Here is a 142432-nt window from a genome sequence, read left to right on the forward strand (position 1 = left end):
CCCTGCCTTGTAACAATAAGCTGCCATTGTCTCTCAAACATCGCACTCAGGAGCACGCCCTGCAAATTCACGGGAAAAACATTCCCTCCTAGGTGAGCGAGCATGTGTGTGTGTGTGTGTGTGTGTGTGTGTGGACGTTGTTTTGCAATAAAGTGCCTGAGAGTAAAGCTGATCAGTGCACGTCTTTGTGTAAGATCCGTGTTAAAGGGAGAAGAAATGGACATGTAGTATCATCCTGATGGATCCTGTTAAGCTTTTGTGTCCGACTAATATGTTGATAATTACCATTTCAAACCTATTGTAATAGTTGCATTCTTGCTTTTTACCTTCCTTTCTACCTTTCTTCCTTCCTTCAATTTGAGTCATTTCCACATCTAACAGAGTGGCAAATACCAAAAGAAAAACCTAAAGACAAAATACTGGAATTTATTCCTGTGAAAGGAGGGTGTGAGAATTCCTCGACTGTGATGAATGAATGGAAACTATGTTTTTCTCTCGTGACCCTTTGAGGCACCTGTAGTCAATGTAACCTGTTCTTGTCCTCAGGCTGAATCCTCTCATTGACAGACATGAAGATCAGGGATCCACCCACAGACCAGCGTCAGAGAGTGAAGGATAAAATCAAATCGAACAGGATATGAGTCATTTGAATGCAATGATAGTAATCAGATTACCTTAGAGAGATGATCAAAGAGTAAGGAAAACAATAGTCTAATAATCTAAAATGACAATGAGAAAAACATCTGCAATTTAAATAAAACATCCAATTAGTCAATAGGCATCAAACTTGTGTCGAAGCAGAAATATTAACATCACAAAGCAGCCTGGTTGTATCTGTGAGTGGCTGTGATTAGACTGAAAGCTCCCACATGAATGAGGACATTAGTACGTGTGGGTGGGCGTGTTTGACAGAGCAACAGTGAGCTCTGCTGTCAGCAGGCACATTCAACAAGTGGCATGTGCAGATGCAACATTTTAAATTTATCTAAAATCAATAAATAAAGTAGGTGTGTGTGATATGAATAAAGAAACCATTTCAGAAATGTTTTTGGGCTAAAATAGCCCTACATTAGTGTCTGTTTTTGTTGGATCGCTGGATCCAGCGAATTCAATACATTAAAAAAATCTGAGAAGAATTTATATGTTATGCCCTGCCTCCTGCGTGCTCTACCCAGACTCCAGTCCACGTCTAAACGCTGCAGAGATCTGCCTGTTGTTGTGAACATGTCTGACCTGCAGAAGCTCCTGCTCCTTTCTTCATAATTAAAAGACAATGTCTAGAGAATGTTCACACTTAGTTGTCCTGACACTTTCCTAGAGTTCACGTCTGCTTAACTTGGTGCATATTAACCTAATATTACCCCAAAATAATTATTCTAATTCATTTGACACATCAGACCATTAACCAGTGTCATTAACGCGATAAACAGTGGAAGTTAAATATAATCATATCACCCAAACCAGGAATCAGAGGTGTTCAGGGAAAAGTCAATAATCATAAAAACTATTTTACAAGTTCATGTATCCACCTAGCTTTTTATAATGAAGAAGTTAAAACTATATGTTGGTCATCAATGCCCTTGAGCAAGGCACTGAACTGCAGCTGAAGCGATGATCAAAAAGAACAGGCGTTCTTAGTCAAACAGCACAACGGTCTAATAAATGATCTGACAAACACCATCTTGAGATGGAGCCTACCTGTCGCTCTGCTGGACGTGGCCGCCCGAGCCAGTCCAAACAGTGTGGAGAGGTGGGCCACGGGCCACGCGACGGCTCGCCACAACCACACTGTGGGTCTCGCTCTACAGTGGGACATAATCTGTCTGTCACCACCGCTGCAGCAAAAAACCCACAACCCACACACAGTGTCTCCAGTCTCCTATCTGCTTTTGGAATAGAACAGATGATGGAGTAAGGTGCCGAAAGACGGAGGTCTGAGGAAAGAGAAGGAGGGAGGACATTTGGAAAGAGAGCGCCGAATAGAGAGAGTGGAAAAAAAGAGACAGAGGCCCGTGTGCATTGCTCGACCTCTCGCTATGTGAAGGAATGTACTTCGTACCTATGTGAAAAAGTGTTGGGCTGCCTAGGATGCACGAGATGGCAAAAACAAATCTGAGCTAATTAGCTTTGGCTGATTGTGAAGATTCAAATATACATTTGTATGTTAGGAACATTTTATTAAACTTATGATTATTGGATTAGTCAATTATATTGATCACAAGGAGAGAGATTGATGAAAGAACCTCTGAAGCACAAATGCAACTGAATCCTCACGTTGTTCAACAGCAACCGACTGATTCTGCAACAAACTATTTCTATGTTGAAGAGAAAATAGGCAAATTCCTCAATGCACACACACATATGCCTCCTTACGATAACCCTGGACTCAAATACACAGTCCTCCTTCCGCTCTGGACTGTAAATAAGGACGTCTTGTCTCCGTCATTCACAGTGGATGCTAAATAAACAGTTTGTGCGTTCGTGTGACAGAGGAATCGAAACAAGTCAAAGAGGAAGTCTGTTAAGCACCGAGGTCTCAATTTTAGATTCCTGCCATATTATATTTTGTCTTGTGAACGAACCTGCGGGCAACAGAAGCTCAGACGTAAACGATGACATCAACTGAAACAAATTCAACTTGTGTTCAACATGTGTGTTTAATGTTTGGCATTGTTAAACTCTACATTTGATCCATTTTGATAATCAAATGTCGCCTGAGTGTCGTACACAAAGGGTTCAGCAGCCTGAACGTTCCCTCAATGGGGCACCTTGCTTCAGTATTATCCCCTTCTCTCTCCTTTCATTTCCTGTCATCTTAATACTGTGCACTTTCTAATAAAGGCATGACATTTCCTCAAAACATGTCTCCCACTGTCAGTCCACGCTCCAGCACTCTTACCTTGAAGCTGCTGCTGCTCCAGGGCCAGCGTCTCCAGCGTGTAGTTGCAGAACTCCAGATTCTCCAAGGCTTGCGTGCGGGCCGTCTCGTCCTCCTCTTCCTCCAACATGGCCCTGAGTTCCTCCGCCGTGTGGGCGTACTCATCCATCTCGTGTTCCACCTCTTGTAGCCGTAGCAGCAGCTGGTATCGCTCCTCCTCTTCCCTCTGTATCTGACTCTCCAACTCCATCTCTCTCTCTTGCTCCTTCTCGGCTTCCAGCTGGCTCTGGATTTCACGTTCTTGGGCGGCTGCGAGGTCGCCTAACTCAGCCTGTCCCTCCGTTATTTGATCGAGAAGGGTTACAGCCTGTTCGTCGGGGCTGTAGAAGACGGGGCTGCTGGTGAGAGGGCTGCACGCTGGAGGAGCAGTGTTTTGTCTCGGGCAACGTGGGGGTGCACGTGGAGCAGGGCGGGCTGGTTTGTATGCTGCTCGGGCTGCAGGACGAAGGACTCTCGGACGAGGAGGAGGAGGGCGGAGGGTCCTGCGTCTCTCCAGCACGGAAGAAGCATTTGACTGCAAGAGGTCGGACACGGGGGAATGTGACGATCCCCGGATAATGTCCCTTTCATTGTTATACTCGAGTATAGAAAAGTGTCGTGAGATGTGGGACTGTTGGTTCAGGTCACCTGCAGATGAGGCACCAGAACTCATGTAAGATTCACTTAATGAAGACGTCAAGCTTTTCTCAAACTCAAAAAGCTGCTGGGAGAGCTTGGCCTCCAAATTACTGGCTGAGGTCGCCAGGGCATCCAAGGTGACGGATGTCGGCAATAACCCGTTGGAGGCACGCACGGTCTGCTGGGAATGTGTCCGTGCCTCTGCACTGCTCATCATCATATCAGCATCACTGACGCTGCCATGGCGAGTTAACTTCTTCTGTCTGTGGCCCTCGACTAGGTTTATCAAAGTTTGGCCGAGTGTGGCACTTCTGTTACTGGTGCTGCCGACATCCGCTGGTGGCCTCTGGTGGAATCTGCTGTCTTTAGACCAACCGTGCTGAGTGCTAGGCAGAGTTAGACTATGTGAGCGTTTGGGCTGTGACAGTCGATTGTTACCATTAGTATAGTTGGAGTGATTTGTGCCTTGGTGCCGGCGGCTACGTGCAGGCAGGCTTAGCCGAGGTGGGAGTCTGGGCCTTGCTGGAGGAGTGGATTTGGGACTCTCTGGCCCTCTTTGCACCAGAGCGACAGGTCTACGTGGCTCAGATTCAGGTCTGCCTCCCCCTTCTCTCTGCACTCTTCTGTTAGTTTGAGCTCCAGCACTTTTGTTTTCATTTTGCCACCTCTGCTCCTCGGTTTTCTCGAAGTAATCCAGGTCCCACACGGTATGATCCTCGTACGTCCTCCATTCAGGATCATTCTCCGACTCATTGGGACACAAATGATCTGAGCTGTATTCAGAGGTACAGCAGCTCTCCTTGTTTTCTTCTGGTTCAACTATGTTGGTTTCCTCCGCAGTTTTCTCTCCGTCTTCCTCTAGTTTGATGAAGCGATGAGGAAAAATACCACGTTGCCCTCTCAGCTCCCCCTCCAGCCAACCGTCTTCCAAAGTGCTGATAACACGAATGCGATCTCCCACATCAAAGTCCAACTCCCCCTGCTCCATGGCCCGGAACTCGTACACTGCCACTCCGTAGACACCCTCTTCCTCCTCCTCCTCCTCCTCCTCCTCCTCCTCTTCTTCTTCTCCTTCGACTACATCCTCCTTCTGCTCTTCTTCCTCCCTCAGAAAAACCTCCCTTTCTTCCTCAGCACCCTCCTCAGCACCCTCTCCTGCATCATAGGGATCCTCGTAGCTGAATTGTTGAGGGCCATCGTTCAAATACTGGCAGTCCACAGGCTCCTGTGGAGATCGAAGGGGGCTGAGGAGCTCCACAAACCCTTCTGGGAAGATTCCCCTGCGTCCATCAAGCTCCCCCTGGAACCATCCCGGCTCGGGCAGGCCCGTGATGATTATTATGTCGCCCTCTCGGAAGTCCAGCTCCTCTTTAAGCTGTGCGTGGAGGCTCATGAGGGCCCGGGCCTGGGCGAGGGCGTAAGGTGGGAGCTCCGAAGCCTGGGCCTGAGCTGAGCGTTCAGACAGCTGCCTGGAGCGTCCGGACAGGTTCAGATCCTTCACGCACGACGTGGGGAAGAGACCACGGACGCCCCAGACGTTACAGCCACGTTGCCATGTTTCCCCGAGGTCCGTGGGCCCTCCTACTTCTCCAACTACCACATCACCTGCAAAGACATAGGATAAAGAATGCAATTAAATATTCGTACTACTACAGGAGTCACATAAAAAACCTTAAGACATACCTAGGAGTTTGTGCTTGTGTGGGAGCCTGCAAGGTGAGGATGGCAAAGATCTTAATAACTGATTTATTGGATTTTCATAAAATTTTTACAATACACTGCTAGAAGAATGCTGAATGTTACTGAGAAGATCTTTTGGATCTGATATCAGGTAGTATAGGTCACATTATAAATAGGTCTAAATTTTCACAGTGCCTTTATTAATGCTTTTTTCCAACAACTTCACTCGAGTCTGTGCTGCTGCTAATTTATCTGGGGATCGGGGATTACGGGAATGTGGTTCTGGTCAGCCAGAAAGTCATGGAGGTCACATTCCAAAGACCTGCGGCTCCACCTCCCATTGTGTCAGAGCCCAAACCTGGAACTCTGCCAGTAGGACCATGGAAAATGATACAGGAAATGAACATTTCTACTCTCAGACAGACAGTCCAACTCGTTTCCTTTTGTTTCCTATGAAGCCAGGAAACGTTGGTTATTTATGACCAACTGGAATGTTGTTGTTTGGAAAATTTGTCCAGGTAGAAATAACAAATAAAACAATAAATTATAAATGTAGTGAAAGGAACTGTTGATTGATTATTTGACACAGTCGACCCGTTGTGAACTTATCGTGTTCCAATATATATCCAGCAGTGATTCTACAATACAAATGTGGCTTTTCACAATAGTATAACTACAACTATGATCATCAGCAATAAAAGGTTTTACCAACGTGAAGAATTACTGCAGACATCAGTGTGTACAGCTGAACGTTTCGTTGGATGAAAAACCAGAAGAAAAAAACAACCAATGTGAAATATGATAAAAAACTGAACAGGCAGTCTGCTGCAGGGCAGTCTTAGCTTGGTATGTGGGGACATCTAGTGGGGACATTTGGGAACTAACTATGTGAGTTTATTTTGTCCTCAATGTGTCTTTCACCAAATCATTGAAAAAGTAAAGAATTAATCAGATTCAGAATCTGAATTAATGTATTAAAAAATAACCTTGAGCAAACCCCTCTATTAGATTTTATTCCTGTGTCATGCCACCAGACTTTAGAGCAGTGACGTCACAGAATTGATTCTTAGCTGAAACTTTCTATGAGTTAAAATAAAGTTCTCGGATCATGTAAATAACATGCACATATTGTCCGTATGCTAACAATAGCCTTGTCGCCATTAACTTGTGATTTATCTTGTCATTTGTCTCTTATATTGTGGAATCGCTACTTGAATGATATAATATGTAGTACTGGCTTTAACAGTTTGTGTTAGTGGAAACAAGATAACAGTCAATGTGACTATCAGGCCAATTGACTGTTTATGAAGATGGATGACACAACAGCTCCAAAAAACGAAGCCAACATTTTGCAGTAAAGATCATAAATCCCACCTCCTCCATGTTAATGGATGTGGCTTTGACCAAACTAAAAATCTAAGTTCACTTTAAATACTTTAATCACAAATCTCATATCCGGGATATTTTGGCTTCATTTTTGTAAAACAGGATGAAGTGAAGTCGTGTCGTCCATCTTTATTTACAGTCGATGGTCACACAACAAGTTCCGACACAAAACAACTACACTACAACACACAACAAAGAATTTACCTGAGTGCAAGGACATCAACAAGTAGCGTTAAGCTGAGTGAGAGAACACGCTCCATTAGAGTTACTGTTAGAGCTACTTACAATACAGTGTTTGGCAAGAGTTACATGCAGTTACACCCAGTATCCAGTGCAAAAGATGTAAGAATGGGACTGAGCTGTATCTTCAATCATTATTTTAAAAGTCAGAATCGTCTGTATGAGCTTGTGCAGCATGTCCATACCTCTCTTCAGTGACAGTTTGCTCGGCTCGGCTGAGCTGAAATCACTGATGCACACATAGAGTCGTTCTCCAGGCTTGGTGCTGGGAATAGTGACCTCCTCCACAAAGGTGCTGGGAAACTGACCTGCGGACGGGACAGAAAGAGGAAAAACACAGTTGATTGCAACGAAGAACGCCTCTACTTCTGTGTCCTGGAGAAAAGAATCACTCCATCAATTGTTAATATTCAGAACGTCTGTTATTCTAAATATCTCCTGCATCTATGTCAACATCTTGCATCGTAACAAAGGCTATTTCATGTCTCCAGATAAGTCACATTTAAAGTGTGTCGATATCATCTAAGTTTTCCAGGAGCGGAGGAAACAAGCCTGCACTCATTTCCCCTCTGCACTTCCTTTCAGAGGGATTCCCCTTTATCATCTTAAGTGGCGCTCGGCTGAAAAACTGAAGAGGATTTCTCAGAGGCTGATCCTTTGAGTGCAGAGGAAGCAAGGGAACAATGACACACACACACACACACACACACACACACACACACACACACACACACACACACACACACACACACACACACACACACACACACACACACACACACACACACACACACACACACACACACACACACACACACACACACACACACACACTCTATCAGCCAAGCATAACTGATGGTTTATCTTTTCTTTCTGCACCTGTCCCTCTCTCACTTGAAAAGACTCTCATCCATATATACTGTAGGATTTATTTTAAAGTGATAATGAAACCTGACACATTACCTGTGACACCATCTTTGTTACCAAGCAACCAGAACTCATCAACGACACTCAGCACCTCGATGACATCACCGGGGAAGAGTGGCAGCTCCTCAGAGACACTGGGGAGGAACTCGAACACGGCACGCACCACCGACCCCGCTTCCATTACTCATAACCTGCAGACAGAAAAAAAAATGTTTTTCTTATAATGAGGAACAAATGTTGAAAATGCAAAAACTTTTAATAAGAACGTTTCGCAATGAATTTCTTTACCATGACGCGACATGTCTCTGACTATAATAAGAAACAGTGGTGCTATTCAAACTCGTCACCATACAGACCAACAGATGCCTCACACAGAGAGCAACCATTACAAAATGAAAGGGGACGTGAGAGCGTGAGAAACCTGCGACAGAGAAGAGGGACAAAAGAAGGAGAATCGCAAAAGAGGGAGCTGTACTTAAGAAGGCTGAAGGACATTCCTCAGCAGCACTTTATCCTTCTCCTGCTTCTCTGATTTCTTATGTGGAAACAAGTTTCAGGGATGGACAGTCTGGTCGTATTGTACATCACGCAGTAGTGATGCAGTTCCAAAATACCAATACAAACATCGGAAATTCCTCCGATACTGACGAAAATGCTGGTTTGAGCAAACAAGTACGCAAATCTATACCCATCCGATACCAGGTCTATTGTTGTCATTGTGGTAAATTTAATTATTTGTGTTTCTTTTTCAGTTGTGACTATCAAACTAGATAATAAAAGAAGACATTCATTCTCTGTATGCATTGGTTTTTCAAAAGCTTTAAACTGAGCCAGGCGACACAACAATGATATCAATCATCACGAGCCACACAGGGATACAGCTGTTAACAACTCGTATAGAATAGGTACTTGGTATTGGTCAGTATGCAAAGATACCAAAATGGAACAGCTGTGCAAGAGGGAAACTAATATTTCACATCCTTTTGAGTTGAATCACTTTATCAAAACTGTTGCTTTCTCCTCAACAAATTTTCCGATTCCAGATGAATATAATCACATCGACCAACTCAAGCTCTTTTTAAACGAGCAAACCTCAAGTTTCGAAGAAAACTGTGTTACCATGTCTGACTCTGGAAGAGTTTGCCTTAATAAATAAACACAATATAATCAAAATACTTTATAATGGGTAAGGAGAAGCCTGAGGTTTGAATATATATATATATATGTTCAATACTAACTCACAACACATAAGAAAGCTTTTTAAAATGTGTGCTGCTTTGCTGACTCCTTCAGCTATCTGCAAAATGAACAAACACACACACACAGAAAATGTATTAAATTTAGTTATTCAGCAGCCCTTGTGTGTCATTATCTGAGGACATAACTAACCCCAGGTGTGGATGGACACTCTGAAAGAGACGGGAAATGAGAGAAGAGGGCTGCAGTTTACCACAATCAATGGGGCCTCTGTGTGGGCTCATGGAGCCGAGGGGGGCAGAGAAACAGAACTCAAGCCCAGTTAAGAGTCAGAGTCTCTGGGAAGAGACAGAGTTCAGGGTCTCCTGGATGTGGAGGTGGAGGTTGACAGAGGGGACAGATGAGCAGCATTAAGAGAGGACACAAAGAGTGTGTGCGTGTGTGTAATGCTTCCTTCTCAATGATGGTTAAGCAGTACACTGTTCAGCTGAACCTTTAAGATGGCTCTCACTGTTCAGTGTGTGGCAGGTTGTGTTAACGCCACATCGGAACGTCAGCCAAGGCTTCAACTGATGCAAGCCAAAGGGAGGCGTCCAATGAGAGCACTGGAAATTACAGCAGGCGATGAGCACAAACAGGGAGTCTGTCCATTTGGAAAAGACACAAAGTTGACCGTTGTTTATTTTCACTTTAGGGTTGACTTCAGTTATCATATAAATTACACTATCCTCATTTTATCATCAACTGGTGTGATCTAAGAATTACTTTACACAAACTGCTGTCATGTCAGACACATTACATCTTGTACACGGAGCATTTGTACAAATATTCAAAGTGGATATACCAGAAATTCACACCAGACAGATAATTATTGAGAAAAGTACTTTTGGAAACCACAAATGAAACCACGTTTCCTTTGACTTAGATTTGCATTTTAAAAATATGACATGCATTGTTTATTATAGATATGAAAGAAGAAAGTCACTTCTCTATTTCTCCTGCACAATGCCTCAAAATTATCACTTTTATAGGAAAACTGTACGTGCACTAAACCATGATTTAAGTGACTTTTATTGGATGGTGTTACAATATTTCTTAAAATAATATCTATAATCTGCACCACAACTGTCCTGTGTAATCACAAACTAACCGTATAATCACATCCTCTACATCTGATTTCCAGAGGATGAATACAGGGATAGAATTTCCCTTCCTGCCTTCCTCCCTCACCGCCACAGCTGAGATTAAACCAACACCCAGGAAGCTGGGATTCTTTCTACCTGACAACAGTCAGGACCTGTAGAGAATCATTGACTTGCTTTCTTCAAGATAATCCTGAGATCTGCCTCCAGCCAGACAAGCTCCTTAGTGTTATTTATGGGTGTGTCAGTGTGTCAGAGGCCCCCGTGCTCGGCCTCAACTCGCTCTGCATCTCTGGACATCATGGCAGCAATGATCAGGTTTCCAGTGGATCTGTGGTTTAATGTAGTTGGCAAAGGATCGACACAGTAAATGTGCCGGAGTAAAATCTTCAAGTGTAAAGTCACAAGTGTGATGTCATGAACACACAGAGGAAGATGTTATGAGCCATAAATGAAAGGCAACAAATGTACGAAACATTTTACACACACCAGCACAAACACATTCATTCCCACTATCCAGAAATAAAGCCCACATATCCCAAATACGAAAAAATCCACCTTACACCATTGAATTCCTTGGGAGCTAGAATCTGCCGATTGAGTTTGGAGCCAGGACATCGAGGTCTCACCGACTCAGACGCTCGACCAATGACGTTTCATCCCAATAACGAATTAAAACCAAACATACCATAAAAGAAACACTTGAACATACAGCAGTGTGAAACCATCTTTGAAAAAAACTGATTGATGTGTTTGGTCCATGTCCAATCAACTAACATGGAGCAGACTGAATTTATGACATACACTGCAGCCAGCCACCAGGAGGCGATCAAGATAATTTGGTTTCACTTAAAGGGAGCTGGCATGTTGTCATCCCTAAAGCCAGTGGATGATTAACATGGTTCTCCAGTTATTAGTTTCTATATCGCCGTAACATCAGCTCAAGTTAAAACATGTCTGTGGGCCACTATCGCATTTCCACTGAAGAGATTCAAATTTCGAATTTGGGATAAGACAAGACGAATATGAACATATTTCAAGTTCATGTCAGAAAAGCAATTGTTGGGATATATGTGAAAAAAAGGACTTTCCCTCAACTTTTCTGTTTCAAAATGTGCATCATAGGTTTCATGTTTCAGTTCTGACTCATCACAGCTCCAGCTGGAGAACACTTTGTTTGGAGAGGGGAAAATAGAAAGAGAGGGAAAAACATGGTCACGTCAAGAGAAGCCGGCAGGAAACATTTCAAATTAGATGCGACCAGAAAACTGTCATCAAACCTTAGTGCGGATACTGAAACGAGAAACTGTCTCCACAAAGACTTCAGCAAGTGGAGCAGTGATTAAAAGTGTTCAAATGTTTGTCAAGTCTTGGAAAAGTACAAAGTACATTTTATAGACGGAAAGATCCTCAGGCGTCTCCTCTTTTATGATTTATGAGTTCCTGATAAGCAGTGGGACTCTGATCGAGACTGATTGCACTCAAACAAGTTCCTGCTTAATAAAAGTTACTTTAATCACTGAGTACTAAGTATATTTAATCATATAAAAAAATACTCATGACAACAACAGTGGTTACTGGTGTTTCTAGGGAGAGAGGGGGAATGAGACACAGTGACTGAGACTAGTGTGTTCCACTTGGCAAAGTCCTGGAGAAAGTAACAGGATTACGACAGACAGCTAAATCAACAGCTGACACACACACACACACACACACACACACACACACACACACACACACAGTATATCTACACACACATCTCGCAGCTGACAGTGGGACAGAGCAACAACTGTGACCTGAGACGTTGCTCTGGGACCATCATCGCCCTTTACTCAACTATCCGTGCATGTGGATCCGTGTGTTTGACTTTCCACAGACATTTTAAAAGAAGTTTCCTTGTGGTCCAACACGTTACAGTAGGAAATTCAGGAGCCTTTAACGTCAGTGTCGATTTGCTGTAAACAAAAAGCTTCCCTTGGCAGAATGTATTCATAATGTCCGGCTGCTCTACACAGGGAGCCTCCCCTCAACTGACTTTTCTGGAAACTCTCCTGTTGTTTTTGTCTGACGTGGACAATCTCTGGCTTAATTCTTCGTATGTGAAAGACAAACTCCGCAAAATGTCCAGAAAATTGGGTCCAGACATTTCAGTTTGTGTAACAATATTTCAGTTCATAAGGAATATTACAAATGTACATGGCAATTTGATCATAAAACCGACAATTTGTCTTTAGCTTTATTTCCTCCACACATTCCTGTGTAACTAACTGGTGCAGCTCAACCCCTCCTGCCTGTACAGGTGCAGCAGGTGAATGTCGAACCAGTGTTGTTGTGGATGCAGACTGGAGGAAGTGGGATCTGCTGACTGTCTGTATCTTTTATTCAGCAGAGTCACTTGATGCCAACAATGAAGCTGCTGCCTCATTATCTGTCTGCCTGCCAGGGCCGCGCTCGCACAGAAACCATGTGCCATTCAAGCTATTCATTTATCCTGAACTGGCAGACGGGCACACACAGACAAACACAGACTGGTAGAAGCCTCTGGAGTGAGCTGGATGACAGCTGGCATCTTTTGATACTGGTTGTTTACTGTGCTGCAGTGGAGCCCTCCCGTCCAGAATGCTGAGTCCACTGAAACGCGCTCACCTCCAAACAACATGACCGAAAAGCAGGTGGAGGGACAGCGCACGGCTCTATGGGACATCTGTCGCTTTTCCTTTTGACCGTCTCCTGTTTCAGCACATGTGACAAGGGGGGGGGGGGGGGGGGGGGGGGGGGGCAAATGAGGAGGCTCCGACAGTTGTCAACACAAGTCATGTGGGTTTTTTAACCATGTGTTTATGGAGTCACAGACCCCCCCCCACCCCCATAACACTTTATGCAGTGCGACAGTAAATAATTTGTCAGACAGTGCACACACAGAAACCATATGAGATGATTTAGCTTCAGGCTGGATGGGAGGTCCAATCCACTGAATTTTGAATTATCCGTTATTCCCTCAATATATATCTGGTGTACAAAATATTTGTCTTAAAATAGTTTGATATTAATCTGCTGATGTTGTTTGAGGATGTTGTGAAGCAGCATGTGATCATGGGATTTGTTTTATTCCCTAAATAATTAAAAAGATGCCAAAGTGAAACATCCTGTTAACTTGAACAAAAACTGTGGATTTCTCTGGGTTTAGACACAGTCCTCAAAATGTATAAACTAGGTCTTGTAATTTTTTTTTGCATTTTAATGAGGAATTCTTACCTATTATAACTTTAAATGGTTAATAGTTTACCAAACAGACTGTCACCAGACTTACCTCACCGTTACTCAATAGCACATATACCAGGAAATGTTCTGGATTGAAACGCAGCCCTGGTTTTTGGGGGGGGGTGAGGTCTCATCCTTGATCAACTGTCCCTTCCAAGCATCAACCCCCCAACATGGCCCACATTCTGGTGCCATGTTACGATCTAATGTCATTGCTCTGAGCAGCAAGTCAAAGGCAGGACAGTGAGGAGATCAGTCTGGCTTCACAGTGCATTTCAACCAGATGAGGCAGCGCTGGGTGGCGTCAGGCAGCTGGATGAAAAGAACACATCTGGCCAGCTGAGACAAAACGCCTAAAGATGCAGAACTCTGTCGAAATATTTGGCGAAGCCGTCTCTTCCACAAACATGTGAAGACAGAGAGGAATGGTTGCAGAAGCATGCAGGCTTACTGTACAGTGCCCTGCATGTGCCCATTCTGCATTCCAATAGAAACGATTGAATTCTATTGAAACAAAGCCTATTTTGTCACAAGGCCATCATCACTTTTTAGGGCTGACCCCTTAAAAAATTCAGATATCGAGAAACAGAAAGAAAAAGGAAGTACAGTTCCTTCTATTTAAAATACAGGATGTCGACTTCTGTGATTAGGAAGGAAGTATCTGTCTGTGAGAGTAATCTTTGCAGACAACAAAAATGAAACTCAGCATGAGACATGTATCGCTGTTCTACTGGCCGCATGGGAAACATACGGCTCACTGGGAAGGGTGTGATAACTACACTGAGTCAGGGCAGGACAAGCCCATCTATTATCTCTGTTAAAACATCCAGCCCTCGGAATCTCTGCAGCCAGTCCTGTCTTGTTCATTCTGTTTCTCCTCTCCGGATAAAACCTTAAGACACAGCAAAATGTGTTTCTGTGGATGATCGTGTAGTTTAAGGACTGTAGCTCTGCTTTCTTTTACATGAGCTTAAATAGAAAAGAGTTGAAAAGAACATTAGAGCGAATATAAAGAGTTCATCGTGTTTTGGATGTTCGTTGCAGGGGAAAACCCTCCTTGGTCTTTCCAGCGTTTCCAGCATCTCTGCAGTGCAGCGAGCAATGCAGGGACTCCTCCAGGGCATGTGCTTCTTTCTCAAACGCCTTTTTATCCTGACTTTCTTCCCCTAACGCCATGTAACTCCCATTTCTGTCTCTCTGTTCCCTCTCCCAAACAAGCATGTGTTGAATATCACACACACACACACACAAGTAGAAACACTTTGGGTGGAACTTTTTTGAATAAACATTTCCACAGTGAGGAGGAGCGCTCAGACGTCTGAGCTCAGAGGGCCGAGGCTGCGTTGTCACAGATACACAGGTCTGTTCTGACGGCGCAGGGTTTTCCCTGAGAGGACCCCAGAGGTGCCCGAGGATATGCCGCACCCCTAAAGCCCGACCGATCCCTAATAGTTTGCACATGAGCTGTTACATAACCAATCTCTGCGTTGGAATCTCCCCACGACGTGCTCACAGGGAGACTAAATATGTGTTGGAAAAATCAACCCAGTCACAGAAATTCTTCATCCTCTTCCCAAACTTTTAGGCAATTCAGGGTGAACTCAGGACACGAGGAAGAGACGGCCAATGTGGCAAAGCCTAACTGCTTTAATGAGTTCTGGTAATCGCAATGGTGGAGCTCACGTGTTTGTGAATCAGCTCTTTTTATCTGGTATAATCAATAAAGGGGAGTGTTATCCACGCCCATAGGAATTCAGCCAAACTTCCCAAACGACTGCGGTGTCAGTCACATACAGAGATTGCTCTCACGTTCAGTAATAATAGTGCATGATTAAATAAAGCTAAATATCGCCCCTTGAATGTAATATTAGTTTTGACTATTTCATGACTTGATGAGCATTATGTTCGAAAGAATCGATGCATGGTCATCACACACACTCACTGTTGACTGACCACGTGCTAATACATTTCTAACACATGATGGACATGAAATTGTGTGAGTACAAATATCTCAGGATTAAAAAAGGAGGAGCCTTACTAATGAAGATGTCAACTAGGAAAAACCACATTTGAGTCAGCGGCTTCTTCTCACACCATCTTTGATGTGCTGTACGTTTACTGCTGCTGTGTTCTTCATACATGGAAGATAAAGTTTGTCTCCGTCCACTTGTCTGATTCAAGCCGTTAGAGCCTCGACTATTTAGTCCCTTAGAAAGAACTTAAAATGCCATTGCACTTTTTTTTTTTTACAATTATTATTGCCTCTGCTCATGAGAATCTCACCCTACCCTCCTTTTTTTTTTTTACATCTAGCTCAAATCAATTAACTCTCCTGCCCCTTGAGCCAAGCTTATGAACACGGCACCTCCGGCAAAGAATGTAAAGAATGTTGTCATTTTTTTATCTGAGCCACGTCTTTTCTCTTTCTCTGCAGGCACATTACGCAAGATGATTTTCTCCCATGCATCATAAAGTTATTTTTTTACCATTTCCATAATATATTTTGGATCACACTCTGATCTGGAGCTGTAGTTTGCAGTGCCTGTGGCTGGATTTAGCTACTACAATAGTGCGACATGTAATACACGCAAATTGACACAAACATCTCAGGTGTCCTTGTCGGCAAGTGCTGATACAGGAGTCGGTTGCCAGGTATGAATTATTCAGCAAGTGGGATGTTTAAGTGCGTCCAACATCCTGACGAGGCACTGACCACTAAAGCAGAGCAACAGGAGAGAAAAGGACACAGAGACTTGACTAATGCTCTGATGGTAATTAAACGAGTGGTTCTCTGACTGGACAGTTCGCCTGGCGTGACTGCGATGAGGGGGAACACACTCTGAGATCACAGGTCTTTTCACTTTCCTTGCAAGCAAAGTAAAACTAGAAAAGCCTTTTCAATGCGAGCCAAGGCCAAAGCAAAGTAACCTATAACATGCAGCAGAAGACACAACTGACGATAGTGGAATGAAAACACTGATACCCCCGTCTGCACTGTGTGGAAGACCTGCATTTAAGGTTTCTCTGCAGGATGTGAAGCAAGGGGTGTTCAGGTACACACATACATGAAGGATGAAGATTAACATGTGTGTGATTGGGGGATTCAAACAGCAGCCAATCCAAGTTGTGTCTCTGTTTTTTATATCACAAAGTATCGGCCGATTTAACAGTTTATGAAAATCTTTCACTCAACAGTATTGGTATCGGCATCAGGCCTGAAATGTCCATATCGGTCGGACTCTATTAAGATAATAGAACAGAATCAGACCACCCTACGTGTTTCACACACACACACACACACACACACACACACACACACACACACACACACACACACACACACACACACACACACACACACACACACACACACACACACACTTCTGTTCAGTGCCATCACTTATTCAACTCACGTGACTGGTCAGTTAACCTCATAGTTGTGTTCGTGTGGGTGTGTGTTCCTGTACTTATATCTTTGTGAGGACAGTTTTAAGCATAGACCCTACAGAGTGAGGACCACCCCTCACTTTTTCAATGTTATGGTTAGAATAAAGTTTAGGTTAGGTTTAAGCATTTAGTTAGGATGGTTAAGGTTAGGGGCTACGGGATGTATTATGAGTGTCCTCATTCAGATATAAGCGAAAACATATGTAGGTGTGTGTGTGTGTGTGTGTGTGTGTGTGTGTGTGTGTGTGTGTGTGTGTCAGTTTAATGTAATAAAGTATAAATCCGTGTATTCCTCTCATGTCACTGTCATGTGTGTGTTATCCACGTGTTTTTACAAACAAACTCGCTCCTCTGTGAACACACTGGGATCAAACCACCACACGTTCACTTCCCGTCGCTTTTCTTACCTGTTCAGTGGTTTTCACCTACTGCGGATAACAAACGTCGGTTATAATCCTGTCAGACGAGAAATGCAGCTCCTGCAGCCTGAGGAAGATGATGGTGAAGAAGAAGATGATGATGAAGATGATGATGTGTTGGTGGCGGAGCTGTTTTTTTTTCTGCTCCACACAACTTTTTTCCAGCAGCCTCACTTCCTCGGGTCGGGACCGGCGCTCACAGTCATCGTCCCCCCGGGGGAGCAAGCGCTTGATTCCGGCGTGAGGAAGAAGAAGAGGAGGCGGAGGAGGAAGGTGAAGAAAGGTGCGGACGGAGAAAAGAAAGTAGTGCGACACGGTAGAGCTGCGGTGGGATCAGCTGTCATCTCCTCAGACATCAGCTCGGGCTCGCAGCTCCTCTCTCCATGCCTGCACAAAACTAACACCCACTTTTTTCCACTGCGAGCCTAGGCTGCCCCCGCTGCCGCCTGACTGGAAATACATCTTTTAAATTCAAGTTCAGATACACAACAGAGGTGTGATCAGAGTAAAATGTTGTAAAGAAGACTGGTTGGTAGGAAAATGCAAAGTATTTGGTATAATACATACACAAAAACATAATGAGAGAAAAAATAAATGGACAACCAAGACTGATATCCAAGAAAATGCAAAGTATAAGATATAAAGCATACACAAAACATGTAGAAAGTAATGAATGTAATACATATGTGGTCAATTGGAAATAAAATTATGATAAAATATTACAAACCGGATTGCTGAGATATTGTAAAGTATATGACATAAAACATACACAAAAACATAAGTGGAATTCAAGTGCATGCATTCTAAACTTATATCGGGCTGTTTTAAGTTTGCAACAAGTCACATATTATTGTAAAATCAGTATGGCTGAAGTAAGCTGTAAATAAGTTTTCCAGGCTTACACAATAAAGAGAAATAAAACAAAAATAAGCACAAAGAAGAAGTACAAACACACATTTGATCAATCTGAAACTGAATGACTCACAGAGAGATTGCAACATTTCACAATATTGTATAATACCAGATAAGCAACACGGCTGAGTCTGGCTAATTTCCTTCTACATCAATATTAAGTAAAGTTACTATGTCTCAGTAGAGCTGACGTTTTATCATCCATGTGTGCGGAGGGAAGAAACTTTGCTTTTTTAGCTGAGAAAGAACTAAAATGCACACAAATGTTTCCTCAGTTCATGATCTCATTCCTGTGCAGGTCAGCACATGTTGTGTCCATTCCAAACAGACCAAAAACTGTAGGAACACTATCCAGGACGGGAATGTGGTCTTTTCCCTTTCATTCTTTTTTCAGAAATTTATATATAAAAAGTTAAAAAAGCTTTTGCTGAATCTCCACTCTTCTTTTAGGTCTCTTTGGAATTCATTATATATTTAATACAGTTGGAAGTGTGAGCGTGTCCAGAGTAAAAGTGCAGTAAATAACAGTAGCTATTGTGAGTTAGAGGAGTGCAATTGTTCCCTGTAAAAAAGCTTTTTGACGCCCAGCAGGAAGGTGTTACCAGCTCTGAGAATTGTGGTTTTTCTTCTCTTTGATTTGCAGCCATTACGACAACGAGATCCCTTTTTTAAGGTGGAGAAAATCATAGTGGTTGCACAAGAGATTACATGTTTGGTAACCTTTTTGTCAGCTGCACTGTTATTGCGTGTTGTGTTGCACTGAATCCAGTTTTTCTGCTGTGTCTGCACTAAGGACAGCTTCCTCATATGTGATCTTCTATGTGCAGAACAATAGCAGGAAACGAAGCCAGTAGGATGCCTTCACCCTCGTGTTTTTTCCCCCAGAAAACAATAAGATCCAGGGCAGGTCTCAATCAAACACACATACATGTAAACAGCCTCACTTTACACATACAGGATATATTCACCTAGATCCCTGCACTGTGCACAATGTTTGGTTCATTACCCTTGAAATGCAAATACAGCTAAATCTGCAACACATTCCATGTCAGTGTGCAGCTTTTTTTTCATGTGTCAACCTTAGTATTTATCCTAAAGTATTCAGGACAAGGGGTCGTCAACCCTAAAATTCCCCTAGAAGTAAATCTTCTGCTGTGGTAAAGCTCCAAAAAAGCTTTTAGTGTTTAAACTTATTGATCAGTAAAACAAATCAGCCAGTTGTGATTTAAAATAAAAAAAATTATAACTTTTACTAGAGACTGTATTCACTAATACATGCATTGGCAAATTTGTAGCATGTGGCAAATAAGTTACAGCTTTTACAATATATTTGATTTTATAATCTTTATAATTTTATAAAGATAAATATGTGTCTTTAAAATGTATCATAAGGAGAATGACATGAAGCATATCGCAAAATAAACTTGCAATCATTTTCAAAAAGCTTTTAAATTTTACTACTTCGCTTTTTAATTTGTCATCACCATTAACACTGTCCAATTAAAGACACATAACAGAAACATGTCGACCTTCATGTGCTACAAAAGAACAATTAATTTTTAGAGCGTCTGTTCTGTAACTTCCAATAAATCCAGGTACCCCCAGTGTCAGTCAATGAACGTGGGTATATCAGTGTAGGAAGTGTCTGGCTCTGTGCGACCACTGGTGGGCTTCATTGACGCCACATTTGGCCAACTGAGTGCACACACACACACACACACTTGCTCACATGCTCACACCCATTCTACAACTGGGAACCCTCCAGATCGGTGGGCCTGCATGAAACGCCGGCTTTGTGTCCACACACAGTGGTCACTTTCATTAAAGGGCAGTTTGTGGGTCTATTGTTGTCTTTCAGTATTTTGCTGCCAGTTGATCGTCACCATAAAGCTCCGCAGGCAGAGAACACATTGGCCGTCGTACAATCATCCTATTGTGTTTCCTCTGAGAAACATCAGCCAGAGTGTTGGCGCAGGCAAAAAATGACACTGAGTGTGGGCAGTTATTACTGGACTGGACTGATAGTTGAACTGATGTCAGTAAATGACTCAGTGATTACTGGGAGTTCGCAATAGGGACAGGGGGTATGACATTGCTTGGCTGATGTGTATTCAAGATTTTGAGATGTACTATTCTCCCCAATGTCACATTTTCTGTTTGAATATGTGGATACTTTTATAAAGAAAAATGTTTCCTACTTACACTGTGTCTCTTTCCATAACGTTAAGTGTGTTTGACTCCATGTTTTTCTTAGAGGAACCTCAATACCTCCGATATTAAATCTGAAGTGTGTTTTTCCTCTTTCCTGTTTGTAAGAGATAAGCTATTGTTGAACAAGTGGAGAGATCTGTTGTCCAGTCCATTCTTATAAGTCCAGAGGGGCCTCTTGTTAACAGCTCGGAGGATCAGTCCCTTCCTCACAATGTGAAATCACAGCTTTGTACGACCTTCACGCTGATGAAATGTTCAATAAGTTTTCATCTTTTATTCTTACAATTAGCTCAATTAGATCAATCAAAAGGATTTGAAATGCACACTTTCCAAATAGAGATACATCAGCATCCATCCAAAACAAAAGTTTGTCATATGGGTAATTTAGGATGTGGATAAATATTTCCATTCATGTTATTGTGCATTGTTCTATGAGACGTCATTGTCACGCGACCCTTTGCTGCCACCTCCAGGACGCTGAGGCTCATCTGACCACAGTGATGATGCACCATGTACAGTCACCTCGTTGCCGACTCATCAGTGTGATGAATTTCATGCTGTACAAATTGATGCTTTGTGTTTAACAGTTAAAGCTTTATCATTGTACTTATTGTGAAATTGTGTAACTGAGTCTGAGATACACAAAGTTTACAAGTTGCTATTGTAAAATGATTTATTCACAATTTTTCCCACTTCATTTGAATTCTCTGTTATTTTATGATTTCTTCATACTTGTTTGGGCCAGACTGAAATACTATAGATTCCACTCCAGCTTGCACCTTGTGCAATTATTGCAATTATTAAAGAAAAAACTGACGAGGTTATTCATTCAAATCCATTAAAGAGACGCAAACACGGTAAGAACTGAACTGTCTTTTATTTTCAATTTTCATCAAATTATACAAATTAAAATCCCCAAAGTCTTTAAGAAATACAGGAAATCAATACTGCTACATAAATACACCAGGTTGGCCACAATTCCTCGATAAGGACACACAGTTTATATATCGACAAAACACAGGGGTTTGAAATACATAATCATAAGACTAACAAAGGTCATTTACCATTCCCATAAATTGTATGTTTGAAGTGTGAATGTGTGTATCTTTCTTACAGTATGCGGGACTTTCAGTGTATGTGTGTGCATGTTTGTGTCACGTCTGAATAATTGTCCGTGTCTCATCTGGGGCCGAGCTTTAACGGGGCCTTGAGAGACGAGAGGTTCCTCTTGCTGTTGTGGGGCTTCACTCTCAGGTTTTGTTTTGGTGCCGTTTTCAAGTAAAAATGAAGCTGTCAGGAAAGAGATGAAGAAAGAAGGGATAAAGACTCTGTATCATTACAGCTCACAACAACACACAGACACAAGAAAATAAACTACAAGCCTTATCTGGGGTTCTCCAAGTCAACCCCTCATACATGCTTTTTCTTTGAATACGGTAAATTCGTGGGTAGAGTTGTTTATCTGTTTATCACCTGTGTGGCCTCAGCTGGTCCCACTGTGATGGTGCTGGTGGAGGGGAGGTAGCCCGGGGCGGACACGGTCACAGTGTAGGTGCCTGGTAACAGGAGTCTGAAAAAGTCGCCCTCCACTCCTGCAGGAGCGCACACATGAGGAAAGGATAAGAGGCGTCAGAGCATTCAGATTATATATCTAGTACAAGTACCAGTTATTAAACATCTTTTACTCAATCCATGCAAATCTTTACAGCAACAACTGCATTTTCAATTAAATCTGCCCAGTTTTCATGCAAAATAAAATAATATGGATTATTTTCACAGATGCATTTGCATATAATCAAAATGTTTTAATGTTATATAGGTTGCACAGATTTAATTTAGCAGAACAAAATTTACAACAACATAACAGAATTAACTTGTATTTCCTATTTCTTATTATATTGGACTATAAGTTTAGAGTAGCATGACATTATAATACACACTACATGGTTCTTATTTACAGTTTGCACAATGTTCAATGTGCATTTCTACCACTGACCAATAGATGGCAGTATGTTCCACTCCAGGGACTGCACATGTTTTTTTGGCTCTGATGATGAATTCTAATTCGGCTGTAGAACAACAAACTCTTGGGGCCTGAGTCTCTATTTAACTAAAAAAAATATGTTCTTTATAGTATTAAAATTGTTTTTTTGGACACTTCATTCTAATCTAAGCAGAATATTTACCAAAACCCACATATTTCTACTGCATCTTACCGCTGGTCACATCATGGGGGATGCCAGCTACAGAAACCTCTGCTTTGCCGATAACGTTGTTGTTTTCATCATACACCATGCCTTTTATACCATGATGCACCTGGAGAAGGAAGAACATGTATGTTACTCTAAAAGAATTCGGTGCCATCCCAAAAAAATCTGACAAAATCGACTATAAAGTAAACCAGACCACAGATTCTTATTTGAATATTATAATTGAAGTCATAATCAGGTCGTACACTGAATTTCTAAAGCAAATGCCAAAACATTCGATGTGATTGACCCTCCCCCGTCTTGCGGTCTGCAACAGACACACAAGCAAAACAAAACAGTATCTGCAGCCTCTTTCATTGTGGTGTGTTTAATCAGTGCAGTGGAAAAAGTGTACATTTCTGACCCCTCCCTTGTGGCTTCAGAATTAGCATTATTGGCAAAGCGTTACGAACATTTCTTCTCAGAGGGATAGAGGACATGTTGTCTTCAAACCAAGGCTCCATTTTAATGCTTGACACAAGGTAAAGGTCAGTTTAATTGTATTACACTTTATCCAGGGAATCCCAGCTAACATGTCCAGGAAACCAAAGACTCTGGACTCTTGGCAGTTGGCTCTGTTGTGTATGAGTGAAGGAGTGTGTGATTTGTGGGGCGCGCATCAAGTTGTAAATCCTTATTGACATAACTGTAATCTCCCAAATTGTGTGTACGCTGAAGTGTGTTTGCTCTGACCTGCTCCAGGTATGAAACCAGTGCTTCCCGGTTGCCCAGCCACTCTCTGGGCAGAACCGACGCTGCAGGGAACTTATCACAGCTCAGCTCCAGGGTGATCTCGAAACAGTTGGTGTACAGGTAGTTAAAGTCCTGCATGCCTGAAACACAGAGATATTTAATTTCAAATTGGATTAAGGACACTGTGTCTATATACATATATGAAGTTGGACCCTTCGACCCATTAAGGGGCTGTTCAGATCTTTAAGGAGAATTTCAAATTCTTTCAAAGATGACATTTTTGACAACACAGCTTCTACTTAGTTGTTCGAGAGCTGTTTAATTCTTCCAGAGAACTGACTCTAAGCACATTTTTCATGGACTTTGGATCCGAGGCCAATATTTGGAGGGACCAGTTCAAAAGTAGCCTCGCAGACCATGACATAAGACTTGGAGCAAAAGGAGCTGTTAAAGTAAATATAACGTGTTCCTACCAAATGCGACTGTGGGTGTTTTCATCCTAATTCAAACGCTAAGTGAAAAAAGCTCAACAGATTCACATTCCAGCAGAAGAATCCAGACCAGGGCAGATCAAAGAGGTGGTTCTTGATAGTCTTGCAGTTACAGGTGAACAGAGACTGTTTGATGAACCGCAGAATCAAAACATGACTTTAAATATTCATCAAGTATTAAAACATGGGTGTCAGTGCATTGTATAAATCCTAATGGCCTGTTGGTGGCCGATGCCACAAAGTGATATCATTTAAAACCCTGATAAAACCCCCAGTCTGCATCCTGGCTTTTTACATGACACATGAAAACAATTCTCAAATGTTACTAGTTTTTTTTTGTAGTTGCAAATAATTAATGGAATGTAAATCTGCTTCGCTACTGATGAGACATTGAATTTCTTTACTCAAGACTGGATCTCGTATACATAAAAACAAGAGACACTATAGTTATTACTACACTAAAAATACAGAAAACGATGTGTATAATAACTGTACCTGGGGGATTGTTACTAACAGTTATCAAGTGTGACAAAAGAGACCAGATTCTGTGCAGCTCAAGTGAAAGGCTAAACAAATATTTAAAAGTCTGCAAACATAAATCTAAAGACCTCAACCTCCCAACAGATAATAATTCAAACAGTTCCTCTGGTTGTTGTTGGCACGTAGTCACCTAATTGTGGTTACGGTGCCGGTGGTTAAACTCACAAAAATGTTGTCACTAACAAACGTGAGCAGCTAAAGTGTGTGTCTGGTGGGGGGGGGTGTACGGGAGGTGAAGAGGTTTGGGGGGGGCACAGAGCCCCCCGGAGAGAGTCACAGAGTTCAAGAGGACACTGGGACACGCTAGCCTCTCAAGGCATCTCATTCATGCCGCAGCCCATGCCAGCTTGCCAACACTCGTGCAGGTGGCCTTGTCTTTCTTTTGAACGAGAAAGATAATGGATGTCCTCCAACATACTGGAATTTCCCACTTCAGCAGGGGAATACAGGGAGATGGTCCCAACCAGTGTTCTCTGTATTTGAGGTGCACGGCAAGGCCCAGAGAGACACTCCCTGTCTTTCACTTAGTCAATGGATATATGAGTTGTGCTGTTATTGAATACTTTTCATAAAAGTATTCAATAACAGCGTTATTTAAGGGGGATAGGGACATGCATTTCATGAATGCAGCAGAGTTTCTAGTTTTGTCTTTTTGAATTTGTCATCTTCTCTCGGTGCTGCTCATGGACAGGAGGTGTTGCTGACCTTTGGACAGAGAGTACCAGCTGGCACCATTGGTGATCCCCTCTTCGAAGAAGTCCCCGCAGTTCCAGCCCTTGTGCATCCAGCTGTGAGCGTACGAGTAGGTCCTCGCCAACTGCCATCACAAAGGATCACAGATGTGCATGAGCTCGTTCAGTCCCCACGCGTTCCCGCACACGTGCGACAGACAGAGATGTGATCAGATGTGTATTATAGACCTGTCTGAAGATTTTGTCGTCCGGAGTCGCCGCGTACATGGTCCTCCCTCGAATGCGGGAATCTCTCGACCTGTCGAAGGGGTAGTTGGCCACCACGGCTCCTCCATGGAGGTTGGCAGACAGGACGAAATTGTAGTTTTGCATCCATTTTATGACGGCCAACGTCTCTGGTTCGACCTGTGGAGGATATTCAAAGAGAAAGTTATACAGAAAGTCACCAACAACTGTTAGGGCTGAAGGCCATCGAGACCATACAGACCTTTTTTATACATGCACACATCAAAGACCTGCTGGCCATTCAGAGGACTATTTACATTATGTCTTTTATGGAATGTATATTTATATACTGTAATGGTGTCTGTCAGACCTCCTGTGCAGTTACTTATAACAAAGGTTTCATACATAACCATCACTTCATCCCACACCTGGTTTCCCTTTCACCCAGAACCACGGGCATCTCATGGCTGGTTATCTGGAAAAAATGTGTCATGTCTTCTCTCTGGGATTTTTCTTGCCAACAGGTTCATGTTGAGACAACCATGGTTGATTCCTCTAAAATGTATGAAATTCTTCTTCATCCCACAATCTTCCAGTGTATCTCATTCTATCAAGGATCTAATGACTCAGTAACTTGGATAAACACTTCTCCGACCTCCGTAGAAAATCTACAATAACCCATTGTGGTCACAATAATATTTAATAGGCTACATAAGGCTTTTAATATTTACTTTACATGTATTAACACATCTCATGCTGCACTTCCATCCTCTGCCTCCATTATCTCATCAGTTCATCTCCAGTTCACTGCTACAGACATCTTAACCCTTTAGATTCCAGTTCAGGCTGACATCTCTTCTCTCTCTCTCTCTCAGCACAAACCATCCTCACTCCCTCCTGGGTGAATATCATGCTTAGGGAACAAGGAGTAAAACCTCTCCTTGAGTGAGCAATGTGGGAAAATAAACACAGTCTGGCCGGCCGGAGCCCAACTAGCCTTGAACGCAGCATCGGCACCAAGAAATGGGCGTTGTGTTTTGCAGACTGGCAGGTGTTTATGATCTGTGGATCTTTATATACTCCCGTACACGCTTTGAAGTCAGACCCATAACTGTGGTGTTGGGTTTCGCATGAAGTGCACACACACTCACAAAAACACACCCACGGTCATTTCTTATTGTTACACTATGTGAATAACTCGGAGGCAGAGGGAGAATACCATCAAAGCCACACATTCTGGATATAAAGATTATATAAGGCTTCACGGTGCGAGGTGGGCTCCTTCTCCAGAGGCTGAGTAAAGACGGTTATTTCTCAGAACCCCTGCTGTCATGTCTGCGAGTGGGTGAAAGAAAATGGATTCCTGAGTGAAATTAACCGAGAAAATTGCAACTAAACGCGGAAACGCTGAGACTGATTCTGGTTTTTCTAATTTGACACAAGAGTTGAGGGTTAAAAATATGGTTCTTCATACAGGTAACATAATTCTCCATGGGCAAGGCACCTGAAAGGCCAAACGTTGATGTATTGTGAGTGAAAACAGCAGAATACATATAGTTCTCTGGATGAGGAAAACTGTGTTTCTAACTAAACTTGCTCCTCTGGATAAAACCCCAGCAGTTGGCTGAATGCAGCATGGCTGAGCCTGTGAGGATGTAATCCCGGCCAGCATGAATGAAGTATCTGTAACAGCGGCACAGTTTCTCTTTTGTGCATCTCTTTCAGGCGGCAGCCATGTGGGTGGACAGCCAACTGGAGAGAACAGCGCTTTAGTTTTCTCAATGCATTTGCAGAACAGACACTAGTAAATAGAAAAACAAGTTTGGAAATCAAGGGCAGTTAATCGCTACGGAACAAAACAAAAATTTATTGTGGGATCAAAACGGTAAATAATGATGCAATCGTTGCTCTTTAATGATGTATTTTGTTTGGAGGAGATTGAAGCCACAAATGCTGGAGATACAACACAATGCACCATGCATGTGCATCTATTCACTACTCTGGGGGTTTTGTGGTCTTTTATTTAGCTTTTTTTACTTTGTCAGTAGGTGTATAAAGGTAGGTTGAGTGTCTCAACCTATGTTTTGTTGCTTTAAATTGTTTAAAAAGATAATAATCCTGGCTGTTACTGCTACAAACTGTAAATGCCACGAAACCCTCCAGGTAAATCTATAACATTAAATTATTTAATTGAATCCCAAACTCTCATCTCACATTCAAGTGTATTTGACTTTTGAGACTCGGAGGGGTTTTTCAGTATATTTATAGAGATTCCATTATCAAGCCGAACCAGCTCTGACTGGTTTCAGGAAGGATGAACTGAAGGCCAGGGCCAGTTGAGAGATAGAGAGACACTACAATGAAATTAACCATGAAACTCCGACAGTGTCTGCTGAAGATAAGATGACCGCGGACGAGGCGTCCTCCGGGATCTGACCTTAAGAAGTAAAACGCACTGTTTAGCAGACAGTTAGTTTGAGAGGACATTTCCTCCCTTCACTTCTCCTATGTTCATTTCACACTGCAGAGAACAAAACTATGTTTATTCCCTTTTTTAGATATTTACTGTGTTGGGCCAGTTTTTCATTTGTATTTTTAATGGAAAGCATCTGCAGTTGCATGTAGAGTACAAGACTGTGCAGAGAGCTTTGTTCGTTCCTGCCAACTGCCTGGCAATTTCATTTCCAATAGTCTCATAGCAACAAAAAATATCCACAAACAGGGATCGAGCTCGTTGGTTAAATGAAGAAGTTCGGGGCCTGTTGACACTTGATGAAGAGGTGATTCTATGAGTGAAACCAAAGGTGTGGAAGAGTGAGTCAGGCGGTAGCAGGTAACAGTCACACTCTGAAACCACAGAGACGTTCAGTTCAACTTCTCATGGTGGTGATAGAGAGCAAAGATATTCTTCATATACATTATACAAATCTTATCAGCTGTCCCAGGAGTAAGGACCTCTGTGTTTCCATGTAATTCTGTTTGCTTCAGACTTCCTTCTAGGCTGGAAGACAAATGCCAGGACTAATAAACTCATAAACCTCTGAACAATCTTTAGAATTAAGTCTGGATCCAAAAGATATTCTTATAGATCTGTTTGTTCCCCGTCTGCATGCAGCTGCTTTGTGAATGTTTCAGTTTTCAAAGACAAAGGGGAGTCTAAAAAAAAATATAGGTTTCGCAGTAGAATAAGAATAACACAGCAGATCCCAACAGGTCCGACTGCTCAGACACACAAAAACAGAGCATCAAGAGATTCAGCAACGAGCAACCAGGTGATTTACCAGCTCTGCTCTCTGCTTGAATTTATGGACAGTTTATTTGTATTGAGTTAAAGCTCAGCCGGCAGCACAGTCTGTTCCACAAATCTCATGAAATCATTGAATGCCAACAGCTCAGCTATGTTACAGTAGCTCACCATTCAATGCACAAGCAGGGAAAAATGTCCTCACCCATGTTACTCTCTCGCCCAAGCATGCCCATACTCATTCACGGTGAAGGATCGTGTTCACTGACCTGTTGCTCCCAGTTATCTGGCAGTGGCAGGTGGTGGTTTCGCCCGTTGGTTTTCTCGTAGTAGTACATGAGTGCGTTCAGGTCTGGGAAGTTCCGGTTCAGATCCATTTCCCTGGAGTTCCCTCGACCCACTAGGTAGCCGTTGAACTCTGGACCCTGTTGACCCACAGACAAAGTTATCGAGTGTGAAATCCCTGTTTGAGTCACAGTCACCTCGCTTGTTCCATCATGTATTTGGCTTCAAGTGGTTTTAGTTTGTTTCAGACTATAACTTTTAACTGCTTGGTTGCAGTAAAGGAAACTGACTTTCATTATTGCACAAACTGCACAGGCAGAGCAACAATAGGAAAGTGTGGTGCGTGGCTCTAGGGTTGGCAGTGACGCTCGGTGCAGACTGAACAGTCTCATTAACCACTGGAAGTGATTCCCATAAAATGTTGCACAAACATTTACAATACCCTGGGGTTGAACCCTGATGCCTCTGATGATTCCCCGCATTTTTCTTTTTATCTTGCGCCACCACAAGTTTCACATTTGTGGTTCAGGATGGAACGACTCCACCACCGATCGGACACAGCCCCCCCCCCCCCGGGGTAAAATGCTATTATACTAACAAGTTAACAGTATAGGAGCAAAATGCTGAGATGAACTGTTCGAAGGCCCTTCTGTTCTCAAGTCCAGCCTCACAGAGCCGTTAGCGTGGCTGTAGATTTATCATTCTCTGGACTCAGGGTGTTGGAATTTCACTTTCCCCTGTTTGCAGTAGTTGCAACTCCCAAAAAAACGACCATTTATCATTGCGTGTTTTCAGAAGTCAGAGCATATTCCGGGAAATGATCAAAATAGGGAAACTTAGTATTTCTATGCAAGACAACTGAGAGTACTTTACATGGGTATGCAGTATTTCAATCTTACACACTACTACGCCGTCTAGGATTTAGCGACCTCTCCCATTGTTTTCCAGATGCTGCTGCTTCCAAACATCTGTTGATGAAACAAATTATAGTGTGGTGTGCACGTGTCGTCTGAGTGTGGCAGACAGAAGGAACGTTGTGTGCAACATGGCCTCCTAAGGACGTATAATTAGTGATTGTCTAGGTGTGCGTGTGTGTTACAGGGGGTTTCATGTCAAGTCTGTTGTTTCATGGCCTGTATAATTATCCCAGTAAAACGCGTGGGGGGGGGGGCTCCCTCAGGGGAACTGATCGATGGTGCTATAACAGACAAGATTTCCTGATTTCTCCAAGTTGCTCATCTTGAACACACAAACCTTCATTTGATATCAAGTCAGATCCGTTTAGATGGATGTTATCAGAGGGAGTCGGGGCTGAATATCTGTATTGAGTTCTGATTTGAACTTGCGGAATTCAACTTCCACTGAGGGACCTTAACTTTTCTAACATTTCCACTGGCAAATAATGTGGAAACTTTTTTTCCAGAGTGGTAAATGATTGCTCAAGGAAAACAGCCGAGTGTGTCCCTGTGGAAGATTTTCCTTGCTTTTTTAAAAATGCTTTAGTTTTGGTTCGCAGAAGCCTGGAGGTCAGGGTGTACATTACCTGCCTGGCAGCCACCTCGTAGCCATCGGGGTTCATGGAGGGCAGGATGTGTATGCGTGTGTCATGAATCAGCCTCGAGATCCGCTGGTTTCCGGCCCGGTACTCCTCGCACAGGAACTGGGATAACTTAATGAGCAGCTCGCGGCCGAGCACCTCGTTGCCGTGCATGTTGCCCACGTACTTGAACTCTGGCTCCACTGGAGAGGAAATGGAAAGGTGGAGGGGGCATTCGGTCAAAAAAAGACACAAATAGAGCTGCGAAGCTTGACATTTAAAATGAATGCCTGAGCAAGCACGCAGACGCACACACACACACACACAAACACACACAGTAGCTCATTAACTCAGTTGGCTGTCTCCTTCATGTTTTTGATTCAGTATGTATGTTTTTTTTGTCTTTGAGCCATTGTCTTGAGTTACAGGTTTGAATTCTTTACATCATCATTATTCATGATTGACAGCTGAAAGTGATTCGAGATTGGTCAAGAGCATGCAACGGCAGACCCTTGACACCGGGGCTCCACCCCCTGATGGCTGTCCAGTCTCTGTGTAGTAGATAGTGGGATCTTTAAACACAGTTTATGTTCACAAACAGTCTTCTCAGTTGTCACCAACCTGACAGCAAAGTTTACCAATAATGCAACTCTGATAGTGACATTTAATTTAGTGATTTGACTCCTGCAGCCTCGAGCCTCAAGCAGAGATGAAGAGCAACAGAGGTCTGGTAAGTGACTCCACATCTCGATCTTATTTTGAAACAGGTAAAACACACAAAGTGTCACTGTGAGCTAATTTATTTTCTTTGCTCAATGTTTTAATGTAATTTCCTGATAAGGATTTTTTTCAATGTTGAGCCAAAGGGGAGCTCTAGAGTCCAGCTACAGATGATTGAATTATTTTGATAAGGTCATCGGGCATTCCGATGTATCTGTCAATGATTGATGGAGCTGCTTCCCTCTCTGTGTCGGGATCCCTCCTTCCACAGGGTCCCTTCATTAATCACTGCATCTATGCTTCAAGACTTATGAGCCCCAGAAACACCACAACGAAGGCTACTGCAGAAAACTGGCCAGGATTTATTATTTCACTCTATGGCCACAGCACATAGAAGGCAACTGTTTTAATGGTGATTTTTGAGGGGTTGTGTAGGCGAGCAGATACTTCCAACTGTATGAACACCCTTCTCTAATTGCTTCAGGAACCAAAATGGTGCAGCTTGGGCCCCGCAATCCACATCCCTTTCTTTAGGAAGGGGCCAACTGGCCTTAAGATCAGTAAACAGTGCTGGCTCTGAGTGTGGAGCTTAAAAAAAGACACACACACACACACACACACACACACACACAGCAGTATGTGAAAGACATGAACTTCCTAAATGGTGCAAGAGGCTTGACCCAGACAAGTCTTCGGGTCGTCGCCCCCCCCCCCCCCGTGAAGTGCACGGTTCCTGTTTTTCACCCTCGTTCACCTTGCAACAGAACAGGCGCACATCCTTCTATTCTACTCAAGGAAGCCCCTACGTGTGCAAAAATTGCAAGCTCAGCCGCGGCCAAAAAAGCATATTTTCCAAATAGCTGCTATTACAAATACAAGAATGGATGTTAAAATCACAAAACCTCTCACATGAGTATGACCCTTTGGCCTGTTTTCAATACAAACAGCAGCTTTAATGAGTTATGTTTTTCCAGTTTGCGAACGATACATAAAATAAACGGCTGAGGAGCTGATTCGGGGGTTTTGGAGAGGAGGGGAAAACAAGCAAAGCTTTCTGAAGAGTGGGTTCAGGGTTAAAGCCGTGTTGACTCAGACTGAACCCCTGTGCCATCTGCTCCGCTTTGAATAACACCCCACACATTCTCAATGGCTGAATGGCAAAAGAGGTAAAAAAAGTTGAAAATGAAACACAGATGTTGATTCGGTTCTTTAACTTTTGCCTTTGAGTTTTCTGCAGATCACTGTGAACTGATGTTTATCAAAGAATCCAGCTCGGAGAACACTGCTCCTTTTTGGTCCTCGCTGCTAAGCCCCACTTTAACTCAGCTTCATAATCGAAGAGCTTGCATTTCATTCTACAGGAAAAACACAGAGCGTGTTCAGACTGATCTGTCTCAGCAAGAAGTGCACAGCAAATGAGCAGCCGGGCCTGGGCATTAGAAATCCATAATCATTTAAAATCCATTTTCTGTGCCACCAGAACAATATATCATGTTTTTATCCGCTTCAGTAGATAATTCATGATGTTAGAAATAGTTGGAACTTGTTGTTCGATTCACATTTTCAAGATATCAACTTGAACTTGTTGTTATTTTCCCTGTCATCACCCCCCGTTAAAACACTTTTGATCCTAATGGAACCTGCCCATCCACAGGGAGTCAGCTGGTACTCACATGCTTCATGGATGCCCGGGTTATCACTGAACTCCAGCACGTAGAGGTGGCGCCCCTCCACGCTGCGCCCGATGCTGTATATGCGGGTGATGTAGGGGCACTCGCTCTGCACTGCAAACAGGGCTCGCACCATGTCCTCATACCGGTGATGCTGGAGATCCAAGCCCGCCACCAGGAGCCCCATCAGCCCCAGCAGGACGGCACCGAGCCAGGGAAGAGTCCCCCGCCGCTGCATGGTCCCTCAGCCCAAGTTGTGCAGCACAGGAGGAGATAAGGGGAGCCTGGTGTAGAGACTTGCTGCAACACTGCAATGCACTCGCACACACTTTCAGATTTATATTTATCTCCTCACACACCAAACATACTGGCTACTCCCTGCTTGCTCTTTTCCGTTCCTGTTCACCCTTGTTTCTCTCCCTCTCCCCCTGCCTCCTCCCACACACAGTCCTCACACTGAGGAGCAACTAAGGACAGCCCCTCGCTCCTTCTTTGTCTCACTCTCCTCCTCCAACAGCTGCTTCTCTCCCTCTCTCTTTCCCTTTGGGTCCTTGTCAAGTACATGCTACTTGCTTTATTGCTGCTTAGAATGCTTCTGCTCCCGAGTGGTCCGTCCCACAGGGCCCTCGTCTCTCTAACAATCCGATTTTCATTCTTGTCCCTGGGACACTCGTTTTCAATCCCTTCCTTTGTCTCTATCTCCAGTTCGGTTCTATGCTGCCTTCCTGGGAAAGAGGGGTTGTTTCCACGGCACTGCTCTCCCCTGCAGCCCTCAATCATCCATTCATTAACTCTTAAGTCAACACACAGCCCCTCAGTGTGTGCGTGTGTTTGTGTGTGTCTCTGTGTGTGTGTGTGTGTGTGTGTGTGTGTGTGTGCATGCACGCACGCACATACGCCTGCACTCCTCAGATGAATCAGTGCGAGAGGTCTTTCGCAACCTTTGGACTGGTTTTGTTGCTCGGTTTCCTTGAAGAAGCATTCACACACACACTAACTGACACACACTGACACACACACACATATGTAGGAAAACATACCCACACACACACTCTTATGGCCCAGGGAAGAAAGACCAAATGCTGCAATTAAACTTCTAAAACACACCGGTTGATGCCAAGACCCCCCCCCCCCCCCTCTCTCTGTGAACACACACAAACACACAGTGCAAAGCGTGCAAGGGGTGCTGTCAATCAAACCTGCCAGAGAAAAGAGGAGTGTTTTTTCAACCTCACAGAGAGTTGTGCAACAGCTTGCAGAAGTTTCTAAAAAGAGAACAGGGAAAAAGCAAATGAGACACAAGAGAAAAGAGCTGAAGAAGGAAAATGAAGCAACATCGAAACTCAAGAAGAAAGAAAAACAAGGAGGGAAGAGGAAGATCAACAGACAAGGATGGAGAGAAAGGGGAAGAGAAAGAGCGACAACGTAAAAGACAGAGATATAGTGAGACATTTAGACAAATACAAAGACCGCCTTGGCAGCAGCGCATTGAAAGATCAGCCTTTTCCTCATTGCTTTCCATCCCATCAGTGCCATCGCAGCTGACAAGCTAAAGTGAGAGTGAACTGGTCCTTCATTGTCTCTCTGTTTCATCTGCCTCATTGTTTACATCTGTTCTCCCCCCCCTCCCCTTTAAACATTCACTCTGCTCCCCGCTCACATCTCTCTGCCAAAAGCTCTCAGCTGTGACTTTCAGTTCGGTCCAGTCCCAAGATGTCCCACAACATGCTTCACTGAGATCAGATTAAATGTATCGTCCCCGTCACTGACCCTGACAAAACAGCATAGGACAAATTCAGTTTGTATCAAGGAGTTAAAACATCAAGTATTAACTCCAGATTACCTCCAAGAATTTCACCTTGAATTGTTTTAAGTGAATGTGTAACCAAACGGAAACACTGAGGCCGAGCGACATTTTTTGTTTTAAATCAAAACTTGGATAGTTGTGCAAGAATATTTATATGATCACCGGGGACTTGAGAATAATCACAGTGATTGTTATAGATGTGATGATGGTGTGAATGATAGTAGCACCAGTTAATAATATACAAATACATTTAAACATACATCCAGGTAGCACCCCTGACAGTTTGTGTGTGTGTGTGTGTGTGTCTGTGTGTGTGTGTTTGCGCGTGTGTGTGTTTGATTGTGTGTCATCTGCATCATGCACGTGTATTCCTCAAACACTTACTGTAACATAACGCCACCTGGTGTACAGAAATGTAACTGGAGCTGTAGACAGAAGTCGTGCAGTGTTTAAGGGATGTGTGTGTGTGTGTCTGCGTGTGGGGTGTGTGTGTGTGTGTGTGTGTGTGTCAGAGATCAAGTACCTGAGAACAAAATCACTGCTTGCTGGCACCACCTGAAAAGTACGGTGGCCGAGAGAGATCAACGCAATGCAATTTAAGAAAACAAACGCAAATCGAAAAAAAAATAACACACGAGCACATTAAGTAAACAACTTCATAAATTTGACGACACACACAAATACAGAAACACACTGATCTGAGTCCTCACTACAGCGATAGCATCTGCACAGGTGGGACCGGAAGTGCTTCTTTTGTACAGCCTCAAGGTACGATGGGAGAATAATGACGTAGGTCCCATGGTTATTGGAAACTTTCTATTAATCGTCCATTAAATCACGATTTAGTTTAATTGTTGTCTTATTTCGTTTACATTTTTTTCTGTGTGCATTTAGTGTTATATATACTATAGTTGTTGTGTTGTTGCCAATCACTCAGTCTTCTGGAGCATGTATGTGGTTTCTGTGACACCAGTGTTTACTGGTTATGTCCATTAGTGGGCAGTGTGCACTAAAGCAAACCTCATGATTGCACTCTATTCTTCCTTTACATTTAATTTTCATAATAAAGCAAAATCTATTGGAATTGTAAAGAAAGCAAACAAATATTCTTAAATCTAATAAATTTTTCTCTGTTAATCACAATGTGTTTGAGTTCATAATAACAATATATTCTAAAAAAGTTTAAACAACACTGCAGCAGCTGGTAAAGTAATGTCAGAGTTTGCTCACCAAAATAAAAGCCCCCATATGTCAGGCTGTAGATGCTGCACTGTCCCCGCCCACTGCATCTGACAGTATAATACTGGGAGCTATGGATGTGGAGGAGGTGGTTCTAAGACATTTTACTCTATTAGGAGTTGTACATGAAACTTTTTCCTCCTCTTCTCCTCCTCCTGCTCGTTCTCCTCACTGCAGAGCTCGTTGTCCGGCTCCTCTCCTCACAGAGCCCGCACCAGGATGGGAGCTCTCCCTGCGCAGGGGCTGTTCTGGATGGGTCTTTTGATTTTTACTGGGATATCAGACGTTTGCGGTGAGTTTTTTTTTTTTTTTTGGTGCAGCCAAGAATATATGAAGAGTAAGACACAGGATGCATGTCTGGATGTCTGGAGGTTTTCAGACTTTACAGTGATGTTCTCAAAGTGCCTGCTGGAAAGAATATGCTTGTTGCACCATAAATACAGTACTTTCCATAGGGGTGCTAGAAGTACTCAGATCATTATAAGTACAGTATAGAAAATGCCCAGTGCAATTAAAGGTACTCCATGTAAAATTGTTCTTAAGTAAAACTACAAAGACACAATTAGGCACATGATTCAGTTATGACTGTCTGGTTGTTTTCAGGCTTTAAAAGTGATGTTCTCAATGTACTTATTAAACAGAATATGCTTGTTGCTTGTTAGCGATGAGGATTGATGGATGAAGCACAAGCATTCGTTGTTCAGAGTATATGTTTTTCATCATATAGGCATAGTGATGAATACTCAGATTCTTCAAGTAAAAGTACCAGTACAGCAGTATGAAAAAACTCATGCAAAAGTACTGCTTGTACAATTGTACATGAGTCAAAGTAGAGAATAATTTGCAGCTAAATGTAGTGAAGGATAAAAGTACTTGTCTAGTTGGATTATTTAACTTGATAAATGTTCATCTGACATGTAACTAACCAAAAGTAAAAAAAAGGAGAAAAGTACAGCATTCCCTCTGAATGAATGGCTACTTCATCTACTTCAAAGGAAACCAAGTCATTGTATTATGGATTTAATTTAAACAGTCACAGTACAAGATAATTCAGAATCTGGTGAAAGTGTTTCTCTTCATTTGTGGTAAACATGAACAATTTGGGGGAAATGATTTCTCTTTTGGTTCCAGCCTCCAACGTCTGCACCTCCCGAGGAGCCAGCACATGCAAACAATGTTTGGCTGTGCACCCCAGCTGTGCATGGTGCGTCCAGGAGGTGGGTTTCTTTTCCACTCACTTCATTGAGGCAATTAGCTTTCTGCTGGTGCAGGGCGGTACAGATCTCCCCATCAGCCTCCTAATCTGCTTGAGATGAATGTGTGCAGATGTTTTATCTTTATTCTTTTACTGAGAACATGAAATAGGTTGAATGGGACAATGTACCCAATAATCCATTGGCTTGTGTTTGGGCTTAAATCTGATTTATATCCCCTAAGACACAGTGACTGTCTTTCTTTGACGGTCTGCATTTGTCTGTCAGGACTTTGGTCAGGGAATTGCCAGTTCTTCCCGCTGTGACCTGAAGAGTAATCTGGTGGCGGCGGGCTGCGCTGCCTCATCTGTGGAGTCTCCAATCAGCAAAATGCAAGTGATCGAGGACCGGCCCCTCAGCAACAAGGCAGCGGGGGCCACACAAGATGTCACTCAGATCAAGCCCCAGAAACTCCACATCACGCTCAGGCCAGGTCGGCTCCTCAGTTTGGTTATGAGGGATGGAAAATAAATCCAGTGAACATCAAGTGAAGCTAGAAATGTAGATGTTTCTCCCCCATGTTTCCCCAGATGATGCAAAGCGCTTCACGGTGAAGGTGCGTCAGGTGGAGGATTACCCCGTGGACCTTTACTACCTCATGGACCTCTCCTACTCCATGAATGATGACCTCTTCCGCCTGAGGACGCTGGGCAAAGGCCTGGCCGAGGCCATGAACCGCACCACCAGCAACCTGCGCATGGGCTTTGGGGCTTTTGTGGACAAGCCGCTCTCGCCGTACATGTACATCTCCCCCAAAGAGGCCGTGAACAACCCCTGCTACAGGTAAAAATAAATACCAGGTGGTATTGGGGCCATCATCAACGGTGTGTCATGCGACTTACTTGAACAGTACAGAGGAAAACGATACAGATAAAAATATGTGAAATAAAGTAATTTCCTAAAATGCCAAACTATGACTTCAGCACCAAATTAGCCTAATTTACCTGTTCCTCGTCGTTTCACAGGAATCTACACCCAGATGTCTTTGTAATGGAAAGTTTATTTTGGTAGCTGCAGTGTTGTTTGCATACTGGTGTTGATTTGAGAAGCTGTTTATGTCTGCGTGTGGAAAGTAGCGTCATTATGCAGATGAGATCACTTTAGTGAGGACACCTTTAAACACAGCGTTGCTCAGCGAACACAGCACCTGTTAAAGGCTTAAAGTGGCTCCCTGGTGCTTGGTCAGCTGCTACGAATCAGCCGCAGGTAATCGTACCCTCTGCGGGGAAACACTAGTGTCCCTGAGCAAACTGCCACAACCCCCCTCGAGTCATTTACTCCCCCATTTACTCCCCCGCTTACACACAGTCTGCAGATATCCAGCCTCTGGGAATGTTTGGATAAACGATAAGACAAGTGCAGAATTTGGATTTGGTAGAAATACAGATAGAAAGAAGGTTTCAGGCGATAGAAAATATCTGGAGGTCAGGGAAGTGAATGAGGATTCACATGGACTTAGGCACCGACTGACCTTTGACTAGACCGAATGATGAACGTTATTGATGTGGGTCAATAAATGTTGCTGCCTCAAAGGAATTATGGGAGGGTATTGTCTCCTTTCCTTTCATAAAGGATGCTCCAGTGTCTTCTTAGGTGAAGCAGATAAGAAAGGAAGCAGTGAAGCACCTTTTTCTTCAAAGAATTTGATGAGCTCTTATCTTGGCTGCCACTTCCGGGTGATGTCAGCAAGTTAAGGAGACAATTCAACCACAGTCTTCCCCAAATTCCATAACAGGAAGTGTGACTCATTGAAACCAATATTCAATAAAGCTACTAAACAATACTAGAAAATAACCTATAACTGAACTTGTTTATATTATGAAGCTATTATGCTGTCTTTGATTATTTTCCATTTTACAGATGATTATTTACAACCTCAGAAGGTCACTCTGATAAAACGTTACCAAAAATTGTCCTCTAAGTTTTTCGTACATTCAGACTCAACAGATGCACAAGTGACCGATCTCTGTTTGATTGACAGCATCAACACCACCTGTCTGCCCCAGTTCGGCTACAAACACGTTCTGTCCCTGACGGAAGAAGTGGGACGCTTCACAGAGGAAGTGAAGAAGCAGATGGTGTCCAGGAACCGAGATGCCCCGGAGGGAGGCTTTGATGCCATCATCCAGGCTGCGGTGTGCGAGGTGGAGAGTCAAGTGCTCACACACACACACAAAACCAAGAATCTGGTTTACTAACCTTTTTCTCCTCTGGCACGCATTTGTACAAATAAACATTTCAGGAATTCCAAAAACTAGATTAAAAACAATGATGAAACGAATCAGCGAGCGCTTTGCTTGTTTCAGATGAGCGTCTGGCAAAGTGCAAATTAAAAATGATATATAACATTTCAGTTCTTCTTCTCTCTTTTGTGGTTTTGATGGGAACCAGGAGCAGATCGGCTGGCGTCCCGACGCTTCCCACCTCCTGATCTTCACCTCGGATGCGAAGACTCACGTGGCGCTGGACGGTCGCATGGCAGGAATCGTGCGGCCCAACGACGGGCAGTGCCACCTCAACTCTGACAATATTTACAGCATGTCAACCACCATGGTTAGTGTATACTGTAAGTGTGTGTTTGGTGCACATATTGCAGACAGGGAGGATGTGAGAGTGAAGCCGAGACAATGGAAGTCTTTGTATGCAGCTCTGCAGAAGCACGAATAGGAACATTTCAGTGTTTATGTGCTAACCACGCTGCCTCGTTTGGCCCCACAGGATTATCCATCTCTTGCACTGATCACAGAAAAGATGTCGGAGAACAACATTAACCTCATCTTCGCTGTCACCAACCCTGTGGTTCCTCTGTACCAGGTCAGGACCGCTGCACTTCACACTGTGCACATTCAGCCCCTCATACACAACATGCTGGCTGTGCAGCGACCCATTGTGAAAAGTAGAAAGTCACATACTAATGTTTTAAAGGGAAAGATGACAAGTCCCAGTGTGTAGTCAGCAGCGTTTCAGCTGCAGTCCTCCAAACCTCACTGGTTTTACAATGCGATTCTTGGATCCTGCGTTGGAAGAATGGAAATTCAAAAATGAATCACTGTTCATACGCAGCAAGATATGAACCCAGATTTTCCAAAAACTTTCACCATTGCAACCAAAAAAACGAATATGAAATATATACTTTTCATTTTTTTAAACAGACCAGTGTGAGCAGGGTGTGTCACACTTCTGTAGCTTCACGAGGTTGTGAGAACTGTGAAGGTTTTGTTTAGCTCTGACAACTTTTAGTTCAGTTACGAGAATCTGTAGTTTGACTTGAGCTGCTTTTCCTGTAATTTACTTTCACATTTACCTCGGTAACAAAGAAAATAGAGGGGAAAAAACTCTAAATCTATGTAATATATTGTTATAGCATACTGGATAATGTAATGATGGCTATATGTTTACATTTTTAAGCAGAAATTGTGGATAAATATTGATTGAGTATATTTAGTCACTATGAACAGGTTTTTGACCCATTTGAAGGTACGTTTTATTATATTGTCACATGCTTTTACAATTTATTGCAGGAATAAGTTGAATATTTTATATATATTTGTAAGGTGTGGCTGTTAATGGTTCATAAATGATTTCTCTGACTGTTATGGACGTCTGTCTCTGTCTTGTAGAACTACAGCGAGCTGATTCCAGGCACCACAGTAGGAACTCTGTCCAACGACTCAGGCAACGTGATTCAGCTCATACTGAAGGCCTACGCTGTGAGTTACACACACACACACACACACACACACACACACACACACCAAGGCTAGACAGTGTTTGAGGAGATGACATGTGCTTGTTAACACACACCCTGTCTGAGTCACAGACGCCGTAAAGCCAAAGTTGGCCGAACAGTGAGGCTGACCATATGCAGGAGATTGCTGGCTGCACTTCATTTTTCATGTTACTCAAGTTTACTCTGCAGAGATCAGACGAATGAGCTAAAAAAGTATTTTATTGTGCGTCCTGCCTGTTACCTTGTTGCTTTTAAAGGTGTATGCACAGTCGTGTGTGTTAATATGTGCACTTGTGTTTGTACATCCAAGTAAACACTGTGTAAGAATGAGTCTGCGTGTAATTGGAGAAGGAAATTATTTAATTACAGTGCAGCATGCAGACATGGGAAGAGGGAAATTATTATAACAACTGCAATATAATTATTATAATTTACCAGTTGGAATAAATTATTTTTGCAATGAAGATAGAGTTTAAAATAGGTCACTCACCTTTCTATGTGCATGTGTTGTTTTTGTTTTTTTGATGTTGGCAGAAAATCCGTTCCAAGGTGGAGCTGGAGCTCCAAGACGTCCCGGAGGAGCTGTCTCTGTCCTTCAACGCCACCTGTCTGAACGGGGAGGTCATCCCGGGCCTCAAGTCCTGCTCTGGGCTCAAGATAGGAGACACGGTCAGCTGAGCTCCACTTACTTCTTCTGGGATTCGGAAAATGTATACACTTATCTAATAATCTACTCAATTTAAACTTCTTAAAATGACTTATACTTGTCTATGGACAATTTTCAGCAAAATATGTTTAACATTCAGCCCTGAAGAGATTTTTCTGATGATATGAAACTAATTTGATATATTCTTCCAGTTACTGTGGTTTCTTTAGAAGACATTAAGTCAGCTTCCTATTAGAAGATCATTAAATATAAAAAATAGGACAAACAAGGACTAAAACTCAAATAAGATGGCTTGTATACAATACTCTCAGCTCTCAGGCCAATTTTCTCACTATCGGTCTCTGAGGACTAGAGGCCGTCACCACGTCTTCATTCTTAAAATAACAACTTCCATGTGCTATTTTTCCTTCTCTTTTCGGTCTCTTTCCATTTCCCTTCTTTCTGCTATCTACATGTTCCGTTTCTTCAGATGATGGAAAGAAGTGGATCAGCACCGTCTCTGAACTTGTTCTTCTCAGTCCATGTTTTCATTGTCTTTCCACACTTCTCCTGCCAGCTCCATTTAGAGTAAATTGCTGTGAGGGCTCTTTCTCAGTCCCTGTTTTGCATTTTTTCTCTATCACAGCCTCTTTGGCTCCTTTCCTTGTTCTCTCCTCACTCCAGGTGACATTTTTTGGCCTCCGCACATTTCTCTCTTTCTTTCTTTCTCTCTCTCTGCTTCAGCTCCTCTTGTTTCTTCCATATATGGTCGTTTCAACAGATGTGGTAACTGCCCACTTTTGGACGTCCAGATTTGGATGCAATGTTGAACGAACAATTACTTTGACTAAATACATATGGAGGCAATCTCTATGTTATAAGTATGTGCTGTATCAGCCAACAGTGATTAGATAAAACCGAGAACTAGAGCGGCTTTTAAATTAACATAAAACGCACCATTACAGTGCCTTTACATGGTAGTTAATCCACACCAGGGAGATACAGAAGTTTTAAAAGTTACCATGGTTCGGATTTTCAGATCTTTTTATCCACATACAGTTGACATAGTACAACCTTGATTCCCCCTGTCGCCCAGGTCTCTTTCAGTGTGGAGGCCAGAGCTCGCGGTTGCCCCAAACAGAAGAAGAAAACCTTCATCATCAAACCCGTGGGCTTCAAGGACTCCCTGTCCATCACCGTGTCCTTCGAGTGCGACTGCAAGTGCCAGGCCAAGGCCCAGCTCGACAGCCCCAAATGCCACCAGGGTAACGGCACCTACGAGTGCGGCATCTGTCTGTGCCACCCGGGGCGCCTGGGGCCGCACTGCGAGTGTGCGGAGGGCGACTACAGTCCCACGGAGCAGGACGGCTGCAGTGGCCCCTCGGGCACTGGGGGGCCCCACTCGGCCATTTGCAGCGGCCGTGGAGACTGCGTGTGCGGCCAGTGCGTGTGCCACAGCAGTGACTTTGGGAAAGTGTGGGGCAAGTTGTGCGAGTGTGACGACTTCAACTGCCTGCGCTACAAGGGGGAACTGTGCTCAGGTAAGATGAAGTTTATTTAAAATGGCAGGAAATAGTGAAAAGTGTCTTGTTTTCATTGGATTCAACTAATCCATTGATCATTGGAGCTTTAATGAGATCAAATAAGATTGATATGGCTTTTTAAAAGTTTGATCAGGAGATTAATATAACTCTCAGACACAAGTCAAACATGCCTGTGGTGCCAGCAGTGTATCATAGGACAGCGATAATAAATCTCCAGGTCTAGCTATTTCCCACTGTTACCAGTCTAAACAAAGCAGCAGCTTCATATTGAACAGTTATATATCATCTCATCTAACTCTGGACAAGAAAAGTATATTCCACAAATATGAAACTTTTCCTTTTACATTATTTGTACACGGCAGCCGGGTTTGGGAGTCCCCTTCACCGCACTGACTCGCCACCCACCTCATCTGGGAAGAATTACAGAGAATAACAAAGCTCCCTTCTGCCCGGGACATGGGCTCCATTCACAATAAGCAGAATGGTGTGACCTGCAGTGTGTGTGTACGTGCATGTGTGTGTGCATTTGTGTGTGCCTAAACGGGACCTAAATCTGTTAACACATTAGGGGCAGATCTTCATAAAGTACATCATTAACTTTCAAGGTGAAGATGAAGAAGAGAGGTTTTAAAGTTAGGATGAGCTTTGGTTTAGGTTTGGTATAGTCATGATAAGTTTAGGTTATGGTTAGGTTAAGGTTTGGGTAAAATGCAAGTAGTATTGACAGGTAATGTTAGAGTAACTCTCCAGAAAATGTATGTAAGTGAATGTGTGTCCTCTTAAGTCATGGCGACGTGACTCTGTGTGCGTGTGTGTGTGTGTGCGCCTGAGCTCAGGTTCTATGTTTTTGTCATCCGAGCCAAGATTCTACACCCCCGGACTTCAACAGGATTCGAGCACAAAGAAAACTTTCTAGATTCAGACAGTAGCTTTCTCCAGCCCGAGGGGACTCTCACTTTTCTGAAAAGTTTCTCCGGTGCGGTTGAAACCTTTAAACAGCGGCCCTGAGTTTGTGTTTGGTAAAAGTTTGGAGCTTTAACAAACATCCTCACACTCCCTCCTCCTCTGTTACACGTGTTATTGTTGAGGAAAACATAACAGTAATTAAAAACAAGCAAACAAATCAATGCGAATGAACTGAGGATATTTTACTTGACCATTGCTAATTACCTAATTGCAAGTTTTGGCGCTGACTTCCACATGCTCCATCACATACATGTCTTACCCCCACCCCGCTGATCTCACAGAAAAAATGTTTTGCTCTATTCCCCAAAGGCCATAGATTAACATGAAAATACCTCTCTGCTTAGTCATTGGCTGATGTGGTGTAATAAGGCTAAAAATAAACCCATGTTTGGGCAGGAAAGGGGCTCGTGGGAGAGTCCTGGAAATGTTCCCTATGTGAAACATGGATTTGCTGTCTTGAAATACCTGATTCTGTGCGAGGACCATTCTTCTCCACATAGCGGTCTAATTAAAAGCCAGCGGGTCCTGTGGTCATGTGGTAATGACGGTTTGTTTGTGGGTCATCTTTTATCCTGCCAGACTCTTTGGAGCAGCTTCCTGTCATTGTTTATCTGGGCAGCGATAGGCCACAATGGGTTCTGCAGTGTCACTCTGCGTATTGGCACACGCACATACAAATTCATGTAACGACAACAAACCAAAGCGCACAGATTTACTCACACATGCACTGAGTCATGCAGCTGGAAATAAGAGCCCTCCAGACACCGCAGGCACACAATGATATGGGTTTTGTGTCTTGCAACAGATGCAGGATCACTTCTGCTTTTCCCGTGTTGGTGGTCGAAGCCACTGAAAACATTTGAAACATATGTAAAGGATGTAAACACGTTGTTAGTGTTCAATGAAAACATGGTGCTCCGTAGTTCTAGCGGCTTTACATGATTTTTAAATATGAACAGTAGAAATTGTTGAAGATAGAGTGGAACCCTCAAATAAATATAAACTAGGACAGCTTTGTATAGCTCATGACGGAAAGAACAAGGTTGTGAATACTGGCAGTATGTGTTCTGTCAGGTGGCTGGGCCCAGCCTTAGAGAAAGGGTGAGGAGTTCAGACATCCGGAGGGAGCTCGGAGTGGAGCCACTGCTCTTTCATGTTGAAAGGGGACAGATGAACTTGTTAGAGCATCTAGTTAGGATCCCTCCTAGGCGCCTTCCTTTGGAGGTTTACCAGTCACCCCAGGGTCGACCCAGAACTCGCTGGAGGAACTACATATCCCATCTGGAAATCGGAAGGCCTCTGGACCGCCCAGGAAGGGCAAAATCTAGAGCTAAAATCTTGCTAACAAACAAACAAACAAACAAACCACTGGACAGGGTTGAAAACATAAGCTCCTTGGCAGAGGTTCACGTGTCGCTGCATCAGTCTGTCACGTCAGGCTGAGCGTTGAGGAACTAACTAGCTTTAATGAACAGTTTGAACAGACTGAGTGTTACACAACAATCATGTCAACCACTAAACACTACTGTTGTCTCCCTCACTCTTTCCCAATCATGTCACACCCTCATTTTCACCCAGATTTATAAACTGTCCTTGCTTTTAATTGGTTGCTCGATTCCTCTTTTGCCATGTACCACCCGTACATCTGAGGAAATGGAAGTTATATGAGTAAACAGTGTTGATGTGGCTTTGTCAGAGGATGTTCATGTCTTCAAATCCACCACATTTTGGTGGGTTCATAACCACATACTCATGCTGTGCCAATGATGCAGAACTTTGGTTTAAGTTGAGGTGAAGTTAAGTCAGTGAAGATGACGAACATCTCCGGATGAATGAGGGGGATCTAAAGTCATTTTGATGGTTAAAGGTCAAAGCTAAATGTTGCTGTTACCTCAAAAAAAACGATATGGCCTCATGAACGCGTTATCTTAAGAACGCCTCCAGAGAATACATTCAATTTGGCACAACTTCTGCATCTTTGCAGCTTCAGTCTAAATGTATTTAGACTGAAGCTGCAAAGATGCAACCACGAGGCAGTATTTTCAGTTTTTGCGTATTTCATTTGTATGTTTCTTTCTCTGTCCCTCCCAGGCCATGGGGTCTGTAACTGTGGCTTCTGTCAGTGTGCACCGGACTGGCAGGGTGAAAACTGTAATTGCTCCAGACGCACCGACACCTGCATGTCCAGCCTGGGTCTGCTGTGCAGCGGCAGGGGCCAGTGTGTGTGCGGGGCCTGCGAGTGCACCCAGCCCGGTGCATATGGGGCCACGTGTGACAAGTGCCCCACCTGCCCTGACGCCTGTACCATGAAGAAGTGAGTCCGCTTACAGATTTCATATTTATGCTTCTAGAAACTGCTGCTTCAACTAAACTGATGGAGTTTCTCTTCCTGAAGGGAGTGTGTGGAATGTAAGCACTTCAAGAGGGGCCGCCTGTTTGAGGACAACACCTGCTCTCGAATCTGCAAGGATGAGATTGTGCTTGTGGATGAACTACGTGAGATGTTTAAAACCATAAAGAAGTTAAATAGTTGAAATCAGTGATTATATCAAGTTTATAAAAGTTGCCCCCTGGAATTTCAAAATAAAACAAAAATATGTTGCTTCCATCTTAAGAAAGTGTTCATTAAACAATTGGATTTTTCTTGCAGTGCTCCATGATACGAACGCCGTGAACTGCACGTACAAAGACGAGGACGACTGCGTGGAGCGTTTCCAGTACTACGAAGACTCCAGTGGCAAGTCCATCTTGTTCGTCGTCAAAGAGCCAGGTAAAACAAAGATCCATGCTTCCTGGATATCTGACTGAAAAAGCCTAACATTTAAAGCTGCTCGAATCAATAATTCAGATTAAAATAAAAGGATTAAATGTCGCCTGCTTACGCTGCAATCTGCTCTCCAGAGCATTTAATGGTCTTTCGCCTCATTGTTCTGGTTTTACAACCGACAGTTTTACTGTTTTGGGCACGGTTTTACTGTTTTACTTTACTGATTTGCTTATTCCAGTAAAAAAGTTCTGATAAAATGGCTGTGCACTGCCGGCTGAGCATCAAACCGCAAGCAAACAAGGACTATATTTTATAGGTGTTGGTCATAGTGAAGCGTTTAGTAGCTATGGAGCCTTTTATTCCCTCTAAAGAACTGGTGTATTAATATAAAATAAAGACTTGAAAGAGGAATCACTGTTGGAGTATTTCCAGTTTTGTTTACAGGTTGTTCTACTGCCCCCAATGGCCCAGTTAAATATATCCATACTGCTTTGAGTACAGAAACTTGTATATGCTGCAAATAATCATAATTATATAACTGAAGGAAGCTTTGATGACAAATCCAGTTCAATGAAATCCACAAATACATAGAAAAAAAAACTATATTAGTAATACCAAACATCCTCACCCTGTGAAATCCCTATGTTCAAGTTGTCATTCCCCTGCTGCACGCCCTTCATCTGCTCATTAAGTGTCCAGATAGAGAGCGTGGGGTGGGGGGTGGGGGGGGGGGGGGTGTAACAGCCCTTTAATGACCACCAGTGCCCGCAGAGAAAGTCTGTCCCGGGGCCTGCCTTTTTAATGAAGGTGTGTGTTTAATTAAGACACAACTGGGTTGCAGAGAAGCGCACCAAGAAATTTGCCTTGAACCCGGTGCACCCCGCCGTGTCGAGGAGGGTCGTAAACAGTGGCCCACCTCTCCTCCAGCAGCCCGCTGACTCCACACATCCTCAGGAGGAAGGCGTGAGAGGGGGAGAGGGGGAACTCGGTAAGAGAAAGACAGAAACATGAAGCTGTGTTGTGCAGGAGAAAGAAGAGACTCCCGTAAGTTGACTCAGCATATGTCTGGTAATGTTGCCTGAACCAGCTTCATCATTCGTATATACGTCATTATGATAAGGATCAAAAGGCTCCGTTGAAAAGCAGGAAATATAAGAATGTAGGAATGAGTAGAGAGGAAGAGCAGCAGAGCTTTGATGTTGCCTGTTAAAGTTCCCCCTGGTTCCCCCCATAGGTTACCTAACTGCTGCTGTACACATATGTATGTACATGCAAGCACACACTCACACTGTGACTTCAAACCAGTACGAACAACACAGAAAACAAACAAACAGAAAATCGCGTTACCTACGACCTTGCAGGTGAAATAAATAATAAAAAACAATAACTGATCCAGTTCCTCATTGTAAGATGCCTAATAACAAAGTAAGTTTTTAGGGAATCCATCCATTTATCCATCCAAATTCGGGATTGACAATGAGTAATGACTGACGTAACTTCTGCTGAAACTCCCAAACTTAGAAACAACTAAATCATCATCTGCAGATTTAAAATAAAGAATTACTCCTCAAAGGTTTGTACAGAAACATCAAATAGTCTGTCGTGGATTAAGTTTTCCAAAACGACTACTGATTGGAAACATGACAGTGAAAACAAAGAGTGATTATTTAATTTTATCATACTTTATTCCTACCTTATAATTTGTGTGTTTAATGTTTATCTTTACAATTTCAACATAGTTTTGTGGTAGCAGATTCCAGGGTATAGCTCGATTCCTGTTGAGTTTTTGCCCGACCGCAGTGAGGGATGGGAGATTTGTGGCCTGGCAGTGTGAGCTTTCTATTTTTCCACTTCAGCCCATCATCCTCTTCGCTCTTTGGTATTTTGAAAAGTCCCATTCTCTTGTGTTCGTCCCTGTTGTGCTGCCGTCGTTCTCTTGCATCACTTCACAGATTGGAAGTCATGCTTGTAGAATGGGCACACTGGGTTCGATGCTGCCAGTGTCACAGGTGGCCATATTAATATCCTCTGAAGTTCATTGGTCGATCAAAGATACGAGACTAGGAGGAAACAGCGTTATGAAATAAGCCCTATCTTCCTCTGTGTGTCTACGTCTCTCCTTCCTCGATCTTATTCTCTTCCTTCTTTCCATCCAGACTGCCCGAAGGGTCCAGACATTCTGGTGTTGCTCCTGTCGGTGGCGGGGGCCATCTTGTTCCTTGGCCTGGCAGCTCTGCTCATCTGGAAGCTGCTGGTCACGATCCATGACAGACGGGAGTTCGCCAAATTTGAGGAAGAGCGCGCTCGTGCCAAGTGGGACACAGTGAGTGAATTTAGTTTGAGGTGGCATCTACTGCAGGATGGTGTATTTGTATAATAACACTAAAATTAGGGTAATTCATTATAAAATTATATCTAATAAATGAAAAATGCCTTAAAAATCACTCTGTGGACTCACACACACACAAATACGCACAGACACACACCCAAGGCCACACACACTCTCGTTTTCTGTAGATGTTCTTTATTATTTCTGCGGCATGCTGTTACTCCCAGCAGAACAAAAGGCAGCCAACGGAAGGGCTGGGTTTATATCAGCTAACGTTAATTAGCCTTTACTGGTAATGGGCCTTTTTGTGGCCTCAGACACAACCACAGGCCAGAAACCACAAAGAATCACTGTAGAGTTATAGAATACTCACCGAGTAATGGCAGAGAAACCTAGACTGTTTTTCCCTTACATTTTCTATTGTGTAATTTAGTAGGGACTTAAACGTGTCTTTTCTATAATCTTGAACAACAAGAGAGTATTTTATGTTTGTTAAACTGACTATAACGTAATTCTCTATGTGTGTATCTGACAAACAGGGACACAACCCTCTCTACAAAGGAGCCACCTCTACTTTCACAAACATCACATACAGAGGAAAAGACTGACGCTACTGAACAAGGACGAAGAAATAAAGGACGAAGAGGAAATAATGGACTTTGTGGGAAGGCAGCGAATCATGTGCAGGCCTCTACTGTCACCTGACCATAAATAATAATTATTTGTGTTTGTAAATATGTAGAAATGATTCTGAGGACACATTTTTATCAGGGATTTGTCATAAACGTCCACTTATACTACACTGACAAGTAAGATATTGTGTTGTGTGATTGATTAAGAACTGTTTTGTTGTTGAGGACAGAATAAAGGTTTGGTTCACCCAGACTTTCAGAATGTCACTGTATCCAGCCATGTATGTTGTTTTTATTTGATTTGCCTGCGACTGAAATATATTTTTTTATCTTGTGCATTTAATATATGCACCTTAGTCCAAATATCTCCCTCTTCAGCTTTGCTTAAAGCATCCAAAACGGCAACATCTCTTCCCCTTCCCAATATTTATAAGTTTTCATTTATTCTTTCTGATAAAGCTTCCTTCACAATCATTACAGGTGTCCAGGTGTGAGATGTAAAAGGCAAAGATAAGGATAAACTATTAAAAAAACTAATTTTTCAGATATGGTAACAAATCAATGACATGGCGTCTGAGATGTAGGGACAACAGTGGGTCATTTTTATCCTGTTTTGGTTTAAATGTTGGAAATTTCCCCAAGAAACAGACAAAGATTCATAACAAGAGTTATGGTTTTCCTACAACGTGCATTGGAACATGTTCAGGGCTTTCTGTCTGTGATGCTCTGCTTCCATCTCCTGGACTTAAACTGTAAGTGGCCCCTACTTATCTTTCTGCAAAGTATTATCTAACACAGAGTAAGATATGCAAGATGGATTGCATCAGCTGAATTATGCAGGGGGAAGTGTGTTTGCAGCGTGTGTATGCAGAGTTGGGGGCGGTGAACCGGCAACAAGAGGTTGCCGGTTCAATCCCCACTCTTCCCCATCTGCATGCCGAACTGTCCTTGGCAAGATACTGAACCCCTAAATAGCCCCTCATAAATGTTGAGTGTACTAATTATAAGTCACTTTGGACAAAAGCGTCAGCCAAATTATTTGTAATATCATTGTTAACCAGCAACCATAAAAAACAGCTGATTATTTTAATTTTTTTACAGAACTCATAAATAATACATTGTTTTCCCCGTCGTTGTGCTCAGAGTGTTACAAGTGGCAGTTTTTAACTTAGACAAAGAACCAGAACCATTTGAACCATTTCCAGATTACTCTTGAATATCGTGAGAAATATCTAAAATAAGAAAAAAATGTCTAAAATAATATAAAAGTGATGAGGGGAACCTTGAAACCGCTTGGGGCTAGAAACTGCCAGTAGTTTTCCCGTGTGCATGCGTGTTAAAGGTAGATGTAAAAGAGGTTGAGCTAGGTAGAAAAACTCTCAGGGCTTGGATATGTAGTTTGTATGATGGGAATTTTTATTTTCCCAAAAAGAAGGCCCAAAAGGGCAGAATTAATAATGAAAATATTAAATAAAACAAATACTTTGTAAGAAGAAAAACAAATTGGCATAATAGCCTAAACTATTTATTGCAATAACAGTCAACTTTACCACATTCGCTGGTTGAGAAACAATTTCTTAGGAGAGTTCTAAGACACACACACACAGAAGTACTATTCACCCACCACCCTCCCCCCCAGCACTAGCAGTAGGTGGTTATGAGTTTAAACTTAAATAGGTCTCAATTGTTTGTGTGATATTTTATAATTATAATTTTTTACATATTCTGCATTACTTTGTCATCTTCCCCATTCAGTTGTAGCCCCAGTTTATAATGATTGTTATTGATCACCATTACTTTAACGTTCTCTCAACATGTCAGCTACATGTCTGTACATTTAAGTCATGAACATTATATATTGATGTACATATGGTTCTGAGACCAGACAGACAGACATTCTAGACAGTCCAGACAGACAGTCAGACCGTCTAGACAGACAGACAGTCTAGACAGACAGTCCAGACAGACAGTCCAGACAGTCTAGACAGACCGTCTAGACAGACAGACAGTCCAGACAGACAGTCCAGACAGTCCTGACAGTCCAGACAGACAGTCTAGACAGACAGTTTAGACAGACAGACAGTCTAGACAGACAGTCCAGAGAGACAGTCAGACCGTCTAGACAGACAGAAAGTCTAGACAGACAGACAGTCCAGACAGTCTAGACAGACAGTTTAGACCGTCTAGACAGTCCAGACAGTCCAGACAGACCGTCTAGACAGACAGAAAGTCTAGACAGACAGACAGTCCAGACAGTCTAGACAGACAGTTTAGACCGTCTAGACAGTCCAGACAGTCCAGACAGACCGTCTAGACAGACAGAAAGTCTAGACAGACAGACAGTCCAGACAGTCTAGACAGACAGACATTCAGACCGTCTAGACAGACAGACTGTCTAGACAGACAGACATTCTAGACAGACAAACTGTCTAGACAGACAGTCTAGACAGACAGACTAGACATACAATCCAGACAGACAGTCCAGACAGTCTAGACAGACAGACAGACAGACAGACAGTCTAGACAGACAGACAGTCTAGACAGACAGACATTCTAGACAGTCCAGACTGTCTAGACAGACAGTCCAGACCGTCTAGACAGACCATCTAGACAGACAGACATTCTAGACAGACAGACAGTCTAGACAAGCAGACAGTCCAGAAAGTCTAGACAGACAGACAGTCTATACAGACAGACAGTCTAGCCAGACAGTCCAGACAGTCTTGAAAGACAGACAGACAGACAGTCTAGACAGACAGACAGTCCAGACAGACAGTCTAGACAGACAGTTTAGACAAACAGACAGTCCAGACAGTCCAGACAGACCGTCTAGACAGACAGAAAGTCTAGACAGACAGACAGTCCAGACAGTCTAGACAGACAGACAGTCAGACCGTCTAGACAGAAAGACAGTCTAGACCGTCTAGACAAACAGTCTAGACAGACAGACAGTCCAGACAGTCTAAACAGACAGACAGTCAGACCGTCTAGACAGACAGACAGTCCAGACTGTCTAGAGAGACAAACTGTCTAGACAGACAGTCTAGACAGACCGTCTAGACAGTCCAGACAGACAGTCTAGACAGACAGTTTAGACAGACAGACAGTCTAGACAGACAGTCCAGACAGACAGTCAGACCGTCTAGACAGACAGAAAGTCTAGACAGACAGACAGTCCAGACAGTCTAGACAGACAGTTTAGACCGTCTACACAGTCCAGACAGTCTAGACAGATCGTCTAGACAGACAGAAAGTCTAGACAGACAGACAGTCCAGACAGTCTAGACAGACAGACATTCAGACCGTCTAGACAGACAGACTGTCTAGACAGACAGTCCAGACAGACAGTCCAGACAGTCTAGACAGAGAGTCTAGACAGACAGACAGTCCAGACAGTCTAGACAGACAGACAGACAGTCAGACCGTCTAGACAGACAGCCTGTATAGACAGACAGTCTAGACAGACCGTCTAGACAGACAGACATTCTAGACAGACAGACAGTCTAGACAGACAGTCCAGACAGTCTAGACAAACAGGCTAGACAGACAGACAGTCCAGACAGTCTAGACAGACAGACAGTCAGACCGTCTAGACAGACAGACTGTCTAGACAGACAGTCCAGACTGTCTAGACAGACAGTTTAGACAGACCGTCTAGACAGACAGACAGTCCAGACAGACAGTCCAGACAGTCCAGACAGACAGTCTAGACAGACAGTTTAGACCGTCTAGACAGTCCAGACAGACCGTCTAGACAAACAGAAAGTCTAGACAGACAGACAGTCCAGACACAGTCCAGACAGACAGTCCAGACAGTCTAGACAGAGAGTCTAGACAGACAGACAGTCCAGACAGTCTAGACAGACAGACAGACAGTCAGACCGTCTAGACAGACAGCCTGTATAGACAGACAGTCTAGACAGACAGACAGTCAGACCGTCTAGACAGACAGACTGTCTAGACAGACAGTCCAGACTGTCTAGAGAGACAAACTGTCTAGACAGACAGTTTAGACAGACCGTCTAGACAGACAGACAGTCCAGACAGACAGTCCAGACAGTCCAGACAGTCCAGACAGACAGTCTAGACAGACAGTTTAGACCGTCTAGACAGTCCAGACAGTCCAGACAGTCCAGACAGACCGTCTAGACAGACAGAAAGTCTAGACAGACAGACAGTCCAGACAGACAGTCCAGACAGACAGTCCAGACAGTCTAGACAGAGAGTCTAGACAGACAGACAGTCCAGACAGTCTAGACAGACAGACAGACAGTCAGACCGTCTAGACAGACAGCCTGTATAGACAGACAGTCTAGACAGACAGACCAGACAGTCTAGACAGACAGACAGTCAGACCGTCTAGACAGACAGACCGTCTAGACGGTCAGTCTGACTAGATGGTCTGTCTAGCGTGCCGCGGAACAATGGTTGAACAGACAGACAGACAGACAGACAGACAGACAGACAGATAGATAGATAGATAGATAGATCATCTTACACTACTTCAGGGCCGGCCCTGCCAATGTTGGCAATGTTGGATATCAGAGATGAAAACATAACCTCCTTAGCAGAGGTAATAAAACCTCCACACATTTAACAATTTTTATGTATTGTTTTTAAATTTACATAGTATAACATATTGTGCAATGAATAGGTGGTTGAAGTCCTGCCAACACTCAGGGGCCCCTTGAACCCCGAGGCCCCTGAGTGTTGACCGAGCCTCTCCTCTGTGATCTGGTTTACATGATCTGGTTTAAGTGGCGCATTGGGAGGCATCACTTATATCTCTGGAGCCCCGTGGCCCTGCTGCAGGGGGCTATTATCATTTATTAACCATTAAGTGATGGACTGTAACGAAGGGGCTGCGCTCGTCCTCCCGGTGCGATCATTATGACACCGGAGGGACCGAGGGAGGCAGAGATGTGACAACATCCGTCAGAGCGGCTTCAGAGCGTCGGCACCTCCCGGTCCGCTCCTCACAGGAGCACCGCGGCGCCCGAGGAAACCCCCAGGATCAGGGCCTCCTGTCCGGATGACATCCGCAGAGCCGCCCTGCGTAGCTAGCATTCGGCTAAGCTAACAGATGTCTTCGTTGCATTAGATATATATCTGCAGATGGGAAAATTGACAAGTCTATTTGAGGCGCGTGGAGCCGGGGGCCGTTAAGGGGGTTTGTTGTCACTGGATGTCCGGACATCAGCGTCTCTGGGACAGCGAGTGACGGTGAAATCGGCCGAAGCTCCTCCAGGTGAGACTTCCACTGCGGCCAATGCTAACGCTAGCTTCCTTGCTACATAGCTAGCTACTCGGGGTAACCTACTGTGCAGGTATTTACTAACCTACAACACATTAACTGCTAACAACAACTGAAACTTCAACTTTTAATCGATTAATAACAACTCAACTCAGCGTGGGAGCGTCCTCGAGGTTTTCATGAGTATGTTGACGTTTGCTAATGTTAACTAGCTAATTAAGGTTAGCTAAGTTTGGCAAATGTTGCTTCAGTCAATGATCATAATAAAAACTCGCTTTCCCTTCTGTCAGCGGCAATCAACTCATTTCAGGGGAAACATCTGTTAACTCGAATAAATCTGGGTTTGGTCACTTCAGTTAAAATTAAGCTAAATATCCTTTCTAGTGAGGCATCGTTTCCGGACCACCATTATTTTCGATAAAGTTGACAGGTTTATATATAAAAGAACTATATGACTTAAGACAACCGAGGCAAAAAGAGGATGTTCATGATGATTATAGTTTTTAAGTAACTGTCATGTGTGGGAGTCGTCTGTCATCAGATGAATCAATCAATAATTGATCGATACCCTGAGGGGAACTGATGGTTAAAGGAAGTCGTGCACAGACATTTAATGATCTCACCACCATTTAAAACCAGAGGAGAATTGAAAACATTACTGTTTGACACTTGACACTTCTATGCTTGTAAGTTCAATTAAGTTTAAATATGTAATGTAACGATGATGATACTGGGAACCAGTAATGTCTAAAGTCAGTGGATCTCCTTATTCTCCAGCTAATGAACATGGGATAGTTTAATATGTACATTTATAGACACCCCTATACATTTACCAGAATTAGGGTCTGGGGAATATATCCTATGATGTATTTTTAAAACAAATTCCTGTTATTTTTCTTTTATGCAATCAGATTGTGGTTTTTAAAAGAATTAAGTTATACAAGGGATATTCAACATCTTGTCCTATATGCTGAATGAGAAACATACCTTCACAGTATTCCCTGTTGTGGCAGTAAACTAATACAGCTTGTCCACATGAGCTCATTCAGGGTTTGTGTCTCTCTTTAGGCATGATGGAAGGACTCCATAGTCAGGCTATAAGCCTGGACCCACGCAAGCAGGAACTGCTTGAGGCCCGCTTCACTGGAGTCGGTGTGGCCAAGGTGGGCATGTTTATCTCCGCCAATCTCTGTTTGTCTGTTTGTTTGTTTGTCTGTTTGTTGTTTGTTTGTCCTTCTGTCCGCAGGATTATACAAAAACGACTGAACTTATTTGCGGCCCAGGATAAACCCTCTAACTTTTGAAGCAGATCAAGGAATTCATCTTTTTGTAACATTTTTTTGAATTTCTCAGGGAAAAATCCTGAAATTTGAATTAATAAAACCAGGCATATTTAAAGGCCTGACATATACAAGTGTGTGCAATGTGGTGCAGCTTGATTTAATTGAATGGGGCTTCTGTAAGTACAGATTGTTTCTGCAGATGTTACTTCAAATATTAAACTAATGAGAGTTCAGTTGAAGTCATTTTTATGTCGATATAAAAGTTGCAGCTATACCTATGTACATACATACATATTCTAAAATAAGCTTGGAGCTTTCCTGCAGGCTAACGACACCCAACTCCACTGTTGTATGGGAGTGAATGCAAATGTGTGCAGTCGGTCGGTTCTCTCAAGGCTTCTAAATCTTTCAAAATCAATTACTGGTGCTCTGTGTTCAGGAGTTTCCCTCTTTGGAATGATCCTGTCTTCCTGAACTTAAACCTAGACAAGAAGAGCTCTGTTTCAGCTGACATGGGAGCTGGCCAACTGCTTTGTTGAGCGACACTGAAATGGCACCGCAGCTGAAGCTCACAGCGCTGGCTGAGCACTGCAATGCAACCCTGCTGTTGAACTGGGTATTACTGCGTGCGGGGGCCCATTTGAGAAAATGGCCACCCCTGAGAAAGCAATCACTATCACTCATGACCTGCACTGAGCTCAGTGATGAATTCTCAGGCCAGTCCACTGTGGTATTAGAGAGCAAATGATTTAACGCCTTGTGTATGTTGCAATACAGTGAATGATGTATTTTATAGTTCCATTGGAGACAGTGCAATGATTATATATAGTGTATGTGTGACCTTGACAGAAACAGAAAGCCGACAGGCCGTAAAAACATTAGCCTCCTGCACCTGTTAGTCAGTTTCCTCCTCGTCTCATGTGATTGTGTATGTCATGAAGTAGCGTTTTTCAATCTGCTACAAACATTCCCATTTCTTTCAAGTAGGTCTCTTTCCAGATTTACTCTCAAGCATCTCCTAGCGTAAGTATTACCTGATTAATCCAACAGTTCTCGTGTGTCTGCTCTGTTTATCTATTTCCAGAGTTCAGCCAACAGTGAATCATCAAACCAGTCTGTGTGCAGCGCGGGATCACTGAGTGATAAGGAACTGGAGGTGGGTTATGGGAAAGAGTCATTCAAAATGACTTTGCTCTTTATATTCAGGTCTTTTTCACTATGTGCACACTTCCTGCCAGTCAGAGGTATTCCTAATGGTTGTTATGTTTTGTATCGTACACATATAGAGCATAGTAATACTTGCTAATATGAAGTGCAAATATACTATAAAATGATTCTCTTAACAAAGATTTAAATTTCACGGGTTCTCCAGGGGCCAAACATGCAGACTCCTCACAGAAAGATTCATGACTCAGTTTTGAGCTCATGACCATTTTCCTGGGTGGGGACGGCAAATAGCCATTAACAAACAAACATTTCACCTTGCGAATGGAAAAATGTGTCAGTAGGTGCATCACAGTTAATTAAATACTGAATACAAGATAGAAGCTGCTATCAATCTTATTAAAAATGGCTTGACATTTATGTTTAAAGTGCAATTATGTCCACAAAATTTCAAGATGTTATATTTCATATACCCATATCTTAATGTGATTCATGGAATACATTTATGGAGGTAAAATTTAATTATAACCCATGCTTCTTTTCCTCTCATGTCAGACACCAGAGAAGAAGACCAATGACCAGAGAAGCAGGAAGCGAAAAAGAGACATCTATGACAGCAACAGCCAGGGTAAGTTTGATCTATCTACCGAGGCAGAAGCATCTCAGTACTCAGGGTTGCACATTTGGATTAGGTCTGTTGTGGTTTGTGGTTTTCTTCTGCTCTCCTAAATATATAGCTTAATATCTAATTATTCCATTTTCTCACCCCTAATACCTGGCATGTTTTTTTTTTGCAGGAAAAGGAAGAGGACACAAAATGAGTGATTATTTTGAGGTGAGATTAAACTAAGTTGACATCATATGCCTCAGTCCTTTTTCATTTTGTGCTCTTGCCACCGTGTCGTGCACAGTTTCAAATCCCTCTCTGGCTTTTAGTGTGATGTCTCACCCTCATGTTCCCACTGTGCCACTGTGGTTCCTCATTAAGCTCTCTCTAAATAACAACTCTCTTTCTTTCTCTCCGTCTTGTTTCCACACTGTTCACTGCCCTGTGGCCAGTTTGCTGGTAGCAGTGGCTCTGGCAACAGTCCTGCCCGGGGCATCCCCATGCTGGTGCGCTCCTCTCCACAGCACTCACTGTCTAATCCTCTGGTGAGCACCAGTTTCCATCTCCATAGCTCTCTCTTGCTTTGGGCCCACCAGGTCTTGAGTCTTATGCCATTGTCAATTCATCTGCTGGTTATGTGGGTCGATTTAAATTGTTTTCTTCGCATTAGAGTTTGGGTATCTGACTGGAGCCCATCTGGTTAGGTTTCGGACAGGAATTTAGAAATGGGATCTGACCTGGTTTGGTCATGTTTTGATATTGGCAAAAAGAAAGATGCTATTGCTGACCGTGGGGATCATAATAATTTTTGATTAATCAGAATGAGCACGGTTTATTTAGCAGATCAGATTCTTTGGTTAATAGTTAGTTTAAGTAATCGGTTTTATGTGGAGTATTTTTTCAGAGATTTCTCTGAGGAAAGAGTGAATTTTCTTTCTGAAAGATGTAAAGGAATATTTACTTCATTCATGTCATTTCAAATCTCTTCCTGCATCAACATACATTGACTGAAAAGCACAGATTGTCCAGCAAGTTTACTGGAAATTAACTGTATGCAGTATCTTTTATTAACAGCACATATTGTAAAATAATCTCAGTTTTGACTCAGCAAAGGAATTATGTGTTTCTTGTAATGGACATTTACAATAGTCCATGTAATATTTCGGTTCTCTCTCTTAACTGCATCAGTATATTTGCGCCTTTTCTTTTTTGTCTCCTCAGTGACTTGATAACCCCCCCACGCTGTCTGAGTTATATAATAGTTATATTTTAGTCTGTGTCTTTTCTACCTTTCTCTTTCCCCCTTAGTTTCAGCATGGCAGTCCTTCCTCCACAGGCTCGGCCCACACAGACTCTTCATCCTGCAGCTCTGTCAAGACGGCCCCCTCACACTCCTGCACACACAAAGCCACACAGGTAACTGTCTGACTGACCTGGATCTCCACTAACTTTTAAAACTAACTTATCAGATTTTCCGTCATCATCAAGCAGCCTGGTTTTGCTTCGATCATTGGATCATTAACTAAGGGGTGAATTTGTATTTTCGCTCTAAAAAACAACCGATCACACCTTTTAGTTAAGTTTGACAAAACTTGCAGTGACGATGCAACTTCACACCTTGTCCAGACATTTATTAAATCACACTAGTTGGACAAGATGTGGATGCCCGAATTGAAGCTGTCTTTGCAAATTACTTTAATTGGCCTGATTAAAGGTCAAAATTTTGAATTCTCATCTTATTTCCATGACGGCCCCGTCTGATTTTGATAAAGTTAAAGTGTTTGTTTCTGCTCACTGGCCAAAAGGGCGTTTGCATCATTTCAGTGAACATTGCGTTGACTTCTTTTTGTCTCTTCCCCAGTCAGAACTGACGCTGCTGAAACTGGCAGCACTGGAGAGGAACAAGCACTCTGACCTGGAGCAGAAGGAGGAAAGGATAGACGACCTGCTGAGGGTGAGAAGAGAAAATATTTAAAATCCATCTTAAAAATCAGTTTTCAAACATTTGGATCAGTTTAAAGTGATGGCATGGTTGCAGCTTGTCATGAATGATGTGATTGCTAACTTTCAAATGCCATTGTGGTTTAAATGACATTTTGTCTAAATGTCAGCAGAGCAAACACACTCACACTGATAATTGCTGCGTCTCGTCAGTTTAAACACAAAAAGGTCTTGAATCCGTATGTGATAAGAATGAGATGTGACGATGTACGTTTTGGCAGGCGAACTGTGACTTGAGGCGGCAGGTCGATGAGCAGCAGAAGATGCTGGAGCGCTACAAAGAGCGACTCAACAAGTGTGTGACCATGAGCAAGAAGCTGCTGATTGAGAAGGTGGGTGTGTACACAAGGACTGTATGTCTCTGAAGCTGCTGGGGGATTGGGGATTTTAAAGCAGTGTTCAATTCTTTACGTTGAGTTGATTCAGAATGTGTTTTATTCATTCATGGTTTTGTGCAGTCAAAGCAGGAGAAGATGGCTTGCAGGGACAAGAGCATGCAGGACCGCCTGCGTCTGGGTCACTTCACTACCGTACGTCACGGAGCCTCCTTCACTGAACAGTGGACCGATGGATTCGCCTTCCAGAACCTCATCAAGTCAGCAGCGCAAATACGACACAACATGTTTGTATTTTGTCCGTTCTGTAAACAAGAACATTCACACTTGATTGTACTTTTGTGTTCTAGGCAACAAGAGAAGATCAACTCACAACGTGAGGAGATGGAGAGGCAGAGGAAGCTGCTGGGGAAGAGGAAACCGCCTTCCATGGCCCAGACGCCTCCACCCAACCTGGAACAGAGCAGAAGAAAGAGCAGGAGCAACGGCCAAGAGAATGAAACGTAAGATCACAAACAATAGCTCACATGGATCTGCCCAAAGATAACACTTAATTGTTCTTCATGTCCAGGAGGCAGCACTTCAGTCCTGGCTGACTGGTGTAGGCAGAGGAGGCCTCTGCTATCATGTATTTGTTTTTGGGAAACACTGACAATAAATCCTGAATAATTAATAGACAATTATTGTCAAGTTGTTTGTTCAATTTTGCCAGTTCAAACAATTGTGTTTATTGATTTCATATTTTTATAGTTTTAATTCAGAGAATAATAATGATTTTGACACTTCTGGCTTTATTTTCTCATATTCTCACATTAACACACCATCTAATAATTTGATGTAAATGTGTATCTTTCTGTATTTTTATTCTCACTGTCTATCTGCTACTGTATCCCTCACAGGCTGTCATTGGCAGAATATCATGAGCAAGAAGAGATTTTCAAACTCCGAATTGGTCATCTAAAAAAGGTACTGGCTTTATGCTTATGCCAGATTTCTGTTCTGTTGGGATTCCTGTCCACCACAGGATGAGGTATGTGACAGCTCTGTGTGTTTGTGTGTAGGAAGAAGCAGAGATCCAGTCCGAGCTGGAGCATTTGGAGCGAGTTAGAAACCTGCACATTCGGGAGCTGAAGAGAATCCACAATGAGGACAATTCACAGTGTGTATTATTATTATCTCTGTTGAACTTTCCTTACACATGTTCGGTACCATGCCTTTTTCAATTTGATGTTAAAACGAAAAGTGAAATAATGAAGCCCGTTGTCTTAACTTTTAGGTTTAAAGACCACCCGACGCTGAATGACAGATATCTGCTGTTATATTTACTTGGAAGAGGCGGCTTTAGTGAAGTTTTCAAGGTGAGAATGTGCCATTATTCGGCTTCTTTCTTTACAAGCACTGGTTCTAGTTTAGCAGGCGGACATCTTGTTTCCCTTTTGGTCTCGTTATCTCAACATTGCCTTGTCTATTAAACAGCTACTCTGCACATCTGGATGTATCTGTCCTCTTATAGTCTGCTTCTCCAACTCGCTTGTGTTGACATTTACATTTTCTGTTCCAGGCTTTTGATATAACAGAGCAAAGATATGTGGCCATTAAAATCCATCAACTCAACAAGAACTGGAGGGAGGAGAAGAAGGAAAACTACCACAAGTGAGTGTGTTTTGGAAATATTTTGTTTAAAAATACGTTTTGCAGCTTAAAATGTATTTATGATGTATTTAAAAAAATCAATCGGTGTTGACGCTGAATCATCTTTTCAGACACGCCTGTCGAGAGTACAGAATCCACAAAGAACTCGACCACCCGAGAATAGTCAAACTCTATGACTATTTCTCACTCGACACGGACTCGTAAGTACTTCGATCCCCAAAAAGTGGAATTAGGTGTGGTATTGTTATATGTAAGCCTGAATTTGGGTTTATCCTTTACATTATCTTCATGGCACACTTTTTTGATATACATATGTTTCAAATGTGTGGATGTGTGTTTGTCTCTGGCAGGTTCTGCACAGTGCTGGAGTACTGTGAAGGCAACGATCTGGATTTCTACTTGAAGCAGAACAAGCTGATGACGGAGAAGGAGGGCCGGTCCATCGTCATGCAGATCGTCAACGCTCTCAAGTACCTCAACCAGATCCGGCCACCCATCATCCACTATGACCTCAAGCCTGGTAGAGTCCCGGAGCTGTTAGCTTGTTGTTTTGAAAATTTTCGACCATCAGAATAGTTATCTGTGGCGTGTCACTTCTGAACAGATTCCTCCTGTGTCAAGAAAATTGAAATGTGATGCAGATTTTAATTTTAAACAAGTATAAACATCTGTGTGTTTGCATGAATTACAAGTTTGAGTGTTTGACGGCTCGTTTTCTGTTTCTGTGCGTAGGAAACATCCTGTTGGTTAACGGCACAGCATGCGGAGAGATTAAGATCACCGACTTCGGCCTGTCTAAGATCATGGATGACGACAGCTACAGCTCGGCAGATGGCATGGAGCTGACCTCACAAGGAGCAGGCACCTACTGGTACAGTGACACACATTCCGCTGTAACCTAGCTGTAAACAGGCAACCAGAGGATGTGTGATCGATCATGTTTTGATTGTGTGGTTTACAGGTACCTCCCTCCTGAATGTTTTGTGGTGGGCAAGGAGCCCCCCAAAATATCCAACAAGGTGGATGTGTGGTCACTTGGGGTCATCTTTTACCAGAGCTTATATGGACGCAAGGTAACCACGAATGTTCATCAGTAACAGGTGTTTTCTATTTATTTATTAACGGTCTGTTAACCACCTCCTGCTGACTTTTTCCAGCCGTTTGGTCATAACCAGTCGCAACAGGATATTCTTCAAGAAAACACCATTCTAAAAGCCACTGAGGTGCAGTTTCCTCCCAAACCGGTGGTCACCACAGAAGCAAAGGTGCAGTATCCTTTTCTATTCTTCTGCTTTAGACATGTACTGAACTCCAGAGAATCCCCTGAAGTTATCGGGAGAGATCATAATGAGCTGGGTATCAATGTAAAGTGTATTATCTTAAAACTTTTTTAAGACGTTATCAATTCCCCTTCATAGGCTTTTATCCGACGTTGCCTGGCTTATCACAAGGAGGATCGCGTGGACGTGCTGCAGTTGGCCAGTGACCCCTTTCTAATGCCCCACATTCGAAAAGCCCTGGGCAGCAGCGCACCTCTGGCTCCTCCTCTTCCCTCCACATCCGACTGAAGCGAGCTGAAAGAAACTGGAGTAAAACCCCAGTGAGGACAAAAGCTACGCAGCGGCATCGCACACTTGATGAAACTCATCCTTCGCTGTCTTGATGGCGAGGGAGTAGAGAGCATGATGGGACGGGGAGATCCTGTAGGTGTGAATGGAACCAAAATGATGGATGATGTGGTTATGTAGCAGTAAATGTGCCCACCACCATCGTCCAAGTGGTAAAAAAAAAATGAACGGCCAGTCTCTGGCTGTGGGCTCAATAGAACCCAAAGATTTGCCCATATGCATGCACTAACAAAAACTTTAGCTCATTTCGAGGGTCTTTCTAACGAGAGAAATAGTAAAAGCACCCAAAAAATTGCACAACAGACAGGCTGAGAAATACGCCATGTGTAGAAGATCACCTGCCTGTACTCTGGAAGGTTTAGAAGAAGCGTTAATGAAAGCTCATCCCATCCTGCTTGACATTCATCGTCTAAACTATTTGAGAACTATACGTGGAAACTATTTTTTCGAACTAGAGGTTTGGTTTCAGAGATGTTTCCCTTTAGGTTTGAACCTGGCACTTTTTTTAGGAAGGGCTCCGACAAGCGATGAGGAAGTGACTGATGACCAAAGTTTAAGGATGTTGTCGCGGCAGCATTAGAGATTCATGAATGAATTTATAGAGAAGAGGGATGATTCTGAAAAGAGCTACTGCTGTTGACCTATTTTAAAGAGATTTTACTGGATAACTGGAAGTCGGCTTATTATTTTGATTAAGTGAATATTTTTCCATGAAATTTACCCCTTCTAATGTTTCTGTTAACCTCAATTAAAGGGGGGGTGGGGGGCTGACTATGAGTGAGTGTTGTGATGAGAGGTTCGATTCAACAGAAATGATTATAAAACCATTAAAAACGATTGGTTTACTCCGTTGTGTGTTGATTCACTTTAGAAAACGTGAAGATGTCTTGTTAATCCTACGAAACATACTCAAATGAGTACAGACGTGTAACAGGGTTTCTGCAGGATCTTAAAATAAATCTGGTGGCATGCATAGTTGTAATCTCTGCATTCGTCTTTCTCAACAATACAGGTATTAGCAGGTTGTATTAAACTACAAACGAGTAATTTATAACTAATAAAACCCTAGTTGTATTTATCTCAGTACACTCGGCTCAGCTGTGGGAAGACTATATATACCGACTGTCTCCGTCCATAGTTTGAGATATTGTGGCATCCTCAGTTATGAGGGAGTGTAAAAAATTCTGGGACCGAGATATGTCTGTTGTTTTTAACTTGGGTCTTAAAGTTAATTAAGTTTAGTGTTAAAAAGTCTTCAATATTGTTGAAACCTGCAGAAACCCTGATTTGAAAAATGATTAACTATGTTGAGTGGTATCCCTTGATGCAGCTACTTCAATGAACATGTCAAATATGTCTAATTGCTAGAAAAATAAATCTCTTTACCAGATTTTTTTCCACAGCTTATGTTTATTAACTCAGGCCATTGAAATGATCCATCATTTTGAACACAGACATGTTCAGGTGGCGGTGCAGAGTAAGAACACAGGACTCGTATCAGTGCACCTCTAAATACAATAGTTAACCTGCCAAGTGTGTGTAACTGGAAAACGTGGCTAACGACAGTCGAGGTTAAACAAATACTGATGTACTTCTGTCAAATACTAAACAGTGTTCATTTAAAAATCTTTCCTTGATCATAACGATCACATCAAACTCATAGTTTACATCACTTGGGACAAAGAAAAACAACAGTGAATAAAATAGTGATTTCAAATATGTGCAGTGCAACAGGAGACCAAAGACAGCTTGAAGCGGAAAAAGTGGTGAGAATTTGGGAAATTGTTTCTTCTTGAGTACATTCTAGTCTGGAGAAGTGTGGAATATATAGATTTAAATGGCCTCATTTACCAACATGTAAAAACTTACAATCTGGACTGAAGACTTCTTTGTGTTCAATATCATTAAAAAGAAGTAACATTTATTTTTCTTTGACCGAAAATCCATTTAAGAACCAAAAGTAATCCATTAATCAGAGGGGAGGTGGGGGGGTGTACGGAAAAGCAAAACCCAACAACCCAAGGCATTCCAGTCCAGCAGGTTCATCTGTTGTAGAACTGCGAGGTGACCCAGGCCAGTCCCCACTTCAGGTTGGTGAGCATAAACTTCAACGCCTTCGTCCACTGCTCCTCCGAGTTAAACTGGGTTTTAATGGAGTAGGAGCCACCGCTGCCGCCTGTGTCCTCGATCTTCCCCTTCTCCACATCCATCCTGACGCATGAAAAGAAAAAAACACTAATTACAGCCATCACACGAGGCATTTTAGATACACTGGAGCCAATATCGTTATCAGACTATAAAACCATTGAGGGGACTTGAGTGTTAATACAGAGACTTTATCTCTGTCAATTGTATTACACCGATTTTGAACTCAGAAAATACAACCCCGGGCTTTGGAAGTCTGGTTCTTCATTTTATAGCTGTAATAATGGAAATTTAAGATCTTGATTACGTCTAAATCTGCCCAAATGTTCCGTGACCACTGGTCTGTGTTCACTAAATTTAATGAAAATCTGTTCAGACTGTGGCATTAAACACAGTGTTTGTCTTCAAGGTGCCGATAGAGAAAGGATCATAAGGTATTTAGAACCAAACAGGTGCATTTCTCCCTGCATCACAAGTTTACTCATTTACCCGACTTGCCCGTGTAGATTATAACACAGCTTACATCACACTCTGGTGCAAAGATTGGAGGAAGGTTCAAAAGTTCAAAATAGAAAGGGAACATGAATGTGGTCGGAACACACATGTTTTCTTTAAAACCCATTATTTGCCTCAATAGCCTATTTAGAGATGATCATTCTTCAGCCCCTTTAGAATAAGTTGAATTACATTTTCTAGTTTAATTACAGCTTCAACGACTGCAAAATATACTTGTTTATTAACACGAGGAAAAAGTAGGATATGCCAACATGACGTTGCTCTGACCTGTACGGGAGACAGAAGCCAGTGTCTCCCTTTTCCACCTCCTCTTTGAACTGCTGGACACAGTCCAGGAAGGCCACCATGGCATGGTCAAATTTATTGTCCCAGAAGAACCTCAGGCCACCTGAGCAGTACAGGGGAAGCTCCTGCGCAAACACAAGACAGAAAGAGGGGGTGAGAGATTGGATGGAGCCTGGAGGTGTGTTTAAAAAAGTGATGGGAGAGCTGGGATTGAGAATTCTGCATCATATTACCTTGGACTTGTCTGTCAGTGATTCTAAGTATGAGTGGTTTCCATATGGAACGAGACGATATCTGAAGAGAGACCATATTTTAGCTCATTGCATAAAAGCTAAACAAAAGTGTTGAGGCACCAACTAAACAACAGAAACCTCTTTTGAAATGTCAAAAGAAAAGACATTTAAACAATATTATTGCTCATATTATATGGAAACATGACTACTTGAGAAGACAAGCTTAGACAAAAAAACGACAAGCAACTTGGAGTGTGTGTGCATACCTCTGAAATCTCAACCCCATTTTGTTGGCGAGCGCGTGCAGCAGCAGCACCGTCTGTCCCCAGGCTGCGTTGATCTCGTTCCACTCCACAGGGACGCTGGGGAGTCGACCCAGTCGGAAGTTGTTGATGGTGCCAAACTGACCACTGTGCCTGGACGAGACAAGGAACAAACTATTCGCAATCGCACTCAGTAGGCTTTGTTTCACTTTTATCCAGGGGCCTGTGTTGAATATTTGTTAAGTCATGGTTGACTTGTGAAGAGAAAAACTTAAAATGTTGCTCTCCTGCGTGGTTGAATTTACCAAATGTGAAATGTAGCGTTGAAGACATTGGTCTTTTTCAGCCGATCCAGCTGAATCTGGCAGTAACGCATCTGGTTGTCGACACTCTTCAGCTCATCGTCCAGCTCCAGCTGCTGCCGTTTAAACTCGCTGTACTCCTTCTGGTACCTTTCAGAACAAAGCAGCAGAGACAGAGTCGCAGCTGTTAGGTGCTGTATCATCTCCCACTATTCCCCTCTGAAACCCAGCTCGGCCACTCACTGTAGCTCCTCTGTGTCCAGCTGCTGAGAGTGGATCCTGCTCTGGGCCAGGTCCTGGGCCACATTGGCCCTCTGCTCCTCCACCGCCTCCAGCTCCTGCACCAGGGCCTCCTCCTCCTCATCCAGCTGCTGCAGCTCCGACAGCAGGGTCTCCTCTTCCTCCACCTGCAGGTGTGACAGCAGCTCCAGACACTGCCTAAAAATACATTCAAATAGTGTGTTTTAATTCAAAAGTGAGGATTTAGCTAGTTAATCTGTTTGAGGCAGTGAGTACCAACATAATATCTGAAAAGTAATTAAATGTGTCTGACTAACTTGTAATTCTGGCATTCGTTCTCTGTGATGTTGAGCTGTGTGTCCAGGTGATCCAGCAAAGTGTCAGTGCATTCTTCACACAGCGGATGGTCCACATCCGTCTGACCCGACATTATATCAAACAGGTCGCTCGTCACCTGCGACACAAAACAGTAACTTTTTAGGTTCAGTCGTAGAGGCCACAGACACAAACATGAGCGGACCCCAACAAGAGGACTCCTCTTAAATCATTGGCAAACTTATTTCGCTGACCTTTAGCCTACGACTGAGATTCTCCATCGTGCCGCCATCAGATGCTTCTCCAATCAAGGTGAAGCTGTTGGCGCTCTCTGTGGACATCATACTGTAGAGCAAGATTCGGCAGTTCAGTCAGTTCTATAGAATACGTCGCATTTCAAAGTCAATCCATACCTCTGTTTCCTGAATGAAGTGGGTGCTCACCGTGCCGGAGGGATATATTTTCTCGAAACTCCATCTTGCTTGTTTTCTACAAAGGTCTCCTAGAAGAGAAATGTTGTTCCTGAGACTCAAATACACTGAAGGAAATGGAGAATGTTGAGTACTCAGTACAGTGGCAAGCTTAAGGCGCTTAAGATCTTTATATTCTAATCCATCACACCACATCATACCATAAATGATGGAGGGGCCTCTGATCAGTCCCACATTCATTTTGCAGCAGGAAAACCAGCTCAAACTCACAGCCAGAGTCATAAAGAACTATTATCAAACACAAGAGGGATAACAAGTCCTGCAGAAGATGACGTGGCCCCCACAGAGCCCGGATCTCAATTATTAACTATATGGAGTGTGTTTTGAATACGTTATTGCCCACTTGATGAAGCTAAGACGCACAACTGAGGTTATGTTGCCTTATCCTATATTTTAAAATAATTTCCCATGTGTATATATAGTTTTTGCAACTTGTGTGTATCAGTTATTTAACATTTTCCCAGAGATTAAAAAACAGGCATGAAAACAGAAGTGCAGAGGGTTGGTTGTTGGTCATGAGTGTACAAGAAGTTTTCAAACCTGATGTGTCTGTTGTTAGAGCAAATACATTTCTATAATTGTTAAATCAAATCCCTCCATGACATCCACACTTTATTCTAGTGCCAAAACCTTTCCACAAGGTGCTGAGTGCTTTCTGCTGAACCCACCTCTGGAACTGTCTCCCCCTCGCTGCTGTCAGCCTGTTTGCTGGGAGTCACTGTGACCAACGGAGCTGAGGAGGAGGATGAAGAGGAAGAAGAGGAGAGGGGACACAGATGAGTGACTTCATGGTCAGATGGAGCACTTTGGACGCCATGACACTACATCTTGATTGAGAGTACAGATTACCTATCAGCTCCTGGATAGTGACCCGATCGAGCACGTTGAAGGACGTGTCCAGCTTCAGGGGCTGACAGCAGCGCTGACACACGAAGCTCACCTGCATGGTTGTGCTCGACGACTTGGAGCCCTCCATCGACAGCTACAGGAAAACAAACACAACAAATAAAAACACGCAGTGAAGCCTGACAGCCCCTTTATCTGTTTCCTTCACAAACCTGTAGCTCGTTGGCTAGTTAGCAGCCGGAAGCTAAGGCTAACCGTACAGCTAGCTTGCTCGTAAAAACAAAACACAGACTCACTTCCGCTTGTGACAAATAAAAGCTAGTTCACTGTAATCCTCAGTCGTACATGACGAGAATTAGAGAACACTTCCAATGGAGTTAGCGAGACTGTGGCATTCTGCTCCTCGCGACTACCCCCCTCCACTTCCGTATTGTTGTTTACGTTTCCGCGTGATGTCAGAACCAAGGGAGATAATCGCATCCCACTTTTCCGTTTATGTTAATTCAAATTAAATTAATACCATTAAATTTGTCTGTTTCATTAGTTTCACCTATCGATATTATTTTATATTGAATTGTAATCAAAACATGAGAAAAAGACGAGTGAGGTGAAGTCATTGTAGATCCGAACCAGTAGGTGTCGCTGCAGCATCAGCCGCAGGGCGAAGTCAATCCCCCGCAGAAGAAGATGAGCTAGTTGCGGGAAAAGTGAAGCGGATGTTTCGTTTGTTTGTAACGTTGGACTCAAAACGAGGTAAATATCTGTAAATATTTACTTCATATGATCAATTAGTTGAATTTGAATAACGACAGACTTCTCCTCCTGGTCACTCGTGGGTCCGTGGGTGTGTTTCCCTCGACTGTCTCGGTCTTTAGAGGAAAAGCAGAGGGAAACGCCAACTAACCCGTTATGTAACCAAAACAACAAATCACAGCAACTTAACAGCCTATTGTTGAACTTTAACTAACCCTAATACAAGCAGGAGGGTTGTGTTTGACCCGTGGACTGTACATGACGTACTGTTGTGTGACCCACTGCTGCTCAAACACCATCTATTGTGCTAGAAATCCTCATTGAAACTTGGTTTAAGTGTGTTTTATATTGTAAAATACAGCTATAGGCAAATGAGATGCTGTTGAGTGTACTGTAGTAAATCTAAGTACTGCAGCCGCCCTGATAACTTCCTGGTTAGATAACACAACAAAGCTGGCTACATGTGTATTTATGCCACCTATCTGTACAGAAAATGTGACATAACCAAAGTACACACACAGTCATACAAGTGACAGTTTTTATCTGAGCTAGTTGATTTTGTCTCATTGTGTAGTTTTGTCCGATAACTTGTGTTGTGTGTTTGCTGATTTAGCTTTTAAAACATCACTATGGAAATGCCAAAGGCCTCAGATGTGAAGAAGGGGATCTCAGTCCTCTGGGAGACTCTGCAGTGTCCGATATGGTGAGGGCCCCCAACAACACTTCTGTGATCTGTATTATTTTTGAAATGTTACCATGAGATGGACTGTAACTCACGTCACACTGTCTTTCACATGTAGCTTGGATTTATTGACGGTACCGGTATCTACCAAGTGTGACCACCAGTTTTGCAAGTAAAGAACATCTTATTTATACTCTTTACTTCAATGATTGATAACTAGACAATTTTTTTCCACATGCACTCATGAAAAATACATTTGCTGTTTTTTTTTTTATTCTGATAGATTTTGCATCATGAAACTTGTGGATACCTCCAAACAAAACCGGGCCAACTGTCCAGTTTGCAAAACCAAGATAACCAAAAGGTTTGAAAAAATCAATAAGAAGACGCTCAATTCCTGTCATTGAAAGGTCATTGTTACTATTATGTGCATCATAATATATAATATATATGTGTGTGTGTTTGACTTGTGCAGGAGTTTGCAGGTGAGCCCTGGGTTTCAGAAACTTGTTGCAGGACTGCAGGACATCATACAAGCATATGAACATGACACTGGCACAAACTGTAAGATCCCATTGCAGACTTCTTCAAATGTCCCCATGTAATTAACTCGCATTACATCACCGACTAAAAATCGATATAACATTTTCAGATTTCACTGGAATGTCCCTGCAAGAAAAACAGTTGGGGTAAGAAATTAGAACCATTGAAATTAAACTTAGTTATTTAATGCAACATCAATCTGATCTTGTATTTTCTTCTTCTCAGTGTCACAGATGCCCCATCCACCAAACCTCCTCATGTCCTATCTGGAGAAACTGCCAACACTGACCTGGACTATGTGGAAAACGAAGACCAAGATGATCTTCCAAGGTCCCACTCTTCAACTATAGAAGGTAAATATAATTTGTAACTGTTGGTCTTATTAGATCAAATACTTTTCAACATAAGCTTTAGTTATTTTTTATAATATATCTTAAAATAAATAGTCCCATTTGGGGAACTTGAGTGTAGAAAAAACTCAACCCTCAATTTGAAGCAGATATGACCTAATAAATCAGAATTGATTTTGAAGTTTTCCTATTTTAGGACATATAATATTTATAAAAGTGGTGATTTGTCATTTTTGTTATTGTGTGCTGTTTAAGATTCCTATTCAAAGACAATAAAACATTCCTCTTTACTTTAAGCAACCAAGGCTTGCATGTTGCATATATATACATGTATGCATATTATAGCCAGTTTTATTTCTAGTTATTCCGTAGATCAAACAGGAAACTGCAGACTCATTATTCATCCTCATTGAAGTTTTCTTCCAAATACCTAATTATTCATCATTTTTTTATCCAATGTTTTAGCCCAGAATGGATTTGCAAGACTCATGGAACTTGAAGACTCGACTCCTTTGACGACAGAGCACGAAGGCCTGGACAGCGGCCTTGGGGATGCTTTGCCGACGTCTGACAAGAAACTGCAAAGCTCTGCAGATAATTTGGAACCAGTAGAAACAGAAATGTCAGAGGCTGTGGAAAAGGCATCAACTCATAAAACTAGAGGCAAAATTAGATCTGGTAAATTGGAGAGTGCCTCCCTTCTTCCGGTAGCAATTCCTGACGAGACAAAATGTCAGCCTTTAAGAAAGTCTTCGCGGAAGAAACAGAAAACAGATCTGGAGTCTGAGAAGATTCTTCAGCGGAAACGTAAGAAAAGTCTTGAAAAGGTTGCTGAGTGGCTTATGAAAGTTCCACCTGAGGGAAGTCTCGAATTAGAAAAACCAGACAAAGACCCAGATGACTCTGATGGCGGTTCTTCCACCTCAACAATAGATGTAAAGCAACACCTGAGCGATATCAATTCTAAGAGAGAGGATCGTGCCAAAGCCCTCGAAGACCATGTGTTCGGAGCCGTCTACAAACGAGACAGACGAGGGAAGAGGAATAGCTCTCGATCACTTTTTGTTGAGCCAACAATCACAAAACACACAACAGACTCTGAGGATGAAAACCAAAGTGACTCAGAGGAAGAACAACTGCTAACAGAAGACGTAAATGATAGCAGTGACATTTTTAAAAAAGCCGAACAGATGGAAGATTTGGAGGAAAATGATGTTGTTGACAAAGATGTGATTGCTGAGTCGGCGTCTGAACCACAGCAACCACAAAGAAAGTCAAAGAAAAGAATGCAAAACCCTCTGCAGCAGGTTGACAGTGATTTGAAGGAGCAAGCTGAGGCGAAGTCCGAAAAAACTGAGCCAAAGAAGCCTGACAGGAGGAAAGGTAAAAACACCATGTCAGAAAAAGGCAAACCTACAAGAGTGTCGAAGCCCCTTGTTCTCGTTGGAGTTAAAAATGGAGAAACCAATCCAAAGACTAGAGTGAAGTCAGGAGAGGTTCAGGTACAAATTGAGAACTATCCCAGCAGCGAGGACCCACAAACCCCCATCATGAGGAGCAACAGGAGAAGCAGAAGGCTTCAGCTCTTTGCCGAGGAAGTCCAGGACGGTCACAAGAAAGCAAACTCGAAAGCTAATGTAATTGAAAAAGATGTCACTGTCGCACAGCAGCAGGAGGAAGTTGAAGGTGAAACACTGGATAAAGCAGAATCACCTAAGGGTGAAAAGTTGGCCAAAAGAAATGGATGTGTTTATGATGAAGATTTAGGAGGAATTGAAAACGTGGAGTCTGGTAAGAGAACTCGACGAGAACAAGAGTCCATTGCTGAAGTGCAGAATTTGCCGAATTCTGAAACTCTCTCTGAAGCTACTGTTGCTTGTTCTGTCCCAGTGGTCCCAAGTTCTCCATGTCCAACGGAAGCAACTGTGTTTGGTCCAACACTTGAAAATAACAATCTGACTGAGCAATCCTCAAAAAATATTGAGTTGAAAACATCAGCTTGCGTGATAACGGAGAAAGAGGAGGAAAAGAACGACAGCGAGCTGGACACAGAACAACTGCTCCAGAGCTTCAAAGCCACGAAGAGGAAATCTTTCCGTCTCGGTGGTCCGAAAGGGAAAAGGAGCCGTAGCTCAGTCCGAGGAAACACACAAGGTGCTGAAGGAGAGGGAAATTACTTTGTTTGTTCTAGTGTTGAATCTGCAAAAAAACAGACGCACAAGAAAACATCTGTAATCATCGACCAGGAGGCACTGACAGATGATGAAAACTCATTGTGTAGTGACTTGATTTCTCCTTCGATCTCCCCAAAACTGACACGAAAATCAGTTGAGAAACCAGATCAAGTGGTGGATGAAGCCTTGAACCCTGTCACCACTGGTAACTGTCTTTCCAGGAACAGTCAGAGCAGCGCCCTCACTCCTAATCAAGTCTCAAAACGTGAAATTGAAAGTCCTCAGTTCGTAGAGTCCGGGCTCCGCTTCACAGGTGTTGAGCACGAGGAGGTAAACGAAGCCTCGAAGAGCTCTCAGATCCCAAACGGTCAGCTTGATTGTTCAGTGAAGGATGCTGGGAAATGGAAGGAGATGAGAGACAGCATTTCTCCTGGAAAAGGAGAACGTATCTTAGTCGCTGAGTCTTCTTTAACTCCTGACGGCCTGGTGACACCGCTTGTCCCGACGGCCCATGGAAGCAGCGAGCTCAGCACACACTCTCCCATCAAGAGCAACTTGAGGAAGAGGAGAAGGACTCAGAGGCTGGAGTCTTCATCCGATTCAGATGAATCCAGAGAGGAATTACCTACGTTGACTCAAATCTTTGGGACGTCGGCTCTTCCGGCTGCTGTGACCCGGGTTCGGGGAGACTCCAGGGAAGCCACTCGATGTGAGGCTGCTTGTGTTCCAGCTGATGCAGCAGAGCGGTTGAGCCGTCCGCCTGCATGCCCCAGCCCCGACTGTGTTCCCTCCAGCCAAGGGTCTGTGGACCTGTTCGGATCGCCAGATGAATGTAAGCAGATTCTCAGTTACAGATAATACATGCTTTCTTTTTAGGAAGCAGCCTATAATACAATAAATCTGCAAATTGTGTTTGCTCTGTTGTTTCCCTCTCTAAGAGTCTACATCTCAAAGCAATTTGATTATCTTTTCTGCAGGTGATGCTCCAGTAAATGAAAACATTGACATTGAGTCATCACAATTTTCAAGCGAGGTCCTTGTCACACAGGTAAATATAGTTATGTTCTCATGTACTTTCAAAAACACCAAATCCAAGATTTACAGAATTGCTGATCCTCTTCAAAGTGAGAGTTTCCATGAATGAGAACACAATCTGCCCGTCTGTTAGTTTAGCTTTATGCATTTTCACTGTGCTCCCGGTGATGCACTTTCACGTCATGCCCCTTAGAGGGCAGCAACCACATCTTTCTAAACCTGAAACCTGTCAGATCCTGGATGACAGACTACCCCGCTCAGTATAATATGTCCCCCTCAGCAGCTTCCCAAATTGCATTTCATTTGCGTTAGAGGAAATGCCGCCTCGGAGATGATTCTTGTTTTCTACCTCATCCATCTTCCATGCTCCCCCTTTTATCCGTTGACTGTATTTGACTGGGAGTTAAAGTTTCACGCTCCGGGGTTTAGAGAGGGCCCAGGATTACAGACATCTGAGAATACAGAGTGAGGGTGTCTGTATACATAATCAATGCACTCTGTCCTTCCAAAGCAGCCCCAGCTGAGAATACGCCATTGTCCCTTCTCTCTGTTGCATTTGAACTCCCTCTAATCTCTCAAATATTATGTCATTAGCTCTCTGTCTTTTTTTTTCTACCGTTCTCCTCACTGTTTGCTGTATGGATAAGTAAGCACCCATTCTCTTCCAGTAAAGACAGTACATTTTGTATTGCAGGTTCCTCCCTGTTTCTTTTATTTAAACCTCATTTGGAATAATAAACTGATTTACTTTGCCCTTTTTTCTCCCTCTCTAAGCAAAAGATACAGATGCAGAAGGAGCTGGTGAGGCTGGAGAAGCTGATGGCTCTGGTGTCAGAGGTGCTTCATGAGAAAGAGCAAAGTCCAGCAAAAGAGACGAATCACAGCTGCAAAACCACCGGTAAGCAGATAATAATGTAGACGTTGACAAACTGAAGATTACTAGATTCGATTTTTCAAAGCAAAATGCCACGAATTCACTGGAGTGTGGATACCTGACCCAAGCTGTGTTCCAACAAATTATTCGAACTGATATTCTGGTTTGGGTCGAGTTTGGTCACATTGGATCCGTTAGCTACTTCATCTTTTTTCTCCACCGTACGTGCTTGTAATTGAGAAAAATATTGAGATCCTGTCGGTTCGGACACAAGAAACAGAACCCTGTGAGGGTCGGTTAGCTTTCCTCTCAGGCTCGATGGTGATTAGACAGAATATTGCGGCTGCAGTTCCAGCCTCTGAAATGCAACAAATCTCTTGCATCATCAGTTCCTTAATATCAAAGTTAACATATTTTGGCTTTGAGCCATCGGTTGGAAAGAAATAAACAATTTTACACTATTTATTCTGATGGTAGCTGAAGTTGTTGATGATCAAATATTCAAAGCTGACCTAGACATGATGGTTGTTGTGTGTCTCCAGGCCCAGACACTCAGGAACCCCTCCCATGTAACCAGGACGCACGGCAAGACTCAGACCAGTAAGTTACATGTTGTTAAACTGTCTCACTGAAAATAAAAGGCATGATGTTCAACACAAATAAATGCTGCTCTGACTCACAGCTAACATGGAAAGTCTGTCTCTAAAGTATTTGTTTGTGTTAAGCAGCTAAATGATTCTCAGGAATTGGACAGTTAGAAACAGGTTCTGCCTGATAACAGTTTCCATTGAGGACATTCTCGAGGTCGGCTGTTCTCTACAGTCGTCTGCGAGATGATATCATAATTGAAAATGAGAGGGAGATTTGTCAACGTTAAATTTTTTTGATCTGTCTGGTGCTATCGGGGGCATTCATTTTGTATTGGCAGATGTTTTAACTTTCTATAAAATTCTTGTACCTTCAACATTTTGTGTAAAAACTGTCTGTCTGGAAATGAGCAGCGTGACTCTGAGCAGCTGTCGGGCGACGAGCGGTAACTTTAGGAGGATTCTGCTCCCGGGGAAGATATAAAAGTACATAATTAAAAGTCCTGATAGCTGCACTTTGTTACAGGTGCTTAGAGCCAAGCTAGGAGTTTCCCTCTGTTTCCAGTGTTTGTGCTAAGCTAACTGGCTGCTGACTATAGCTTCATACTTACTGGGCAGATATTAAAGTGGTATTTAACCTCTCATTCAACTTCCTGCCATAAAGTGAAAAATCATTAAAGTGACTAACAAGCTGAGGCAGGTTTTTATCTAAATAAAAAAACTGACGACTGGACCAATGATTAAACACAGACTTTTCAATCTAGTAGACAAGCACCTGTTGTTGTCAGTAGGCTGGTTCCCTAATCAGCTGGCCTGATGTTAGCCTCAAGCCATGTGACTCAAACAGAGCCTCAATAAGACATCCGATGACATAATATCTGCCCAAGTGTGTTGCATTTCTCTGCTCTTGGAGACTTGTATACAGTGTTAATACATTTTAAATGGAGCCATATTTCAATTCAGCCATATTCAGGAGAATAATATGAGAAGCAAGTGGCATGTAATTGGTCTCTTTCAGTGTGTGTGTGTTGTTAGTCTTGTTTTCAGAGGGTGATGCATCTCGAGAGGACAGGCGCATAATCTCACTAATGAACCCCGGAATCTGTTTATGCTGCGGAGAATAAAAAAAGTCATTACTGACTTCATCTTATGTGTCATTTAGAGCACTTAGAGGGAAACTTGTTTTTCTACAGTAATTCATCTCTCCTGCTTGACTACCCCCCCTCCCCCCCTACCTCTTGCCTCGCAGGGTTCTAAGTGCTGTTCTACGGGCGAGAGAGACAGAGAGAGCTAGAAAGAGACTGAGAGCAGAAGTTTCTAAATTCAAAAGCACATATTCCAAGAGCCCAGTGGTGTGATCGGAAAGTAAAATATCACTTATCACTTTGGTCCACGTCATTTAAATGGAGTCACACAGTCAGTGTCATTTGTCTTTGAGTGAAGAAATTAATCAAAAAGACTTACAATATGTTATTCCATCAGTTATGACAAAGGTTTTAATCTTCTTATGACAAAGGACACAAGCAACTGGATTCACAATTTGTATTAACATTGCAGTCAGAAAATATTTGGACAATAATTAATTTTTCTTGTTTTCATCAAATTAGATGAGAAGCTAAACAATGACTATGAATTTAAATTGCGGTTATTCAGATGTAAGGGGCCAGCATCTCCTCATGTTACAATAATGACCATAAGCTTATAGACAAGACCAACCTAGATGTTTTCTTTTTGTTAATGGAGAAACAATTAAATCTTCGAGTCTAGACCCTGAATGTGGAAAACTCCTGAAACAAGCAACAAGTCAAAACATAGACAGGTTACACTTTTTGAAATTGTCCTCCATGTTAGTGGGAGGGACATGGGCCAAATCCAATGCAGTTCTGAGACGAATTAAAGAGCACCGGTCTTCCTCAAAATACCAATACACAAATAATCTTGATTTCAACAACCAACGTGAGTCAATATAGTCGGTCTATTGATCTTCACGTCAGCGCTGCAGATCCCTGCAGTCGTTTCGGTTTCTGAATCTACAGTCAGCCGCGTGCAGGTTCTTTTACGTCATTGCTTAATAAAGGTTAACATAAATGTCACTTTTACAGGAAAGGCGTTCCAGAGGCAGAGCGAGAGCCCTGCACAAGAGCATCTGATGGCAGAGAGGTCACTGAGTCCAGCGTGTCGAAGCCTGTCAGCGGTGCACAGACGTGTAAGGCTCCCGGGGTGATGTTGTAACGTGTAGATGTGTCAGATGAGTCTTTCTGTCCTTAACATGATGATTCCACACGTTTGTATTATGTTTCTCCAAATGTGCAAAGGGACATGTGTGTGGACAAAATTCCTCTTGGGGACCACTAGATTGTTATTGCTGCACAAAATGTTCAAAAGATTTAAGTGTTTCATCTGGTGTATGGTCTTCTTCCAGTTTGGTTTTTGTGTTTTTCAAAGAGAGCTCGTTCTGATTATTAATGTTTTATTCTTGTGTATGTGTGAATAAAACAAATTTGTATTTTATATATACACATTATATCTGTACTTTTTCTGTCTTCTCAGCAGTGCAGTGCTCTACACACACAGCGCTGAGTGTCAAGGGCACTGACGCCTCCAAGACGCCTGTTTTAAGCTCAGCAGCCAAAACACTGAAGAGCTGTAATTCACCATCGGATGGACAAGAAGACAAAGAAAACACCACTCCTCCAAAAGACAGGACTAAAGCCAAGCTGGTGCTTGTGTCGTCTGGATTAGGGCCCAATGAGCAGGTATCAGATCAATCAATGAATAACCTCTGCCGATGAGTTTGTTTTCATGGACGTGTGTTTGTTTGCCTGATAGTTGGCATACCAGTCTATTACGTATCTCCATTTTAGGACACACTAACTCATCAGATGTCGTTTTTGACAGATAATTGTGAAAAAGTTTGCCAAGCGAGTCGGGGCTCGTGTGATTTCCCAGGTGACGGAGGAGGTCACACACATCGTCATGCGCACAGGTGAGTGTGCTCACATGCAGGCAGTCAGAGTGTGTAACATTTCACTTTAACACTGCCGCTGTTTAAAGTGTCCCTAATAGCTGAATTTATTCACAAGAGCCTAATTGATGATTCAAAATTGACTTCACACGCAGTAAAGCAATTAGACCTGCTCTTAAACCCTTTAACTGTTTTGAAACATTTCCTCCAGCAATAACATTTTCCTTTCCACAAGTACATTTTCTTTTCAGCGCATCGTTACAGCTTGTTTTGTGCGTCAGTTAAAACCCTCCTTGGAGATAAGCTCTCGGTTTCTCTCTCACCCACACACTCGCCCCTCCATTCATCCACTTGTTGCTAATTACACTCTCTGATAGATTATTTTTAATTTTCAAAGCTCGCTGTCTCCAAAGCAGCGTATTCACTGTCACCGTTGAAGATGTCTTTTTCTGTTCCTTTTTAATGGCAGCTTGTTTCCCAGGCAACCATAATAAAATGGGAACGTGGCAACTCTTGAGCTTTTCTGGTTAAAGGTTGAAAAGGAGCAGGACGTGTCCCATTCTAACCTTTAGCAGAGAGTAATTTGAAATCCTTTAAACTGATTTTATGTGTGAGGTGTCAGTAATTAGCGCTTGACTGGAGTTATAACAATATCTCTTGAAGGAGGAATAACCCTTCATCCTGCTCATCATCCTCGATTTGTGTCCGTGACATTCTACACCGTTCTCATTACAAAACTCTTTAGTGCTGTTTAAAACAACCCATTGTTTATTTTGGCTGTCGAAAATGGTTTTATAAAAGCTATTGAGTAAAAAAACATGTCCCCTTTAAAAAGAAATAATCCCGGCACAGTCGCTTTCTTAACTAATAATGATTGCGATCAATGTCATGGGAGCTCTTTTTAATCACCAGAAAATGGTTTGATTTTCATTTGTTCATTTGAAGGATAAAGTATAACAGAACACCAAAAAAAACACAAAGGCCAAGATCCGCTCTGTGTTCGTCTTTCACTCTAAACTTCACTCAGGGATATTATTTATTTTACCAACATGTTCACTTACAGAAAAACTGTTGCTCCTATAAAAAAGGCTGATTAGTTTTTCTGTCTAATCATGTTTTATAAATAATATATATAATGTAAACTTTCTTCAGTAACATCATACATTTTATCCATGGTTTTGAATTTAGGGTTTATCATGTCACTCTTTCATGTGAAACAAAATTAGCGTTAACAATTATTCACTATACACTAAGAAGGTAGAAAAACTCAAAAATAATTTTTAAAATCAGTCTATTTGAAAGATTAATGTCATTAGAATGTAGCAGAGGCTTTAACGACCACATTTTATCGCCAGTGTGAGACAAAGCCCCCAGACCCGCCAAGCTGCTTCCTTTTCCACACATCCTTGTGAAATGTTTCTTTGGAAATGATCTCAGTTTGTGTTGACACATCTGTGTTACAAACTCAGGGTGTGTGCATGTGAGAGTGTGAGAGAGAAAGAGATATTGTACACATACTCTCGCACACCTTGTCACACATCTCTTCTTGATCTCCTGTCTCTCAGATGAACAGCTGGTATGCGAGCGCACGCTGAAGTACTTCCTTGGCATCGCGGGCAGGAAGTGGGTCGTGAGTTTCCAATGTGAGTCCTGCTTCACTTCACTGTCACAGCTCTGTCGCTGATGAGTTTAGAGCAATTAGCCTAAATGCAAAACACCACGATGATGGAGGGATCGGCTGGAATAAATGGAGTGGTACATAATACAGTGTAAGCTCACAAAATTTGGTTCCTTCTTTCTCTCCGCAGGGATTGCAGAGTGCTTCAAACAAAAGAAAGTCCTAGATGAGGTATGCTCCTTTAATTTGCACACCGGTGACTTCCTGTTACATCTCCTTATGTCTTGATGTTCAATTAATTAATGCTTCATGATGAGTCTCTCTACGAGGTTAGCTGTGATACTAAATCAATTATTTGTCACCCATTAGCTTTAGCAAACCTTGCATGTGATTCTTTGCAATGATGAAAGCATAATCCTGCAGCAAGCTGTAGTTTAGTTTTGCCATTAATTTGGCAAATATTTCCCAGAACTTCAAAGAGTTTCCATGCAGTTTTAAGAGGAACTCTGTCAAACTTATGTGTTCGTGTTGTTTTGCTCTTAACATAAATTCAGTGAATATTAATATTGATTCCATTTGTCGGATGAGATTGAATCTTTTCTGCACTTATTTAGAAAGGTGATAGAAAGAGAAAAGCTCTCATTCCTGTTCTTTATACAAACTGAAGCCAGTTTCCTTTGTTGTCCGACAGAGTCTCTTCGAAGTGAAAGGCGACGTAGTGAACGGACCGAACCACCAGGGCCCCTCAAGAGCTCGAACCACTGCAGACAGTAATGTGAGTCGTTGGCACATTGAACAGGACGGTCGATTATACAGCCTCTGTTTGATCTAATGACCTCTAATGGTAAAAGGTAAAGTCCGGGATCACCCAGAGGAACGACAAATACGTCTCTGGTCTTCCACCTGCAGCTGTTGAATCATGTTTTATATCTTGAAGATCAAAACAAATTGTGTTTCAAGTTCAGCCTCATGATTAAAACCTGACCCACCAATTTTAAACTAGTGATAAAAGTGTGGAAAATAACACTAATACAGAAGTCTGCTTTTTTTTTTATTATAAAAGTGGCTGAAATGTTGCATTTATGTTAGAACCCATCAAAAACTGAATAAAGTCAGAAAATATCAACGCGATCAGACAAAAGTAAAAAATTCCCAAATGTCTTAATAGTTTAAAAAAATCTGTGCATTAATTTAATTTAATAATTTATTTGGTTTGTCAGAGACCTCGGAACAAACTTATTGACCTCAAGGCTTGGACTCAGCACTGGAACAGATTTAACCTCCCACCTCCGTACAGTCTACAGTCAAACTCTGAGTTTCCATATCCAACATGCAACAGTCCAAATGCTACTGTATAAGTAAGACGGGACATAAATATGAAAGTCATCATTCAAGTAAGGTCTTGAACCTCGTTTCCTCCGCTTGCAACAGCCTCTTAGCACAGCCCTCGTTGTTGAGAGCGAATGGTAATTTTCCTCCTGGTGCGCGGCCAGCAGGACCGGTTCTGTTGCCACTGAAGGGGAAAATTAGAAATGGCTAGGTGTCATGTTGGCCATATCGCTGCCTGTGAAGAACCTCTGCTAATTGAATTAGCTGGTAATTTCAGGCTTATTTAAGTGGCTTCAGCACCGCGCCGGCACTTTGATGGAGCCGGACAGATTGCCCCCCCCCCCGTTCATATTCGCCTCCTGTCACCTACACCGTTGGCAAACAGACTAACTGATGAAATGGACTGGGAGGGAGTGTGTCAGCGGAATGTTGATGTTTAGGAAATCAAAGAAACTGTGTGTGTGTTTTTGTGTGTGTGTGTGTTTGGATGATATCACAGCCCGCACTCTAATACCTCCTGAAGGACATTAGCTGTTGTCTAAATTAAAAATCTGTAAGAGAAACACTTTTTCATCTCGCCGAGCACCTCTGGCTAATGATCACTCTGGACGGACGGCGAGGTGTGAGAAATTAGTATTTCTTTCTCCGGCAGCTCAGACATTTTTCTTCCAAACACCAACCATCTGCCCAGACACTGTATATATGAGGCTGCGGATCTAAGTTGCACCATTTCCTTTTTGGCAGTCACCATGACTCAGGAAAAACGGATTTACTTTCCTTTCTCGGGCTTTTTGACCTTGAGTGCAATAAAAGTGTCCCTTGGGTTGGACAGGTCTTTTTTTTTAATGTTTTCTATGGTGTGAAAGTGCCTCTGTTTACTCTGTGCTGTTCGACTCATCCTTGAATTTACAGCGAGAGCAACAAATTAACAAGGTCCTGAGGTTTTATTTTACACAGTAAGTGAGGTGGACTTGTTATATATTACTTGGGATATGCTGGGTGAAGTGTTTCAGCCCCACCAGTGAAACACTTCAGACAGGTGCAAAGATCAGAGACACACTCAGCACTAATGGAGACGGCTGCAGTGGCCGCACTCATTCAGTTTCATTGAGCGTTATCTGAAGGTTAAATTCAATGATTCAATGTTCTCTTTTGTAGATTTGTTTTTTTTTGCAGAAATCTCACAACAGCGTTTTTCATTCTTTCTTTTCTTTTTGTGTTTAGCTGCTCATGAGCGGCTACAGCATCTGCTTCCAGGGTCCATTCACAGACATGACTACAGGTAAACTACATCAACATCCTGACATTTCCAACTTTAAAACCTGACATTTTCTGACATTTTCCATGGAGAAAAAAATATATTATATTTGACTTACTCACCAAAGGCTGGTATTCAACAGGCAAAGTGTTCCAGGCGTGAAACCAGTGTATTTTGGATTTTTCTCATGACGATGTCAGATCAATTTGAAAGAGTGAAACAGTTACAGGATCTGTAGCTTTTTCAACATCTAATGATTTGTCTTGAACTATAACTTGTAGAGCTCCACCAACACTGGAGGTTTGAGGGTCACATTATTGACATTTCAGTGTTTAATCAAGGAACTGTTTTCCTCAAAAAACACTTTGACATTTGTATAAATGTGCTAATTTGCTTTCATGCCAAAAATGACACTGGTGCAGAGTGGAGCCTCGTCTCCAGAACTTGTTTAATTTACAGGAAGTCACTTAGAAATAGTTCCAACATGAAACTCGTCATAAACTTACAACTTGTTAAATTCTCGTTATAGCTCATAAAAAATGAGGAAGTGATAGTGTAGCTACGGTGTCTGCTACATGAACCGTGTTCGTCTTTACCTGCTTAGCATAAAGGTTGAGTATGTGAAGTATGTGTTTTTCTCTGTCACAATTACCTGCCAGCGCACGTCACACACTATTTGTGGAGCTCTGTAAGTGATGCCGTTCTGTGGAGGAGTATGAAATGTTGTCTTTCGATGAGGTGATGAGCAACTTGAAAAAATCCATCAGGGTTCTATCTGCAATTTCTGCAGCTTAGACTCAGAAATCATCAACTGTATCTCAAATCCAACTCTGATTACTTTAATTTCCCCTCCACCGGTAACTCTTTATTGCTGGATGGTTTTTGTTTGTCTGGGAAATGCAGCAACGCCACAGGAATTGTGTTCTTTCAAAGGAAACACTGCAATTTCATGGTATTCTTTCCTTTTTTATTCCAGCTGCCGTCAGGATGTGGGCTCTGTTTTGTTCCCTCATGCATGAATTTCCTCTCTCAGGCACACTTGTGCAGTTTTATTGAGCTCTGCAGGCCCCTGATGGACTCGCGAGACAACATGACAATAAAATGAGGGACAGTTTAAGTAGCTCACACAGGTTTTGACTGACACGCTGCGCAGCTTGGAACCTGTGCTGTTTTTTAAACCTGTGTAATTTCCGCACCTTAGTGAAGTGACAAGTGATCCCAGCGTGTGGGTGGATTGAACATGTTCTGCGGTGCTGTCATACTGCACAGCGGTTTCTATGGTGTCGGTTAGTTGTCCGGAGATTACATCTGACAAGAGACTAGAAATCAGCTTTCAGTCGTGGCCAAACTGCTTCTGCAGTTCTATTAATAATCGTTGTAAATACTCTGTATGTGCATTGGTCAAAAACCGCTAATTACGTCTAAGTTCAAGATGGAAGAGGAGTAAGGTTGCCCTTCATACGAAATACTTTTTGGCTTCATCCTTCCAGCATGAATGAATGGACAGATAGATCATGGGTGAAGGTCTCTGGGGGGTGTGCACGCTGTTTCCTTCTTCCTGTGGCTCTTAAAGTGCTCCTGCAGCATCCTCCCGTCGACTCCCGGATCGATGAAGCTTTGCTAATGGCCCGACATCTGCTCGTTTGCGTGTGGAGCTTAAAGACTTTCTTATACATGGCACAAACACGAGGATGGAGTCTGTTTTTTTTCAGCCGCACAGGATTTCATCCATTATTTAATTGCTGGAGTTTGTCAGACGATGAGATTCTCCAAAGCTCGCGCCATGTGTTGATAAAGTGGTTTCAAGTTGGCCGCTAATAAACAAGGGAAGCTGGTGATTTTCATTGTTGGAGAAAGTGTTCACTGAAAACGAAGACATTTTCCAAAAATGTAATTTAAAGTGCAATGACTGATTAAGTGAGATGTACATATTGATTTGAGTGGAGACTGGAATATTGATCTATTTTCCCTCCCTCTAAGGAAGTCTGAGTTTGAAATGAGTCTGCTCTGTATCCCCTCAAGGGGCGAGAGGAGGGAAAACAAATGTAGGCGTGACTGCTGATACGTTTTTGAAACTCTGTCACCCCCCCTAAAAGAATACATCAACTGTGTGTGTGTGTGTGTGTGTGTGTTTATAGATGAAATGGAGTGGATGGTGGAGCTCTGTGGAGCAGCTGTAGTTACAGATCCACTTCTCCTAGACAGTAAACAGGTAAGAGTGTCAAAACTATCCCATTTTAAAAAGTAGAAACTCATATAGAAGTCAGTCTTACTGTCTAAAATGCAGAGATGAGTATTTTAAAATCCAATCGTTGGCATTTGATTGTTTTCATGTGAGCAGTTTTATTTCCCCCTCACTCCTCTTAATGATGTTTCAGTTTTAATAAAGCCTTATGATTCCTAGGAGATATGTATTATAAACTAAAATGCTAAAATCCTACCTGCAAGGATTTGGCAGCATTCTGTAGTTGTGAATGATATTTTGCCTTGTGTATGATTTTTATTTTGGGAAAAATTTCTCCGTGCTGCAGTTGTCAGTGTGTAAGTGATAACAATTGATTAATGTTGAAAATCCCGAGATCCAAAATCCAACACAGTTTAATCAATAATCCCCGGACAAAAACGTATTGCTAATATAAAATGATAGATATGGGTGAAAATACAATTTCCTTTCAGTCTGATTGACTGTGTGTGAAAATTGTTCTGCGTATCACTAATATAATTTTAAACCGAATCTAATATCTGTTTTCTTCTTTTACACAGAAGTCCCGTCAGCTGGTCATTGTACAGCCTGGACCTGAGTCATCATCGTCCTCCTTCAGCCGTGAGTCTGAAACCTCATTTCACCTGCTACTTTTAATCCAGACCACAGAAATAACACACTGACACATGGGCCTGCATATGGAGTTAATAAGGATCCAGAGGAGACTGGGAGCAGTGGGAGCAGTGGGAGCTAGTTAAATAATTCATACATCGCTTCACCTGGGGGTTTGAGTCTGACACAAGCGTTGACCTATGAAGAGTCAGACATTAATTGTGTATGACAGACAATATACAATATACCAATAGATGTTTTATATATACATATATTAAAAACATGTATGGATATATAAGTAAGATTCTTTTTCTTACATCCCGTCCCTGGGAATTGGTTAAAATATCAGATAAAACAAACACCTTGAATGGAAAAAGATGAATGAATGAATCTACCTTTGTCCGGACGCATGCTAAAATGTAAAATATTCTTTCTTTGCCCCTGTCCCATCCTTTCAAGTTCTGTGAAAATCTATCGTCTCGCTACCATCAGGGTTATCGCTATTTTTATATTTGGGTTGAAGTCAGTTCATTTGTCAATTGATATAAAGTTAATCATACGTCAATTTATAGGCAACCGATTGAAATATTGTTAAATATCAGATTTCTTATCTGAATTTACAGTAGTGAATCGATGTTCCTCACAAAGCTGTGTTCTGTGCACCTGTTGGTCCACTGGTCTCTACGTCTGAATGTGCTTGTGCCTGTGAGGACCAGTAGGGTTGTTACAGACCAGTGACATGGCAGACGCTGCCAGCCAAAATGAGACCGTTTCCCAACGAGGAGCCGAGGGGACTGACTTGCCAGGGAAGCGGGTGTGAAGGAAGTTAGGAATGGCCAAGAGAAAATGTCAGAGTGAGTGGGTGGGTGGGGGGGGGGGATGACACCAGGAGAGAGAGGCTGCCGTGGCACCAGGAGAGCTGACAGTTTGAAACGGAGACGGAGAAAGCGGCTCCAAACTCCCCTGCCTCGCTCCTCCTGGCATCCTAACTTGCGCTGTTGCATATTTAATGCGGCTTTTCCTTTTCCACGTCCTCTGGCGCTCGTAGCCCAGGTAATGGAGCAGCCCCTCCTCCCACACACACACACACACACACACACACACACACACACACACACACACACACACACACACACACACACACACTCCTCTTCCCTGTCCCCATGTATCCTCTTCTTCAGCACCATTGATTGAAATCACAGACATGTCTTGTGCTTTTGCTCAACCGTCCTCTGATGTAATTGAAATGTGTGAGTATCTGTGTTTAAACTGCAGATTGTGTCTAAAAGAAGTTCTGGACTTCTTTAAACGTTCGCTGCTTTTTTGAATTTTGCATAACTTCGGTTGATGTTCAGACTAATCCGTGTAGTCAACATGAAATTAAGTTTTCCCTGTAACCATCATAGTTATTCCACGTATCTTTTTCATGATGGTCTCAGTTATCTTTCATGAGCTATAATGGAAAACATGTGTCTGTCGTTTGAGTAATATTAACCTTAAAGACATGAAATTGAATCAAATCTTTCCTGTGTAAACAATGACCGACCAAGCATTTTCATTTATGCTCTGGAAGTTCACTCATTTAGGGAGGATTTTATGCCTTAATTTGGGAGCAGAATGGGAATATGAGGTCCTCAGTTGGAGATGAACTGGGAATACTGGAACTTGTGGTCGGAATCTTACCCACTAAATTATGGAGGATATCACAAGAATCATGTCCTCATAAATGTTTATTTTGTTCTGCTCATACTTAAGATTCATTCATTTTTAGACGTACCTAATATACACTGTCTCCCCACAGGTCTCCTCAGACAGGCGAGTGTGGTGACACGTGGTTGGCTCTTGGACACAGTGGCAACCTACACCCTCCAAAACTTCAACAACTACTCACTATGACCACGTTCTCCTCTGGTCTGATCTCCACTGTACATATCCTGTGTTTTTATGTCCGATACTATAAATAAACATCTGCTTAGACGGCTCTGCTGGAAGCTCTGTGTATTTCAGCTTTGAATTCAGTTAATTCTTTCTTTCTTTGTTTGAATAGCAAAGTACAAGCATGGTAAAATAGTAGATCTGCAAATGGCAGAAAAAAAGACAGAAAATCAGACTAGAAAACAAAAATGTGCACATTGTAAAAATCTGAATCCACATCATAATAATATCTATGCAAGTTTTTCCGATGATATTTTCCTGGGGTAAGCTTGCATCATCTGGAGCCAAGTGAATGAAAAGCTGCAACTTAAATTCAATAAACCCCTTCATCATCAATATCATCCTTGGGGTTTGCAGAGAGAATCATTTACAGTATCCACTACCTGCTGCCTCCTGTCAGTGGTAATCTAGTATAATAAGCTCTTGTCATCTCCAGTGTTCCCTCTGATGTTCCGCGGTTCTGCCGCTGTTGTTTGCAAATCCCCAGTGTGTAAAGCCAGTGTTCCTGGTCATGGCAGAAAGCCTGTAGCTTCACCGAAACACACAACTGTGCGCTGGAACATGCTTCTTGAATTATTGCACAGCCAGTGTGTGGGAATACAATGAGAGGGAAGAGATTTACAGGAATCAGCCCTCACACTTCAGTGTACAATGGTTGATGTAATCTCAAAAGGATGCATGTCTGTGTCAGATGAGGCTCCATCATCACCGCAGAACATGCGTTTGTGTTCGAGGGTTTCTTGGTAAAACAGGTCAAACAGAAGGAAATCCAAACTAAACTAAAATGCCAAACTATCCATAAATCCAGCTTGAAGAAATTAAAAATAAAATAATCCTTGTGTGTTTCCTCTAAATTGTATGAATTGTTGTTTATGTTTTTACTCTACAATGGTCCTTTTATATTTAAATACTTTATATTTACATCGGGGGAGGGTCCTCTCTATGAAGTCCATTGTGCTTTTTACAATAGCCCAGACTGGACAAACTTAACATCTCCTGAGTTTTTATGACAACTGAAGGCTTCCAGACGGTGAAGTGAGGGGTGTTCAGCTGCAAAATGCTACTTCACCCCTAGATGTCACTAAATCCTACACATTGAACCTTTAACTAACCAGCTGCTGGCCCCAGCTTCATATTAATTGCACAGATATGTGAGGTGCATGGTATCAATCTGCTCGTCTAGCCGATAGCAACAGTTGCTCCTAAAATACTCCTTAGAGTTTTCAATTCTGGGAACGTCTGTGCGCTTCCTTCAGAACCTGAGATCTCATGAAAAATCAGTCCACGTACAACATGTAAACAACGTTTCTCTCCAGAAGAGAAACGCACCAGCTCAATAATGTATGTTTCTACATAAAGCATTACCTCAAAGTCCCTCAGGACGGGTCTGACGACTGCAAGCCATGAATTACCCAGAATGAATGGTGTGGGGGGTCATATCCACAGAAACACCAGCCACTGGAACAATATGGAAACCAGTGAGTTGCCGCGGAGGAACATTCGGCTCCCGCAGCCGTTCTCTACTTTTCTGGCAGAATGAGTTAGAACAAGCCTCCAGGAGTCGACATGAATGGCTGGCTCCTAAATCAACCTTATGTAGATGTCGCCTTCAGGGCCGAAGTGGAGATTATATAACTTACTGGTGTTCTTGGTATAGATTTGAGCTGAATGACGGATGCGTGCACAGAGCTGCCAACGTCTACTTCTCTTCTTTGACTTTACAACTTCCTAATATGAAATCCTACGTTCCAGTGAGAAGAAGCCAATCGGAAAATCGATTAACTCATAATAACTATTTGTGACATTTGGTTGCAGGGGAAGTACAGACGCTGGATTCAGTGTCAGGCATTAACAACAGCTACCAAACAACCAGGTGGCTGAAAGCAGAGAGCGAGCACAACGCGGAACAGTAACGTCAGCGCGTTTACACCGAGGCTTTTAAATGCCAGATGTGCGGCACCAGACGCCCGAGTGCCAGGACGCCGCTTTCCTCCAGTCAGCTGATTCCTGTTTTTTTGCTCTCAGAGCCGGGGCTGCAGCCGAGCATGCATTCATCGCTGTTACTCTTTGTGACCGGGGGGGGGGGGCTCACAATGCTGCACTGTTTGCTTTCTTTTAGTCAGGATGAGGGGAATGAGTCTCTTTGGAAATTCCAGTCCCTTTTTCCTAAGCTGCACATTCTTCAGCTAAGTGTATAATCAATATAAGATATAATATTAAGTGTCAGCACCTATAGTATTTACAGGATTCACCATCTTAGCTTTGCGCGTCAGGACCAGCACAGCTGAGGCTGTAGTTTGTGTTGAGGAAGAGACGAGAACACTTTGTTTTTTCATGTACAGGACAAATTAATATTTTGACCTGATGATGGCACTGCAAATTCAGGGTTATTAAAATTCATTCTGAGGGGGCAAGCACACTTCCAGGCAAATTATGCACTAGTTATTAATATGTGTCCTTTGACCTGCTGTCTGCACAGCATGAAAAATTATTGAGGGTTCATCCTCAGGGCACCGTGAATGTCTAGTCTGAAATTTCATGTCAATCCAGCTTCACATTTCGTCTGATCGACCACTTACAGCAGAGTCGCCCGTTCACGCACACATTCAAACTATGTCTATATACACAGACATTTTTCCCATCACATCATTCATACACTGTCTGCCCCTTGGTTTGGGGTTAAGTATCTTACCCAATGTCATTTAAGAATACAGACTGGAGAAGCCAGGGATCGAACCACCGGCCTTCTGGTTAGTGGACGTCCCTCTCTATCTCCTGAGCCACAGCCCGTCTGGAGAAAAGATCAGAGGGTCATCATCAAAGTCCCTGAGATATTTCAGTGAAGAGACACCGATATCCTCAGAGATATATGCTAATGGGATGACAACAAATATAATCGATGTGTTTTGTGTTATTTTATTTAGATTTTAATATCAGTGCTGGTCAGTCAGTGAAGTTATTTATAGAAAAGGGAAGAACCACTTGAAACGTGATTCACTGACCACAGGCTGTGGTTCCTCTGTGTAAACACAGTTGTGTCTGCTGTGTGAGAAGGTCTCTGTGTAGAAAGCAGTCTGCTGGTTTTGTGTGTGCGGTTGTTAAGTCCTTATGCCTCGGTGCTGGTCGGACCGGGGGTTTTTTGTGGGAGATATTTCTGTTCGTATGCTTCACAGGGGAAATTAGCACAAAACATTCTGCTCGGCCATCTGGAGCGTTTCAGCGCAGTCGCTTGTGAAGCCGCACATCTGTGTGCGTGTGTGCAAACATGTACCAGAAGATTGGCATTTCAAACACCTGAGGGCAGCCATTTACCCTCCAGCTAGATTCGGAATGAGCCGAGTGAGGCTTCCTGTTTTTGTTTTGTTTAGTTTTTTTTACACTCACACCAGAGCACGAGGTTGCTAGGGACCGTTCTGCTGCTCGGGAACAACAGTGTTATGTGAGGCGAAGCTCCGAGAGCAGGGCCCAGATGATGTGTTGTCATTTCAGCAAAAATGTCAACAATTCCCTGCTTCCAGCATCTTTAATGGGAGGACGTGTTTCTGTGTCTTCTCTGATACATTTGGACTTTTTGGAGACTTTTTCAATACACGCAAAGCTGTTTCAGTTAAATTTAGATTAACCGGTGAAGTTTACAGAAGCCTGTAGAAATCATAGTTCGTAGAGACAAAAAATTTAAATAGAAATGACATTAATTTGACATTGAGGTTAATTCTGGAATCAGGGCCTGGTCATAAATAAGCATAACATAAGTTTCTGTTGCGGATCTTTGCCTCCCGTTCACTAATCTATGTGATATTAACTTCGACTTCACTATTACTGTGCCCTTACACATTGAATTACTGTCAATAGAAATATATATTTAATCCAAACTAAAACAATCTGCAGAGACAAAGTCAACAAATGTAATAGAATTAATCAGGGAATTGTTTTAAATGTGGAATTTCTCTGAAACATTCATTGTGAAATTTGAAAGATTTGTTTTGATTTAGATCACTGGTTTTCAGCAATAACTTTAAAAGTTGAATCAATCCATTTATATATTTATCCGTGGAGTTTGATTATTTTATTTTTCATCTTTACTTCTAAAGAAACTGATACTCACACAAGATAAAAGCCATCAAAGAGCAAATCATCAAATGCGTCGGACATAAGTTTGGTCAGAAAACTCCACTGAAGTCGTCACATGAGCCAAAAGCCTCAAATTAGCCACTTGACGGTGAAACAGCTGAACCCGAACACGCTCTCATGCTTCTGTATCGGTTAATGAATATAATTCAGCTGTTTTCACATCATTTAGATCTAGGACGTCCGTGTGCACATCGTATTCAGCCCCTTGTCAGATCTCTGTAGTCAAGCAGTTGTGACTAATGAGTTCACTTGTCCACGATGACCCCGGCTGCTCTCACACGTTGCTGCTGCGATCGTCGTTACTCGCAGCCCCGGAGCCTCCAGGAGTATTTTAACAGTATTTTCGGCCGCACCCTCTGGCAGGGAGACAAACACTGTCTCCAAGTATCTCTTCAACTCTTAAGTCCTTGAAGCCGGGTCATGCAAAGGGAAACTATTCAGAAAACGAACCGGTTTGGTTTCCTTGCACAAACAAGCCACGACTGCCTCCGAAACTTTCACCCCTGTACAACTAAGAAGTTGGAACAAACTTTTTTTTATTTTTAAGCACGTCGAGTCCTCCACTCTGAGCTTTGTTACTCCTGGTTAAATTGGCAGGAGTTCCACTACAGTAAAAATCCAATTTCAGACTCATCGCTTTTTTATTCCCTGTGTGTGTGTGTGTGTTCTCCATATGAACACCTGTATGTGCTGATGCATTTTGTTTGGTGCACGTGCTGGTCCCCGCTCTTGACCCCCACAAATTTGCCGCCATCATTGTTGCGCAGAGAACACGGCAGCAGCAGCAGCAGCAGCAGCAGCAGCAGCTTTACCTCTCATGGACACAGGGCACATATATTTTTAATCTGCTCAATTTTACATACTGTATAAATGGGTGTTGCATTTTTAATGACCCGCTCTCTCTGACACGGCAGCCATTATCCCGGCATCGCTACGGCTCTGCCTGCGCTGGGTGCTTGATGCTCATTGCCGGCCTTATTTCTCTGAATTGCCTTTGCCCGCCGACGCTAAAAGCCGAGATTTGAGCAAAACTGAACTGATAGTGGAGCCGTTTCCCACCCTCAGAGCATTAGGCTGCTGTTTTATGGCTTCTGACACTGTGCAAGCAGGAAGAGCATTAAAGATGCAGAAGGGCTGAGCCTCGGGGGTCACTCATCAGTGCTACTTTATAGTGGAATTAAAATGAGAAGTGGACCCCCTGCAAAGGGTGTTGCATCAAGATAATGCTGCATATGATAATAATGCGGCTGATGCAGAACACGGGAGATAGATTCCTGTCCCGTAAACAAATTTCCCTTCCATTATGAATTTTGCATTTTGTAATTACCATAATTACATGTGAACCTTTCACATGAGCGCCTGTGACTTAGCATTATTTTACAAGTGGCTGCCTCGTCTCGCAAGGACTTTGTGATGCAGGTTGTCGTCTGAAGTCAGAACTTGAAAGTAGTTGTTGCTTCGCCGGTAAAAACATCCACTTCACTTTCCCAGTAGAAGCTGTTAGACTGAAAAAAACGGCACCGCTCTGAATCACAAAGAACAGATGACTGGTCTGCTTGAAGCCGACTGAGCCAAACCTCCAACCACATAGACTGCAAGAATCTGCCCCTGGAGAAATAAGACATCAATCGATTGGGTCATTTCAAGAGACTTTCTTTTTAAAGATGATTCTGCACATTTCATGCATGAGCTCTGACGTTACAAGACATTTGCTCTGTGTGTGCAGACTCTGGTATTGGCCTGGGACACCATTTTTGTTGGGTGTGCTCTTACATCACCTTGAAACACAGGAGCAGAAACACAGTCTTTACTCTCACTCAGCTGCCAGGTTCTAACGTACACTTGTCCGAAATGACTGCATGAATACAGCAGCTCCTGCTAACTCTAACCTTCTCCATCCTTATAAAGTCCAGTCTCTGTTGTTGACGTTGGAGGCTGCAGTTTGTGTTGCTGCTGAATTGTTATGCATTGTAACGGGTTGTGTTTCTTTTCTATCTCATGCCCTCATTGATATAAACAGTGTGGACAAAATAATAAAAATGTCCTTTCAGTTCAACAGCAACACAAACTGCAGCCTCCACAATTAACTCCAGCCACCTCTGATCTTCTCAGTCAAATGTCTTCATCTCACCTGCGGCGCTGAGTATCGAGTAACTCAGTTTTTGAAAAGAACTTTCACTTCTAAAAAGAAAAGCAGTCCCCTCAGGAAGCAGAAGTTGAATTACCGAGATTCCAGATTTGGATTTGGATCTGCATCAAATTTCACACCCTCACACGTATCAGTCCCATCGGCTTCTTGTCTGATGCATGTTTTCTATCTCATCTTTTTTCATTCTTCTTTTTCAAATCAGCTCTGTTACTTTTCTCCATCTTTCTCTCCTCTCTTTCACGGTAACTCTGTTATCACAGGAAGGTTTTCAAGGACTCATCCCTGTTTTGCTTTCATGCACCATCACTACGTCCCACTCGATGTAAGGGCCTCCTGCTGAGTGGGAGCTAAATGTGGACAGCACTATAGTTTGTTCCATCTCATCCCAGCAGACCACTTGGCTGTACTGCATGATACAAACATTACCTGTGCATATGAAGATGGAACCTCAACCCTGAGGCCATCTGGTGTTTGACATAGGAGGAAAAGAAGTAGAAGAAGATTTCAGAACATGTGGGTGTTTAATCGTCTTTCTCTCTTCGATCTTTCCTTATCTCTATCTGATGATAAGTGGAAAACCATTACCAGTATGCAGTACCAGGAAGCTAGATTAGTACGGTGCCGTGCAGGTGGCGACACTGTTATTTGGCTTTTGAGTGGAATATCATATTGAGCGTTGAGATGCTGCAAGGACAGAGCACACACTGTTTGCCAAATGTGTTTCCTCACTTACACCAAAGGCTGGAAGACTAAAAAGTTACACCTTTCACATTCTCTGTAACATCAGTGAATATTTCTTCCACCAGATCAGCTCCACCTTTATGGACTTTACTGATCCTTCAGTGCAGCTGGGATGTAGAATACAAATGCAGAGTATTTGAGTTTCAAGTTGGAAATGTAATTCTAATTTGGTCGTATTATGACAGGACAGCCAGAGGCTCAATCTCTATGATAATAACAGAGAACATGACTTTGTATGTGAATAATAAACTCAAATATTTAAAGCACTGGCACATGCGATTTAAATTACAATGCAGACGTTGTCGTGCACGGTACGAACGCCAGATTGTTGTTGCTCCAATTGTTCGGACGTCCTCTCCCCTCTGACTCGAGGTCTGCCCTGGTTCCGCCCGGGGCGCCTGGTGCGACCTCGCGCTCCCCGCATGGCAACACGGCAGCGATGCTGTGAAATGTCACATTGCCGTTGCTCGCGGAGGCAGTGAGTGGCTGCGGGGGCCTCGTCCATGACGGTGGGAAACAAATGGAACAAGAGTCACAGCTAAAGGTCAAAGCTACGCGGCTCATGAATACAGTTCAGAGCAGCTGTATTCATTTTTAATACGGGAGGAGTACGGTCGCATTTGAAGTTGTTGAGTCGATTTTAAGCATGGAAGTGGGAAACTGGTGCCAGTAGGGAAATGTAGAAATTTCTTTAGAGCGGTTAGGAATGTCGACAATGTGTCATTTCAGCAAAGAACGTGTGTGAGTCGGTTCTAACACACATGTGCAGTATATTCTCTTTCAAAGTCCAACCCGTGTCTGACTGTCAAAGAGGACAGGGCCACGGGACACATCACTCACACAGATGACACATAGTCTCTGCTACAGCTTTATAATGTTTTATAATTTTATATAGAGATATAAACTGCAGGTCTAATACAAAATACACCCTGAGAATTCTACGGCACATTATAAATTGGTAATTTGGACAATAAAGACTTCATCAAACAGTAATTAATCTAACTGTTTTCTGGGTTTACACGGGTGGATGTGAGATTAGCACAGTAATTAGAGTTCTTTTAATGTTCTTTGATTAAAAACTGAGGTTTTACATAAGCATTATGTGGAGCTAATCTACTGTTGCTGTCAGAAAGCTGCTCCTCTGATTTAGCTTTGCATCATAACACTTTCAATCAGACACTCTGGAGCCATGAAGGGGTTTTTAACAACACTGTTCTACAATCTACTTTAAACCTGATGAGTAGAATCTGTCTTATTCCCCTTTAAGGACCAACAACTGAAGGTTGGACAGTTGTTATTTTTGATTAGTTTATAATCACTGGGACCTTTTACAATCAAGGCCCCGTCCCCGAACACTTTCGTTCCTTTTCTTGTCTGTTGGTCGGTCTAACACTTTGGTTTATAAATGAATTTCTCAGGGCTGGAGCGAGGAGCCATGAAATTCAGTCCAGATAGTCATAGTCCCCAGAGGATAAATTATAGTAACCTGGTTTTTGGTTTTATTCAAAACCATCATTAGGTCAAAATCTTAGCATCATCCAGTATTTTTAAATATAACCCAGCCCTCTTATTCAACACTTAACTAAAATGGTAAAATTATCTGCTAAATTTCTGCTCGTTCGAATTATCACTAGACATGTTTACACAGAAACCAATGTTCCAATATGAACCCGATTGATACAATAGTCAAGAGTAACTCAACGCTGGACAAACAGCATTTTCTGATCATCTTAGCCTGAATAAGTTCAAAGTCAGAATATCAGAGTAAGACGTGGATTTGTCAGATTTTTGTCACATGATGTAGAGACGTCTTAATCGTAGTAGGACGTCATGTTTCAGGCAAATGAGTTTATAAAGAATATTTTTCAGCAACTCATGTAAACATCATAATTAAACTAATATCTACTTCTGTCAGAATATTTTCGTGTCCACATTAACGCAGAGAAGACTACTACAATAGATTGATGGTTTTAATTCATTTTTCATCAGCCGAGTGTCTTTTTTCTCTCGATTCAATTTTCTTTTTTCAGGTTAAAGTACATTTTGTGCAAGTTACAGAATAAATCTGTCAACGAGACATGTTCCCGTCGAACTGAGACAATGTTCAGAGGTAGAAACAACTCTGCCCTTTGCTCCAGTGAACTGAGATGCACTGAGAAATTCAAAAGTTGAATGAATCCAATTCTTCTCCCGAGCACAATTATTCAGGATCAAGGCCAAAGTCAAATGAGTATGTTACATATTAAAGACGTTTCAACACTCAGCAGAGCAAGTTTTTTCTTTATTTCATTATGACACGTACAACATAACAATCACCCTCTTTACTCCCTCTGTGACTTCCCTTCCCCGTGTGGATCGTTAGAACAGTATTAATTTCACAACAGTATTATGTGGTGAGTGATTATATCCATTTTTTCAATATTAAAAAGCACTTGTGGTTTAAGAAAATTAGTGTCATCTCAGCCCACGAGTATTTAGCTGGTCCAGATTTTCTTTGTCGACCCGTCATGCGAGTTCGTTCCCTGTCGTGAACAGAAAACTCGGAACAGTTTGCGTGCATTGTATTGTGCTTCGTTTACTTAGACACCTAAAGAGAGAATAGCATTTTCACAAACAGGAAAACAACATAATAGAGGTCGAGGCCAGCTTTGTTACAGCCGCTTCCTGCAGGGTGACCCGTTAATTCATTTCTTTTCCTCTTTAATCTCAACACACACTTTTTGTCTGTCCTTGTGCTTCATTTGCTCACCGGCCTCTTTGTCTCCACGTTTAAGTAAAAGCCCCCCCCCCAGAGAACACAGCCACAGAGAAAAACAACAAGGAGAGTTTTGCTAAAGATCGACAATTCCTCAAAGAACCCACAGTGCAAAGTGCAAAGAGCGGACAAGAAATCACCAATAAATTAAGTTCATGTGCGGTATGGTTCGTGTTCCATCGGCACACGCTGGGTCGGCCTCGCTGGTCGAACCCCGGTCCTACATGAGCACACAGCTCTTGGCCCGGTCCTTCCTTATGGGAGCCGGGTGCTCACTGATCTCAGTCCGAGGCGGCTGCTGGGAGACCCGCTTGAGGCCGCGACGTGAGCCCGCGCGTTTGAGCTGAGGGAGGGGCCGGTGGATGCGGGACACGGACGCCAGCGTGGTGACGTGGAAAACGTCCCGGACGCTGTTCTCTGAATACTTTGACGTGCACTCTGCGTAGGCCACGGCGCCGATCTGCCTCGCCAAGCTTGTGCCCTGCAAACACAGAGAAAGACAGAATGGTTGAGTTAACGTAAAAAACACATGACTTAAAGGTTCGTTACCTGAATTCTGGCCAGTAGGAGGCAGTAGAACCAAGATTTAAACACAACTATGACATGCAATGACACTTTAAAGTGGATGTTGCTAAGATGTTCTTAAGAAATCATGCAGTTAAGGAAGGTTATTAAAATTACTCAACAGGTTTTCATGAAATTTTGTGGAGACGTTAGGCATGAACCATCTTTTGGTTTTATTTTGGTCAGTACTAACTTATGAAGGAAATATCTTGCGCTAGCTCCTAATGCAAAATATGTTCACACACTAGTCGCAGTTGGTTAAGAGCTTTTTCTCTGAATTCTTCTCCTTGCTGCTGCTGCCGAGAACGAGGCTCGCTCCGTACAGTTGAGTGTGAACCGCAGAAGATAAATTTCCCACGGGTTCTTCACCGTGAGCGACTTCTTTCACATCACAAGTATTCCTTTTATTGATTTTTGCCATAAAATATTGAATAATGCAGCTCAAGCATTCAGCTTGTGTTTGCTTGTAACAGTGAGTGACTCAGTTAGCGAGTGGAAATCTAATCCTCAGAGATGTGATAAACAAACTGTGTGTCACAGAAAAATACTTCATGTGGTTGAAATGATATTTTCTGTATAATTTAAACCAAACCAAACCCCTGAAGTACATGAATCCTGGGTAATTCATTGAAGGCAAATGAAGGATTTACACAACATCCTGTAACAGTTAGCATTTGGCAGGTTCTTTTTAAAATTTATTTTTTCATCACACTTTTAAAACATGCCCTAAACGTTTTGTACAAACTGTTAGATTTCCTTAACTTCCTTTTGTGGAAATCCCACCATTGTGCCTGGTCAGTTAAACTCTCATCTTAATAAAAGACTCATAAGCATATATGAGGCAGATCCTTCACACAGCTGTGAAATATCCAAGTCCGTTGTGTGTGACTATAAAACTCAAGTGTAAAAGCTCAGCTTATTCCCAGTAGTGATTAGCACCATTTTAAATCTGACCTGGTTTAATTTTTTATAATGTCAATTCATTTTGCTACCTGTTCTCCAACATCTTTTTTGTACATTCTAAATTCAAAAAAGGAAACCTACATAACGTTTCTTTATGATGGACGGTTTTTTTCAGATTTTATTCACGGCCCAATATCACAAATTACAAATAAACCTCAAGGGGCTCAGCAATTTGAACCCCCTTGGTCCTCAGATCCTTGAACTGGACAAAGAAATATATCAATTGGAACTTCTCTACTACTACTACTAATACTACTATGACTATGTGTTTGAGATTCATCAGCTGAATCCTTTAACCTTTTTGTGGTGAAACATTTGCAGGAATTCAGTATCAGTGTCAGAAATCACACTGAAGAAGTCGACAATATTCCTCCTCTATGAAGGAAATACTAAAGGCTGCTCTGCCAGGGAGGCTGCATTATTTTTGCATTAATGGAAACGTTCCCACGTCACTGCTTTGACGGCCTTGAGCTGATTACAGCAGAAGTCTCACAGTTTGTGTGCTGCTCATGAACTGTGTGGTTCGTTATAGTGAACGGTCATTCACAAGTATTTTCTCTCTCTCTCTCTCTATCTCAAGACATCTGGGACAAAGGGTTGTTTTAGTCAAACGTGTCTGCAGCTACATTCCAGGGAAAACATCCATGTTCTGGCTCAACTTTGACAACTTTGATGCTTAAACACTTGCGGCTGTGAAAACTCTTGATGGATAAATATTGACTTCATTACCGTCGGGACAATGAAGGTCTTTACCTTTGCTGCGTCAGAGGTGTGAGCACATATTAATTTGTTGACAAACGGCTGCCATGAAATGGGGAATTCACATTTACATGAGAATGGGCTATTCAAATTCATGTGTGCCACTGTTCATCGCTCCAAGACACAAACAAAACAAGTGTATTATCGCACATCCTTCTGTTGGCCTCCCTCTTTGTTCAGTCTCAAGTCTTTTATAATCCTAGTGTTTCAAAGTTTTGTTTATGTGAGAACCGCATGTTTCACACATTGTTGATGCTGAATAACTCAAAGACGCTCACCTGTTCGTGGGTGACGGGGATGAGTCTGTGTTTGGAGAGCTCCCTCATGACATTCATGTCCGTCCTCATGTCCAGCTTGGAGCCGACCAGCACCACTTTGGCGTTGGGGCAGAACTCCTGCTTCTCACCTTGCCACTGTGAATCAAAGGGGAACACATGTCAGTGACTAGAGGATAAAAACGCCATGTGGCCAATAGTATGTGGACACCTGAACATATGAGTGTCATTGTCAATAATGTTTCTATAACAGAATCCAATATATTATTGTCACAAAGTAGTACAACGAAATTGGCATGTATTGCTGCAGTATCTGTCTACATTCAGTACTGTTCTTTAATAATAGGATTCCATTTTTTAGACCCTACTTTAAATCGCAAACAACAAAATAAAATTCAGAAGAATTTGAGAACCTGAGCTTGATTTTTATGGGAGAAATGTTTTTCCTGTGTCACATAAAAAGTATTTGTTTTGTGTACCAAACTGTGTACCAGTGTGAAAGTATTCGTCATAAGGAATACTAACATAATGGATACTGAAAAATAACACTATACAAGCCTTTTTTAAAGTTCTGAACTCGCAGCACGTTTAATGCTAAAATAAAAATTCTTCTGACATGAAGACAAGACCAGAAACCACAACCGAAACAATACAACAGTCAAGTTCTTCTCTGCAGCTCCCAGCAGCCGCATGACGCTCTCGGTCCAGAACGCACCGAGACAGACAATAGTCATTACACACCACAAACATGACTCAAGCTATCTCTCTCTTCCCCTCCGTCGCCCTCGTTCTCTCTGAGAGACTCCTTTCATTCCCTCCTCACACCGTGGCACAGGCAGCCACACTGAGCACTGTTGCTCCACTTGTTCCCGCTCACAAAGACGTCTCTTCTCCCAGACGCCTGCGCCAGCCGCTGTTGTGCTGCCGTGCAGAAGCGAGCGGTTGCCTCTCGGCGCCTCTCTCCACCGAGCAGCGTGCACCCGGTGAATAAGAGCAATTTCGATGAGTCACAAAGGACCCATGGGACGAGCGGTTTATTGTTTGCGTAATGTTGAGAACTGGGGAGAGTTTTGTTCCAGATAGAGAGCGGAGAGCGAGCTGTCGGATCCGAGAGTCGGGTTTATAGAAGCGTAAATTCAGAGTTTTCAATAAGTGCAGCTGACAATTCAGTTTATAAAGATATCTGCAATCCTGGAAACTGAACCAGACGAGGAAACAATATTTCCTTTAAAATACAAAGATATTACACACGTTTCACACACGTAGTTTTAAGGCTCAATAATTATACTTAATATTGTATATGATCAACTATTTATTGGATTTTCATTAAATTGCATCCAATACCCATGTTATAGTACATCCAAAGTATAAGGACAGATTATCAATATAGTGATTTCACCTTTGTAGAACTGTGCACAGTGTGTGTTCAACATCACACACACACACCTGTTTGCTCTCGTGCTTTTACTTCAAACACAAATTACCTCTGCAGTGTCTCTCTTCATACTTTGCCATTATGAATACAATCTACTGAGATGCAAGCGAATCAGGCTTTTAAATGGAAGATGAACCTCTGTTTGGTTAATTGCACGTTGTGCACGTGAACAGCCGTGATTAATTCAGAGACTAATCATTTTGAGCCATGCACGTGGCCCAGTGACCTTTTCATTCTGCTCATAAACTCTTATTCACATGTACCTTTGTGCTTTAGACCATTTTCTGAGATCATTCAAATATTAGTTGTTTACTGCTGCTTTGTGGAGACTCCTCTGAGATGTATATCACACATTTATCAACCCTCTAAGTTTGTTTACTTGTGCACAAACCTGCAAAACAGCTTCGGTTGTACTTTGTGCTCGGGCCAAAGATTCCAATTTATTTAAAACATAATTAAAATGTTAAATGATGAAACACATTTATTTAAAAAAAAAAAAAAAAAAAAATTATTGGCCGGGTTATTTGTGCTCAGAACAAACCTCAGTCATTTTTTTAAATCAAGGCTGTAAACCTGTGATTACGATTATCCAGCCTTAGTTCCCTTGGAGCTGTTTGTGTTGGATGCAGAAACGAGCGCATCACATCTCATCATCACACAAACATTTGACAGCTCAATCCAATCAGGCAGGAGGATGGAAACAGAGAGGAATCATGCAAAGGTGGAGATACGGCAGCGCTGGCAGAGTGCGAGTCAGAAAGGCACGAGAAAAAAAAGGGAAGAGGTGAGAAAATGTTGTGCCGGGGTTGGAGCATTAAAAAAGGCGAAGGGTGTCAGACTGGGATAACATCTTCAGTTGTGTAATACTCGATAAGAGGGAGATACAGACGGCCTGACATGGGAGATTTGAATGAGCCTTTGAAGAGAGATTGGACTGAAGCGAACAAAAGAGACAAAAAGGGAAAAGGGGCTGTGATAAGGATTCAAGCGGCAGTATAGTAGCTTAGCCATGCTGAGAAAGAAAAGAGCCTCTAAAAGGGGAAATTGGAAAGTGCAAAAAGGATGTTGGGAGGAAGGCTGTCACAGAAAAGTGCTGTGGTGTTATTTGAAAACGGAAGATTACAGATGTAAAATAAGCTTAAAAAATACACATGAAAGGAAACGTGATGGCACATTGTAATTCTGAAGCTTTTAAATTAGATGCTTAGGAATTTACTCGAGGACCAGTTCCATTATTTTGCTGCTAAACTGTGAATAAAGTGACCACTCAACGTGTCACTTTGGCATCCGCCGCTTGTATTGTGAGGTCAGTGTTTACCGCTGTTACCAGAGGGGTCAGAGGTCAAGTTAGTTCTCAGATGGACCCCCTGAAGTTGTGAGAACTTGCCCTCCATGAAAGATAAAGTGTTTGGCCTTGTATTGACGACTGTGGTCGATGAGTGATGGTCGCCGACCGCAGGAATGTGCGGGGACCGAGAAGCCGCCGCTCGGTGTTCACTGACCTTCTTCAGCACGCTGTCCATGGTCTCCGGGCGGCTGATGTCAAAGACGATGAGCACGGCGTCCGCGTCGGGGTAGGCCAACGGGCGCACGTTGTCGTAGTAGGCTGAACCTGCGGGCGAAAGGCACACACACACACACATGAGCAGTGTTTCCAGGTAGATTAAATGTTATTTATAGTCACTTTGCTGACGGGTTAAGTTCTGAATGTCAAAGTGAGTCATTACAGAGCAGCCTCGGCGGTAACAACTGTGATTAAAGGATAATAATGATGATTAGGATGAACCCAGCCACTCTGCCGGTGACAGCCAGTGGGTGTTATTCACTGCTTTCAAGGGGCCCCGTCCGCAACCCCAGGGCTGTTTGTCTGGCAGTCTTGAATAAGCCAGCAGACAGACATGTGACAGTGACATAATGAATGGCTCACACAAAGCTTCACCTGGTATTTCAGAATGGCATGTGGTATTGCTCGGGGGGCCCCCGGCTGAATTAGGCATTGTGACCTGGGCAAGGGGACACATTCCTTTCTGGGTGGGGGACAGCATTCCCTCTCCATTTCACTCATTGTCTCCGACACTATACGTGCACAGGGCTTTGGCCACTCAACAAAAAGACAAAAGGTTGAAGAGAAAATTCCCATACTCGTAGAACAGGCCCTGAATCTGCCGCACGTAGCACAAACACGAAAACACAGGTCACAGTTCCCAAAATAATCCAACGTTTGCAATGAGAAGAATGAAGCAGACTCTTATTTCTCTTGAAAATATATGTGTATTAAATTGATTATTCATTATTATTAAATATTCACTTAAAATACACATGATGTATGTCAAAAAAACACAACATTTGTATTTTCTTTTAAAACATGAATAATATATATGTGTAATGACTCAACCTGCACTCAGGGATGTTTATATGGATTTATCTGCTCAAATGTCACTGACTAGAGTGGCACTCAGTGGAGTTCATGCCTCTGCCAAGGTCGAAACATCCTAAGCCTGACTGTCTAGTTCTTATAGTAGAAATATAGAAGAAGAAAAGGAAGTGGTCTGATCAACCAAATTATCTATTTTCTCATAAAACAAATCCTAAACAATGGAAAATCAAGATCTGTGTATTATATTCGAAAAATGTTGAAAACTGTGAAATCTAAGTTAACAAAATATATGGATTAGGTTTAGTAGCTTGTAGACATGTTAAAGAATAATTGTTATATTTCTTTAAAGAGAGTGGGAAAATAAATGTATGGATTACACAGAGTGGAAGTTTGATCGATATCGGTTTTTAGGTTTTTGCGTTATCCTGCTGACAAATAACACAAACAAGAGTGAAGACACAACCTCCGTGGCAAAGCAAGCGAATGTAAATCCACACTAACTTAAGGACGTGAGGGTTTTTCTTGAAGCTGCCAAATCATTTCTGAATGTCGACTCCACAACATCAACACACCAGCAGGGCAGTTTACATTTACATGATGTGTGCAGAGACACACGGGCAAATAACAAACAGCCACATTTACCCTCATTTGTGTTGCGCTGTCAAAATCTGGGCCCCAGAGCAAAACGTGTTTGTGTTTCTGTGGTTAAAAAATGTCAAACTGAAAGGCTACAACCATTTTTCCGCTGTCTCTCTGATTAATTCCTGCTGCTGGGTTTTACACATGCTACCCTGCGTTCACACCACAGGCACACACACACACACATTCACACCACACACACAAACACGCACAGACGCTCACTCGCCCTTGTTTCGTGTTTCAGTTTTTTGTCGGTGCAGATTAAGTTTGAACATTAACAGCATCATGAAAATGATTAATTCCAGAACAGATTTCTTCCATGATCTCAGACATATTTATTGTTTTTCTCTCTCATGACCCTTTGTTTTGGAATGACTGCCGTCGTTTCCTGTTTATTTTCATATTTCCCACCTTATGTGTTTTACTTCCTGTCTTTGTTGGGTTTCCCACCTTTGTGATAGTATCTCTTTGGTTTGGGTCCTGCTCAGCTAAGAGCCGGTTCCAGACAAATGGGTTAAACACACACACACACACACACACACACACACACACACACACACACACACACACACACACACACACACACACACACACACACACACACACACACACACACACACACACACACACACACACACACACACACACACACACACACACACACAGCAGTCAGTGGATGTCTTATGAACAGCTCATTCGGTAACTGCGTCAAAATCGCTTCCAGATCATTTGTATAATTTGATTATTTTCATTTCAGCATGGGACTGACAGACACCCAACACAGATGCTGATCTCCATCACGGCAGCAACATTCACAGAATGACTTCCCTTTAGAAAGACGTCTTCAAAGTCAAAGCACAACATTAGTTTTGTTTCTGCAATGCCCTAAATCGAGCTGTCTTACAGAGCTTTTATTTTGTGAAGAGTTGAAGATTATGCTGATGCTTAACAGACCTAACGGATCATTCACATGTATCTGCAAACCACACAGAAGAACAGTAATAAAGCAAATTCAGTCTCATTTTATTATAAACATTGACTTTATCCAATCTTTTGACACAAAGCTTTCTAACCATAGACTGTTAATAAAAACAAGTCTGCAGACAACATTTAGCAAACAAACAATAAAAAGTGACAGTATGAAGTAGAACTGTTGGAGGAGGACTCACTAATGACAAGGAATAACTCTGAAATAGCTCTGAAGCATTAACACAGGACAAGAGAACACCCCATTCCAAACAAGCAGCTTGAGAAATGGGCAAAAGCGACATCACATATTTCACGTCAGGCTCAAACGGTGTCACTGCGTTTTAGTTCATAAATTGAGAAAGATAAAAGGAAAGTAATTATTCGTGGTAATCAAAAACAGGATATTTAATGAAAATTGAATATTAAATGATGAAATAAATTAATTTCCAAAAATATAGCAAAGAAACACTCAGCTGTGTATTAAATAACATTGTAGGTCAATACGGGTCATTTTTAACCCATGTTGTGCCTTAGAAGGGGTTTGCATAGCCTCTGTATCAAAGGGTTAAAGAAGATATATTTAGGTCCCCATTACATCAGCTATACCTGTACACACACACACACATCAAAGGATGAAATGCCTATAATCTTGAACAATATAGAACATTCTACACATAGATACGACTGCAGCATCTTACTCACACCAGTTCCTACTGATTACCCCTTGGCTTACGATTGGCAGGAGGAAAAGAGGTCAACCAGCAACAAGCAGGCTGAGCACCTGATGGCTTTGCTTGAGAAAGACAAGTCTCAGATGCACTCCTTCCAGGCTGAGCTGGACCTCCTCCGTCTGCAGATGATGGAGGAGATGAGATGTCTCCGCAAAAGTGCTGCTGAGGAAAAAATGCTTCTGCAGAGAGAAGTGGAGGAACTGACTTCTAAACTCTCAATGAAAGAGAGAGAGGATGTCAAGCATCATGAGTGGCAGGAGGAGATATGGAGGGATCTGCAGAAGGCTCATATAATCAAGCAGAAGAGGTTTGCTTCGGAGCTGCAGTATGAGAGGAACACAGTCAAGGCTCTCCAAGATGAACTGGGGACACTAAGAGCTTCAAACAAAGAGATCCATCAAAGGGCTGAAGCGGACAACCTCAGAGCAGGGCAGCAGGCTGAGCACCTGAAGGCTGAGCTTGAGAAAGACAAGTCTCAGATGCACTCCTTCCAGGCTGAGTAGGACCTCCTCCGTCTGCAGATGATGGAGGAGATGAGATGTCTCCGCAAAAGTGCTGCTGAGGAAAAAATGCTTCTGCAGAGAGAAGTGGAGGAACTGACTTCTAAACTCTCAATGAAAGAGAGAGAGGATGTCAAGCATCATGAGTGGCAGGAGGAGATATGGAGGGATCTGAAGGAGGCTCATATAATCAAGCAGCAGAGGTTTGCTTCGGAGCTACAGTTTGAGAGGAGCACAAACAAAGCTCTCCTAGATGAACTGGAGACACTAAGAGCTTCAAACAATGAGATCAGTCAAAGGGCTGAAGCGGACTACCTCAGAGCCGGGCAGCAAGCCAGCCACCTGATGGCTTTGCTTGAGAAACTCACGTCTCAGATGCACTCCTTCCAGGCTGAGCAGGACCTCCTCCGTCTGCAGATGATGGAGGAGATGAGAGGTCTCCGCAAAAGTGCTGCTGAGGAGAAACCTGCCTACCTGGAGTCCCTCTCTGATGCCCTCCCTGCTTCAGAACCTGTGGAGACTGAGTTGTCTGAGGAGACGCCGAAAAAGAAGAAGTCTTCAATCTGGAAAAAAATCAGACAGCATCTGGGACTGAGGAGGAGGAAGAATCAACCTCACGACTGATTCACACCTCACACTTGTTCACCTGTGTTTCTCCTGCATGAAATCAGGTCTGAGAGGAGGAATTTAAAATGCTATTAAATGTATTTAAGTGATATAACATACATAATGTATATGTATATTATATGATGTTAAAAAATATTAAAGATTACAATTATCTCATGCATATTGCTTCATTTAAGAATTGTTCATTCGTTTTTCAGTTGAGTTTTTAACCTCACCTAACCTTAACATAAACCTGAACCTTAATCCAACCGAACCTATAACATACATTTAGCTAATTATAACCTTAACTACTCCTTGCTTAATGCTAACCTTTAACTAAACCTTATATATCACCTGACTCGAGGCACACACACACACACACACACACACACACACACACACACACACACACACACACACACACACACACACACACACACACACACACACACACACACACACACACACACACACACACACACACACACACACAAAAGACAACAAGAGGTTTTTGTCTCCCACCTGAAGCCGTGGTCAAATTCTGGGCAGCTGGATGGGACGCTGTAAAACAAGTCATTTGCAGAGCCGCTTTGTCAGCGCTTTTGCAAGTGCACCGGGCCTATGTAGGTTACAGCTATGCAGACTATTGTTGGTCAGCTGTTATCATTAGAACTCGTGCCGACTGTTGCAAAACACTTTGACAGATGATGTATTTGCGACTAAAGATACCTCACGAACAGAGAGAAGCACCACACGACATGAGGTGATTAAGATTTTATCTGCCCTTGAATGCATCAAAAAGTGACTCTGAAAACATCAAATGTGATAAAATAATGATAAATCAAATTAAAGATTCATAATTTTAACTTGAAATAAAACAGATTTTAATAATTTAATTTAATAACAGTCGTTTCAAGTGAGACAAATATTTTCTTCATGTAAAGCTTAATTCTTCACCATGAAAACAATAAATTATTAACTCAAGGTCTTCTAAATAGATTTATATAGTCTTCCTCAGCAGTTAGGAAATTATAAAACAATACAATTAGAATAGAGACAGTTTGATGTGTGATACTCCGTCATAATCACATAGAAACTCAGCAAACTCCGTCAGCAATAAAAGATGTATTCATATGTATAAAAGAAGAATTTCCTTATGAGGGAGGCTCAAAAAGACTTTAGTTAAATATGAGTAAACTTGGGTCTCTAACTAGTTCACCACGCTCTTTTTTAGTTTGTTCTCTAAACAACGCCTCAGATCAGAACAAGTTCCGCCCAAACTTCCCAAAGCAAGGAGAAGAAAAAATCCACATAGCAGAATACAGGATAAAACAATAATGAAACTCCATTATTCTTTAATGTAATTTTAAAAAAGCTACTTCCTGCGACTCCTTCGCTTTTCCAAGCAGAAGTAATGGAAGTGGAACTCTATTCTCCGCTGTAGATGTAACGTGTAACAGTTGTAGACGACAACACGGATGGTAAAATGGCTCGTGAATGTTTGTAGATGTACGAGAGCTGTCCAAGGTGCTGATTCCACTGAGCGTCTGTGCCAAAGCGATGACGTCTCCTGTGAGCCGGTGACCTGTGATCACTACTGTAGCTAACCGGCTGTGAGGGACGCTGTTCTCACATCGCTTCATCCCCCCCAAAAAAGGACAGAATAAAAACTTGAGTTTGAGTTTAGATGATTGCTCCTCAGGTGTATTCAGTTACTTGGTACTCTTTTTGAAGTAATACTATGCAGTCCTTTATTGTTCTGCCAAGTCCTCCTCTGTGCTGTCTACCAACCTTTGCCAGAATAAACAAGCATCAAGACCTCTCTGAGATTTAAGTCCCTCTGCGCTCGAATCTCCTTCCTCCTCTTCCTCCTCCTCCTCCTCTTCAGTGGTTCCAAAAACACACACCTGCCAAACCCGGCTTTGAATCAAACACTTATTAAAAGACGCTGTCAAACAGGTTTCAGTGTGTGTCATCAACCTTCCTGACAACATGCAGGTGGTTGTGTGGATGTCAGGAATGTTTCCTTAAATGGGTATACATATTTAATGTTGGATAAGGGCTCATTTGCTTTCTTCATGTTCATAAGAAGATTGACAGCACTTTCATGTCTTCGATCAAAGCAGCGTATAATCAGTTTTTTCATATTAAGAACAGATCATGTCCACTTTTATGTGAAAGAGGTTGTTTATGGTGATGAATCCACACAGAATAATCACCAGACTCTGCAGTTTCCTTCAGCTCTGTGGTTCTTTATGGCGTCTTTTTGTCTTTTAGTGCTTTGGTTTTCTGGCCTCTCTGTTTGGGTTCAATCTCACCTTTCTCAACTGGGTGCAGGAGGCAGCTGAATAAAAACTGAAATAAAAAACTCAAGTACCCACTGTAGCTGGTGAATATAGTGGAGTGCAGCTCAAGAGCCAGATATTGTGCTCTCAGGAGTTCATGATGTTATTGCCTCATTTTATACCATCAACTAACTAATTAAGACAAAACCAATGAAAAAAAGAACGATCTTTGAGTAAAAATGTTGACTTGTGTCTTTTCTTAAAAGCATGAATTCACAGGGACACACACACACACACACACACACACACACACACACACACACAAACACACAGACCGTGCGCCTCAAGGTTCCTGTGATGTCAACTAATCCATGTTCAGCGCTCCAGCAGCAGCTAATGCGTATTGATCTGCGAGCCGTTTTTTGACCCTCACTGGGACCTGTAGTACACGGAGCCCCTCGTGGGAAGACCCCTGCTGTTGCCGCAGCAGCACAAAGAAACTTCAACCCATCTGTCTCTGTCTAAAAAAAAACTCTGATCAAGCACCAGCTCATGAACCACACCGGAGCGCTGCACGTATTTTATCTCCCACGTCGATATTAGTGTCATTTAAATTGTTTAATGCTCGTTAGAATCACATATTTGTTTGGCGCTTACATGTTTTTTTGAGATATTTACCGGCTGCTGAACAGCGTTTGGCACAGTGCCGCACAGTAGTCAGTGAGTAGTCAGTGAGTCGTGGTGTTGCTGCTACTGCGACTCCACATGGGGTCGTCATGCCTTCGATGTTTGACGCGTACAAAAAACCTGCAGCTTCCTTTTGCTCGGGCTTGTTTGGTCGCTTACACACGGCTGAGCATGTACTGTTTGTTCCCTCTTGTCGTTTTATGTAATCCACTTGTTTTTCTGCTCTTAACAGATATCAGGCCTGTGTTGTTTTTTTTCCTTCCTAAAAGTCTTGTGTAATCTCATCTAAATGGCATCTTTTAATAGAGCCACACCGGGTTTTTCACAGTAATGTGACACATGAAGCCAAATCGTGGAGATACTTTGAAAATCTGTTTAAAAAAGAGACACAAGCAATTTCAAGTTTTACAGTGCATAAGGAATATAATGGCCGGGAACCTAATTTGAATTAATCACTTATAAAAACAAAAGCTCATCTGTTTTCTGCCAATCGACAGGTGGAATTGAATAAAGGTTTCAGCTTCAACCGAAAGTCGACTGTGCGGAATAAAAAAAGTGGAATTTCCTGACAACCTGTCACATCATCACGAGGTGACATGACACACAACATGTGAGAGTTGCTCCCACAACTTGAATCTGTCACTGTTTTCTTTAATCCCTCATTTGGTGCTTTGATAACATGGTCCAACATGTCTCAGTCCAAATTCCCACAAGATGAAGTGTGTTAAGACTCCACTCATGTATTCAGGTATTTCTTTAATTCATCTGGATATTCCAGTCTGTTCTGCAAGTTCAGCTCAGAGCTTTTTATGAATAACGTTTCTTAATGAGCTTTAATGAGCCCCGCTGGGCACGTTTCTTAATTATGGATTGAAGGGAGTGATATTATCTATTCTATATTAAATAATGTAACTCTTGTAAGGGATTAAATTTGTTTATGTTACAGAGATATCTTCTTTTTCTTATTTTTGTCTCAACTGATTATTTAACACTTCTCCACTGTTGTACTTTGGGAAATGTAATTAGCTGGGATGTGGAGACAATCAGGCTTCACGTTCAGAATTCACAGTGATTCAGAACGAACACACTCACAGACACACACACACACACACACAGACACACACACACACACACACAGACACACACACACACACACACAGACACACACACACACACACACACACACACACACACACACACACACACACACACACACACACACACACACACACACACACACACACACACACACACCTGGAGTTGTTTGCACAGAAAATCATTATTAATCCTCTCCTATGGCATTTTTGTCTGCCAACTTCCATCACTGCATGGTAATGTTCATTAATATTAAAATTCTGCTTGTCCCAGTTATGCCCTTCTCAAGAAGTAATGCCTTTTTTAAGATTTCCATGCAGGTCTGAATACCTGAAATATGCAGCACAGTTTAATGCTATTGATTAATGTATTTTTCTTCCACCATCTGAACGTATAAATAATTTGGACCCGCTTGGATGACGCACACCGGTGCTGTGTGAGGTGTGGGGACAATACGACTGTCTGGGACATAAGAAAAGAGAAATCAAGCCAGTACGTGGCTGCTCATTCGGCGAATATCAATTATAATGTCATAGATTTAACTGGAAGGTGTTGTTTATTCATCACATTTTCTTGGTGACGAAAACAATTTGGCCTTGGAGCATGAAATAGCGGATCATATGATGGATTTCTTATAAATATTAGTTTGGAGTAATGGGTAAGTGACTCAGGAGTCTCAACGGGCTTAAAGTTAAAGGGCCACTTTTACACATGAGGATCTGCTTACGAGTCCCGCAGAGTGCTGCTCAGCCTGTGGCTCTGGAGGAGCTTTGTCAAGTCGGAGAAAATAAACCCTGAATGTTAATAACAGAAGCCCCCCCCCCCCAACGTAGGAAACAACTGTTGAACGATCAGTCTTGACCTTGAAAAACAACTGCATCTCCGTTGTTTTATCTACACACATACAGTTAAAGGTTTATCATATACGAGCAACATCTATTGCACTTCTGTCCATTCTTTGAGAGGGATCCATCTCATGCTACACTCCCTAAGGATAAGTGGCACAGACGGTATATATTTGTAGAACTCAAGGAGTTAGGTGCTTCATCTAATTCAAAATTTGACCGAATTTTGGGGAAATTACACAAAGATCATTATCCTCTAGGTTTAAGAATCATCTCAGATGTTAAATATCTCTATATATCATTCAAGGACCAATCAAGCACTAGAGGGGACTTGGGGTACTTCTTGAATAGGACAAACAGCCCTTGTAGCTGTCAACAATATGACACCACACATGTTGAAGACCTGTACAGTGTTTCATACTGAAGCCTGTGTTCTTCACTTGAAGGGAACAACTTGAAAGGTCTTTGCTCAGGTTATGATATTTTCAAAGCTTCAGTCTAATCAGAAATGCTCAAGTCTGACCAAAGTTTTTTAAGTTTTCCATGTACATAGGGACTACTAACAGAATATCAGGAAGGATTTCAGTGAGAAATTCCGTGTGATGTTCTGGCATATTTCTAACTCAGTGGGCACAGAGGGAAGGGGCTGCCAGCGAGCACAGTTTTGCCTGAAATCAGCAGTCATCCTGCAGGATTCCTTAAAATTAATGACAGAGGGAACCGAATGGCATCTGGGCATCTCCCCCTCACATTAAACCTCCCGGCCCCTGTTGTGATTTCATATGCTGGTAAGTTAGGAGCAGCCTGTGTGCAGCCTGGATCGTGGACCCAGACTCAGAGGAAATGTATGAACCTCCGATCCGTGTTTGTTGTTTATTGGAAACAAACGCTTTGTCCTGCTGCTCCAATCACTTCTCCGGCTAGACGGGGGTTCCAAAGGAAAACACACGAAAGAAAAGGAAAGAGACTAAAGAGTACTTTGGAAATAAAATAGAGATTAAAGCAAAGATCAAAACTATGTGTATTTTTACATAAAATAAACATACATTTATGGTCCTGTAGCTTTGTTTAAAACATGGCTCACTTAAATTTGAATTATGACTGGAGACCCGAAGTCTAAATCCTTTTTCTTCACACAATTCTATAGGATCACCTTGTAAATAATTAAAATACAACATCCCTTTTTACAGTGTCACTTCAAATCAAGACATTTGGAACATGTGGTGTAATGGAGGCCAACTTGAGACTGAGGTCTGTTGTAGACGGAATTACATTTGCCATTTATTTGATTTTCGTGTTCAGCGGCTTGCAGCAGCTGAGCCGGTATGGATCCGGTTCCCGTGGTGTTTAACACACTGTCGGCATCGATATGTATTTCATCCTTTTACCGAAACAAGATTAGAGAAAAATACAAGCCGGCAACACTCGCGTTCATACAGTATAAAGGACAGGATATCGCTGTACAGTAGAAACAGGGTCACCAGCGCTTTCAGTAATGGCCGAGGTGTTGGGGGGGTTGAATGGAGCGGTCATAGCTATATCTTGCATTATAGATAAGGGATATAGGGGGTCTTAAGTGGATGGAGAGACCCCTTGAGTGCCCTCAGTGTGTTATTGTTTGTGTCTATACAAAGTGCTCTACAACATCTAATTACGCTTTATCCAGTATAGCCTCGACTGAGCCTGATAGATGTACGGTGTTTATTGTCCAGTCTCCATGCCGACATCCCTTTTACTTTTCCTTTTTATCACAAACTTTAACGAAAACATGAATGAAAGCTACAGCTAATGTTTTCATCAGAGAGATATCGTGAAGGAGCTATAGCCTAGAAATAGAGACGGAGCTCTGGCTATGGCTAGCTACCTTGCTATTGTCAGGGTTAGCTTGATAGCTCCATAGAATTAGCAATGGGAAGTGTTTTTTTTGGTATATTTGAGGTGAGCCTGCTTCCAAGCTGAAACTTGGAGCTTGGGTGAAAGTCAATGATTTGTGATCATGATTTTGGAAGAGTCCAACTGTGTGCGACTGTTTCAATATGTCTCTACATGTTTGTTTTGTGGTAAGTGTCAGGATTTGTCTTTTAAATGTGAGTGAATTGCTAAATATGTGAAAACGAGTAAAACAAGTCTGTATTTAGTTCAAGTAAGAGTCTCGTGTAAAAGTCACATCTGATGTTGGTGTTACCGTCTCCGTGCTCGTCCAGACTCAGTGTCTCTTTTAGACGGACTGCTCAGTTACACATGCAGCTGAGAGTCTGTCCGTCCCCCGGGATTGAGAGTGGAGACGCATCTAGGCCATTGATTTTCAATGTGTTCTCGGTCTTCTAATGGGCTGCATGGGCAGGAGAGAACCAGAGCAGATTGACCAGAGCGCACGCCTTCGCCATGAAAACCCACGGACACTCGGTTTGTCCTCACTCAGCACTTAGAAGTGAGCGCTTCACTTTGACACCATATCGTCTCCTCACTGTCTCTATTTATATATTCTGCTGCTCCTTTAATATCTCAGAGCACTCACTCATACCCCTAGTCATACACACAAACACACACACCAGTGCACATATTAAGCACAAACAGCCAACAGCAACTTGGGCTAAGGAACCAATTCCATCTAGAAAGCCTTGGACACACTTAAGCTGGCATCTGTCATGGAGCCAGGTGCCACACAGATGCTCTGTCAGGGCACATCTGGGTAGTGCTTTCCAGGAGCCAACATTTAATAGGGGTCATGAAAGCTGCTCATGAATGAATGATGGCTTGTTAAGGCGATCTCTGCCAGGGACTCTGTAGACCTAGGATAGATGGAAGGATGAAGGGATGCAACAGGGTGCGCATTGAGAGCGCTTGTGTTTCAATTCATGTCGGGACATGTTCTTAGTGACTCGTCAAGGAAGTATCACAGAAAATCCAGGCTGCATGCCTCAGATCCGAAAGCTGCCTGGAAGGAGTTCAAGAGGCCAAACCTCAAAACATTCCTTCGCTGCCCAATGTTTTTAATTGCATCTTGACCTCATACTTTCACATGCCTCACCTGTGAAACCTGAATGTTTAGTAAACTGGTGTTTTGATGGCGACAGCTACCCTGAGGACGTGGAGCTGCTTTCGGTCGACCGCCAGCTGCAGAGGTAAATAAACTCAGACTCCCACTGAAATGTATTTTTCTCTGGAGCAACAGTAAAATGCGGAGGTTCCTAATGAGTCCAAATTCAAACCCTGGTATGTGTGTTTATGAAGTTGTTAATTACTCAGCATAATTAGTAATTATGTGACTACAATATAAACCAGCTTAAGTAAAAAAATTTCAGACCTGAAATAAATGATTTTGTCGTCATTTGAGGCAGTGGAATGAAACCATTAAAACACACCGAGATAAATTACACGGCAAATTTAGACATCAAGCAGATAAAGAGTGAATCCAAAGATGGTTTCTGTCTTTTTAGGTGGTTCTTATCACACTGATGTTTGTTCAAGGCCTCATGTTGACTGTAAATTTGGTTTAAATTAGTTATTTGAAATTGAGGGGGGAAATTGACAACGGGGTGTAATTGACGACTAAGAATGTCTTGCGATTGGTCCAGCACATGTATCAGCAGCTTTTTGAGACCTCGGGTCAGCATCACGATTATTCCTGTGCAGAGGAGTTGTGTTTTTGATTAAAGTCAGTCAAATATCCACTATTCTTTGTACTCTGGTCTCCTCCGACTCCTTAGTGGTAAAATGCTCCTTTACGATCACCTGCTATTCACTAGCTGTGTCACTGATAATATGAAAACATTAATTTTAACCACCTACATGTGTGATCTACTTATATGATCCACTTACTTTCCCTCCTATAAAAGCCCTAATTCATTTTCCGCTCTTACTGCTTGTTGCTTTGTAATTACCGTGGAGAACAGAAGAAAATGGCATCTGGAGGCATATTCATAATTAGCAGCAGACAATTAAGTAATAATGTAAAGGTCAGAACCCGGAGTCTGTATTTTAATGCAATTTATGACCTTTGAAGCCTCATGTTGGCAAATTGGTGGATAATTGCTTCACACAGATGCTTGTGAAAAGGGAATTCCATTGGGCTAAAGTCTCTACACACACTCGCCGAGTCGCAATCGATGCAAGAGGAACTAAAGAAAAGATAAAGATGAGATCGCACTGGCAGATAACAGCGGCACAAACACAGACACCTGATCCATCCTTCCTAAAGATCATTCGTCGATTCGTTGAAGGATGGTGAGCCAGAAGCAAATCAATCAACGGCAAAAATTCTACACTGCACCAAGATTTGTTCCTTTTTTTTTGTGGTGGTGGTTGTGGTGGGGGGGGGGGTTGTCACAGCACATTAAGAAAGATTAGAGTGAGCCATGTGTGGTATCTGCCAGGATGCAGCGGGGAAAGGAGTGCAGGGTTCTTCAGAGGAAATGAGAAAAGGATTGAGTGAGAAGTGAGGGAGAAGTGAGGGAGGGACATAAAAGTCAGACAAAGAAAACGCAAGGTAAGCTAATCAAGTGCAGGAGTGCTGAGAGGGCACTGCCCCAATACAGTGGGACTCCTGACCTTGAGAGGAATAAGACCGGGTGGAGGTTGGCAGCCGGGCTGGATATGAGAAAGAATAGATTGAATTAAAGAAAGCAGGAGGAGAAAAGTGCAGAGAAGAGCAAAATGAAACTGTTTTATAGCGCATGTGGATGGGATCAGGTTTTCTTGCGGCCTCAGTCTCCCCTTACTCATCAATGCACAACAACAATGTTGTGTAATCATAATAAATAAATAACTATTTGGTTTTATAGTGATTTGATGTAACAATTGCCTTGAGGTGGTTATTCCACAAGGTCCGTTGCACATTATACTTAGCAGAGCACATACCGCTGCTGAAGCCGGATTGTTTTCTTATAAATCCACATTTACTTTCACTGCATCCAGATTTTTATTTGAATCTGCACTGATTTATTCACGATCATAAATATCAGTCCCCTTTTTTACAAGATCAATGAATTATTGCCTGAGAAATCAGCACAAAATGTTTCCAAAGATGATTTCTGTTTCAAATTCATTTTCGCATTATACATGAAAACCTTATAAGCAGGTTGGAAAAACAACTGAGCCAATCTGACTTTAGTGTTATTAAGGCCCAACAACACCAGACTGTGACAAAGTGTCTTTTGCCCCACTTCCTCTAATGCAGGTCTTCAGGCCCTGCATCACTTTAACGCCTAGTTTCAACAGAACACCAGCAAAGTCACAATAAAGCCCTTGAACAGACTCAGGTTGTATCCCGGATTAAAAGTCTTTAAACATAAAAGGGACTGTGCAGAGGTAATTGACGGGAAAAGATCATGTGATGTGATCAAAAGCTTCCGAGAGCAGTTTCTAACTGGGCCTTGGAGAGACGCGGGTGTTTCGATGACCAAGAGTAAATGTCATTTTGACTCACATGGCTCCGATCTCAGTAGCGAACCGGCGCCGCCCACAACAGCAGATGAAAGACAGAAAAGGAAAGAGGTGAAGACGACAGAAAGATTAAGAGAAGAATGAGGGGTAGCAGAGATGTACACGCAAGAGACGGAGGGGGGGGGGGAGATTTAGTTTGACAGGAGGAGAGAGAAAACGAGGACGAGAGTTTAACCTACGAGGCAGGGAGTCCGAGAACGAGCGTGTTTGGATGTAAAGGGAGGAGGCAGGAGGTGGAGGAGGCGGCGGGTGGTGCAGGGGAGATGAAGAATGGAGGAGACAGGGAGCAAGTGTTTGGTGGCACAGTGAGCGTCTGATTAATTAAATCCACTGTTTGTTTCTGCACAATGAGCGAGCTCGTCCAAACACTGGCTCCTCTCCGTGGGCCTGTGCATGAGGGTTGCCAGGTCTGCTGCTTTGCCACATGTTGATGTTTCTCTGCCTGATGTTTGCGTGGACCAAGAACAACAGTTATAAATATAAGTATTAAATTATGCATTTATACTTGAACCCAATTGATATTGATTTTCAGGGGCTTGATAGTGTTAGTGATATTAGGGGGTAAAAGATTTCTGTAATTGAGGCTTGATATATTAATGTTCTACGAAATAATCACAACCATTTTTAGGTTATGATGATGAATATTGCTTAATGTTTATGTTCTGTTATTATATGATATTATTATTATTGTCATTTTTCCTGTTCATGGAATATGTATAAGAGCATAAGTGTATTGTTTTGTAAAACACTGATATGAGTTTATATAAATATAAAGGAAACACAACTACAACCTTATAAAGAACATGAATATTATAGAGAAAATATACGTTTATTTATCAAATATAACGTTACATAAATGCAAATCTTTTCTGAATTGCTTTTTCTGTAAATTTAAGTTTCTTTATATATCGACAAACAGGTACTGATATGTATGTGAAAGGCTCATATCGGCCAGTTTGTATCAGACAACAGATTAATGGGTCCAGCTCCGGTTTATAGCCACATCTTGACAAACTGACTCTAGATTGGGGCGTACAGCCATCTACCAATCCCAGCTCTGGTGTTTGGACTGGTTTTGATTGGCCATTGTTCTGGTTTCGTCACACAGACCTGGTACCTGCTCCTCCTGCACCTTATTGTGTTCCTCAACTAAGTTTCTGGGGATCATACGACGCTGCCTGTCCTTTTAAACACTGTGATGATGGTTGCCGATGAAAACACAACAGATTTCTCCATAACGCTTGTTTGACGTTGGAGTTTCGGTCAGCGACTCACTCCCGCTGCTTTGGTTCATGCTTCATGCTTTTGGCTGACATACAAACAGCACACACGCTGGAACGACATACACATACACACAAACACACAATCTGAATGCTTGCAAACATTCGCCCGGCTGTCTCTCACGCATGCCTGCACACGCCTGCGGATACACACATGCGCCACACACACACGCACACTAACACACACACACACCAGAAAGAATCTACATCCTCAAACAAAACTGTGATTGCATAAGAAACTGTAAATGTTGGAAAGGTAATCCCCCATCGAGTCATTAGTCTGAGGAGGCAGGCCCCAGAGGGGAGTGTTGTAATACTGATGTAGGAGCCAGAGCACCTGTCTCCTGACACGGACCCAGAATAGCTCGCGGGGACGCTGCGAGGCAACGTGCACGTCCGCGGCTCGTGCGGAGCTGGAAGAAACCAGTTCAGGTTGTGACACGGATCACCTGCCAGAATCTAAACCATTCAATGTTTGGATTTTAACAGATATCCATATAATTTTATTAAAGATATAGCTTTATATTTTTAGTAGATAAGCTAATTTGCTTTTCTTCTTGAAAAGAAGCTTAGCTAGCTTAGCTTAGCATAAACCATGAATGTATTTGTCCAAAGGTTAAAAAAAAGTCGCAATACTATCTTCTCTAAAGTTGTGTTCACACCAAATTGCATATTTCCATTCTTTTAATATTCAAATTCTTGTTCTTACACTTTTGTTTTGTACATAACAATGAAATGTGATATAACCTGTTAAACTGTGTAGTTTAGTGCTGGAAGGCAGATATTGTTTCCAGCTGTTATGCTAAGCTAAGCTAACCTCCTCTGGGCTGGAGTTCTGTATTGTTTCCAAAATGGTTGAATAATTGTTTGAAGCTCCTTTCAGTCTCTGTAAAATTAACATTCTTTCTAAGTTATAGTAAATATAGATAAAGATAGATATAGCGTATAGATATAGATATAGATACAGATAGATATAGCCTATATAGAGAGAGCATTTAGATGTAGATATAGTCTATCTATATATAGATTTGGATATAGATATATAGATAGCCTCTAGATGTAGATATAGAAATTCTAGTAAAACAAGTAAAAGACCATTAATAAATTCAGTATGAATGGTTGTTCCTCTGATTACTCTGGTTTGAATCTTGGTAAAATCCGTTATAAAGCATGTGCTTGTTAAAAAGTATAAAACGTCAGCAGATGTGTGTGGACAGAAATAGATTCTTTGCTAAATTGTATTTATGAAGAAAGGTGCGGCTCGTTTTTCTGAAACATCTTAAATCTGATTCATGCAGGGTCACACCTGGGAGCGCTCGGTCCACCGGGTGCCACCTCGTCTTTGTCCTCACAGATTCCATTCATATGACTGAACCAACTCCTGAATGGACCAACACGCTTCACACACACAAAAACATGAATTGAATTGTTTCACGTGGTGGAGTAAATGACTGGTTAAGCATTTCCATGGTGCAATTGTGATCCACCACACAGCTCAGTGTGAGAAAAGAGTGTGTGCGTGTGTATTGGTGTGTATGTGAGTGTGTGTGTAAGTGTGTGACACACACACAACCAGTAATTTGAAATGGGTGTTGTACAAACACATTGGAGCGGCCTCGCCCACTGCAAACCGACCGGCAGCACCAGCCTCAGCAGCTGCAGCTCTTAATCTCAAGCCCGTCGAGCAGGTCTGTCTGTCTGTCTGCATGGGTGGAGGCTGATGGAACGCTGCACCGTAAAGCTACTCTCTGGTTGTGTGTGTGTGTGTGTGTGCGTGTGCATGTGCATGTGCGTGTGAAACAGAGAGAGCAAGTTTTAGGGTGTTGTTGTGGGAGTGAAATGCAAAAAGGGCCTGGAGCTCGAGGAAGAAAGTGCAAGAGACGGAAGGAATCTGACAGTCAGAGCTCCACAAACTCCAACGGGACGACTTTGTGTGTCTTAAAAAATGACGATTATGACGTCAGCCCTCACATGTTAGTGTTAGCTTAATCTGAGATCAGAATTTACAAACTCAAAAGATAAAAATCGACATATCTCCCCACAGGAATGAACTTTGTCTGTGATTACAGTCCAACATGAAGCCAGTGGGATACATTTTTAAGTGTTGTTTATGCTGTGGCAGCTCGTCAACACAACACGGGTTGTGTATGGTCTCTGGAACGCTGCATGAACACAGATATTAGACAGTAGAAACATCCGGCGGCTCTCAACTCTCTCACAGTGGCAGCTCATGTGTATCTGTGGCCCACACAGAGTGGATGTTCTGAGGAGTCAGCGTGACGCAGCTCACCTCTCAGCGCCCTGGCATGATAATCCTGCCACGCCAGAGCCGAGGTGAGATGGAAAACCAAAAAACTCCCCCAAAACCCAAGTGCGCCTCACCTGACGTGTCCCACATGTTGAGCTCGATCCTCTGCTTGTCGATCTCGAAGCTGGCCGTGTAGTTCTCAAACACGGTGGGAACATAATTCTGGAAGGAGAGAGAGAGAGAGAGAGAGAGAGAGAGAGAGAGACGTGTGTGAGGCTGAAAGTAGATCAGAGCTCAGGGGTGGGGAGGTCATTCACGTAGTTAATGAGAAATCATTGAATCTAAATTGAGGGATATGAAAATAATATAATGACTTCAATATCTGTTGCTCAGAGAATGGGGATGTGTGAGTGTTTGTGTGTGTGTGTGTGTGTGTGTGTTCGTGCATTGAAAGGTAGATGAGGCCAATTCTGAGCTTTGACTCATCTCCAGGTTCAGAAATTTAGGTCAACGAGCTGTGATTTCATTATTCTTCAGAGGTTTTCACGTGAAGAACAAATGTGGTCCATCGCAGTGACTCAGGTAACAAACACTGGACTATTTTTTAACGCATTACATGACAATAAATTACATTTCCTACTGGGATTGAAAATGTACTTTTAATACTGGCAATCCCACAACGCAGATTTGATAGAATAATGTTGATTTCTCACTGAACTATGTGTATTAGCATTAAAATATACAATTTTGTTTTTAAACTCAAATTTTTCTTGATAACTTCAACCTGTCAAAATCCAAGTCCAGCTATGAATATACAGGTATAAACCCTTTACTTATGTGAATTCTATTGTTTGAATTGGACATTTTCCGGGTTTCATTAGATGTTTGAATCCTGAGACAGGGGGGTGAGCGGGTGACTCCGTGTGTTGCTCAGACGCAGCTTGTTGTGCTCAAATCGCCGCTGATCCGATCCCTCGGCGTTTCCGTGCCAGACGGCTGATGCGCAAAAAGGCGCACAGATGAGCCCAGATTTGTGCGCACAGCTGAATGAATCTGAAGGGGATGAAGGTGACGATGATGAGGATGATGATGACGACTTTTTTTTTTTTCATTTAAACTCAAGGTCCGGACGTGAAACATTTAATTTAGCTCATTTTTTATACCGTAAAAGACAAGGAGCCAGATGGAATCACGTAAAGATAAAGAGAGATGTGACCTTTCTTTCTTCTGGATGAATCTACAGACTGTCAGTGATACTAAAGCGGGAACTCACAGGAGATAAACCTAAATAAAAACAACTGTGAGTTCTCAGCCGGTTCCCAACTCGTGAGGTTTGGAAGTTTTGAGGGTGTAAATGTCATGACGCGCGGTGGAGACGTTGTGGCTCAGCGTGGTTCCTGGGACTTTACGCACTTGTGCCGCAGTCCCTCTCCATCACACACAGCCTCTTACCTCCGGGTACGAGTCCTTGGCGAAGACATGGAGGAGAGCCGTCTTCCCACACTGCGTATCCCCGACCACCACGATCTTACAGCGCTGTAATCCTTTGCTCTCCATGGTGCCCCCGGGTATCACTCAGCTCCTCTCTCTCCTCTGGTCATTTAGCTCCACGCGGGTCGAAGGTGGAAGAGACGAACTGATGGGGATGTGTTTTTCGTCTTTCTCCTCAAGAGTCGAATAAAAAGTTCAGCTCCACGGTTCGCGGTAGTTTCGGCTTCATGCGCTGCGCACTGCTGCGCGCTCCCTCTACACCGGTGACACTGATGACACCTGGCAAGCCGGCGTCAATGCAGCCCGGTTTCCTTTTGGACGTTTCACAATAAAAGGCAAATATACTCAACGTACCCTCATAATACTTTACTCAAATGTAAAGTAATTGATATGGCCAAAAGTTAGATCAAGGTGAAATCAGTTTATATCTGTAATAAGCACAATAACTGTATTGTTTATACGTATAATATAATATTATTAGTATTATTAGTATTAGTATTAGAATTATTCTTGTTGGTGTTGTTGCTTTCATGCTTTAACTTTGAAGGCAAACCCCAGGTACTTCCGGTTTCTCTCTGGTTGACTCAGTGTTTTCGACAAATCTGCCTGAATATGAACATTAACGTCAACTCACACTTTAAATGTAAATATGTATTCACTTAACTTCTCCATCTATATAACTGATGTTAAATGCTGAACTATAACGATAACAACTCATACAACAGAGAAAAGGTTAAAAAATGTCAATGATGTAAAACCTAGAGAAAACAATTATAACAAAAGGAACAATGATCTTTAAAAAAGAGATTCAGAATCAAATTGACGGAACGTTGCATTACAGTGAAAGGATCCGTTAAAGAAACAATCTCAACAAAGAAACCAAAGAATCTAAAACAAACATATGTATTAGTTAAGATCATTTTGTGAGCTTATTTGAATTGTTAACAGTACAATGAATTGTAACTCTTGAACTATCAGAGGGATGTGAGCTGCTGTGTTTGCCTGCAGCTATTTAAATTTTTTATTTTATTGAATTATTTGCTTTCTTACTTAATATATTGTGAAAGAGTCGCAGATTATATAAGAGCATTCTTCTGTCTTCTCCTTTTCACTCAAGATTTGAAACTTTGTGTTTGCATTTAACTGTCGTTGTCGATGAATGAAATTTATAAAAAGCTGATCGATACAGAGCTGATAATAAAAGATACTGATTGTTGTCATGTTGCACTGCAGTGACAAGTGTCTGCAGATTTAACCTGAGTCACCCTCGACGTGTTACTCATTTCACCACAATATCACCTCATCACAGTTTATTTGTCATCAGTAAAAAAAACACATAAATGAGCAGAACCCAACTTTTCACCAGTGCCTTAGCGCCATCTACTGGTCAAAAGGAAGAAGTTGCTACATAAATGTACTTGGCACAGTCAGGGGCCCTTTACTTTTTTTTTCATGAATTTCAATGCTAAAGCTGATTTCAAATGTACAGATTCAACTTCGTAGTTTGTTTATTTAAACTTTTTAGTTTTTAGTTAGGTTTAGACTCCAACATTAGAGCAATAAAGATCATGATGGAGTTTATTTTTTAAAGATTTTACTTTAAAACAGATCACAAAGGGTTTGATTTGAATAATGTGTGTGTGTGCGCGTGCGTGTGTGTGTTTGTGTGTGTGTGTTTCTGCAGACACACACCTTCCTCTCAACCTCAATAACAGAAGTGTAAAAATCCAAATCTGACCTTTCAGATGTCTTCTCAAAAGATCCTCTCACGTTCCGTTCACTTCCTGTCTCACAGCGACAATGACAAGATGAGAAAGCAGCTCCTGTTGCCGGGGGCAACAATGTCTAAGTGCACGATAGGTGATTCCAGCGAGTAAATGTCATTGTGAAGGATGTGGCACAGATGTGAGCCTTAATATTTCCCCCTAATTATCAGTCAACCAGATGTTCCAGATGTGTCACATACAAGCCCAGAGAATGAAAAGATCCTAAATACATTTATTTTCAAATAATGAATTGTATCAGTGAACATGTTTTGTGATTCTCAAACAAGAGTCTTGTGTTTCTTCTCTCTGTGAGTTAAGGTTAATATCTCTAAGTGGAGGTAACCCCACTCCTGACAGATGTGTTTTACTGCATGATAAGGAGGGGACGCTTGATTTGTCCACATCTGTAAACTTGAGCTCCTGATAGACAGACAGAGGAGTGGAGCTGCGTGTGTTCTCCTCAAGCTGTGGCCTCAGATGATCCCAGTGCTCCCTCCCACTGCTCCAGTGTCCGAGGTTTGAATCTCCCCACAGCTCTGAGCTGCCAGCAACACATCCCTGTCACTGTCTGAGTCAAGGTGGGAACACAGCTGTGAAAGCACAGGATATTGAACTACAAAATAAGATAAAATCAAGTTAAATTAAATCCTTTTTCGACATCTTTGTTTGTTAGCCTTGTATGTGAAAAGTTTGGATTTCCAGGCTCAGTAATGTTCATAAAATTCCTGTTTATTTCCTTTTTTCTGCTAATTTCATGTGATTTCCTCTTCTTACTTTTCAAATGTAATCTGAGGGAGTACATGGCATTTCAATATCTACTTTGGATTGATTTAAAACAATTTTATATTGGTCAAATTAATCAAATACCTTTGTTATCATAGTTTGTTTGGGGGATGTCTCGATAAACCTCTTATTTACATTTTTTCAAACACGCTCCATTATCTTATTGTGAAAATCCCCCCGGAACTTGTATCTCACTATGGCTCTATTGAGACTTGGGTACTTGTTGCACGCAGCGCGCACAGGAAACCTCAGACTGTCAATCTCCTCCTGCAAAGAACCACAGTCTCCTCAGAGAAACCTCCTATCCCTCAAAGTTTTTACCAACCATCAGGCTTCTTCCACTTCTTCACCGGGTGAGGCTGCAGCATCTGGACTGAACCCCCCCTCCCCCAGAGTCACATCACACGTGTCCATCATGTCTGGAGAAAAAGCTCGTGAGGAGAAGACCCCGGAGGGGAGGCCGCCCCCCTGCCGGGCCCTGGTGCTGACGGGTTACGGCGGCTACGACAAAGTGAAGCTGCAGGTGACGAAGCAGGGAGACGCGAAGCTGGGGCCCGGGGACGTGCTGCTGCGCGTCAAGGCGTGCGGGCTCAACTTCGCCGAGCTGATGGGGAGGCAGGGTCTGTACGAGCCGCTGCCCGCACCGCCGGTCATCATGGGGATGGAGGGCTCCGGGGTCATCGAGGCTGTGGGGGAGGAGGTGAAGGACAGGAAGGTGAGGAAACACCAACACACTGAGGGATGAAGTTTCCCCCAGCATTCAGACACAGCATTGTTTTACTGGAAGGATGGAAGTGGGGGTTTGGTTGTGGCAATGTGCATCATATATTCTGATTCCTGCTCAAAACAAGCTGCTGGTCTTTTCCCAACACATCAACAGGGTTTTTCTATTGGTTTTTCTCTCAGTCAAGTGAAAACCACAGCATCACTTCTGTCTTTATTTGAAGAAAAGAACATTAATAAGCTCATCTGACTTCACAATCGATAAAAAGGTTTAGATATTAATATTTGTAGAGTTTGGACAATTGGAGCTTTGTTCACTTTTAAAAAAATCTTTTTTTAGCATCTCCATGCATGAGGTGCTACCTGCAGGCTACTAAAAGTGTCGCTCATTAATAACTTATCTCTGTCCAGTCCATTAACGTGGATAATGTCACTCTGCCGCTATGACTATTTATAAAGCTTTGATTTACAATGTGTCCTTGAGCTGTTAACAGTAGGCTCCATTGGCCTTGATAAGAACTTTCCAGAGTAAGTCATTTATTAATACTGATTAAAAAGTGTGGAATCTTTTTACTACTTGTTTATGCTGCTCCTTCAAATCCACAAATAACACAACATGAGCCCAGCTTTAAAAGCCCCACGTGTGTTTTATTAACACCTGATAGTGTGAGTGATTTGCAGGCGCACACACTTTGATCTCCTTCCTGCAGCGTAGAACCAGAGGCCTTGGGCTCCACAGGTTAATTGCACCGGTGTAATTTTTTACCGCCTCGATAAAAGCGTGGAAAGTAAAGTGACTCACTGCAGGTGACCTCATGCACCCCTTACAATTCAGACGTGGTGCAAAGTGAAAAAGCAGCACAAGTCGCAGGAGCTTTAACACCAGGTTCATATGTTCAGTCATGCGTAGAGAAGATGGGAAACGCTCCAGTGAAAGAGGAGCAGAGGTGAATTATTAGCTGGTGTTTTCAGGAGAAATGAAGCGTGCAGAGATCACTGTTGTGCATCCTCCCCCTCAGCCTGCGCCTCACATTCAATAACATCACGTCAGAGTCACAGAGCTACGCATCTGGTTCACTGGTGTCAGGATGGAAAACATAACATTTTGGTGTGACTCTGGATCAGGGGGCTTTGTTTCCTGCCATTGTGTTCTGTTTCTAAAGCTCCTCCCTCAGTGTCACTATGAAATTCCCCTCCTCCTCCCCTCAGTATGCTCCAAACCCACTCCTCTCATTCCTCGCTCCATCCATCTCTCCATTTTCGGAGAACAAGAATCTTATAGGGGAGTGGTGTCATTCCAACACCTCTTTTTCTTTTTTAAGGAAGGAAGGAAGGAAGGAAGCTGCAAAACACACAGATCCCACAAAGCCCCAGATGCACCAGTGCAGGCATGAAAGATCCAGACAAGGGTTGAGGTGAAGAATGTAAAAACGTATAAGAGCAAAAAAAAAAAATACAAATCGGCTGTGTTTAGCAGACAGACGTTGGCAGATGTGTTTTGCAGGATCCTGTTACAGTTTGTGTTTTCGCATCAGTCTGTTTGTGCGTCATAGCTTGATCGATTTTTGGAGTAAAAGGGAGTAGGGAGTAAAAAATAAATACAATACTGATGTATAGGCTGATTTGGCCCTTCGGGGGGGCCTCAAAAGGCAAAAAGGTTGCCAATTAAGTACTGTAAAATCACTTGCCCATTTAATATGAAAAGCAAAACTTCACAAGATTGCATGAGCTAACCAGCAGTGATATAGTTGCATCACCATAACCTCAGGCAACAGGTTGGAGATTTCCTGACCAGCTTGCAAGGACAACAATCACATCGCAAAACATACCGACGTAAAATTGTTGTATTCACCACAGAACCATATTAAGTGTATTTTGCTGCTTCACGGTCCTATACCACTCTTTGTATTGTAGCTATGTTGTTTGTGAAACAGCCTGGATACACTCTGGAGCCTTTTTACATATCACACCACTGCACAGGCCACCTAGTGGCTCCAGTGTGGAGTATTACTGCCATTCAGTAACAAACAAAATTGTTCCTTAGGAAGGAGTGGTCTGAGGGCACCATGAAATGGGTAGGAAAAATTATTAAATATGCAGTTAATATATATTCTGTTGTGGATTACTCAAAATATTTGTGGCATGTTTGCTGTAAAATGTTGTTTGGTAGTTGTCCCAGTTTGTTGCCACTGTTGTTGGGCTAGTCATGAGACAAAATCATAATGTTCATTTTATTGCAGTAATGCTTTGTGGAATCACAAGATATAGAAAAAACTATAAAAGCAGATACGTGAATCATTGAGAGAGAGAGAGAGAGAGAGAGAGAGAGAGAGAGAGAGAGAGAGAGAGAGAGAGAGAGAGAGAGAGAGAGAGAGAGAGAGAGAGAGAGAGAGAGAGAGAGAGAGAGAGAGAGAGAGAGAGAGAGAGAGAGAGAGAGAGAGAGAGAGAGAGAGAGAGAGAGAGCAAATGAACAGCAATAAAGAAAAGTCAGTTTCATTTTTTTTATGAACAACACTGTCTATAAAATATTCACTGCACATTAACCAGGTAGGATGATCAAGTTCTTACTTCACTCTCTGCAATAAAGGTCCAGCACACAAACAATAAAGAGTTAATGTATATTCTGATGTGGATTACTAAACATATTTTTGGCTTGTTTGTTGTGGTTTAAAATGTTGTTGGGCTAGTCATGAGATCTTCATTTGAAGGACTCTATGCCCGGGGTTATGTCCATGCAACAACGTCAGTGCTGGTTGGTAAGCCTCACCCTTAAGACAGAAGAATCCCAACTATTCCTATCACTCTGTTTTTATAACGGCATTACAATTACTGAATAACTAAATGGACTCGTTACTTTTGTGTTACTCGGACAACAGGCAGTTTATGATCTAACGTCATTTCTGTTGCCTTTCACACCTACAGTCAGAATACAACTTGCCTGTCATTTAACAATGTGTTATTGTGGAAAAAGGCTGTCATTCACTGTAATTATATTTGGCCCATGATGCATTGCGATATACAGATAAAACTGTAGAAACAAAAGTACCTGGAGCTATACAACACAGAAATACTGCTCACACTAGTCCCAGCGGCTGTTTTTCTCCAGGATAAGTATTTAGCCTTTGACTATAGGTGCGTGTGATCGGAGTATTGTAGAACACACAAAGCAAAACATCTGCTGTGGCAGGACACGCTCTCTCTTGATCTGCTATTGGCATGTCTCACACAGTGTTCTTGTTTCCATGCACTGATACCAAACAGCTGGAGAACTGTAGAGTTCTGGCGCAGGTTTTTGCAGTGACGGATTCAAACAGGCTGCGCCCCTCCACACACACTGTCCCACTTCAGAGAGGATATCAGGGAAGCTCACGTCAGCTTTCCAGTAACTGACCTCAGCCCTTTTGACTTTGCTGAGATCATCCAGAGGTTTTAGGGTGTTTCACAACATCAGGGGTTAAGAAATTCTATGATTGTAAAAACAGAGGATAAAGATGTGGATCTGGTCAGAATTATTTCACAGCGACAGACTTGTGTGTGTGTGTGTGTGTGTGTGTGTGTGTGTGTGTGTGTGTGTGTGTGTGTGTGTGTGTGTGTGTGTGTGTGTGTGTGTGTGTGTGTGTGTGTGTGTGTGTGTGTGTGTGTGTGTGTGTGTGTGTGTGTGTGTGTTTGTCTGCATGTTCGTAGGCGGTGAATATTTGTCTATCGTCATGAGTGAATGTGTCACAGGAAGTGGTGCAGCGCTCATAAGGTCAGACGTCCTCACTGTGCACTTCACTGTTATGACAAGCGGCACACAAACACAGGAACAACATTTTTGGCAATCAATTTCTAACATACATATGTTTACAAGGTAAATAATATCTATACAGTATATAAAGACGTGATGACAGCTCCCCAGAAGTGAAGCCAAAATATCCTGGCTGCCCCCTGGTGGTCTGGATCCAAATGGCATCATCAGCGAAAGATGGCCACTTTCAAATCCACATTATTCTGGAATCATTTTACATAGTAGGAGGAAGTGGAGTAAAGTCTATAGCCATACATGATTTTAAACTAAATATCTTTAGGTTCTTTACTGTTCTTGATTATTATTAAATAAGAACGTATTCAGCAGAACAATCAATAACCAATAGTGTCATTGGTCATTAGTTGCCTTATTGTCTGCGGTCCTGATGAATGAGGTATCGAGGTATCTGCTACTGATGAATGTGGCTGTTGACACAGAGCAGCAGCTTGAGAACTGAACCTCACGTCAACGACACAATCACGTCAGACGACCTCCTGCCGACTTGACCTCAATCTTCCATCTGAGGGCACCAGATGTCCCACGGGGGGGGGGGGGGGGGGCAGCTTCAGTCTCTCTAATAATCAGGAGCAAAGTGACACAAGAACCTGAGCTCGAGGAAGAGGCAATTACCCGTCCCTCTCTTTGACATGTTCACAAAACATCCGGCTTCTTCTCCAAAATCCATTCGACCCTTTTTCACCTGTAATGCAACAGAATCACGTGGATTGGTCGTGCAGCTATGGTTTGATTTTATGCCTCCACCCAAACGCATTGGGTGTGAACACATTCCTTTTTGCAACACGTCCACTCAGTAACCTTCACCCCTGCACCTTTTCTGTCTCTCCTCCCTCAGGTGGGAGATCGTGTCATCGCGATGAAGCGCTCCGGCATGTGGCAGGATGTGGTCGCCGTGCCCTCTGACCTCACCTTCCCCATGCCAGAAAATATGAGCTTCGAGGAAGGCGCCGCCATCCCCGTCAACTACATATCGGCCTACCTGATGCTGTTCGAGATGGCCAACCTGAAGCCGGGCAAGAGCGTTCTCGTCCACATGGCCGCAGGTAAGACACATACAGTACAGACATTTAGCACACTGTATAAAACAGTGAGTAATACTGCAGAATTTAAACCATGTTTACCGAATAAAATCACTGTCTGATGAGCAAATAAATTAAGATTTATTAAATTAACAATATAAAAGTATAGAGATTAAAGTTAAATGAATTTCCCTCAAGTTTCCCCAAAGTCTTCTGTCCCTCCTGTCTCCTGTTGGTTCGACATGTTTTTTGAATGTGGCACAGAAAAATGAGTTTTGATTCTAAACTCAGTTTGATTGGTCTCCTCCATGATTTAATAGTATCGACAAGCATGTCTCCCAGTCCAATGGGCAACATGTGAAAAGTGTTTCGGTGCCGAGAGACGCAGGTCACCGGTGAAGACGTGGGCATGGTGGCTATGGAAGCATCGGACAATTCAAAAAGGGGCTTTGGCTCCGTCACAAACATGAGTCATTTTCTGTAGCTCATAAATAACCTAGGTCTTAGAGGTGTCACATCAGAGTTAATTATATTATATTTTATTATATTAAATTGAGCAAAGGGAATTATACAAATGCGCTGAATTTACTTTCATGACATGACAGTTGTTTTACCATAAAGGCTGTGAATGTACAGTATGAGCCCAGGTAAATGGCAGATACATTTTTCAAAATAAAAGCCTTGTAAAGCAAGTGTGTAGGAAGTGATCATTCTCTCAGATCAGCTCTGTGCTACGGCAGCAGTTTACAGCCTGAGCCGTTTCACTGTGAGATGTTACAGAGTTTTAGAGAGAGAACAGAGATCGCACAGAGGTTGATATGCTCAGCTGCTGAAAGTGGAAATCCCTGCAGCTCTCGTGTGTGTGTGTGCTGCTGTCTGCACATCTGTAGGTGGCGTAGGTATCGCTGCCACCCAGCTGTGTCAGACGGTGCCGGATGTGACCGTTTTCGGCACCGCCTCAGCCTCCAAGCACGAGACCATCACGCAGGGCGGCGTAACTCACCCCATCGACTACCGGACCAGAGACTACGTGGAGGAGGTCCGCAAAGTCACTCCCAAGGGTGAGAAAGGACGCTTATCACACTTCTATCGTGCAAACTCTATGTATTCTTGTTTAAATCTTAACAGCACTTCTGGCATTTTGTTTTTTGAACGTGCAAAAACCCTTCACCTCCGTCTTGTCGTCTCTCTGCAGGTGTGGACATCGTCCTGGACCCACTTGGTGGCTCCGACACCCAGAAAGGCTTCGATTTGTTAAAACCCATGGGGAGTCTGATAGTCTTTGGTAAGACATTTGGAGAAAGAGTTTCATGCATTTTTAGAATCTATTTGCGCTGATTAAATCTTACTAATGCTGTTTTCCATAATCTCATCACAATATAAAGGTCTTGAAGGATAATTTGGTTTTAGGTTTTCACATTTTGGCCTTCACAGCATCTCTGTCACGTCTAAAATACATATTGCTCAATTAAATAGGGAAGAAAATTGCTTATTCCTCCAAAGCAAACCGTTTAATTTGTGTGAATATGATGAAATACGGGTCGTGTAACACGTTTCCCTTCATATAATCAAAATCCGAACGTTTCCAGACACCAGGGATCCCCAGAGGTCCAACTGAAGCTGTCTCTCTTTTTCTTTTTGGGCTTAATTCTAACCAAGTGTTCAGTCTGCAGTTATGTGATATGTGGCGTAAATGATGAATGAAAGGAGACACAGGAGATTCTCAAGCTGGAAAAAAAACAAAACAGCTTTTCCCCGTTAAGTTTAATTGAAATTCCAAGGTCACAGTTTTATTGACATTTCTTTATGCACATCCTGTGGCTCCTTTTCCATTTATACTAGTTGTGCCCTGAGGTTGTGTTAAAAGTGCACACATCCCAAAATAACATCCGGTGAGTTGAGGCCAAAAAAGGCAATTAAACTAAGCATCATATGTCTCCTTTAATTTGGAATGTGCAGGTATTTTCGGGGTGGGAAGACTCCACTTGTTTCCTTCTCTGTGTCTGATTCCTGTTCTGATTTATTGTTTGGCATTCCAGGCGCAGCCAATGGTGTGACGGGCCCGAAGAGGAACCTGATGGCGCTGATGAAGCTCTGGTACAACCAGCTCTCCATCAGCGCCTTGAAACTGATGCAGACCAACAAGGCCATCGGCGGCTTCCACCTGGGCTACCTGGAGGACGACGAGCTCATCAACAGGACCATGTCGGAGCTGCTGGAGCTCTACAGGCAGGGCAAGATCAAGCCCCGCATCGACTCCTGCCATCACTTCGAGGAGGTCAGTTACCTTACATGTAAATCTGAAACGAGGAATAGACACTAGGAGCATAGTTATGTTTTCCACCTCTAAAAGTCACTGTAACTGTAAATATGTCTTGTGTTGGTGATTTGCTGCACACAACCATTAGTTTGACCTTTTGGAAATACACTAGATTTGCTTAAGTATATAATATTTAAGTACTTATTTTGTATTTGCTCCTCACTCCATCTCCACTAAAGCGTGTTGTGCCTCACAACCATAGAAAAGCTCCTCCGGGTGTTTTCCTCTATTCATTCCTGCAGGAGATGTGGTACTGAACAGTCGCTGCTAGGGGACGCTCTTATTGTTGTTGTGGCATCCACTACTAGGAATGTGTGTGTGTGTGTGCGTGTGCGTGTGCGTGTGCGTGTTTGTCTGTGTGAGTGTGTGCATAGCTTAGATATTTGTTTTTATCTCAACATCATCATTAGTCATTAGTGTGGGCTCATGTAGTCACTGCAGCACTGGCCCAATTAATATCTTGTCTTTTAGATTTTATATGCACCGAGAAAATATAATCTGAGGCCCTTATTTGGTTATTTTTAAACAATAGATACAGTTTCAAGTCTTCCCTCAGACACCTTTGACGTGTCCATTAAAAAAGTATTCTCATATTTTTTCTTCTAAATGCAATTTTAGAGGCTAATTCCTGCACAGATTTGTGGACATTATAGATATTGTGGGTGGGAGTTGTCTCTTGTTTTGGATGGAAACTGACCTTGGGTTCACATCCTGTCTCTGTTCAGGTCGCTGACGCCATGAGGCGCATGCACGAGCGCCAGAACATTGGGAAAGTCATTCTTCTCACCGAGCCTAAGAAGAAGGACTAGAAGCCTCGGTCCGACGCTGGGCCCGGGGGAAAGGCGGAGAAAAACTGAAGCAGCTGTCGGTAAAAGAGAAGAAGGAGGCGACAGAGGAAGTCAAAGCAGAGAAAGATTGAGTCAGAGTGTTTATCTGAGGGAGACACTTCCTCAACAAGGTTCCCTATTGTTTAATCGTCCAAAAAAAAGGAAAGAAAAGAGAAGAGATGCAGATCTCTGTCAGTATTTCTAAATGTTTATAAAGACTTATTGTGCAATATTTCTAAAGTGGAGTGTCTATGCTTTTAACACTTATAAATAAAAAACAACAGTGCACAGCTCAATGTGCAGACTCATCGTGAATTGCAGCTATTGCAAAATGAAAGGTTAAATAAGACATTTCTCTATAGTGATCTTGACAATATCATGAAATGCTATTTGTTATATTCATAACATTTTAGATGAAGTATAGAAAGACTGAGTAATCACTGCAAGTATGAACCACCCATGGAAGATAAAAAGCCTAATGAAGCCCTCCCAATAAAGGTTTTCCAGGAATTTAGATTTATTCAATTCAAATAACATTGAGTAAGAATGTTTTTAATTTCTGATTTCTGTAAGATTTCAGACAGAGTATAAATATTCTTACGGTGACCACTGGTTCTTAACAAGTACAAATACAAGGCCTGAAATAGTTTTCAATTATCCCAAATTCAGATTCTCACCATGAAAATGTTTCTACTGAATTATCAGTGCATCATTAGTCTCTTTCTGATTAAGTTTATGTGATGAACTAATCTCTTTCTAACCAGCTGGTTAATGAACCTGTGGAAATACAAGTTCCTGCGTTGTGTTTTCTTGGAACAATGTAAAGCGATGTAAATGTGTTTACTCGGAACAAGTGTATTTTGACTTTCGGTTGTGTATTTCCATCAACAGTTTGGTCTTCAATTTAATTTGAGGTGGTGTTAAAAGGTCTTAGATTTAACTTGTTGTACAGCTGTAGACACCATGTGTATGAACTGAAGAAGAATTATTATGTTTTTAACAGTGTGATGCATGTGACATGTTTGTGTCTGTGCTGCTTTAAACATTCTGGGTCGTCACACGTGTCAAGAAGATATCAGTGGATATAAAAACAATGAAGATGTATATTTCCTGCGCTTTGTGTTTTTTTATTCAGCTTTTCTTTCTGAAATCCGTCCAAGTAATTCAAATGTCATCAGAATACATTACTGAGACTTGGTCGTTTCAAGTGTCTCAGCACAACTGTGAATAACATTTAGCCGAAACTTCCCCGCCTTCGTAATCCCTCCTGGACTTTCCTCTAAACAATGTCCCACTGAACCTGAGCTAGAAAAAGTTTGAAAAAAAACACGTGGTAGAAGGTTTTATTCCCTTGATGCTTTTTAAAATTATTTTCTTGGCTAAAAATTCAAAGTGAATCATGTTTACAGATTCCTCTTAAATATATATATATATATCGTATTATACATAATCATCCCTCTCTTATATGCATTTTGTATTTCTGTGCTCAACCAGCATTTTGAATCTTTTGCAGCTTCTAGTGATGGATTACAAAGCTTCCTTCTTATGAATAGGGCAGATTGGGATCAGTAATGCAGATGTTTTGTCCAGCTGTGGCTGTAATTCAACGCTGTGACGACTCGGCAGAAGAGTTTCCCCTCCATTCAGCTCCTCACATTCCTCTCTCTCCTTCTCGGTCTCTTTCATCTCTCTCCCTCTCCAGCCCATGTTGTTTTTATTCCCAAAGTTACAGATTTTATGTTTTTATGTTATTTACATCTGTGACATGTTTTTCTTCTTGTGGCCAATTGGACAAATATTGGGAGGTTCCTGCCAGGTTCCTTTCTCGTGGTATGAGGTAACACCTGATGTGGATTTAAAGCAGGAGCTGGACTCTGATTGTGATTATGTGAATTTCATCTGGTTGCAGAAATCCCAGGTGCTTGAGTTTTACTTTGACGTCCAGTTTAACTATGGATTTAACAGAATGTGACATCTGAGCAAATTGTTCTGGACATCGGTGAAGTTAAAATGTGTAAAAAACACTTTAACTTGATCATTTGACTCTTTGCAAACATCCAGAGATGCTAAATGAATAGTTATATTCAAGACAACGAGTAAACAGTCGGAGAAACACAACAACAATGTGGTTTTCAGAATCCAAAGTCTAATATATCAGGAAAGTGTTGTTTTAAATCAGTGATCTGCTGAAACATATATTCGAGTTATTCACTCATGCAGTGAGCGACCTCTAGTGGTCAATTTAAAAGAGTAGGAGTACGAAGTACAAAGTGCTACACAAAATAATAACAAATGGTTAAATAACAGAGGGAAGAACATAAATAATGATGGTAATAGTTGTAATAATAATACTTTAATGATAGAGATAAAAGTCTTAAAAAGCCTGACAACCTTTGTGTATTCAGGAATATTTTTAGCTTTTAGCAGATTTAAAATTTCTTGTGTTTTATAGAATAATGCTGCCTTTCTTAAATTATAAACACCAGTAATTTACGTTTGTGTTGACTGGTCATGCTCATGTGACAATAACTTGCCTGTTTCTTATCTTCATCTGAACTTGTGAATTACTGATATTGTATCTGTCCTTGATGATTGGGTCTTTAATTAGATGATGACGTACTGACTTATATCACTATAGGTTATGTAAATGTGAAGTATTTTGTGCAAATTAATGAGCAGAGTAAAAACTTTATTCAATAACTAGATCCCGATGAATTCAGTCCACTGAAGCTTATAGCCTCTGCCTCACTTTTCTTCGTATCATGATCCTAAATTAACATAATAGGAATTCAGAGTAAAAAAAACAAAGAGAGTGAGAGTGACCGGAGCTCAGTTAAGGTTTGACTGTCATTTAATGTCAGTTGTCGATAAAGAACAGAGGTTGAGCATCATTCATAAATATGCATGTCAACCAGCAGGGGTCCTCGTGGGTACAGTGCATTCAGAAAGTGCTGAGATTCCTTCATATTCTTCACATTTTCTAATATGTTTTGCCTCTTTTCAAATTTGGCTCTTATGTTCAGTTTTTCATTCCTTCATTTATTTTTAATTATTACTTACATGTAAATTTGCACTTAGACTCAAGGATTCACAGGTTAAGTTTGGGTGCTCATGGGTCCTTCATCATCTTTATCTCAAGTCACCATTAGATGAACTGACTAGATCTCACAGGTCAAAGGTCACAGGGAATACTGCACAGGTTGAGGTTGAGACGATGATCTGCATATTTGACAACTCATAACAGGTAACCACAGAGGTTGTTTGTATCTATGTGCCACTCCTGAATAACTGAGCATCTTCACAGTTAAGAAACCGTTTAGACGTGTTCTTGTTTTTCCAATAAATGAGTCTAGACCAACTGTTAGTTAAAGAAAGTGGTTGTGCAGGCTGGTTAGTTATACAAGTCTTAACAAGGAAACACATGATAAAATAGTTTTCCCTTTTGTGAAATTAGCTAAATGTAACTTGGATACACGCTGCTTAGTTTTCCTTACATTTTAAAGCATGTAATAAAAACACAGAGATTTGCATTTGCTTTAATCTGAACCCCTGAAGTGAAGAGGTTTAGATATTTGCACTTAATGCAGAATAAGCTTCTTTTTTTTTCATTATGATGAATGTAAAAGTCTGAGGTGCTCATTCCATAAAAATGTAAACTGTAAAATCTGCGACCCAAACGTGACTTTCGGCCTCAGACTCTTAAACATGCAAGTGGTCTCCACCCTTGATAAACCTGATGTCGGGCTTCCCCTAAAACTAAGACACAGATAAAGAATCTTTCTCAATTTAATCCAAAAACCTATAACAATCTCTGAAGATTTTATGTTTTATTTTTCTATTCAAACTTTCTCAGAATATTGGTTTATCCACAATGAGGGAAACCAAAGGCCCTAATGACGTGGTGCACTGAACACACATGGACCAAACCATGATTAACAAGGGTGGAGAGGCTGAGACGGCCGGGTGCAGTGATAAGATTGTGGTTATCAGCCCCTTCCCCTTCCCCAGTCAGCAGAGAACGTGACTCTGGCTGTTTATCTCACCAAGAGTTTCTCAAGCCCTTTGCACGGCAGCTATTTTACACAGTCTTGAGAAATAAGAAGATGTCCTTTGTTTAACCCTCAGCTGTCTGCGTGAAGAGGTGGTCTGTCCTGCTCTTGAAGCTCCTGCTGAGCCAGGACCAAAATAAAATGCCCTCATGTATTTATGGACTGACATTTCCAAGCTGAGGCAAAAGGACAAAACAACATTGAACTCATGGCTCAGAGCAGCAGCTGAGTGATTGACAGTCCCGTCAGGTAATATTGGGTCTGTTAATATTGTTGACCTTAGGGTGATTACATTAAGGGACAGTCATGTGACTGAGATACATGTTACACAAGGTGGAAACGCCTGGGTCCAAAAGTGCACCACATAAAGACAACTTAAAACACTTAATTTATATATTTAGAAAATGTATATGTGTATTCCTGATTTCAATATGTTTGAATTTACACTTTGTTCAGTTATAATTGAAGTATAACTCACCTTCAAGTTCATTATTTTAATTTATTTTATTTCAAATTAGCTCAGCTCTTACCAAATATTTGAATCATTCCATAATGTTTTGTTTTATTTCATTTCTCATATTTGTGCTCTGTTGCTCTGTTTAACTGTTTCCTATTGTTTTGATTTCAAATCTTAATTTTAACTTGAAGGTTTAGACAACTTGTGTTGATATAGTTTTAAGAAACATCTCAAAACTTTTTCTATGATCTTGCTTTTAATAAATGTTATCCTTTTTTAAACACAATTGTCTTTATTTCATTTACTTATTCTTATACATTCGACTGGTTTTATGTTTTTATCCTACATCTTTCTTTTATTGCAAAAATTTTCATCTTGGATCTTTTTTATTTCATGTCTTTGGTTTTACTGTAAAGCCATTTTTTATGAATGAAATGTGCAGTATAAATAAAATGTATTATTGTTATTATTACTATAATATCATATGTCAAGAGTTTACCGTAATGTCAGTATTGTTTCCCAGTAATAAACCCATATGTGTCCAGTATTTACAAAAATACCTTTATTTCTCTTTTCTCATTTATTTCACTTTTCTTTTAGAATTTCAAGTTGTCTCTCACCTGTTGGGTTTTTTCTTCCACTTTGCATTGCACTTGCATTATGAACCAGTAAGATGTCAACACACTGTGAAGCATTGCTCGATTTCTCCTTTTGCGCTTCTCTTCCAATCAATTCCCTCCAAATCGTCAATTCAAGGATTTTCTTCTTCTTATCTGCGGTGCTTTTACTTTGAAAACCGGAAGCGGATGTGCTGCCCTGTGCACCGGCTGACTTGACGTGGTGGCTTTAAATGGGAAAACCCTGTGTGCTGCTGAGGGAGTCTCCTTTAAAATATCTGCATGGTGACAGTCTGGTCCACTGCTGCCGGAGCCGGGCACCGAGCCTCCCATCCCCGCCTGTGTGTCCAGCACCGGTAGGCCTGGTTCTCTGTCTCTCTGTCTGTCCTCCCCTGTTTGTCTCTGTGCTTGTGTTGTCTTCATCTTTTTCCTGCTGCAGCCGGTCAGACTTAATGCCTCCTGGCGCTGTAATGACTTGCATTGGTCACCTCTCCAAACCGGAATAGCTGTGCAGGGTTAAAATTAGAGCTGCTTACAGTGTGTAAATATGTGGCTATTAATAATGCAGCTGCAGTGGGATGAGGGAGAAAGAGAGAGAGGGAGGGAGGGAGGGGAGCGTGTGTGCGATCTCCCTGACTGCAGGTTACAGGACGTTTACCAGACCAGCTGCATGATATGACACTGACCACCAGCTGACTGAATAAAATGGTGTTCAAGCAATGCAAACGCACAGCGCCCCCCCCCCCCCCCCTGAAAACCCAGAATATCAAACTAAAATACATTTCATTAAATTTACAAGCACCTAAATATGTTTGATTTTGATTAAACCTTTCACTTAAAATGGTAGATTTTTTTTCATTGTCAAAAATGTTTTTCTTTAGGTCAATGTCAATGTGTTCTTCTGATGCCACTGAGGCCTGAACACATGTGACCTCTGCTGCAATGATTCGTGGGTTGTTGCATGAGTCGGTTTGCGTTGGCATGTTGTGTAAGATATTTCTCAATCAGGGCTGATCTGGCTCTGTAATCTCAACGCTGTCACAGCATGGAGCGCAGCTGTCAACTCAGTGACGGGGAGATTATGTTTATTTGGGCCTGTGACCCTCTCTGTGTAATAGAGGATATCTGGATTTTTCCGACCCCCCGGTCTGTTGATGCAAGAAGTACTGAGACCCTTGAATTACTATGAATAAAGAGGCAGAATATTTATCTACAAATAGAATGTGTACTTCATTTGCTTTCTTCTAGTGAGCTGGTTTCTCAAAACGGATTAGGTCGAAAACACTGAAATGGGTCAAATCCCAAAAGTTCACTTGAAGGAAATTATTCGCAAAGATAGTTTCTCTCTTTCCGGCATTTTGGGTTTGTAGTAGAAATAAAAAAGAAAAAATTAATACATGTTCCCAATTAATCTTTAGAAGTTTTAAGTAGCATAATACAATTCCTCAAGAGTAGAGACGGAAATCGTCTGGCAGAGTAGAGGGTTAATTTGCTTTCAACACCCGGCCACAGATGGTTTGTCCTTCCTGCTCGTATTTGTTCCACTTATGGTAAAAGTATGCTGTGACATAACTCTCCCTCACTTGAGTTACAGCATGTCCGCCGCACCAGTGAGGGCCTTGAGCTACAAATATATCGGCTGTGTAAATATGGAACTGGCACAGGTCTGAGATCATATATAAATATATGAGATGGGGGTTTCTTATTTTTGCCTCTTTCCAGGAAAAAGCAAGTGTCTGTGGGCAGAAGAAAGGAAGTGCACGACCGTGAGCTGTTTATCAGATTCTTACTCTGTGATTTGGACTTTTCCTTCAAAGATGTTGGTGGGACATTAAGGTTTTACGGTTGTTTTCTTTCACTAAGTGTAACAGACATCCTGTTTACACTTGAGAGTCGTACGAGTGTGCGTAGGCAACTGGACGACAACGAACGGAACAACATTGTGATTCCTCAGCTGTTGGTCTTTAATCTCGTGTGCCATGAGGGTCTTTTCTTGGATTTACTGCACTGTTGAGTTTAGTGGTTGATTACTCTGAATATGTTAAGCTGAAAGAATAACACTTGTTTCTGACTTTTTCAGAGTTTTGATTTAACTCCACCCAGGCTTTAGAAGAGCGATCACCTCAAAGGATTCATTAAGCAAATAGATTCTTACTCTGTCCATGTTGTCAATATTCCTTGTTGTCATTTTTCTTTAATGTCACAGTAACAGTGGCCATAGTTTCCTTTGAAGTCTTAGTCTGTTGCGAAGGTGAAAGACGTCCAAGCGTCCTCTCCCTGCGACCGCATGAGGTCCCAAGTTCGCAAGTGCTCAGGCCAGCACAGTGATGCTTGGCAGACCTAGTTTAAAATTTGTTTCCTTCCTTTCCTCTTGTAAATAATTGTTTCCCATGTATCCTCTGCCATAATTAAGAGTATTTATGTGGTTTAGATGTTTCCTTAATGCATGCATGGTTACGTGCTCAGCGGCATCCAGCCATAAACGTTCTATTTTTAGAGTAAGTATTACCAGTAAAAAGCTACTGTGCTGCTTAAAACTTCCTGACCTCGTACAATTTCCTTTTCTCAGAGAGGGACCACTCCCCAAGGACCAAAGATGACCACTCTGTGCGATCTGACCCATGCCGCGCCACAGGAACAGCGCTTTTTGGTGTTGTTCGACTTTGACGAGACCATCATCAACGTGAGCAGTGATGATGCAGTGGTGTGCGCGCTGCCGGGCCAGCAGCTTCCCGAATGGCTGAAGAACTGCTTCAGGGAGGGGCACTACAACGAGCACATGCAGAAGGTCCTGGCCTACATGGCAGAGCAGGGTGTGTCAGAAGACGGCATTCGTTCGGTGCTGGAGAAGATCCCACCGACACCCGGCCTCCTCAATCTCTTTCAGTATCTGCAGAGCAACCAGCAGGACTTTGAGTTACTGGTGGTCTCCGACGCCAACATGTTCTTCATCGAGACGTGGTTGGAGCATGCCGGCGTG

At 42.3% G+C, this 142432-nt stretch overlaps 9 protein-coding genes and 1 long non-coding RNA gene across 16 annotated transcripts in view; 5 read left to right on the top strand and 5 right to left on the bottom strand.

The window, feature by feature from the left end:
* dnmbp (dynamin binding protein) overlaps positions 1-17638 on the bottom strand; it is a 37973-nt gene extending 20335 nt beyond the window's left edge. The window contains exons 1-4 of the mRNA XM_053413188.1: positions 17244-17638; positions 7826-7980; positions 7048-7170; positions 2900-5161 (exon numbers count right to left, since the gene is read on the bottom strand). Coding sequence (XP_053269163.1) covers positions 2900-5161; positions 7048-7170; positions 7826-7970 — 2530 coding nt within the window. The 5' untranslated portion in view covers positions 7971-7980; positions 17244-17638. The remainder of the gene's footprint in view (positions 1-2899; positions 5162-7047; positions 7171-7825; positions 7981-17243) is intronic.
* A 3600-nt stretch (positions 17639-21238) lies between these two features.
* cpn1 (carboxypeptidase N, polypeptide 1) lies at positions 21239-33525 on the bottom strand. Its single transcript, XM_053413191.1, has 9 exons — positions 32728-33525; positions 30341-30537; positions 28782-28937; positions 25272-25448; positions 25057-25168; positions 23321-23460; positions 22595-22694; positions 21852-21970; positions 21239-21668 (listed from the first exon to the last, which is right to left on the bottom strand). Exons 1-9 carry the CDS (start codon positions 32960-32962, stop codon positions 21558-21560), a joined length of 1347 nt encoding a protein of 448 aa, XP_053269166.1. The 5' UTR covers positions 32963-33525; the 3' UTR covers positions 21239-21557.
* A 2353-nt stretch (positions 33526-35878) lies between these two features.
* LOC128426351 (integrin beta-3) lies at positions 35879-49826 on the top strand. Its single transcript, XM_053413190.1, has 15 exons — positions 35879-36062; positions 36902-36987; positions 37252-37456; positions 37554-37806; positions 39005-39167; positions 39415-39576; positions 39742-39837; positions 40644-40733; positions 41288-41422; positions 42496-42940; positions 46001-46223; positions 46305-46405; positions 46560-46679; positions 48833-48999; positions 49545-49826. Exons 1-15 carry the CDS (start codon positions 35990-35992, stop codon positions 49611-49613), a joined length of 2388 nt encoding a protein of 795 aa, XP_053269165.1. The 5' UTR covers positions 35879-35989; the 3' UTR covers positions 49614-49826.
* A 4570-nt stretch (positions 49827-54396) lies between these two features.
* Positions 54397-64537, top strand: LOC128426302 (serine/threonine-protein kinase tousled-like 2). Of its 3 annotated transcripts, none has more exons than XM_053413118.1 (21): positions 54397-54964; positions 55960-56054; positions 57259-57330; positions 57894-57966; positions 58136-58173; positions 58398-58490; positions 59254-59361; positions 59807-59899; positions 60168-60278; positions 60405-60541; positions 60632-60784; positions 61181-61247; positions 61343-61440; positions 61558-61639; positions 61843-61934; positions 62045-62134; positions 62285-62454; positions 62667-62805; positions 62896-63007; positions 63092-63199; positions 63353-64537. In XM_053413118.1, the coding sequence occupies exons 2-21, from the start codon at positions 55962-55964 to the stop codon at positions 63500-63502; spliced, it is 2079 nt and encodes a 692-aa protein (XP_053269093.1). In that variant the 5' UTR covers positions 54397-54964; positions 55960-55961; the 3' UTR covers positions 63503-64537. The 3 variants fall into 3 exon arrangements, with proteins under 3 accessions (XP_053269093.1, XP_053269092.1, XP_053269094.1); XM_053413117.1 differs by having other exon boundaries at positions 54398-54885; XM_053413119.1 differs by lacking the exon at positions 58398-58490 and having other exon boundaries at positions 54401-54885.
* A 415-nt stretch (positions 64538-64952) lies between these two features.
* On the bottom strand, positions 64953-69664 carry becn1 (beclin 1, autophagy related). Of its 2 annotated transcripts, none has more exons than XM_053413121.1 (12): positions 69411-69664; positions 69202-69334; positions 69021-69085; positions 68305-68363; positions 68116-68206; positions 67864-68000; positions 67550-67744; positions 67310-67456; positions 67008-67157; positions 66742-66802; positions 66491-66633; positions 64953-65773 (listed from the first exon to the last, which is right to left on the bottom strand). In XM_053413121.1, exons 2-12 carry the CDS (start codon positions 69326-69328, stop codon positions 65605-65607), a joined length of 1344 nt encoding a protein of 447 aa, XP_053269096.1. In that variant the 5' UTR covers positions 69329-69334; positions 69411-69664; the 3' UTR covers positions 64953-65604. The 2 variants fall into 2 exon arrangements, with proteins under 2 accessions (XP_053269096.1, XP_053269095.1); XM_053413120.1 differs by having other exon boundaries at positions 69495-69655.
* Positions 69665-69811: 147 nt separating this feature from the next.
* On the top strand, positions 69812-88457 carry LOC128426301 (breast cancer type 1 susceptibility protein homolog). Of its 2 annotated transcripts, none has more exons than XM_053413115.1 (21): positions 69812-69951; positions 70565-70654; positions 70752-70805; positions 70917-70997; positions 71109-71197; positions 71286-71322; positions 71402-71529; positions 71992-74532; positions 74678-74748; positions 75510-75633; positions 76152-76209; positions 78299-78402; positions 78747-78952; positions 79095-79182; positions 80727-80804; positions 80970-81010; positions 81471-81554; positions 83333-83390; positions 85505-85578; positions 86130-86190; positions 87983-88457. In XM_053413115.1, exons 2-21 carry the CDS (start codon positions 70581-70583, stop codon positions 88075-88077), a joined length of 4146 nt encoding a protein of 1381 aa, XP_053269090.1. In that variant the 5' UTR covers positions 69812-69951; positions 70565-70580; the 3' UTR covers positions 88078-88457. The 2 variants fall into 2 exon arrangements, with proteins under 2 accessions (XP_053269090.1, XP_053269091.1); XM_053413116.1 differs by having other exon boundaries at positions 78750-78952.
* Positions 88458-97397: 8940 nt separating this feature from the next.
* LOC128426719 (rho-related GTP-binding protein RhoN) lies at positions 97398-123351 on the bottom strand. Its single transcript, XM_053413749.1, has 5 exons — positions 123048-123351; positions 121730-121817; positions 103391-103500; positions 100457-100591; positions 97398-98373 (listed from the first exon to the last, which is right to left on the bottom strand). The coding sequence occupies exons 1-5, from the start codon at positions 123150-123152 to the stop codon at positions 98113-98115; spliced, it is 699 nt and encodes a 232-aa protein (XP_053269724.1). The 5' UTR covers positions 123153-123351; the 3' UTR covers positions 97398-98112.
* A 2501-nt stretch (positions 123352-125852) lies between these two features.
* Positions 125853-135433, top strand: LOC128426365 (synaptic vesicle membrane protein VAT-1 homolog). The gene is made up of 6 exons (XM_053413210.1): positions 125853-126350; positions 130999-131206; positions 132073-132243; positions 132378-132467; positions 133222-133460; positions 134228-135433. Exons 1-6 carry the CDS (start codon positions 126051-126053, stop codon positions 134309-134311), a joined length of 1092 nt encoding a protein of 363 aa, XP_053269185.1. The 5' UTR covers positions 125853-126050; the 3' UTR covers positions 134312-135433.
* On the bottom strand, positions 132941-140022 carry LOC128426367 (uncharacterized). The gene is made up of 3 exons (XR_008333259.1): positions 139456-140022; positions 134200-134364; positions 132941-133482 (listed from the first exon to the last, which is right to left on the bottom strand). It is a non-coding gene; the product is annotated as an uncharacterized LOC128426367 (long non-coding RNA).
* LOC128426366 (probable phosphatase phospho1) overlaps positions 139666-142432 on the top strand; it is a 6084-nt gene continuing 3317 nt past the window's right edge. The window contains exons 1-3 of one of the 3 annotated variants that reach the window (XM_053413211.1): positions 139666-139808; positions 141884-141950; positions 142022-142432. The exon at positions 142022-142432 is cut by the window's right edge and continues 3317 nt beyond it. In XM_053413211.1, coding sequence (XP_053269186.1) covers positions 139735-139808; positions 141884-141950; positions 142022-142432 — 552 coding nt within the window. In that variant the 5' untranslated portion in view covers positions 139666-139734. Of the gene's footprint in view, positions 139809-140477; positions 141117-141883; positions 141951-142021 lie in introns of those variants that run through there. The other 2 variants (XM_053413212.1, XM_053413213.1) reach the window with 2 other exon arrangements.

Source organism: Pleuronectes platessa, chromosome 21, assembly GCF_947347685.1.
Source record: "Pleuronectes platessa chromosome 21, fPlePla1.1, whole genome shotgun sequence".
NCBI lineage: Eukaryota > Metazoa > Chordata > Actinopteri > Pleuronectiformes > Pleuronectidae > Pleuronectes > Pleuronectes platessa.

Bases quoted from the DNA above. Each gene is read 5' to 3' on its own strand.
- cpn1 (XM_053413191.1), bottom strand. From the start codon at position 32,962: ATGCAGCGGCGGGGGACTCTTCCCTGGCTCGGTGCCGTCCTGCTGGGG. The intron at 25,449-28,781 runs GTCAGTGAACAC...TATCCTCCACAG, and splicing joins CAGATAACTGGGAGCAACAG to GTCGAACCAGAGACGTTGGC. The intron at 22,695-23,320 runs GTCAGAGCAAAC...TTCCTTCTCCAG, and splicing joins TGGTTTCATACCTGGAGCAG to GTGCATCATGGTATAAAAGG.
- LOC128426351 (XM_053413190.1), top strand. From the start codon at position 35,990: ATGGGAGCTCTCCCTGCGCAGGGGCTGTTCTGGATGGGTCTTTTGATT. The intron at 37,457-37,553 runs GTCGGCTCCTCA...ATGTTTCCCCAG, and splicing joins CCACATCACGCTCAGGCCAG to ATGATGCAAAGCGCTTCACG. The intron at 42,941-46,000 runs GTAAGATGAAGT...TGTCCCTCCCAG, and splicing joins CAAGGGGGAACTGTGCTCAG to GCCATGGGGTCTGTAACTGT.
- LOC128426302 (XM_053413118.1), top strand. From the start codon at position 55,962: ATGATGGAAGGACTCCATAGTCAGGCTATAAGCCTGGACCCACGCAAG. The intron at 62,806-62,895 runs GTACAGTGACAC...TGTGGTTTACAG, and splicing joins CAAGGAGCAGGCACCTACTG to GTACCTCCCTCCTGAATGTT. The intron at 63,200-63,352 runs GTGCAGTATCCT...TCCCCTTCATAG, and splicing joins TGGTCACCACAGAAGCAAAG to GCTTTTATCCGACGTTGCCT.
- becn1 (XM_053413121.1), bottom strand. From the start codon at position 69,328: ATGGAGGGCTCCAAGTCGTCGAGCACAACCATGCAGGTGAGCTTCGTG. The intron at 68,364-69,020 runs GTGGGTTCAGCA...TTTCTCTTCTAG, and splicing joins AGGGGGAGACAGTTCCAGAG to GAGACCTTTGTAGAAAACAA. The intron at 67,457-67,549 runs GTGAGTGGCCGA...TTGTTCTGAAAG, and splicing joins CTGGACACAGAGGAGCTACA to GTACCAGAAGGAGTACAGCG.
- LOC128426301 (XM_053413115.1), top strand. From the start codon at position 70,581: ATGGAAATGCCAAAGGCCTCAGATGTGAAGAAGGGGATCTCAGTCCTC. The intron at 79,183-80,726 runs GTGAGTGTGCTC...CCTGTCTCTCAG, and splicing joins ACACATCGTCATGCGCACAG to ATGAACAGCTGGTATGCGAG. The intron at 81,555-83,332 runs GTGAGTCGTTGG...TTTTGTGTTTAG, and splicing joins GAACCACTGCAGACAGTAAT to CTGCTCATGAGCGGCTACAG.
- LOC128426719 (XM_053413749.1), bottom strand. From the start codon at position 123,152: ATGGAGAGCAAAGGATTACAGCGCTGTAAGATCGTGGTGGTCGGGGAT. The intron at 103,501-121,729 runs GTGAGGCGCACT...TTTCGCCCGCAG, and splicing joins CAACATGTGGGACACGTCAG to GTTCAGCCTACTACGACAAC. The intron at 100,592-103,390 runs GTCAGTGAACAC...TTTGATTCACAG, and splicing joins TGGACAGCGTGCTGAAGAAG to TGGCAAGGTGAGAAGCAGGA.
- LOC128426365 (XM_053413210.1), top strand. From the start codon at position 126,051: ATGTCTGGAGAAAAAGCTCGTGAGGAGAAGACCCCGGAGGGGAGGCCG. The intron at 126,351-130,998 runs GTGAGGAAACAC...CTCCTCCCTCAG, and splicing joins AGGAGGTGAAGGACAGGAAG to GTGGGAGATCGTGTCATCGC. The intron at 132,244-132,377 runs GTGAGAAAGGAC...GTCTCTCTGCAG, and splicing joins CCGCAAAGTCACTCCCAAGG to GTGTGGACATCGTCCTGGAC.